Genomic DNA, 144,179 nt, shown 5'->3' on the forward strand with positions numbered 1-144,179 from the left:
CAGATGTCCACAGTGGCCTGCTTTAAAGGTCCTGATTTACATAAGTGGGCCTGCCAACAAATATATTTTTCCTTCAGATAATGATTTATGAACTCTTCTCTACAGAAGCTTTGCTTGCAACCAGAGATAAGATTTGGGTATGTGTGAAACCTAACAGTTTGGGAAGTGGACAATCCTCCAGACAAATGTAAAAAGCCAGAAACTGCTAGAAAAATGAATATAATGAAAGTAAGTGATTGAGAAGTTTTTGATTTAATATCTTTTTGGTTTGTTTTGATAGTCTTCAGTCTAAGGCTGTGTTTTAAATGCTCTTGGACTGAGTACTCTCAAATGTACTGCAGTAATGAGCAAGAGCTTCTATACAATCCGAAGGGGGTTTTACAGGAGTTGCAGAGCAGAGGGCTGTAGGAGCCATTCCCTTATATAAATTAGACTTGCTCCAGGTTTAATTGTGGTGGGAACTTTTGAAAAGGTTATATGGGAGAAAGCAACGTAGGATTAATACTGTGACATTCCTGCTTCTCCCAGTGAACAGTTTATAAAGCCAACTCAAAAATAGGATGAAAAGGACCTTTTTTGTACTTTTGATGATTGTGAATTATCAAATTTGTAGTGATTTGAGAATTGATCACATAAACAGTTTGATAATTATAAATTATCAAAATTGTCTGTATTGGTCCTTACACTGATATAATAGCATGGTTTATATTGAGACCATGTGATACGATAACTCACACTTGTATAACTATTCAGTCATTTTAACTGAGACTAGTATGACTGGATTTACAAAAGAAAGAAAGAAAGAAAGAATCCAGTGGTGTTTGCTGTAGAAGTGGCATGGTGGGATAACATCCCTGTCTGAAGTCACATGAGCCAGCCCAGAAATTAAGGCAGTGGTTGTGACCGTTGTCTTTTTTTCAGAGCTGGGTAAAATACCTTGGTTATGACTCCAGGGAGGGAAGAATGAGAAAGAGTAGGAGAATCTTTGAGTTTGATTTACACAGTGTCCAAACACAATGACAGAAGGTGCTGAGGGTATACACAAACAATAGAGAGTTGAGAACTAAAGAAGCTCATCAAATATACTTGTTTAGCTGACCTGCTTAAGGACAGACAGCAGCCTCTGAGTGTTCCCCAGATGCTAAATAAGGCAACATTATCACTGTTAGTGCTGGTCAACACACCATCCTTGTTGCCTGTAGGGAGACCAGGCTTCCTCCTCGTGAAGTAAATACATGCATCATATGCAACTAAGTTTTTTTCTTATATTCTGTCAGATCACCTAAGCCAAGGACAGCACTGATGCAGAATAGGAACATTCATAGAAAGCATAGAAAATTGTGTTGTAAAGCATAGCTGCAGGTATGTAGTCCAACCTCTTTCTCAAAGCAGGGCTAACTTCAAAGTTATGCCAGAGTACTGATGGCCTTTCTTCAGTAGTTTTGGAAATTTCAAAGGATGGTAATTCCACAGCCTTTGTGCAAACCTCTTCCAATTCTGAACCACACTTATTGTGAACCACTCTTATTTTTCATTATGCCCATTTAGAATTCCTTTGCTTCTTCCCTGAAGCAAGGAGTACCTCAGAAACAGATTATTCCAAGTCCCAATCAGTATTTCTGATCTCCTTGCATATAACAGGAATATACTTTTCTGACATATGATGTGCAGTAGGGCCACAAATTTTTGTATCTTTCCAAATCCAGTCTGAACACAAATTTTCTATGTAATATAAATTCTAACAATCATTTTATAAGCTGGTCATGTTATCTTTAATTTTAAAACCTCAATGGTAACCTATTGAATCTGATTTTTTTTGTTGTTTTCTGGGTTTTTTGAACCACTGGTCATTGAAAATAACATATGGAAACATGTAAAACAACAACCGTAGTAAAACAGTCTTCTGTTCTTTTTTTTCGAATTACAGTGCTTTGCTAGCAATTTTGTATAACTGATGTTGTTTGGAAGGTATGCAAGGAGTAGTGGTATTGGTATTCTGTTACACTTATAGAAAATCAACTACTAAAGCATAGCTATAAACAATTTGTTATTTTCAAGATTGCTTCAACAAATATTAGTTTCCAAGTCTGCAGCCAAAAAGTGTAGTTATATCGATGTTTATGTCAACTATAGCACTTCAATTTTTACTGACCTTGTACTCCTTGGGAAACATTCTCTTTCAGTGAAAGTTTAAGATGGATAAAGATATCTACAAAAGATTTTACAGTATAAAAAACTTCTTGTTGGTATAATTTGAAATATGTTGTTAGCGATCTCTCTAAAGGCACATTTGTGTTAATTGTGACAATGTGAATTAAAGCACACAGAAAATACTTACCTATTACATACAAATTCAGCAAAATAAATATGTGTTATATGCTGCCACCTTATGGTAGCACAAGCGACGTGAATCTTGAGGTAATAGTATCCTGTACAGGAAAAAAATATCAGAAAAATAGGCAATATCTTTCCTGTCAATAAGCTTGTATGAAATCAAATAAATTTCATTAGTAATAAGAGTTCAACTGGGAAAATTTAGTTATAATTTTCTAAAATTCCACTGAAAATAATTGTAATTACTTTTGAAAACATTGCACTAAATCTCTTCATCCTAAGAATGAGGATGGTAGTTAATTGGTAATGTCTGAAAGGACATACTTATTGGAGATCTAGGTATTCCTGGCAGCTTTGGGTAAATAGCTAGTGAAGTAGTATCTTTGGTGTTATGTTTCAAATGTGTTGGCATTCTGTCCATTTTTCTGGACAGAAGCTTAATCATGTTTATTATAGCTAACTAATACCAGAATATATCTATTTTTATAAATATTTCCAAAAGTCACTTCATAAGCAGTGAAAGAATATGTTCACAAAACACATATTTAAAGTGTGTATATGTTGCTGTAGGATAGCATGACTCTTGGACCTACATATATTCAGGAAACTCTTAGAAGAAAAATCCATAGGAGACTGTTAAACTTGAAGGGACTCTGTTTGCTTAGGATGTCCATGAACAATGCATTGCTAGAAACTGGGAGAGAATATAAGACTACTGTAATCACACAGTTATGTTTGCCTTATCCTTATACCCTTCCCTAAGTCAGATGGATCTTTCCTCTGATCAGGTTCAGCCATTCCTATGTTCACTAGCAGAAAAGCAGTTAATGATTACGTCCATTCTTAATATGAATGAATATTGCAAATCTGATCCTAGACTAATGTGATGAAAGAACAACGGGTGTACACCTTTTTGCTATACATAATCAAACCTTGGAATTTACTGGAAAGCAATCTCAAGTATTTAGCAACAGCTTCAATTTTATTTACAGCACAAAGACAAACAAATAGAATCTCTTTTGATGCAAAAATGTTCCTCTGCTAAGTAATTTTCTGTTTGTTTATTTTTGTACTTTCAGCTACATAAAATACAAAGCACAAGTGCTCAGTTGATGAAGATGTTAGACTGAAAACATAAAAATTTATGTTTAAAGGAATCTGAATCTGTGTTCTAGACCCCAGCTGGAAATGGATTTCAAATTGACAAGCATAACAGCTGAACGTATGTGAACTGCTTTGAAATGGCCAACTTCAGATGGTCTCAACAACCTCTAAACTCTTAAAGATAATAGGCTAGATAAAAACAGAGATTCCAAATTGCGCAGAGCTTTACACTGTAAGTTGTCATATAGCAATTTTAAAATCAATTCAGTGTTGAACAGGAAGCCAATATAATTCCCTCAGAACTCAAGTTTCATACTGAGACCTCCTTGTGCACGCTAAATCACAGCATCTGTATTTTGTATGCTTAGGAAGAAATTGCATTTAGGGGACATATTCAGAAAGTCATGCAGCAATCCAATTCTATATGCTAAGATACTGAGACAACATATGGTAGCATACACAGTAATGGCATTTTGTGAGCTGTAGCTCAGTAAACTAAATCTGGTCTTGAAGTTCCAAGGTCATATTCTTGACTCTGTTACTTATATAATGTGTCACTTTAAAGTAGTATTTCCTGTTTGGAAAGCCCAACTCATTATCATTCATTTCTTTGTATATTTTTGTCCTTCAGGAAGAAAAAAAAGATCGGTAGAGGAATGAAAACCTACCAATATTTGCTAAACACAGTCCAAAGTCCATGCAGTGGGTGACTCCCAGCATCCTTATTTCTGCTTAGTAGTGCCTTATTCTCTAAAAATTCATCCCAATGTTTGATGAACTTCCTTGTGTCTTAGATGCTAGATGAAGAAAGGTTTGGGGAACTACTAATATACAATTCCTTTCAAAAGAATTGTGTGTCACTTTATCTAAAGTAGTGTTTCCTATTTGAAAAGTCCAACTCTTATTTTTATTGGTTTCTTTGTATATTTTTGCCCTCCAACCATAAGAGAGAACTTATTATCCATAATAAAAAGCTTGCATTTTCTTAAAATTAAATGCAAAGCTCAAAAAACTACTTATAGATCCTGTTAGAGCTGCTGCCTCTTGTGCCTTAATAAAAGCTTTATATTTTAAGCAATATAGATGTTCAGCTTATAACTTAGATACAAATTTTAAAGCAGATGAAGTATACTTAGAAAAATATTGGCTAATGCTAGTCTGCTGACTACAAAAAAATAAGCTAAGAGAAATATGTAAAATTGCACTATGAAATGTGTTACTTGACTGAGACAATTTCTGTAATTTACTACCATTTTGGAGCAATTCATTGTAGCTGTATTTTGACACTTTTCTTTGGCTCCATTCAGGATACTCAGCTTCAGCTAACTGAAGGTGGAATATGCTGTTCCACTGACAAGCATCTCAGCCTTGGTTAAATGAGACTTTGTAATAAGTATACATCATACTGGTGAAATAATTAAAAAAACCCAACTTCACTGCGTTACCGAATAACCGTTTGATCTTTTTTTTGCTTCCATCTCCCTCTTGCTGTTTAGACTAAACCTGTCATAATAGGTTCCCCACCAATTTTGAAGCCACCTTCAATTACTTTTTGGAGCAAAAGCACTACTTGAAACTTTTTGTTGTTCAGAAAAATGGATACTACTTTTTGACCAAATTTCTTTGTGCTTGAATATTAATGTATTTTTTCCAGTCTTCTTAAGCACTACTGAATGACACTAGAAAAGCTGAAGCATCTGTCCTTCTAAAGTACTTTAAGAACATTCAGTGTGACGCTGGGCTCTCATATGCGTCTTTTTTTTCGAGTTGTTAATAATAAGTTGAGAACTTATGTATCACACTTCAGAATGACTACAGCAATTCTCCTGTTGTTTCAGAAGACATATGCATGTTTTTAGATGACATTTAGTGCAGCAAAGACAGAGTATTCTTTAATTTTCTTTCTAGTCTTAGGCTAAACAATTCAAGTAACTATCAAAAGTAGCAAACATGCATAGACATTTAAAGTCAGTATTGGTTCCTTTTTTAATCAGTTAATATCAGTGAATTGTTTAGACTCCTCCCTTCAGTTTTGCTCATTCCTCACTGAAAATCTGGTCATTGATAGTTTTGTTTAAATCTCCTTTGAGGAGTAGGTGAACATGAAAGATTTGATTTATTTCTTTAAACTACTCATATTATATTAGACTGTAGATAATCAGTTTGGCATAAAGGAACATTGACATTTTCTAATAATATTTAAGTTTTTGTGGCAGTGGAGGAGGGAAGGAGGATGTTTTTGCATAAGCACCTGTTTATTTTAGCCATTTCCTTAAATGCTATCTTTTAAATGAAGCTAGAGTTGAACTGAAGGAATTAAAATGATCACACTGTTTTAAATTACAGTGGTATATAAACTGTATCACTTGAAGATGGTAAAGTATTTGATAGAAGCAGAGGATAAAAATATTATTTAAGTTAAAGTTTTATTGGCTATAGTATGGTACTCTTAATGACACTAGAAGATAATGCTAATCACAGAATTCAAATGACAGTGTACAGTCTAATGTAAGACAGTAGATCATTTAACATAGACAAAGGGAACAAGCTCTTCCTTTTTTCAAGGAGCTAATATAACTGAATAATTTCTCAGTAATAGAGTTGATTAGACCCAAGAATATGATGAAAGAATGTATTTAGACAGCACATATAAGCAAAGGCAGACAGAGCATGTTTTTCTACGATGCCTATGACAATCAGACACTCCGAACTAAGTACCTGATGACAGCTTCAGCTGTGTGGACAAACCTCGGCTACTGGTTTGTGAGTTACCAGTATGATCCCAAGTAGCTCAGTGATTTCATGTGCTGGAATTCCAGTAACAGTGCCAACAGTATTGTAATACCACTATCCTCCTTGACCACAGAAACGCATCTATTCTGCTAAACCAGAAGGTACAGAAATGTGGGTTGTTGAGTTCTTCAGTTGTTTGGGGGTTTTTTCATGAATGATCAGGAGAAGTTACCTTTAACAATGGCAGTCAGTGAATAGGGCACTCCTGTTTAGGAAAAGATATTCAATTCCCAGCTGTACAGATGAGAAATGCAAGCTTGAAACTTGATTTCCTGTTTACTGGGGGAGTGCAGCACGGTCAACATATATACGGTATGACCTGAGAAAGAACAAAGGGAGTTAGAAAGAGCAAGAGAGAGACAGACCTCAAAAAAGTTCAGGAGAAGAAAATGTATGGTAAACAGGAGGTATAACTAAGCCAGCATCCTGTACTATCTGGTGTAAGAAAGCACACATCACAGATGAGCAATACCACAATCTGGGTCAGCAGAAAATGAAAATAATGCATAGTTATATCTATTTCTTGTTGGTTCTTAGGGTGTGTAAATTGAATTTTGTAGCCAGTATGATCAAAGGTAGTAGAAGAATCTGAAGAATCTGAAAAGTAGCTCCTTTTCAAAAGGCACCAACAAAGGGTAAAGCAGGTGTTAAGCATGAGAGGATTTCTAGTAACTCAGGTTTTGTGTGGCACCTCACCACATTTTTTTATCATTTTTTTCCTAAATAATGTTATTGGTTACAGTGGTTGGTGAGGATGTCAATCAGCAATTTCTTGAGGAAAAGGATTACAGTACTTCTTTAAGTTAGCCTGTCTTAATGTCTTTCATGAAAAGAAGTAACCTCTGCTTGTTGATGTTTTCTGTAGGTGTGAGTCCTGCTCTCCAGTTGCTGATCTGAAGGTCTAGCAATGCACAGACCTCAGTGAACTAACCCACTTGAAACAGTGTTGGTGATTTCTCCCTGGAATAAGTCTTTCACTTCATGGGCCAATTTCTTTGGCTTAAATCAAAGCCCTTTAATCAATCTTGACACCTAGAGTAGGAGTATTCTGAAAAAAAAAAAAAAAAAGCCAAACAAACAAAAGTTGCTTTGTTCTATTCCCATTAAATTCAATGCAAAACCTCACATCCTTTTCTTTATGAACAGAGTTAAACTAATGATGAATGCTTTAAACTTCTCACCCGAGTTTCCTATTTACTATTAAAATCCATGCAGTTCATTAGAGCCTACAGGTTCCATCAAATTTCAGGCTCTGCTAAGTGTGTGTTATGAAGGACTGCAAAATGTGTTTAGACAGATAGAGTTTAAATAACAGACAAAACCCCTAAGATTATAAGAATCCTGAGACATACATAGAGATGATGAGGTTACCTGCCTTTCCATTGTTTTTTTTCACAGTGTCTTTGATGTCCGATGTTACCCCAAGACATTGTTTCCACCAGGGATAATGACCTATGGCAAAGAGTTATGCTATGTTAATAGAGTTGCAGAGACTGATGATCATTCTGTCATTGAATGAATATCTGTCATGCCTGTCTCTGTCATCCCTCTTGGTAAAACAACACTGTGTAACATCAGAATTCTGATCCAAGGATGAGAATATTTTTAATTCATTTTGTTCTTGTTATTTACACCTGGGTATGATAGCCAAAATGAATGGCAGTAACATACTTAAGGAATTTCTCTGACAAATAAGCCTTGAAATACCATATGGAATTAGTATACATCTTAGCTTCTCTGCTGACCTGGATGAATAGGTGTAAAAATAACCTGTTTCACTCTCAGCTATTTATGGAATATTAAATCTTTTCATGACTATATTCATAATAGATTATACATTTTTTCTGCTGCTCTTAAAACTAATTCTCAGGAGATGAAAGGGATTACATAAAGGAACATTAGGAATCCTTGTGATGACCAGTAAAATAATTATTTAGTCATTCACCCATCCCTACATTTCAGGCTGCAATTATGCATTTGTGCATTAATCAACATGAAAACTTAAGAGTTACAAACAAAGAGAATTGAAAAAGGAATACAAGGCATTGAACTGACAACTGATAAAAAATGGGCTCTGTCCTTCCAGCTTTGTTTGCAAAGGGAGACGTTAAAAGCCTGCTCTGGGATTTGTACATATTTTATACTCACAGACCAGTCTGTGGTAGCAAGCTATCTGCATAATGGAAGGAGTGAAGTGTTGGGACAACAACAGAGATCGTGTTTCACCACTTAGTGCAAAGACAGTACAAAAGAGTGGGATGGAGCCAAGTGAATACCCCAGAGCTGTAGACAGGAACTCAAATGCCATGCAGATGTTAGCTTTATAACTGACATCTTTTCCAATTTCTTTGAAATTTGCTGATAAACATCCAGGCTAGAAAGTATTATTTAGTTAAAAATGCTAAGACAGATTTTATTGGCACTATTGTTAGGGACTTAAGAATCAAAAAAAAAATTTTTTTTTACTGTGTTCATCATTATTATTTAATATTTTTTAAAACTGCCTGATTTCATTTGCTCCTACATCTTTTACCTCCTGTCCTCACCTCATATATCACAAAACATTCCCCTTTCATTTTGTGAAAATCTTATTAATGAGAATTAATGAAAAAGGATTCTGTGAATACTGGAAGCTGAATATTCTATTTAAATTTCTGCCTTGCTTGCAAGGTCCTCTTTTTCTTTTCCTTCCAACTGTTTCCCTTACCACTAATAAAAGTTCCTGAGAGTTTCATGATTAAAGCAGATTAGTTATAGTAGCTGTAAATTCTTTGCAAATGCATAAGAAAGAACATATTAGATTTAGAGTTGATGGTTATTATTTTTTGTTGGGCCTATGCTACTTTCATCCCATGATACTCTGCAGAGTGACTATACTACTAAATATCTGGCATTACAAAAAGGAAGGGAAATTAGTTATGTCCTTTGGTTGTACCACCAGCGCACAGGTATGAGGTACTGCTGATTCGTTCTCTTTCATTCTTTCTCTCTTCCTTTCTCTCTCTTTCTTTCTATAATAATCATGTCCTGTCATAGGAAGAATATTGTTGTCCACAGCATTTCTTTCAGATCCATAATTTAGGAATGGACAAGCAGCAATATGTAAAAGATTGGGAAGGAGCGGGATTTTGTTTATCTTTAGCAGATTTTTAATGGAAGCTGTATCAGATTCATTTGCCTATCTGGTAGTTTGAAAGACACTATCCTTCTTCCATTTCTGCATTAGATTGTGGTAGCCATTGGATGCAATTCCCAAATCTTGCTTCAGCCTGCACAGTGTCCTGAGTTATGTGCTTTCTTTCAGCCTAAGCGTACATGGTCTCCAGCAATTTATATGAAACAGAAAAATGTGTTTTATAGCATCCATTTCTCTGTGTTGAGACACTGACAGTCAAGGATTCTCAAGTTAGATATAAACTAAAGTTCTGTTTTGCTGTAGAAAAAGTTGCAATTCTGAGGTACTGTATTTAGAAAATACCTCTGTTCTTTATAAACCTGTGAGCCACAGCATTCTATTAATGGCAAGTACTATGAGGTATTCCATTGGTGGCAAATAAAAGATTTCAGTTTATTGAAATTGCAATGTTTTTAATAAATTAGCATTGAAAAGTTATTTTTTGCCTCTCAAACCTTTGTGCATCCCTATGCTTTAAATTAAAATATTTGTGGCAACAGCTCCACCAATGACTTATCATTCATTACCACCAGAGTTTTGGTGCAACTGGGTTCAGTAAAAGCAGATTCAAATAGTAGTTCAGGTTTTTGTGTCTAGTGTGTGAAAGTGTTAGAGCCTAATTCACCTCCCTCCTGTATGTAATTGTAAATCAGGGAAAATTCTAGAAGTTAATGCATTTACTTTTGGGTAGGAAGTAGGATGAGAAAGTAGGTATTTTTGCCAAAATTTGTACCTCTGCTCTGGGAGATAGATGACAAAAACTTCAGCTATAAAATTTGATCAACAGAATTGTACCAGTCCTAGAACTGTATGCATCCAAAATTCTTATAATCCACTGGTTGCGGTGTTCATTGTTGCCCTGTGCACGTCCTTGAAGGTGTTTATCTGTTACAGATGGCCCCTTTATTCCCTTCTGTGTGTGGTGTACTTGGTGCAACCACTGTATTCTGTAAGCATGATTTACCTTGCTGTGAAGTAGCAGCTTTTCTTTGTTGATTTGACACTGCCCATAAAAAAGGTTAAGCACAAGTAAAACACAATTTCATTTAATTATTTGCAATAATAATTTCCTACACAAGCTTAGAAAATCACTAGGCTATAATACTATATATATTAGCAAATATATTAGTAGTATGGTCTGGCTCTTGTGCAGTAGTGAAATCTATTGTAAACACGAGGTCAAACCTTATCCTTATGTTTGATTACTGGGGCGTATACATTCAGTGACTATTTTCCTTGGGGAGTGATAAAAATAATGGTACTGCCAACAGGTTACAGGAGCGAAGCCAGTAAGTTAAAAATATTAATGTAGAGGTTTATTGGATCAGACTTGTTTCCTGTTACGCAGATTTCTAAATATATAGGGAAACTGTGCAGGGAGAAGGCTGCGGAAGTACAAGCTGTATCTTATGTCTCTTGAATTTTAGAAAAAGCTTTACTGTTTCAGTTAGGGTATTATTATTAGCTAGAACTTTTACATAGAAGGACTAACCAGTTTCTATCTTGACCCTTGCAGTAGATTTTGAATATGATAAAATTGCTCCACTATGTGTTTTTAAAAGAACATGATTGCCGGTCACAAGCGGTGTTCCCCAGGGCTCTGTGTTGGGGCCAGTTCTATTTAATATTTTTATCAATGATCTGGACGAAGGGATCGAGTGCACCCTCAGTAAGTTTGCAGATGACACCAAGTTGTGTGGGAGTGTTGATCTGCTTGAGGGTAGGAAGGCTCTGCAGAGGGACCTGGACAGGCTGGATCGATGGGCCAAGGCCAATTGTATGAGGTTTCACAAGGCCAAGTGCAAGGTCCTGCACTTGGGCCACAGCAACCTCATGCAATGCTACAGGCTTGGGGAAGAGTGGCTGGAAAGCTGCCTGGTGGAAAAGGACCTGGGGGTGTCGGTTGACAGCTGCCCGAATATGAGCGGGCAGCGTGCCCAGGTGGCCAAGAAAGCCAATGGCATCCTGGCTTGGATCAGAAATAGCGTGGCCAGCAGGACTAGGGAAGGGATCGTGCCCCTGTACTCAGTGCTAGTGAGGCCGCACCTCGAATACTGTGTTCAGTTTTGGGCCCCTCACTACAAGAGAGACATTGAGGTGCTGGAGCATGTCCAGAGAAGGGCAACGAAGCTGGTGAAGGGTCTAGAGCACAAGTCTGATGAGGAGCGGCTGAGGGAACTGGGGTTGTTTAGGCTGGAGAAGCGGAGGCTGAGGGGAGACCTTATTGCTCTCTACAGCTACCTGAAAGGAGGTTGTAGAGAGGTGGGGGTCGGTCTCTTCTCCCAGGTAACAAGTGATAGAACAAGAGGAAATGGCCTCAAGTTGCGCCAGGGGAGGTTTAGGCTGGATATTAGGAAATTTTACTTCACTGAAAGGGTTATCAAGCATTGGACCAGGCTGCCCAGGGAAGTGGTTGAGTTGCCATCCCTGGAAGCATTTAAAAGACACTTGGATGAGGTGCTTAGGGACATGGTGTAGTGGTGGTCTTGGTAGTGTTAGGTTTACGGTTGGACTTGATGATCTTAAAGGTCTTTTCCAACCTATACGATTCTGTGATTCTGTGATTCTATGATGAAATGCAATATTTTTTCCAGCACATGTTTTTCTTAATATTTTTTCATATATTGGCTCTTCCTGTTCTGTTTCTAGTACAGCTTAATATTTTGTTTCATTTTTGATATTAAGAAATTTACCTGATTGAGGTAATAAGGGTTTGAAACATGGTGGTATGACTGTCACACCAAATCCACTTCAAAAGTAATTGTTAAAATACCATGAAAAAAGCATTGAAAAACATACATTTTTTAGTGTCATTTTTCAGTCAGGAGTAGCTGCACAGACTGTACAAAGTTAGTCTTATTTATTAGGGTATTTAATGTGATTTTTAAGTTATTGACATAACATTTTATATGATTTTATAATGTGTTTATGAACCTTTGGATTGATTGTTTGGGTTATTTTGATGACTAACCAAATTAGTAGGCCAACATGATCTTTAATGAATCCAGACTAATGGAGTAGGTGTTACCTTTCATATTAGCAAACAATAACCACGTGCCATTTGAATATAACTTCCTATAAATTACATCACAATATGTAAATCTGTTTTGTCATTACTGATGCAGCTCTGTGAAGCCAACAGTACAGCAAATACTAACATTTTGCCTTTAAGTGTTCAAAAACATAAAATAAATGAGGCATGGCTATTGATTGTCTTCAGCCTACATTATCTGCACAGGAACTATTAAGAAGGCTTTTCTATCTTCTTTTCATGCCTCATTTTCTCATACTATCTAATGAAGAGCTTCACTTAAACTCTAATGTGCTACTGTCTTGAAAGTACATTTTTATGGCATTGAAAAGCTATAGTTGTGCATTATGTGCTTTTTACTGCTGCTTTTATTGCTGTGTTGCATTGTATAGAATAATAAAATTTTGTAGTGCGGAAGTTACTTGTTTAATTAATTTTTACTTTTAAATTATATTTTGTCCACTTTAAAAGCAAGCTAGAATCCTGACTTGGAAAAGGCAGATTGTCGGCAATAGCTCTGGATTTCAGCTTGTCACGCTTAAGACTGTCTATCAGTAAAGTAGAACTGTGGAACAGTCCACATTTTTTGCCTTTGTAGGTGTTACTAAAATTTCAATACATGGCTTTTTGGACTACTAATGAAAATGTTCCTCCTGTACTAGTGATACTTGATTTCGGTGCTACTTTCTTGAAATTCAAGTATTCTGGTAGATGAAAACTGATTTAGTGGTGAAAGGCTTGTGGCAAAGAAAATAAAAGAAAATAAAAGAATTTAATAAAAAAAACGGAAAATTAGTTTAGGGTATTTAGCAACTGTGTGCATGCACTAAAATATTTGGTCAAAACTTACATGGTGCAACATTCTGACTGTAGGAGGTGATAGCGCTTAACCTTTGCAGACTATTTTGAGGTAGTCTACAGACTATAAACTCGCTGCAGGCTCTGTAATTTATCGTGCTCACTAAGTACTTATCTAAAATGCCCTTCAGTGCTAGATTCTGAAGTTTGTTCCTGGGCACTTGTAGGTTTTCACTAGAATTTGTAGAATATAGTCTGAAGAACTCAAGTTTTTGATGCAGCATAGGACCTTCATCTAGAAGAAAATTATACAAACTGATCAAAAATGAGAGATGAGAGGTATTTGAAATTACAAATGAAATATTTTTCCTCTATTTTTTTTTCCTCTTCAGAGCACAGATTTTGTGTTCTCATAAAATATATCAGTAGGTCTTCTATGTAAGGTAAAAATCCAAAATCTGGACTGTTTGGTTACAAAGGACAATCTCTAGGCAGCTCAGCAAAGCTTGAATTCTGAACCTGAGTTTTGGGATTTTCTGGCACTTATCTCTTGTAGGCATTATAAAATCCCTGTCTGTGCATCTTCCTGAGAGGATGAGGAATAAATCTTTGGTAATTCTGAGCCTTACCTGGAGCAATGTGATTTGGCTTGGATAAAGCTAGTTTTTAAACATCCAGATTTTAGGCTGCTGAACTCAGAGCATAAATCAGGGTCTCAGAAATTCAGGTGAGTTAGTTATCCAGGTCCCTGAACTGAGGAAGTCTCAAGTGCCTTCAAAGTAAAAAAAAAAACAAACAGCATGAGTCGCTAATTCAATAATATCAACAAAACTTTGTGGTGCATAAACTTTCTAAGTTAAAGCAATGTGGCATTGGCACACATTTGTTTTCCCAGATTTTCTTTCTAATAATTTCATGTTTTACTTGCAAGGCCATGGACTTTTTGAGTAGTGGTTACTTTCATATCGTAGATCCTAAATACTGAATTTTACTAGGTCTATCTAATGTATGTGCATATGCATCACACTCACATTTTTGGAGAATAAATTCAAAGTTTTTGTTGCCACAGCAGAGCTTCAAAACTCTGTCTTTGTAAAAAGCAAGCTTTATGCATGTTCAGGCATAATATAATCATAAACTTCAATTTTAGTCTCACAGGTTCTGTTGTTGCTGACACTATATTTAATTTCTCAGGTAGATTTTTATTACTACGAAACATGAAATGGGTAGATGCAAGCATCCAAGATCCTGAGACAGACTTCATTATAGCCAGGTCATTTCTGACAAATTTGTGTCCAAGTTGGTAAATTTATTCAGGATAGAAGTCCTCTACATCCCCAATATAATCTTTACTTAACTGCCCAAAGAGTTTGTTTCTGCAAGCTGTATCAACATTTCTTGTCTGCCTTGCAGTGGAATTTGAAAACAGTTAATCATTAGCCTCTTAATGTCAAGTTATGTACTACCTCAGTCATCTCTTGTGTTGAACAAGCTGATTTACTTATCACAGCCCTTATCTGTAAATCACATTTTCTAAACCTTTCGTGATTCTTGTTTCTCTCTTGGATTCTCCCTATCTTGTGTACATTTTATTGAGAGTTTAGCATTTCTTAATTAATATCAGCTCTCAGTGTGTAAAAACATTGGTAACAAAAATATTGCAAATATAAATATTAATAATTACATATAAGTTATTATATTTAAGATATAATATAAATATAGCAGAAATGTAATATACAGAAATATTTGTAGTTCTGTTTATTAGAGGAAATTTAGGCAAATGAAGAACAGAATGGAACTGAGCTGGACATGAAAACTTGCAAATGTATTAATGTAAGAAAGACATACACTAAGAATATAGCCTATCTGAATGAGTGTTTAATGCATAGCAAGTTGAAGCAAGAGCTCTAAAACTGTGAAGTAACCTGTATGTTGGTATTTAGTAAGATTATTGCATCATTGAAAATAAGGGCTCCTACACAACAGACAAAGGAATAATCACTAGGCTACTGGTTAAGGTGCCGGGACAAAAATTTCATCTTTGGTAAGAAAAATATCAAAGATTAAAAGTTTTGTTATTATTAGTGAATTACTTTTAAAAAGTTCTAGCGATAAGAATATTTTAAACTGAATATTTTAAACTGATTAAAATTATTCAAGGTTTTTCTTAAGAAGATTATCTTAAATAATATTTTAGATTAGAAACACAGATTTTCAACACCTTAAAATGTGAGAACAAGGAAGAGTCTAATTATGTTTCCACTTTGTAAATAAAAACTAAATATGGATGAAAAGAAAGAAAATCCCATGTGCTTTACACAGGCATCCTGGGAACAGGCTTATATGTAGTAATCAAAGTTTTATTCTCTATCTGACAGTGAGCGTGATGGGATCTTCTAGACAAGGCAAATTGTACTTCTACGTGTGATACCTCTGTGTTGTCTGAAATCTGCTGTTGAACAGGGTCTGTGTTGCAAATGATTCTGCATGTATCTGCATGGGTTAGGAGAACAGAGATTATTCTGCTGGGAGTATCTGATACTGATAAAATGTCAGCTATACCGTATATGTAGCCAATTAGGGAAGGCACTGCACTGGACCTGTTGTTTGTGAACAGAGAAGGACTTGTGGGTGATGTGGCAGTTGGAGGTTGTCTTGGGCATAGTGATCATGAAATGATAGAGTTTTCGATTCTTGGAGAAGTAAGGAGGGGGGTCAGCAGAACTGCTACCTTGGACTTCTGGAGGGCAGACTTTGGCCTGTTTAGGAGACTGGTTGACAGAGTCCCTTAGGAGGAAGTCCTGAAGGGCAGAGTCCAGGAACGCTGGACAGTCTTTGAGAAGGAAATCTAAAGGCACAGGAGCAGGCCATCCCCATGTGCCGAAAGTCAAGCCGGGGGGGGGAGAAGATTGACCTGGCTGAACAGAGAGCTTTGGCTGGAGGACCGTTTATGACCTTTGGAAGAAAGGGCAGGCATCTCAGGAGGACTACAAAGATGTTGTGAGGTTATGCAGAAGAAAAATTAGAAGGGACAAAGCCCAACTAGAAATTAATCTGGCTACTGCCATAAAAGACAATACAAAATGTTTCTATAAATACATTAGCAACAAAAGGAGGGCTAAGGAGTATCTCCATCCTTTATTGGACGCAGGGGGAAGCATAGTGAGAAAGGAGGAAAAGACTGAGGTATTTAATGCCTTCTTTGTCTCACTAATAGTAAGACCAGTTGTTCTCAGGGTACCCAGCCCGCTGAGCTGGAAGACAGGGATGGGGAGCAGAAGGAAGCCCCCATAATCCAAGGGGAAATGGTTAGTGACCTGCTGCACCACTTAGACACTCACAAGTCTATGGGGCCAGATGGGATCCACCCAAGGGTACTGTGGGACCTGGCGGAAGTGCTCACCAAGCCATTTGCAATAATTTATCAGCAGTCCTGGCTAACCAGGGAGGTCCCAGTTGATTGGAGGTTCGCAAATGTGACACCCATCTACAAGAAAGGCCAAAAGGAGGATCCAGGGAACTATAGGCCTATCAGTCTGACCTCGGTGCTGGGGAAGGCTATGGAGCAGATCATCTTGAGTGCCATCACAACCCCATGCAACGCTACAGGCTTGGGGAAGAGTGGCTGGAAAGCTGCCCGGTGGAAAAGGACCTGGGGGTGTTGGTCGGCAGCCAGCTGAGTATGAGCCGGCAGCGTGCCCAGGTGGCCAAGAAGGCCAATAGCATTCTGGCTTGTATCAGCAATAGTGTGGCCAGCAGGACTAGGGAAGGAATCGTGCCCCTGTACTCGGCACTGGTGAGGCCGCACCTCAAATACTGTGTTCAGTTTTGGGCCCCTCACTACAAGAGAGACATTGAGGTGCTGGAGCGTGTCCAGAGAAGGGCAACGAAGCTGGTGAAGCGTCTAGAGCAGAAGTCTTCTGAGGAGCGGCTGAGGGAACTGGAGTTGTTTAGCCTGGAGAAGCGGAGGCTGAGGGGAGACCTTCTTGCTCTCTACAACTACCTGAAAGGAGGTTGTAGAGAGGTGCGGGTCGGTCTCTTCTCCCAAGTAACAAGTGATAGGACAAGAGGAAATGGCCTCAAGTTGCGCCAGGGGAGGTCTAGATTGGATATCAGGAAAAATTTCTTTACTGAAAGGGTTGTCAAGCATTGGAACAGGCTGCCCAGGGAAGTGGTGGAGTCACTATCCCTGGAGGTATTTAAAAGCCATGTAGATATGGTGCTTAGGGACATGGTTTAGTGGTGGACTTGGCAGCGCTAGGTTAATGGTTGGACTTGATGATCTTAAAGGTCTTTTCCAACCAAAATGATTCTATGATTCTTTGATATTAATTGGTATACTGTTAAATCTGACATTTAATTTTTTTTTAAATTTAAAATTAAAATGTTTTTAAATTTAAAATCAAAATTTTCCTAAATTAATTCATTAGCAATACATTTAGTATTAATGATTTGTTCTACACATTATTAAACACTATCACTACATATACAAAACTTATATCCTAGAGTGGCTGTGTGTACAGTGTGATGGAGCTGATGCACTGTAGTCAGGGCTGATGGCTGGGTGCCCCTCAGTCATGGAGGTGGAGGTGATCAGAAACCCTAGCCCAGGTGAACCTGGAAGATCCTATAAGTTGCTTCCTTTACTCAAAGAATTGGTAGGAGTTTTTATTTATTATTGAATAACAACATTGATGTGCCATCGACAAGTTGCCAATAGGGTGGAAACAAGCACAACACACCCTGCAGAGACATGAGGGGTTGAAATTTCCAAGAGAATGAACTTTTCATTCGGGGAGTTCAAGCACCAGTATGTGAAGGCATGTATTCAGTGGTGAACTTCTCCCTTTTGATGCTTGCATTAAAGTTATCATTGATAGGAAATGTTAATCTCAAAAATTGTTAAGATAACTTTTTACTAACCAATTACACTTCTGCTTATGTTTCAAAAGTGGAGAGACAAAAATCTGAAAATTTTACCTTCCCTACTCATTAGTCACCAACAGTTTAGATAGAACAGTACTCTGATATTATCTCCAGGATACAATTCTGCTTTTCCTTCCAGATATGCTATTGTTTAGTTGATAAGATGAGAGAAAGCCAACAGTGGAAGAAGGGAGAAGGTCTTCAGTGGAAAGAAGAAAAAATGTTATGTTCAGGCTAGTATCTTTGATAGAGTCCTGAAGATGAAATCTGACATGTAAGAAGATAAGGGTGATACAGAAGGATAAAGCAGCATAATCCTGAGCACTCCAAGTAGACGAAGGTTGGATTTTGAGCTTGACTAACATGATGGGAAGTACAAGGTGATAGAGTCGAGAAAGGAACTGATAAATACAAGTACATGGTTGGACATTAAGATAGACTTGAGCACAATTCAGAGTAGTAGTGGAGAGGGCTAAAATAATCCACTCTTGAAAGGCAATTTTTAGTTACTGTAGTACCTGATGTAACAGATCAATGTAGTATTCTCAACAATGTAATTATTATAATTAAAATAATTAGGTATCTAAGATGACAGCCCTACCTGAAATCAACTTTAGCTTTTTTAGTTAAATATGATTAATTTATCATATTTCTATGTACGTGAAATGTAGGCAGAACTGCTATCCTGACTGCAGCAACTAATATAAACTAAGGAGTCTGTTCAGAAAATCATTGTTGCACAGCTATAACTGGTTGAAGTCTAAGACATCCCTGAGGAAGGGCTTTTGCAAAAATGCTCTGGTATCTTTCAGAGTTGTCGTTGTGGGAAATACCAGAGAAGCAGACATGAAAAATACAAACTGTAAATGGGAGGTAAACTTATTTTGTGCAGTGAACTATTTGGCAGTATGAACTGTGAGTGAGTAGAAATTTCTGCATGTGTCCCGTCTACCTTTTCCCCATAGACAGAACAGTACCTACTCATGACTGCCTCCAGTGAGCACCCCACACTTCACCGTGTCAGAGACTCAAAGAGAATTTTGCAGCATTTGCGCTTTCCCTTAGCATATTCCTAAGTAAAGATGCTATCTCTTAGGATAAAAATAATGCACTTATTTAGTAAATGAGGAGTGTAGATGGGAGGTAGCCCCATCATGAGCAGGAGGGAGAGGGTCTGAAATTGTAAAAGGTCTGAGATAAGCCCTGAGTTAACATTTTGTGAAATAATTTACCAAGACAGAACACATGTAAAATACAAGTGCATTTTTTCTTCTAACACCGATCAAACTAGAAAGGGTAGATTTAACATGGTTGCTTGCAGTTTTGGCATTACTAAGAACAATTCTAGGTGTATTTTTTTTCTTCCCCCAGTCTCCTCAACCCAGTGCCAGCAACAGTAAAAGTTTATAGTTGAGGTTTCATACCACTTTTGTTGAGTGTGCAAGCTTCATAACATAACATATTTTGTTAGATCTTTTACTTAATACAAGACTTCAGTTGCACAGATTCATGCTGTATCTGTCTGGCTGCCACACAACTATCTTGTTGAGTGCCTGCTGCAATTTCTCACATTCTTCATTTCTTTATTTATATTGGAACTCATTTATTTTTATCCAAAAGCTCTTTTCAAAATGTCTGTAGTACACAAAAAAGCACTATATCAACAGATAATCTATTGCCTTGCAGATGTGAGTTTCAAGAAGCATCCTTATGTTGTAAGAATGTAATCTATTGGAGTGATAAAGGTTTCAAGGAGAAACAATCTTAATCCAAAGAAAAACATTTTTTATTAAATTTATCCAGCTGTCTAAAGATCCACTAGCATGTGTCCCTTTCAAACACTATCAATAAAGGCTCTATTTTTTCAGACATACCTTTACTGCTCTTCTTTTCCACTCTCCAGAAACAGAAATCCCAACAACTGATGCATTAACCCCGTGGACGATTTTCTTGAAGCTTTCTTGTTTCTAACAAGGCTATTGTCATATCAAATAACAACTGGCTTTTTAGAATAAGAAGTCACAGGTAAGGAGCCACTGTATTTCTGAATTGAGAAATAATAAAAATACAGTTGCTGGTAATTAGTAAAAAACTGATTTAGTGCTTACAGGAAATCTTGCTTGTTTGACTATTTTCAAACATTAGGTTGGATCCTTCACTTGTACTCAAACAAATTATGTTTTATGATACCCAGCTCCTGCAAGCCATCTGATTCTTCTGTTAAAAATTCAGTGGGTGCCTACATGTGGTCAATTTAATAAAATAGTCATTTTTCAAGCCCACTGCCCTTAGGATCTTCATTACATCTTGTTCAAGCCATAACTTTGTTCTGCATTTCAGTTGTGGGTAGAGACAGCATATTGTCCTTTCAGCTGGAATGTATACATGTGCACAGCATCCTTTTAGAAAGTGTGCCATATATATTTAATGTAATCAACATGATCTTTTCTGTTAGGTGAAAGACTGCTGCATTTAATGCATACATTTTGACAAATCAATTAAGACATTTATTTTCAGCTGTTGGTAAGACTGGGGATGTCAAGCTGAAGATACATGCAAGTCTGTTAACTGATTAATAGCTTAATAGTAGATCTACTGGTGATAGCTGTTGTTTCTGCAGATGTCATCTCATTTTCTCTGTGGCACACAATTAAAATCAAGGCTTAACATTCTTTGATTACACTGAGAAAGTATGTTTGTCTATAAATAGTCCCTTTGAAAGGAATAGGTGCTGTTTAGTGAGGAAGATAACAAATTGCCTCTCAACACTTCTAGTTGTGATAGGATGTACTGTATCACAGCATAAAAAATAAAATCCTCAAAATTCCAAATTTTGGCTTCTGATTCAAATGCTTATCATGTCCTCAGTCATTTTGTCGCATTGGTCAATGGTAAGATATTTCTGACTTCTCAGCTGGGAAGGCACCTAAATTACTTAGCAAAAATGTGATTTTCACCATAAGAATTTCTTTATTTGCTCAGACCAGATGTTAAGCTCAGTCTCTTTCCAGTATTGCTAAGGGAAAGTGAGGATGCATATGTAAAGTGAGCAACCTCTTAGTAAACCCTCCTAGATTCCAGGACTGGCAGTTTAAAGACCTGCCCTGAATGTCACCAGTATGTTTAATAAATGCAGTTTTAATAGTCATAAGCATAGTCAGAAGAATATGGTGTCTGTGTTTGGTCCTTGTTCATAAGCAGTTGTCTTGTTCTTAACCAGTCATGTCTTTACATCTTTATGGAAAAATCTGAAATATGATTTGCTATTGAGGATCTGTGAAAAAACAAGTTCTTGTAGTGCCAGTGTATACTCTCATTCACTTAAGATACCAAAAACTCTATTCTATCTCATGAATGAAATCTGAGCTATATTACTACACATATTTCTGGAATGAATTATTACAGGTCCTTTTAAGTAATTGCAGTCTATACTACTACCATCTCTTGACTCTGCTGCCTTTTTTTTTGGCTCTGAGGTTTTTTTTTGCTTTTATTTCATTACTTTCTGATCATACAGTGATTCTTCTCAGTCTGCTAAATTCCAGTCTCATGTTAGGAAAAGATTTGGATCTTTTTCTGTTTGCAAGACTTGTAGTAACTGTATCCAGGAACAAATGAGTATTAATTGGCCTCAGACACATGTAAACTGGAAATTAGATATCTAATATGATAAAAGCATGGATCTGGAACAGTGTTTCCATTAGTCCCATTTGTCTGGAGACATCTAAGTTAATATTTAGATAGACCATGTAATGTGGTTGCCCAGACATGAGGCCTGGAGGAAATTCTTTCTGGTACTAAGTCTGTTAGTCCTCTAGGAAAATATGATGCCAGATAGTTTGTATCTTTGGATAGGTGTTTACAATGAAAGAGCTGGGAGAGGTTTCTACACTGAAGCTTTTCTTTGGAGGTGACTAATTTTGAGAAAATGTCTTAAATTCTAATATTTGTGAAAGAGATTGTAGAAAAATAGATAAAAACAAGTCATATAGAAGAAGTGATATTCACAGAGTTACAAAGTTACTGAAAGAAGAAGCTGCTGAACTACATACCACAGTAATAAACCAGCAGTGGTGTAACGAATCATACTCTGCACTAGAGTATCAGATCTAACATTTGTATAGTCATAAACTATACAGAAAAGGAAGATATCCTTCCACAGTCTAAGTTTGATGACACAAATGATATAAGCTAGGTGAAACCGTGTTACAATTGTCAAGTAAAATGCATTTGGAGAAACAGCTATCCTTCTATGTAAGCAGTCATGGTTTCTAAATTAGATATTACTCAAAGCAAAGATCTCTCACACATTAGCTCTGATTATTAACAATCAAAGTTTCTGCTTTGCTTGTTTCATTTCATTTTTTTCCATTGTTTCTACTACAATCTGACTGCCTCATTTCTGAGGCTTCACTCTATATTGCATTTTCAGTAGTAAAACATTTAGAGAACAGTATAAGGCATCTGCTTTTAGTAAGAATATGCCTTTGTGAAAATGCTGGCAGTCTTCAGGATGGGGTGTGTCAGGGGACAGCAGGAGGAGTTTCTGTTTTCTTTTTAGTGGCAAGTACACGTTGAAAGCATGACATACAGGTTGTACAAATTGAACTACTGTTTCTTGTGTATCCTTGCTATATCATGCTTCCAGGATATATCTCAATTTTTTGAACTATTCTTTACTTTGTGAATAGCCCTTTTTGGCTACATACTGGCCCAAGATCAGGGAATATAGGAAGACAAGTTCTCCTACAGTCTTGACGAGGATTATCCTCAGTAAAGAACTATAACTCAGAGTCTCTATTTCTCTGTTTCTTCCCCTTGCCCACTGAGACAGTAATTTATGATTGATCTGACTCCAATACCCATAAATGTGGAATGAAGCCAGAACTGAGCTTAATTCTCCTTGTCCCTGATTTTTCAGTATGAAAGAATACAGGATACTAAGTAGACATCTATGTTTGGCAGATCAAGTTTAAATCTTTTATCATAAGTAGCCCTGTATGCATAGTCCAGAAATTCAGTTGTTGAATCTTTTGAGGTGCGTAAATATTTTAGGAAGAAATGTTGAAGGTCTTGCCTGCCTCCCAAGTCCTTAAAAACAAGTACAAGAGTTTAAATGCATCCAGTTTGTGTTCATTTGTGTTCTGACTCTGGGGCTGTGAAATGCATTTTTTTCCTTCTTCCAAAGTTTTAAAATATATTTATTTTAATTAATAAATAAACAAGATATTTTTCTTAGCTGAAGATTCCAGGTAACTTTCAGAACTAAAACAAGTTGAAGCCTTAAGTTGGTACATAAGGCCATCATTGTTTAGGTATGCCAGGAAACTGAAAGTAACCAAATGTTTACGGAACAGTCAGTTTCAGTTGTGTCAGAAAATGTGATTTTATTACAGAGATTTATACTGAAAAAACAGAATGGCTCACAAAATAGGTTACATGTCTCACAAGACAGGACTCAAATATCTAGTATTTCCATTGAGGAGCTTGGACACTCTTTTGACTTAATGCTGAGTTTACAAAGAAAATCTGAAATGTCTTAAATAACAGTAAAGCACATAGCATCAAAGTCCCAGGTTAATTTTGGTAACTAATACCAAAAAAAAGTGGCATAGCATAAATGGATATTTTCCTTGCTATATCCTTTTCTTTCATCTCCTCTGAAATAGATGAGTTGTATTGCCTTAAACTCAAAGAGGAAGTCCATTACCACTGAGTTATCAGTGATAATTCAGACTGGAAGCATTCTTGCACACATTCTCGTTGAACCTCTTTCTTCCTGGCCAAGTGCTGCTCTTACCTTTGATGTCTGGGTTAAAAGTGAAGCCTTTGAAGGGGTCTTATTGTAATTTGCACAGAATTAAGGTGATATAAAATTAAATTAGTAGTCATAAGTTTGCCAATAAGTTTGCTCAGATCAGTATGACTCTATCCTACTTCTCTGATGAAGACTAGAATAGATCCAAGATGATGCCCATTGCCTCCAATAGTAGGTAACAATGCTAGCCTGTCACCTGCACCAAATAGAGAATATATCTATGCTGAACTCTGCCTGTTCCTGAGTTTCCTGCAAAGCATATAAAATCTGGGGGATACATTTTTTCCTTTTTTTAGATATGTAGGTAGTTAATATTTGCCTCTTGGGGTCACCTTGACTGCCTCTTCATCTTCATTAATAGCTGAATTTAGCCTATGCCCCTTGGCTTTTGTCAAGAATTCTACAAATATCTCACAAGTCAAGTGGGTATTCTTATAGCTTTTCTCAGTAATACGCTGTGTGTATATAATGCGGGTTAATATTAGAGTACCACTTAGCAGTGCACATCACACAACATAATTCCTCATAATACATTATCAGGAACATTATTTAAAACAGTGCATTCTGAAAATAAAGTATTTCATTGAACAGTGTGGAAATTGTCTAGTGTTCCTTATTTATAACAGTAATAGAACGTTCTCCAAAACTAGTCATGAAACAACACAGAAGTCATTCTCTTAGCCTTCATACCATCTAAGTACATATTATTAAAGACATCTACTCTTAGAAAAATCAGATTATTCATTGACCTTGCAAATATCATTCATTATAATAAGGATGAAGTGGCTATTTTGCTGGCTTTAAAAGAGGTTTAGAGGAGAAGCTTTTCTGTCACATAAATTTGGACTGGGGCAAATTTTAACTGAGTCATTTTACCCAGATATAGAAGCAGTAATATCTAAAAATGAATGGATATCCAAAACATTTCATGTACTGAATTGTAAGATTATGACTCTTTCCTCCTTTATGGAAATTGTGTTAAATTAAAGATAGCAGTAAGGTAAGAGAAAAGCATATAAGACAATTAATTGCTGAGGAGTAATTCAAGCCAAATAAATTGGGGTTAAGTTGCCCTTATAAATTTGTACAAACTAGGTGGAATTACTAAAATGATAGCTCTCAGTTTACTTTTAAAATTAAAAGTATCATGGAAACATGTTTTTCAATACTTAGTTGAACCAATCCTTGGTCTGAATCCAGTCCTGACCCTGCACATGAAGTGGGATGTTGGTCAAGAGACCTCCTCAGGTCCTTTCCAACCAGTTATTCTGGACTCTATGATTCTTCACAGAAAATTTCAAAAAGCCTGACACCATTGGTCCAGTTCTCAACGTCAATCACAATCCTATGGTTTTAAAAAGCTGCAAGGCAACTGAATGTAAGAAGCAGAAGTCCTCTCAATATAAACAGTTGTCTTGACTGAGAGCTTAAGGACAGAAAGTCGAAAGCTAGATTTAGTATTAATTGTAGAAAGAAACTTTGGAACCATATAGGTGAGTTTTGTGATACCAAAGTCAAGCCTCTCTCTTTTTCTCAGGAAGCCAGCAATTTAGAAGTGAACAGGTAAGAACACACGTGGAGAAAAATGTAGCATCACTTATCCTATGTTTATTCATTTTACTCCATGTGTAGATCTCAGCTTGTACAGTTTTCCTGGGATTGTGCAAAAAAAGCTTCTGCAAAACAAAGAAACCTTTCTCCCTGACTTTTCTAGCATCTCAAAATGAAAGTAATCCTAACTAATCTAAACCTGTGCAGTTTTATCCCTATGTGATAAGCCAATGGCAGTTTATTACTCCAGGAAAAAAACCTATCAGCTGAGATCTTCTTAAATGACTTGTCATTTTGGTATTGATTCTTGGTGATGTATTCCAATTTCGTACATCCTAGTGCTTCTCAAAACCAAACTGGTAGAGGTTGTTTCAAGTGGAGAACCCAAACCAGCCATTTTATTTTAAAAGAAATACATTGAAAATAAGTCATTATTTTCAAGACAAACCCTGACCTAGGTAGAAAGTATGGAAGCTTATTTTAATTTTCTGAACTAAATATCTGTTTTAGTTTAGGAGCATCTGTTTCTCTCTCCTTACTTTTAACTTTAAGAATGGTACTACAACTGATTATATAACCAGAAGGAAGAGGATTTTTAGTGAAGAACCACTGTGTGATGGATTTCAGCTCTCCAGTGTTGTCTGTTTCCTTTTAATTAAAAAAAAAAAAAGACATGTTTTTAATTTTTTTTTTTTTAATCAATGCATGAGTCTTATAGTGCTTTTTAAGCTCTTCTCCAGGTAATACAAGCCTGCAATAACAGCATGTAGCCTTTGGAAAATAACTGAGACATAAAAGACTCCATCTGAGTGATGTGGTTGAAATGCCTGAGAGATGGGATGCCATCCAGAGCGACCTAGAAAAGCTCCAAAAATGGGCCCATGTGAACCTCATGAGGTTCAACAAGGCTAAGTGCAAGGTCCTGCACCTAGGTTGGGGCAACCCCTGGTGTCAATAGAGGCTGGGAGATGAAGTTGATGGAGAGCAGCCCTGTCGAGAAGGACTTGGGGGTACTGATGGGTGAAAAGCTGGACATGAGCCAGCAATGCGTGCTCACAGCCCAGAAAGCCAACTGTATCCTGGGCTGCATCAAAAGAAGTGTGGCCAGCAGGTCAAGGGAGGTGATTCTGCCCCTCTACTCTGCTCTGGTGAGACCCCACCTGGAGTACTGCGTCCAGCTCTGGAGTCCTCAGCACAGGAAAGACATGGACCTGTTGGAGCGGGTCCAGAGGAGGGCCACGAAAATGATCAGAGGGATGGAACACCTCCTCAGCCTATGAAGAAAGGCTGAGAGAGTTGGGGTTGTTCAGCCTGGAGAAGAGAAGGCTCCAGGGAGACCTTATTGTAGCATTTCAATACTTAAAGGGGGCTTATAAGAAAGAAGGGGACAGACTTTTTAGCAGGGCCCATAGTGATAGGACAAGGGTTAATGGTTTTAAACTAAAAGAGGGTAGATTCAGACGAGATATAAGGAAGAAATTTTTTACAATGATGGTGGTGAGACACTGGAACAGGTTGCCCAGAGAGGTGGTAGATGTCCCTGCTCGTTCCAGGGGGTGTTGGACTAGATGACCTTTAAAGTTCCCATCCAACCCAAATCATTCTATGGTTCTATGATTCTGTGATCTATCCTTACAATCCGTATGAATGCATGTCAGGGTTTACCTCCTGCCATCTACGACTGTAAGAGTTCTAAAGCTTCCATTATTATTTACTAAAATTCATAAATAGGGGAAAACTGAAGAGACATATTATGTAACTTTAAGAGTTTATGCTGAGCTGTTTTTCTTTTTTATGAGTGCTTAAGGTCAATCTAAGATGTGCTATGTACTCAATCTTGAAATGTAAAAATAGTGAAACGAGAACGTGATCTATCACATTGATCTACTAAAAGATTTCTGACCCAGTTACTCAAGTTATTTTTTCTGAAGATTTGAATATCATTGCTTTAGTTTAGTTTAGTTTAGTTTAGTTTAGTTTAGTTGGGTTTGGGTTTTTTATTTTTTTATTTTTTTAATCAGGTTGATATGAAGATAAACAGTCTGGAGGAGGGAAGAAGTGGAAGACTATCACCACAAGTGTGAGCAATGAGCAGTTTCAACCTGGTACATTCCCCATCAGTGGTCTCATTTAAGTTTGTAGTAACATCTCAGCTTCTGTTGTTATTTATTCTTGAGGTGATATTTCTGTGTTAAATGTCATAAACTTTGCCTTCTGTGTTAACAAAACACGAATACTCAATATCTCATTATCTCTTTGAGATGCAGTTTTGTCATGGATCCAAGTATTTTCAGTCCCCAGCCAAGGCAGTTAGCACAGAAAATTATTTTCTAATCCTTTAAGTATGTACGCAATACTCCCAAATTTTGCCCGCTCTTGTCAGGACTAGTTGTTGCAATGTCAAGAATTTTATGAGCTGAAGAGTCTGGTTTTACAATGTTATTTTCTGCTTTATTCTATTTTTTTTTAATCTAGAAATATGCACTAATGAGTTTTAAAAATACTGTTCTAGAGGTTCAAATTGTATTTTTAAAGCAGTTACTTATTCCCACCTTATTCTGAGAAATGCTTACTTCAGGTGTGTTGTCCTTTTATGAAAGATCTATCTGTGAATTTTTTTGCCTCCCTAGAAGAAAGTCAGTGCACTTTTAGCAGTACCAACACTTTTAGGAGGAAAAGTAGTTGGAAACATTTAGGGACAATGGTCTCTAGGCCCCGAAAAGGAGTGGAACTAGCTCTGCTATTGTTTATAAATTAGCATATCAGTGACACACACAACCTTTGGCTAATAAAGTGCTGGCAAGTGGTAAGATAGTTTTAGAAATTAAAAAATAATTCAGGTGAGCTGTAGCATTTTTTAGAGTAACATGTTCAAATTTATAACCTTAAAATATAAAAAACGGTATCGGAGACCTGGCATAGCATAAGGCCTTATGGCCTAAGAATGGATATGTAAATATATCAAATTTATCAGCAAATAAATATGTAATGAGTTGTAGACTTCTGTCAAGACTGGTCTTATCTGATCTCTGTTTTCATATATATGTGTAAGTATACTCACTTATGTATCTGTATACATATATAGCTTCTGCTGATAAATGGATGATCTATATCCTCTATTTAAAGGAAACACAATAGTTTTCTGAGTTTGATTATTCTATCGGTACTGACAATTCATCAGTAGTGCTTCACCACTGCACTGACTTTGAAAGTATATCAGATAATAATGAAGAAGTGAGAAGTCCTCCTCAAAAAATGAAGTTCACTGACTCTGTCTTGTGATCACTGGTAGGTGGCAGAGATATAAAAAATGTTAATAGAGAAACACAAGGAATATGTCTTTATACCTCAGGAAGGATATTTTTTTTTATATGATATGAACTTACTTGGAGTGTTGAGCTCTCCAAGCTGAATAGTAAGTCCACTAATATTGTAACACCTATGCTGACTCAAACCCACCTCCTCTCCCTATAAACCCAGTCATTGTCACTTTCATTTTCAAAGCACCCTGAATCTGTTTTATCTGAGTCCCCCAAATCCCACTTGCACTACATACAGGTATTTAAAATTTGTCTGCTTCTCATACCTTTGTGAGGAAGATACTAATTCTGGGAATTAGCAGGTATTCAGTTCTTGCACACAATGGAGGATGGTCTACTATGGGCTCCTGCAAAAGCTATTTTTTGCTTGGATGCATTTGACTTAGTCTGTTTCTGCAGGTTCGGGAGTGCTTTTTGATCCAGAATTTAGTCTTGCCCTGGGACTTGGGATTTTCTTGCCTTAACATCACTACTTCTTAGGCATGTTCCAGGTAGCATAAAAGTAGGGTGTTTTCCCTTCAGTGTGTTTGAATTGCCAACTGTTCAGTCCTCCTTGAAGCTTCTCACTCTCCAGAAAGTGAAAATATATCTAGATGATATCTTTGGACAAGGAGGAAACACTTGAAATTCTGTTACGCAGAAGAGAGAATTTTGCATATACTTACCTGCATACCTCACTTTGAGGTACCTCTAGAATGTACCTTTCAGAATTATTTCAAAGGCAGTTTTAAATATTTTAATCTTGAATTGTTTTAGTCTTCTGAAAACATTGTGTCTTCTGCAGTTAGATTAAATGAGTGCATTGGTGAATAACTAATGGTATACCAATGTTTATGTAGTTGCCTTTCTGCTTTGATTCCCCTTAGCTGTAAGAAGATTTTTGTTTGTTTGCTTGCTTGGTTGGTTTGTTTTTATCCAAGAGGGTGATCAGATCCTGAAGCAGATTGCCCAGAGAGACTGTGAGATCTCTGTCCTTGAAGGTGTTCGAGAATACATTGGGCACAGTCCTGAGCAGCTTGATCTGATTAGACCTGTTTTGAGACGAGGGTTGGACTAGATGACCTCCAAAGGCTCCTTCCTTTCAAAATTATTCTGTGGATTTGTGATTCTATGTTTAGCATTGTTCCCAAAAAGTAGGAGGAAAGTCTTACCAACTATTTTGCTTAATTTCACTAACCACTTCAAGCAATTAGTTATGAAATTTTGACTAAACTGACATGAAATGTGTGTTCTCTTCCTATTTCTTGTTATACACATTAGAATATTAAAACCTGGGTCATTCTGAACAAGGTGCAGGTATTGCATAGATAAATGTGCTTTCAGTAGATGTTTTAGAAATTTTTAAAGGCAAATACTTCCTTCTAACAACTACATACCCTTTTTAATGAGAATAAATTACAAATTCCTGATTACCAACAGGTGCCAGTTGGATCTAATTGAGGAGTAAAGGTTTTGAGAGTAATCAGCTTTTTTTTAAGTTTCCAATTTGGAGTAGTTTCTCTGATGGCAGGGGTGTCTAGAACTAGAGAGTAGAGCACTGTAATGCTAAGTCTGTCATCTGTATTTATGAATGTTGTGTATGGTCTCTTTCTGGTGAACTACTTATTGTGGTTTTCCTTAAAATACATGTGAAGTGATGTCATTCCACCAAGTAAGCAATAAAAGTTTCATTCACACTTAGGAGCAGCAAATCTAAGCGCTTAGTAGGTTTCATTTTATTAAAAGGTGATTGGGAGAGACTGAACTGCAAAAACTACTGAGGGGAAGGAAACAGAAGTTGTAATAGCTGTATTTGTTTAGGATCTCTTTGTCTTCCCTTTGGAATAAGGAGCAAGGAAGAGAACTGTGGGGAAAAAAGAAACACGAAACAGAGGGAAGACCTTTCATCCTGACTATAAGAAACAGACTCAGGAAGCTCCCAAGGCTAAGTAACACTGAAATTGAGATCTTGGCTATCAGCATACAAATTGTCTGAAATCATGGATCAGCTAAGAAAAAACACTTTCTAAAACTTAACTGTTCTGATTGTTTCCCATTTCTTTTAGAACTCTTTCCAAATATGTAGTTAAGAAAGGAATCCTTTACTTCATGAGACTGAAACTTGTGTTATACTTAAGACAGGCTAGTGTTCAAAGTTTGTTAACGTGATTGTGACAAATTAGTTAAGTAAGGAATTCAAGTACAGGCACCTGAAACAAGTAGGGGAATATGAGTAAATGGTGTGTGATCCCAGCCAATCTGCAAAAATGCCTTTTAGTACTGATTTTTTCAAACACTAGGATAAGAGGAGAAGCTTCCCTGGTTGGTTTTTGTTCAGTGCCACTTTGAGAAGAGCAGGCAATAAAGAAGCAGACCATGATGTTATACATTTTCACAGCTAATATGTGTGTTTTCAAAATAATAAAAAGGGGGGAAAAAAGTGAAGAGGAGGCAGATAAGTCTCCTCTGGAAACTATTCCAGAGAAGCTGGTGGCCTTCGGCATGTTGTGAACAGAATCTGAGACAGGTTTAGGTAAAGGTAACCTTTTTTTCTTTCGTAATGTGCAATTAATATTTCTAATCCCTATTGCTCATGGTGGTGGAATAGAGCCTGTACTAAAATTTTTGTACTTTGTTTCAGGAACCCAGCAGGAGTAATAATGTGACACAGATGGGTGTTCAAATTGTGTCACCATTTTCGTAGCTCTGTTGGTTTTATTCTGTTCACTGAGGCAGAATTTTGCCCAAAGTACATACAGTGAACTACAGTGTACTGAACGCATCAAATTGCATGTAATGTGAAATGTTATTTATCTGGTTCTCAGCACAATACAATTTAACTGCGACACTGTTAATAGTAAGACTCAAAGCATTGATAGTACAGGGTGATAGATTATTCGCCACATGCACAGAAGAGTTTTTCAGTTTAAATCAACAGTAGTTTGTGTTCATTACTGATGTTTGTAGTGAGGAAAATGTTTTACAAAGCTTGAGCAACCTTTTGAGAGGAAGACAGGATAGGCTGCTAAATTATCTAGAAGCTAGATTTCTCCCCTTAAAGAAAAAGATTTGAAGTGTTCACATCCAGATAGATCTGACTATGTGAACACGGAACAAAAAATAGTGGGGAAAAATTTATGGCAAGGACTTGAAGGTCGATAAACTTTTCTGTAACATTTTTATTTCACCAAGTCAGGAACCTTAATAGCATAGATTTCCTCTACAGGGTACGAAGATACCCTGCATATCTTTGAATTTTCTTTTAGAAAAGAAGATGGTTGCAGTTAACTTCATGAGCATGCAACACTCCCAACCAGACAAACCCAAAACACCTACAAAATGAAATATTCAGTTCATAGTATGGACAGTTGTCCTATAAAAACTTTTAATTTAAAACTGAAATAATAGTAAAAAAGAAAAGAATGGTAAAGAGAAAGGGCTAGGTAGAAGTAATATAACAAAATTAAAGGCTTGACTTAGTTTTGGTAAAGGACAAAGAAGTAACTAAGAGATTCATTCTTGGGAGATTATCAAGGGACTTAAACTGTGAACATAAGTAGTTCAGCTTTGAGAAGACCACATGCTCTTAGGTAGTAAGATTTTACACACTGTACCTGTTAAAATGGGAGCAGTTGATCAGCTACTGAAATTCTTAAACAAATTTTGGATATACATATTTGAAAATCTGTTTATGCACTGGCTGTAATCCTTTGGGAAGTCTGAAGCTGAGCTGAAAACTGAACTGCAAACTTTTGAGACTCCCTCTAATTTCTGTTTTAGTCTGGTTCTTACCGTCATCTTTTCCAAAGACAGCTTATAGTAACTGATGTGTAACTTTAAAAGTTACCAGTATGGTTATTTTAGTTTACAGCTGTACTTGTTTGTTGTTTCACCTAAAGGAAACCAAGAAGGACTTTATGGATGTAATTTCTTAATTTCCAAGAGCAGAATAGTAGAGTACTGTCTTAATGTCATAGGTACAACAATCAAAGCAATAATTCATATCTGGTGTAGTTTGTCAGAAGTCAAAGGAATTGCATCAGAGATAAATCTGATCAATTACTGTTTAAAGGAAACAAGAATAATTTGATTAAAGAGCTATCTCACACCCCAACTGTGATTAATTATTGAAAAAGTACTAATCTTAAAAGAACTGCTGGCATTAAGTCATAGAACATGTAGAAAGTATTACTAATGACCATTTAAGCACTTATTTTTAGCTACTTCAAAATACCATCTAATTTCTGTCACTTATCTTTTCAGTTCTTGCCTGTATGAGTAAGTGTTAACTTTTTTCCTGACCTTGATCTTCTTTTGGCATTTCTAAAACACCTGTCATGTAACAAGGAATTAATTTGCAGCTGTAACAGTGATTTATAGTCATTAGCTTTTTTGCTGTCAATGTGTTTTTAAGCATGCTAATTGGAATGAGAAAGAAGAGGTGATCTAGGGAAACTGTACCAGTAAACACTATAATTAAGTATAGCATATTATTTATTTTTGTAGTGCAAAAAAATTACTATCAGTTTCATGACCAATATTTCAAATATACTCTAATATTAAACATTCCTAGAAGAAACTAGAAGATTTAATTTTAAAATATAACTATGGTCTTTTGACATAGAAAAAAGTTGTATGACCTTACTCCAGCAAGCAATATCATCAAGATGAATACTTGTCTGTTTATTTCACACTTCTGCGCTGAGAAAATAGTAGTGAAGTTAGCTGTCTTCCCACAGGTACAGGCACAGTTTCATAAATAGCTTTTGCACAGGGAAAGAACCTGTCTCAGTGCTGTGCTGAGACAGGTTTTTATTTATACCTTGGCTCCTTTGTGTTGTTCTGGCTGGGAAAAGGTTCTGTTTAGTGTAAAGGGCTTTCCCAGAACCAAATGTTACTGTGATTCTTTTGAGTAATATAGAATTGTACCCTGGCATCAGTTGTGACGAAGTGTAAATGTGACTCAACAAGAGTAAAGGTTACCGGAGCTATCGTGTCTACTTTCCTTGGCTGAAAAGGGCAGATAAGTCTACTTGACTATTATTGCATTGACTATATGAATGTATTTCTTCAAAATCAGTTTCATGGGGCAGTTTCACAGTGCTAGAATCAGATACCTCCCTTCATGTTCAAGATCTCCTTTTATTCCCAGATTGGTAAACTGATTGGTGTTTGATCTCACTCTGGAGTAAAGATGCATGTCCTGTTCACAGCAGTGTGTTCTTTCAATATAGCAGCTACAAGATGCTTCTGTTAGGCTATTATACTTCTGCATATTAACTTGCAGAAGATATATCTAGGAGTGTTCAGTTTCTCAGCTAGTATAGGTTATCAGTTTCAATGTGATCAGAGAAGCTAAGACAATTTAGGTTAGCTGTTCTCTGATCCTTTGTTTTAATGTACATTTCTAGGGCTTTTTTTCGTTTTTTTCAGATGCTTTAAAAGTAGAGCTGAGGAATTCCCTGATTTCTCAGATTCTTCATTTTTTCATTTTTTTTTCTTCATATTAGTTTTCTCTAGCTGTCTTTGAGTCATCTTTTTGGCAGAGAAGGTGTTATAAAATCAGTGGGGGACAGGTTGCTCTCTGATCTGCTAATTTAGTAGAGGGATGAAAAGGTGTTTTTGAGATGCTTTGCAAAGAGTAGGTGTGGGTGGATGGAGGAATCGTGAAAGAAAGGGAGAACACAGGAGCTCAGAAAGTAGGGCAAGGGTTGTAGCAAGAGGAAGTAAAACAGAATACAGCTGGAAAGAGAATGAAGACCAGACTGGTAAAAATGTTACAAAGGTGGTCAGAAAGGGAGCGAGAAAAGTCTGAAGTTAAACAGCATGTGGTGTACCTTCAGTATGTGATTACTCCTGCATATTCACAGGCATATAGCTGTGTATTAGTAGTATCATAAACATCTTAAATCTGAACATCTTAGAAGCAAGCAAATGACAAATTATGCTTAAGTTATTTAACAGCATTTATCCATTCTCCTCTGCTTAAAAAATACATCCAGAATCACAATGACCACAGTCCAACTTTGCTGAAGCTGTAACTTGCCAAAAAAGACATATCAGAATTCCCTTCCCTGTTGTCATAAGAACTGCATGATTCTCTTCCCACCATAAAAGATTTTCAGTTTTGGGACATCATGCAGATATTTTAAGTATTACCCATGTGAATTCTTGGCCTCTTTGTTCAACTGGTACCACTTTTTGGAGGGAGATTTTGTGATGTTCACATGATAGGACAAGGAGTTAGATCCTGGAACTTTCATGAGACCACAGAACAGTGGAGGAGGTAACCTCAAGCATTTACAGTCCAGAAATACAGAGGACACAATCTTTGTGTTAAAACCCCAATAAGCTTTTCAGTTCATGCACTGGTTTTAGTCAGTTTTACCATTCTTTCAGTTCCATCTGTAGGGAGAAGAGGTTAGTAAATTCTCTGAGCCCTTCTTGTTGATCTTTTCCTCCAAATAAAGCCTTAGCTAAAGCTCTGAGAAAACAAGTCTGATTCAGGGAAACTCTTGTTTTACTTTTAAGAATTTCTCCATATTTTGCAGGGTTGGGTTTAAACCTTCATACATTATTTATATGTTTCACCATATTGTTGAATTGCACCCAGTCTTCAATGGGTTTGGAGAAGAAGTTATAACCCTTTAATTAAGTTCTGATTAGCATTTCCATGCGATCCATGAAGAGAAGAATGTCCTGTTAAGGGAACAGAGTGTCCCAGGTTTAACTGTGCTCTTTACTTTTCATAAAGCTGATTTTCTAAGTAGAAAACTTTCTATTGTGTGAAATTGCAAAACCTTTTTGCTATCTATCCTGATATCTTTATTACTAAGAGTATGCTTTATAATAAAATAAGAACAGCACTATATAAGATTCACATTGCCAACTAGCTATTCAATACCGGGAAAGGAAGCATGTCTTGACCTATGCAGAAGTAAGTTAGGGTCAAAAATATCATATCTGAACTTAACAAGTGCATAAATTTACAAACCTGTAACTTCTGGTTTATTATTTATTATATTTTCTTTTACAGTTACTGGTACTGAACACACAGCCATAATTGCTTTATGCTTCAATGACTAATACCAAATAAATTTTTTTTTTAAAGACCATCCTGTATAGGTTTTATGTAATTCTGAGACAGTGCCTCACTCAGGCTAGTAGAAATCATTTGTATATAGAAAGAAAAACAAAGTATGGAGAGACCTTTATATTGCAAAGTATTTTTACATTTGAGGTCTCAGATATATGCTGCATGGTCTATGAACTGAGTTTAAGGGTGATTTACTGTTCTTTTAGGGAAGTAAGCTTACCAGTTCATAAATATATGCTACAACAACTTTCCCAACAGATTTCTCCCTACCTAGAGGAAATCCTGAAATACACTGCTCAAACTCGGTAATTATGGTCCTCTTTGTAATTTGCCTTGTAAAATATTCTTGTTGAAATATGCTTTGTTGTACCCTGCCTAGATAGTTAATTATTTTCAAAGAGAATGCTTAGCTGAGTTATGTTATTAATAAAAATCTATGCCTCCAGCAACCATTCCTACAAGAAAATAAAATAAAATGTAAAAATTGTACAAAGGAAAATGAAGCTGTAACACCAAAACTGTACACAATGTCGATCCTTTTGATTCTACCTAACAGAAAAAGGTTTTATTCTCAGCACTAATGCATAAATTAGGTCTCTGGATGGCAAGATGGCAATATTGAAAGGAATTGCTGGCAACAGTGAAGATTTAAGTTTGCATTTCATAATTTAACATGCTTAATTTATCAGTAGGTTGAGATTATTATTCAATAGTCCTATATATTAAAACATTTTAATTAAAGTAACTTTTTTGTTTGGTGCCTCATGACCTGGTGCTAGAGCTGATTTATTCTTTGTGGAGGAGGCACAAAACACTTCTTACTTTGTAATACATTTGCAGAGGGAAAAGGAGTATTTTTCCATCTCGATGATAAACAATTCATCTCACCATTATTGGCCAAAGTATTGCCTTCTCAGGTTGATGTTTTCCAATGATATTGCATGAAAAAACAGCACTGCTGGCACAACAAGATGTTGTTTGCCTAAGCTAAATGTAATCAAAGAAGAAAATGGAGAAATTTGGCAGTATCTGCCCCAGGACAGAAAAGGGATGTGGCTTGGATGAAGCACTCTTAAGTGCTAACTTCAGTATTGGTTTACTGAGAAATTTTTGTGAGGTTCTTTTTTGTGTTTTATAGCTGCAATATTCTGTTGTGATAAAAAATATTCTAACATCCCTGGAAATGCTTTTAATAGCACAAATATTTTTGTCCTGATCCTTGACCTTCCTTTCTAAAAAGAGCCCAGAGTGCTTTGTTTACATTGAATTAGCCCAATGGCATACTACTGCAACGACTAAGGGAAAACTAACCTCAGAGCAAGAGCAAGAAACGTGTTGGCAATCCATAAGAATAACCAGCGTGAAAATCACTGAAGTTACAGGGCTACTCCATAAATGGAAACAAAAGTGAAGAAAGAGGAGAGAGAACCATCTCGTGAGGGGGGAAAGCCCATATATCTGTGTGCCGAGGACAATCCTGCAAGAAGGAAAGGAGAATACACTCTCAGGTACCCTCTCATCTGTTTGGGCACAGGACTTAGACCACAGGCTACTTCTGCTTAATTAATTAAGCACTTTCCACTACAGAGGCAGTCTGAGAAGATGTAGGTAGATGTGAGGACTGTTTTCAGCAAGTGTCAGATTACTGAAGTCCATTATGCTGCTGTCCATCTCTGTGCTTCTGTCAGGTAGCAGCAAAGCATTCAGCACGTTACCTAAGCCATTTTTAAACATTCTCAATTATCTGTATTTAAACTGCAAATTGTGAGCTCTTCTCTTTCCTCTGCTTTCACTTTTTCTTATCCCCTAATCTTCCTTCTCTACCTCCATGGGTCTCAAGACACTGAGCCTTATTCCTGCTGCTTCTTTTAGGGACATTCCAAGTAAACTTGCATTTTTCTTCTATTCACATAACTTTTTTTTTTAAAATCTAGTGCACTCTCTTGCCAGACGCTCTTTCCTTTCTAATGGACCATATCATAATCAAAATTACAAATCTGCTACACCTAAAAGCAAAAGAATTCATTTAGTTAATGCAGGACTAGGCAGATAATGTGTAATAATTATGGCTAATGTGTCACAAGAGGCAATAAATATGGATAGTAAGACATACAACAGACATATCCAGTAATGTGAAAGCCACCAAATATATTCCTTCTATCTCTTCTAGTTTGTTTCAGTATGTAAATTTATCCTTTTAAGGCTATGCAGCTGTTGTCAGATTAAAAATTTATCTGGAGCCTACCAAGATATAGCAGAATTTTCTAGCAGTAAGCTTCACAGAGAGGAAACAAATAGAATTAATAAAATCAGAATATTCATTGGAAATAATATACCACTCCATATGAATCTACAGATGTCTAAAGCATATACAAACATACCTACATTCATGGATGCATGCATATTTGCTTTTGTGAAGGACCAGCTGCTCTCCAGGGTGATGATGTGTCTTTAGGAAGCTGATCAGAGTCCATTTCTTCTCTGCCCATTGATAGTGGGAAAAGTATCAAGCAAAACAAAGGAGGTTTGCTTCTAATTATGCATTATTATGAATTTCAAATCCAAAGTTAGAATTGTATCTGAAGTAAATGGGTGAAATCCTGTGAGAGTTTTTCACCAGCATGTAATTTCATTAGAATTCATTAAATCACTGTAGAGAAAAAAGAAAAAAAAAAAAGAGCAACCCCAGGGAGGGTTGTTCCTTTTAGCATTTTTTTTTCCTCTTTCGAATTACACACTTCAAATACATTTTGAAGTTTTTCTGTCTTGTCTTTCACAATGGTTTGCATTGCCATTCCATAGTAAGGCAATACAGTTGGATCTCAAATTTCAGTTGAAATATTCTCAAGCTCTGAAGAGATACAAATGTAATTTTGTATCTTAACTCTGCACTCTACTGAATGTGTTTTAGTTCTGTTTAAAATAATGTATTTATATGGCTGTAAAACACTGAAGGATTGGTGCATATTAAATATTTGCTGCACTATCAAAATTAAATCCTTCTCTGGATCTTGGCATGTGAAAGCATTATATTTAACTGCAAAAGTTCAGTAGCTTCACAGAGTTTTTTGTCTTTATTTTTCTTCTTGTTGCACTGTGGTATGTTCAGAGAACCCTGAAATTTGAAGAAGTTCTGTGTAATCTGACTATTATTATTGTCTGCATTTTCTTTTTTGCTTTTTTACTGAATTATAATTCCCCTGGAACCCAAGACTGCCACCTGAGTCATAATGCTAATAATTATTAACACCTGGACTGTGTAATATGCAGGTAACTCAACTCTTCTGTAACACTCCATCTTCTAGAAAGAGAAAAGTTTGGAAAGAAGTAGTCAGTGAGTCTTTTCATTAAGTCCTCTTTGGCTGCAGATTTAAGGAAGTTTTTTGTTTGCTACAGTGGAGAAAAGTGACTTACATCTTTGCAATGATCTATTTATTGATATTCAGGAAGTTAAGGGGCAAGGGACTTGATTTCACAGGACTGATACTGTGTTAACCCCTCTTTATTTCTGTTTAGCTTCCATGAATTTCTTAAGAAAACATGTCAAGTTGTCTGACAGGTTTAAAAAGGTGACCAAGGAAAAACAGGTTTTTTGCTTGTTTTTTTCTTTGTTTTAGGGAGACATTTAAGTTCGGCAAATATTAGGCTCAGTTCTTATACATCTCAGAATGCTATTTCCTTAAATTGAAGTCAGGTTGTTTTATTGTAGAGCATAAGAGCTCCAGAGAGAGTTGCTTCATTTGCTGAGTCAAGCAATGAAACTGTGCAAATTCATGTGATGGGACAGCTTTGGGACAGGCATAAATTTTGTTTTATCATGCTGCAAATATTGGGGTACCCATGCTTAGTATGTTTTTTGGTATAAGGTGGAAAAGATGAAAATTGTCTTATCACTAATCAGAGTACACCAGAAAAAAAAAAAGAAAGAAAAAACCCAAGCACCAGCTTTTTGGCACTATGAATGTTTAAGAAACATTTATTTGGAAATGACATGACTCTGTTTTTCCTTCAGGAAATATAGAGGCTCTGTTGAGCAGTCGAGGGTGAAATATTATGAAGTTTGGTTTAATCAGCGTTCTAGCACTGATTAAAAATTGTTATACTTAGAGATTGGCAAAAGATAACAGACTGACCCAGGAAGGTTTAAGTCAGGTAGAAGAGATGACAGTTTTTGTCTTCCCCATCCCTAATGAAATACAGGGTACTTTTTACAAAAATATTTTTAAAGGATTTTTTTAATCAGAAAACCATTTCAGCAGTCACTTTCTGATTAGCATTATTTATAACATCAGCTTAGATGAAAAGACAGCAGTTACACACTCTTGCCTTTTCTTTCTATATGGGTAATAACTATAAACTATTGAGTCTATGTCCTCTTCTGAAACTGCAGGAAGTATTGTGACCTGTAAGTCTCACATCCCAAATGATACAAAACTGATAGTGAAGCCCAGGCAGAATGTCTCCCACATCCTTGGCAATTTATTACAAAATTTGGCAAAAATATTTTGACAAAACCTTATACTGACCGTAAGTGCTATGAGCAGCCTTTCTGCCCCTGAACTAATTAGTTCTTTCAAGTCCAAATTGTGGGTTTTTTTCTGCACTAATACTTTCTCTATTTAAAACAGAGAAGAAAATACAGCTTAGTACGGCAGGTGTTTTCATCTCTGAAAGTGTGATTGATCTGAAGGGCATTCACCTTATAAATGGTAGACATAGTCAAGCTAAAGTGAGCTTCGGTTATCTGTGGTATTCAGTTGCAGAGATGAAAATAAACTGAATTAAATTCAAACACCAGAATCCCCATGTCTTAAAAGTGCAATTAATATGCTTAAAATGTATCTCATAACAGCATTTTTCTATTATACACCCATGATTTATGTGACTATAAATATAATGAAAGTAAGGATAGACTCAAGTCTTGAAAGCACTTAAACTCTTCTTCATTAGTTCTTTAAGCTGTAATCGCATTAGTGTATGTGAGTTCATTTATTGTGTATGGATTTGAGCTATCATGAAATCAATCAAGGTTAACCTGAGTTGGAAAAGATTATAGGTGCCACTCTTGAGCAATGACAGCATAAATTGCAATACATAAGTTTCTAAATTGACAAGTTCCCTTTTCAAAATGCAAAAAACACTGGGATTAAGATACAATTATGGCATATGGCAAGTATAAGATGCCTTGAAAAATTCTGACTATTTTACTAAGAATAAAAATTTTTACTTACCTTTTTCTTTGACATAATTTAGCATAAGAAACTGGAATAGTTATCATCAGAATTGACACCACATTAATTTGAATTAGTTGTAAATATATTTTACTCTTAGTTTTCAGGGAATATTCTGGGACTACATATTCTTCACCAGAGAAGAGTTCTTTAACTTGATTCTTCAATATTTAGAGGACACCAGTATTGAGAATGTGGGTGAATGGGCTTTATTTTGAGAATTATTGCTAAGGCTTTTTTAACCTCATGGTCTCATTGAAAAGCTGCTGAAGTCAGTTTTAAAAGTCCTCACTGACTTTGGAGCGCTCTTTTTGTTTCCAGGCTTGAATTAGGTATGTTTACCTGAGCCCAGTGCAGAGGTAAGGTGGATTCCAAGGCAGCCCCTCACAGTTTGGTCACATACTGCTCCACAGCTCCTCTTTCAGCTGGCTCTGCTTATAGTACCCTGGCAATTTTTCCTCATAGTCAATTTTTCTGCCTCTAAGGTGACAGAAGTTCTACTCAGAAAAAAAAAAAATAACACTTGAGACTTACCTTCCTTGGGTTATGTTCTGCCCTTAAGAAAGGAGAAGGGCTTTTACTTGTATATCTCCAGCTAAAGTTTGAGGTCAGTATTTATATAGTATTAAATTCTGGAAGATAACAAGTACCCTAATCCTAAGCCATTAAAGTCCCAGGTAACCACTGAAGTTAGAGGGATCATCTATATTTCTGAACCTGAGTATTTTTTAAGGACTCCCCGTATTTGTCTCCAGATATGAATACCCTGAGGTATCTTTTTTGTCAATGAACACCTATTTGGGATTCAGCCTTTCATATCCAGTCAATTTATTACTATTTCATTGTAGGAACTGATTTTCAAAGGTTTCCTTAAAACATCCATGTGGTGAAAGTCTCAGTTTTCATAACAAATGGGAACATAGTAATTTTGACTGTTATTTAAAATACTGCATATAATAATGTTCATTCTTATTGAAGAAAACGTTACCATGAAAATGTGGTTTTAAATCTTGGGTGGATTCTTCACTTTTTTTCCTTTTGCTGCTGAATGTTCTTAAATATGAATAAAATTTCCAGTTATGATTCATAAAAACAGTCTTTCATGGGTATTTCATAAATTTAAGATGAGTTATTTCTAGTACTAACTATCTAGTAGCACATCTGTGATTTCCCCATCTTTCCAAACTGCCATGATGGTGTTTTGAAGCATACTTTAGTCGGAGTATCAGCATATTCCTGTATTCGTTCATAAAAGATGGAATTTATGGTGAATATGTAGAACTGTTCAGCTGTTTCTGCTACAACAGCATTCTTGGAATTTGCAAGTCCTCTTGAATGTGTCGGTGGGCCACCAAATAGATTTATAATACAGCATAATTATTTTGTTTTCAAAGTCAAATATAAATCAATTACATGCAAATTAGGCCATAGTCAGATTCTCGCAGTCAATTTCTGAAGGAATATATTTCAGTATACCCTCTGCCCTTCTACTCTGTGAAACCCTGCATAGTAGAATACAATGTTTCCCTTTTGGGCTTGCATGCTGGTTGGCTGGTATTAGTACCTTCAAACTTAATGAGCTTTGTTGTTATTTCTTGAGTGTGGAGCCTAAAGATGGTATACAATCAGTGTAATTTTATGGACACAAGGGATACACATCTTTCTGAAAAGTGTAAATCCAGTGTTTTGCAGAAATGGGCAGCTTTTCTTCTTGGAGATGTAGTGCAAACATTTTAAGTTTTTCATTCCACAGATACATGAACAAAGACTGAGTTCGCACCATTATTTTGTGTTAGTGCCAGGTAATTCTGCATGCACTGCATGAAGAAAGAATTGCCTGTTATAGAAGTCAGTTTTGTAAAGGTTTGGCATTCCTGAAGTTGCACATTTATATTGGAGTTGGTGATTGTGGTTTATGTGCAAATTTAGTAAGTAGATTATTTTTTCTGGTGTACTACTTTCCATTTCAGCTTTTCTCTTTCATGCATAATTTTTGTATAAATGGTTCAATTTAGTTATTGTTGGAAATGGATGAATGGCCTTAGGAACCACCAAGCAAAAGTTTAATTTAATTCAATTGCATTTATATAATGTTACCTGTCTAAGATGAAATTTCAAATACCATTAAGAAAAAAGAAATGAGACAATGACACAAAAAGACACTTGCAAAGTGAGCAAAAAGAGCAAAATGAAATCCAGATGGCAAAAATGGATTCTAATTAATCTAGAGGGAAAATTATTGAGGAGACCAGTGTTTTTGCACATTCAGATGGCTGGATTTGGATGAAATGGTAAGACTGGCACAGACCTAAGACAGTGAGCAAACACCAAACAAGACAAGAAGTATCAGCTGAAATGCTAACAAGGAGGACAATGCAAAAAGATCTTGTTATGAAACAGGCAGATGATAATTGTCTGTCTGGCTCTGTGGTGACTGTGCTTCTTTTAAGTCATTTTCACCCCATCTTCCCTTGCTTATTGCCTTCTGACTATTATCAGTCAGTCCGAAAAAGTTGTAACTGCTTCTTGAATGTCAGCTTCCATTTCTGGTGTTTCAGACAACCCCAGTTCTTGGTAATACACCAAGAGGTATCAGACAAGTTCGGTGCACAACCTTGTAAACAATCCAGGGACCAAAAGGGTCCTTTAGATGACAAAGAAATGGAGTAAGTATGTCCAACCTGGCCACTGAATTGTGAGAGTTAAGATAAAAAATGAAGATGAAGATGGATTGTTTTTTAACTATGATGAGTGTAGATGTCTGAGTTTCATCAGACTTACAGTAGAAGCAGAAACTGGTTAGGGAACCTCACCTCTCAATAATTCAAAAAAGCCTTTAAAAAATACTGATAAGTGCATCACTTCAACAAGGCTCAGAGGCTCCCAGTGAAGTCTGGGTAGATGACGTAGAATAAAAGAATTGATCTCACTTTTTATCTCTTCTTGATGAGACTTAATGTTAACATTAGTTTCTTTTGCTGTTAATTTAAATGATGGACAGCTTAAACCGATCTAGTGGAGACAGTCCACTTCTTTGTCTTCTAATACAAAATACAGTGAGAGACAGGTGGAGGGAAGGCATCAGATGTTCCCATTATAGTACCTGAATGACTATGGGGTTAAGATTGCCATGTTGAAATCGGGGCTTTTTTTTTTTTTTTTTTTTTGGTAACACAGTACAAACTTGTTAGATGAGTCATTTACAAAAGGCAACTTTAACTGGAAGGTTCAGTTCAGGTGTCTTTTATTTTCATGTGGGCTTCTCTCTGAATTCCAACTGTGAAACAGTTAGCATTCATACTATATACTGATTATATGCGTGTTGTCATGTGGAAGATGAAAAACTGCAGCACCTTGCATCATAACCTTATAGAAGAATTTAGTAGTGTTCTTCACTGTCATCAGCTGTTTTAATTACATCAGCATTGCTTCAAGGAGACGAATGGAGCCATAGTAATATACACCAGATGAGATTCAAACATGTATGCACATGTCCTGGTTTCAGCTAGGGTAGGGTTAACTTTCTTCCTAGTAGCTGGTATAATGCTATGTCTTTATTTTCTGCTTGTCATCTCTTCACATCTTTAATTTGTAATTTAAATTTTGATACGTAGCTCCTTCATAAATAGTACAATGCATAAAATGTATAAGATGTTAGATGATTTATGAAAAAAAAAGTCCATTGCCATATTCATTGCACATTTTTGCTCTGCTTTCCCGGTGTGGTCTGAGTACACTATGGCTCCAGATTTGACATCACTGTTATTTTCCTCATAAGTCTTGTTTCTGCTGCACTACTGGTTGTGCCTGTTTTGATGCAAATGAATCATAGAGCCGTGTTCTGAGATTTACTGTCCTTAGTAAAATTTAGCATTTCTGTGAAATATAATATTTATAAAAATATTTCATTTAAAGCAGGTAATATAAAATGAGTATGAAATATCTGCCATTCAACATATAAATATTTAAGGATTCCTTATTTTGTATTGGCAAACTCCTGATGTTGAAACTAGGAAGATTTGAAATCTCTCTTTCATCGCTATTTGTTCCATTCCTTTACGCAGCCTAGGTTTAATTTTTGCATATAACTTACTCTGCACTGCAGCCTAATGGAACTGCTTAATTTTTCTCACATTTATAAATAGTTGTTTTTCTTTTGTGTGACCTTATGCATGTAGCAAGCAAGATTCTTATAAGACATAGTTATTTTAATTCTCATTTCTAATACACTGCTGTAGTAAAGCTTGTTCACTAGACTTAACTAAAACATTCACAACATGAATGCCTGCACAGGGTCTTCATTTTGATGATCATTGCTGAAGCATCCCAGAACTACAAAAAATAAGGTTGAAATAAACAATAGCAATACAGAAGTGAGGGCATTTTACTTTTTTTTTTTTAATTACTATAAATTGAGAAAAACCTGTGATCAAAAGGTTTATTTTCAAGTTTTTTTGAATTCCAGAACACTGGTTTGTCTGCATGAAACCTTTTTTTTTAATTTCACTGACCTTTGTATTAATCTTTAGCTCTTATTTCAAATACTATGACATTAGTAGATGTTCAAGCATTAGTCTGATCTAGGAATTCGTGGTTCTTGAAAGCAGGCCAGAATTTCAAAAGTAAATTATTTCAGGATCTTGCAAAAGTGAGTAAAATACATGCTAAACTGTGGGAGGAATCTTTAAGACATTCTTGCACAAGAAAAAATTGTGCAAGGTTTCTGATTTTTTCTCTCTAAATCTGTGAATTGCACACTGGTTGTCTGGTAATTCTGTAGAGTTTTGTTTGGTTTTGAATGTAGGCTTCTGGCTCTCCTGCATTTCAGAGCCTTCTGTTGCATCAGAACTACAAATTCAAAACTGCCTGTGACACATGCTCAACAACTCTGTTGTATTTCTCTCCCCTGAATCATGGAATGTCTTAAACCAAAAGAATAGTTGAAAAAAATGTGCAGTTTTGTTCATCACTTAGGAATCATTACATTAAGAAGATGTCTGATTAATCTAAAAATAATGAGAAGTTGAAAAGCACCGTCAGCACTGGCCTTTATTTGTAATTGATACGTAACAGCTTATGGAAGTTGTGGGTTGTGACAGGTCAGTCTTGTTTTCTGTTTAACATCTGTTAAAAATATCAGCTTGCTAGCCCTAAAAAGTCAAGTCTTCGGTTCTGATCTTTTTTTTTTTTTGGCGGGGGGAGGGGTTAGAGGTTAGATTTCCAAGATCTGAAACAAGATATATGTCTTCAGAATCAATTAATGTAATAATTTTTTCTACATCTAATTATAATGAAGAAATATTTCTTTTATCTATCTGTGATGTCCTTGAATAATATTGTCTTCCCAGGGTATATAATATAATATCTGTATTATATAATATAATAATGTCTGTAGTGTGAATGACCTATATTCCATGGCATATAGACTATAAGCTATATCAGATAATCTGTTCACAGCTATTGAGCAATAACAACTTTCAAGCATTACAGATTAATCACAATTTGAAACAAGTGACAAAAATTTAGATGGTATGATTCAAAAGTAGGATCATATTTTCCTGTACATTTGTGGAGTATTCTTCTCAGTATGGATATAGTCTTGGTGTTTGCTACAAAACAAAAAAAACAAATAAAAAAGGTAATTAAGACTTGAGCTAATTTAGTTAAAAATGGTGATATAATAGACTGATAATATATAGATATATTAGACTGTCACTGATATTAGACTATTAGATAATATATAGATATATTAGACTGTCACTGATATTAGACTTAGACTGATATAATAGACTGTCACTTTTCAAAGGACATAAAAGAAATATCAGCGTTTTTAGGGCAATGTTATGTTAGTTATATTAGTTTGAATTAATTGAGTAATTTTATTTCCGAACTTTTATAAAAATATGCTATTAATTAGAAGCTTTGAATTTAATAGTTACTTGGAAACTTGCACATTTGGTGTTGCTTTTTTAAATTTTCTCAGAACTAGTGAACACCTTGGTAGGTAGAAAGATGTTTTTGCAAACAGATGGAACATAACTGAAAACTTGACTTGGTGTTTTTATTTCTTTTGTTTTCTTTTCTACTTCATATCCTGTGATATTTCACACAGTGAGCAAATAACAACAGTGAGCACTTGAAAATATGGTCTTGAAAAGTCTGTCTGTAGGAAAAAAAAACCCTGGATTTTAGTACTTGACATTTCTCTTGTTTTACTTCTTCTCAAAGCACTTGTTGCCTCCCAGTTTTTTGTATAGGCAAGACTAATTTCAGAAGTTCAGAACAATCTGTGAAAGTATTCCTTGGGAAAGTAAAGGTCATTTGATCAGTTAGACTGAAGAAGGTTATACACTTTTGAATCTGAACTGAAGAAAAATTACAATTAACTTAGAAACTTCCAGAAATGTCATGTGAAAATTGAAAAAAAAAAAAAAGAAGGAAAAAAAAAAAAAATAAATAGGCATGACATAGGAAGTTATTAGCATGAAAGACACTTTAAAGCTTTAACTGAAATAAAAATGCAAGCAATCCTGTTTTATCACAGAGACTATTCCTCCTAACTTTCAGGATAGTCTTTCTTCCCACAGCTTGCCATGCCCTGTTTGATTCTGTGTATCCTTCACAAATGTGAGCATCAGTTTCCCCATTGGAAGTTAAAGGCTAAACTCTTATTAACTGAAGGGAGACCAGGATTTTAGCCACAATCCTTGTCCATATCTTGTAATTTTCCTGTGTTGTTTTTTTTTTTTTTCATTATTTCATTATTAATCTCTTCATATTTAATTTTATTTGGTCTGTAATTTTCAATGCACTACAGGATGACATATCCCTGAAGTGCTTTAGACACTGCTAGAAGAATCTGTAGTATCAAGAGTCTATTAAAGGAAAAATTTTCATTTTGTTCTATGTTTATATTATTAACGAAGCCATGACACCACCACCCATAACAAAAGTCACACCTATAAATAATCTTTCTCATGTATGAAGTCTCCTCACATTCTATATAATACTCTAGACAGACTGTATCCATCTAATAAACTATTATGAGGACTGAGATAAGATTAGCATGCTTGTGAAAAGGTTATAAAATCTTAACTTTAATAAAATACAACTAAAAGTTCAGTTTTTCAGCTTACTGGTACTTTACTTTGTTTGTAAAAATTTAATTGCATTTTTAAAGCACATTGATATATTGAGGCTGAACCTAGGCAGAAAGGTTTTTTGATAAGTCATTTAGACTTTCTAAAAACTTCTAAGAAACTGTACCAGTGATCACATTTAGCCTAATGTAGGATAAAGTAGTGCTACCATACAAATGTTTGATGTTATTTTTGTGTTTATATTTGACTCAAATGTTGTTTTCAGCATTGAATCAATGTTTCCGTCTGTGAAAATGGTTCATTTTTAAACCATTGTGAAATATAGATGCATCTTTCACAAAATTTTTTTTTAGTCCATCAGAAAAAAAAAATGTTGATCTGAAAATCTGTTGTATGCCAAGCTTAAGCAAAAATTTTATATTGGGATCAATTACTTACTGGACTAAACATCTGACATGCTCATGCATAAGATACAGAAGGGTGCATGTGGTAAAAGCTTTTCTCTTTCCGAACCTCTGAATGCTGCAGAGAGTGCATTTATGAAAACGTTGAGAAAACCTACCTTGTTTAAAATTAAAATTTTGCATACGTGGAAAAACAATTGCAGATTAATAGAAAAAAACATACTTTTGGTGCACATGGTGATTAATGAAAATCAATTATATTTTTTTAACCTTGAAATTAAGTCTTCCTAAACTAGAAATGTTTTCATACCCCTTACTTCCATCCTACACTAGCAACAATTTCATTCTGTGATTTCACACTCAATGCTATGGGATGCAAATTAATAGGCACTTGTCAATAAATTGGTGGGTGCTGGCAACAGGTTACCAATCTCCCACTCATATTATCAGAAGGCAAATTCCCATGAAAAGTCTGCAGAAACAATTTCTGCCTTTTTCAACAGACAATGTTGTGATCATATGCAACAGACAAAGAAAAGATTCCTAATAGTACGTGTCTTTTCAGAAAGCAACAGTAAAGCTTTCCTCCCATGTACTACTCATTCTTAGTGGGGCAAGAGAAAGAAAGCACTTTTATTGTTCCAAGCAAAAATGATACCTTTCTTTGAACTCTAAAATATCTTTAAAATTAATGCTGCTAATTTTGGTTTTCTTTGTTACTGATTGGTAGAAAGAAGCCTGAGTTCTCTTTGGCTTTGTAAGGCAGATTTGCTTGGCAATGCATGTTACTAAGAGGGCAACCAAATAACTTAGAGGGAATAGTAATGAGACACAGAAACTTAAATAATCCAAATGAGGAGTTCAAATTTCATCTCTGTGGGGAGTAAACGAAAGCCACCAGTGTTGCCAGGACATTTGGTATCCCATCCATAAAGTTTGCAAACTAAAGAAAACTGTCATAACAGTAGTCAGCATCACTTCCAGTATCTCCTGCCCCCCATTGTGGCAAAAAAGCTGGGAAGTTGTAAGTATGCAGGATTTCTATTTCCTAGTTATGGTAGAAAGCTGTGGTGGACCAGCACTGGAAATCTGGCAAGCTCCCTAGCCATACAATACCCAGAAATTATTACATCACATAAAATAAGCACAATAATATAAGGACTTGTCGTGTAACAATCTGGAAGAAACTTGTCTTATGAGAACTTTTCTGGGGACAGTTAGCTTCCCACTCTCCAATAGATTTGGGGTTTTGAAGAATAGTGTCCTGGTTTCGCCTGGGATAGAGTTAATTTTCTTCATAGTAGCTGGTATGGTGCTGTGTTTTGGATTTAGGATGAGAATAATGTGATAACACACTGACGTTTTAGTTGTTCCTCTGTAATGTTTACAGTAGTCAAGGACTTTTCAGCTTCCCATGCTCTGCCAGGTGCACAAGAAGCTCGGAGGGGGCACAGCTGGGACAGCTGACCTCAACTGACCAAAGGGATATCCCATACCATATAACATCATGCTCAGTATATAAAGCTGGGGAAGAAGAAGGAAGTGATGGCATTTGTCTTCCCAAGGAACCGTTAAGCATGATGGAGCCCTGCTTTCCTGGAGGTGGCTGAACACCTGCCTGCCCATGGGAAGTAGTGAATGAATGCCTTGCTTTGCTTTGCTTGTGTGCGCGGCTTTTGCTTTCCCTATTAAACTGTCTTTATCTCAACCCATGAGTTTTCTCACTTTTACTCTTCTGATTCTCTCCCCCATCCCACTGGGGAGGAGTGAGCGAGTGGCTGTGTGGGGCTTAGTTGCCGTCTGGGGTTAAACTACAACAAAAAGACAGAGTTATGCCTCATGTTTTGGATTCAGAGAGAGCTCTACTTTGTAGAAAAAGAGGACAACCCAAATAGTAGAAGAATGAATGAGAAACCATTATCACAGGAAAGTTGTCATTATGGAAGAAAATGTGAAGGATTGAGGAAAGGGTCAGTAGTAGGAATAAAATCTCACTGAAGTTTAAACGTTGAACTAGAGGAAAAAAGAATTGCTGGAAAAAAATGTTTCTATGTTGAATGTAGCAAGAATCATTGCAAAACAGCTAGACAAATTAAAAATTGTATGTGCAGGGTTCCTATACTTTTTCCTAATTCCCCCCTTAAAATCAGTGATTTGACCTTTTTAATATTCACTGTTAAATTGTCACCTGCATGTAAATTGGAAGAAAACATGGTTTCAGAAAATTCTTTGCTGAAACATTCTCTGTCTTGATAACTTTATCAGTCAGGCAGGTTGAGGCTTGAAAACAGTCAAGCCAGCCTAATTCCATGAAGAAAGCTCACAGCAGTCAGCGTAAACTGTTTTGCTGTTTTAAACCCTGAAGGATACTGCTTGGGTTGGACAGAGACCTTTTTGCATTTCCTTTGCCTAAATGACAGAGGAAAACAAATTTTAAGCATGGTGTTTTCACTGTCTAATGGAGCTTTCTGTATTCTTTCCAGAGCATACACGGTATGTTTTGCAGCTGGATTACAATGTATTGATTATGCAGGTTTATTTGCAGGTGTGGGGTAGACAAATCATTCCAAGATGCTGATAGATGCTCAGAGAACAGATGTTTCTCCACACACCAGCTGTGTTGACATCTTTCAGTCACCTTGAATGCTGGTGTTTCTTTAAGTGCCAGTTACTAAACCTCCCAGGAGATACTTGGATCCAGGAGTGTTTCTAACCACTTTCTGAAAGAACTACATGAAAAAAACATACTTTATCTATCCTGAATATATGCAGTAAGCCATATATTGTTTGCAGGCTGTGAATCCTAGTGGAATTTCAGCACTAAGTGCTGACTCAACTAGTTAATTTAGCAGCAGATTAGCTTTATGCATGCAAATGTTCCCATTGACATCTGCAGGCTTGATTGCAGGTTTACATTTAAACAAATAGTGAGCATTTTTATGCATCAGAGACATATAGACATTATTTATGTCTGAAACTTTGCAATTATTAGTGGTTATTATTTCAGTATATTATTGTTGCCCCAAAGGTGTAGCCTATGAAATCCTCTTAAGTTATTTGAAAGTTGATAAATTGCTAAAATATTCCATAGAAATTGTAGTTACGACACACTATCCTCCTCTTTGTACACTGAATTTGACAGCGTGCTTGTTGTGAAGTGCAACAAAAAAGTGATGCAATTGTGATGCTCAGCAATATTTTAGCTTTTGAAAGCAAGACAAAGAGAGGGGGAAAGAATGAGTCATGATAATACTTGAAATGCCAAATTTTGTGTTTATCATCTTTACCAAAATAAGACAGTCATGGCATGCACTTCTTTGAATACAGCCTCTAGATATGTAGGATCTGTGAGCAGACAAACATAAGTTTCCTTTATCCTAGATTCCCTTTAGCCAGCTCTGAAACAGACCTAAGAAACCTGGGATTGTTAAACTAGCTTGGAAGTCAGACTCTGCTGCTGTGCTAGTACTGAAAATGTGTATATAGTGTTTTAAGGAACTGAAATGTCTTGATTATTGAATGTCTTCTGTATACCAGTTACATCCAGTTTCTGGTGACAGTAAGCACTGACATCCTTTGAGTCATGCAAACCATATTTGAAGTCCAGCCTGGACACAGACTACTTTACCATAATTTGCATCTCTCACCTTTTCCTTAGAAGAAGCTGAAGTACACTTCTAAGTCACATATAGAAGCAAAGATGATGGCAAGAAGACCTTTTAAAAAAAAACATATTGCAAGAATCTCATTAATTCAAGAGGATTAAAACAGGTGGTCTAAGATTTCAAATTTTTTAGGTGTCTTCTGCCAATTCAGGATCAACTTTTCATATTCCAGTGTTTTCTTATCAATAAAAATGATGCAAAATCCATGATATATTAGTTATGTCTATCTGTCTCCTAAGTAACAATGATAGATGTATGGCCCATACTTCCTTTTTTATTTCTTCATTTTCTCCTTTTCCACATATCTGTTCTGCTGCTTAGGTATGTCACTGCTGACTTGCCCCTTCTTCCATTGTTCCCTGTTCATTTTATAATGTGCTTAGGAAATCTCCTCTAATTGATAATCCTGGCTAGAGCAGCACTTAATCAGCAGTAAAAAAGGGGGAGCTGGTTTCATGTGAACCAGCAGCCTTCTGCAGTCTACCATTTTTGGTCACTCTTTTCAGCATCCTTTACCCCTAAGAATCTAGAAGCTGTGTTTGTCTTTAGTGCAACATGAAGAATTATACATAAACTATGTGTTAATCACAGTGTATTTACTCTGGGTTCACTTTTTTCCCTGAACTTCATAAAACACATACCTGGTACACTCATGTTCTGTGACAGAATAAAATATTAGTTCATATATACTTCCTCTCTTAAAAAAAATTTACATTTTTGAGCCATTACTGACAGTTCTGTAATGCTTATAAAGGCAAGTTTAGATGAGCCAGAATCGATGGTTACTGAAAATGTAACAACATCTGACAACAGAAAGATTGATGTAAAATCTAGAGTCAAAAAAGTTTATTTAACATAATTTTACATAGCAGATTTTCTATTAGGTACTCTTGAGATGAGACACAAAACTTGTGTTCAAACGTTCCCATTGCTCTGGGGTGACTCAGAAGACATTAGCTGTGCGCCAACCCTGAGGTCTTCCATGAGTCTTGCAAAGGTGATGTACGTGTGGAAGCCAAGTGGGAAGAAGCTATTTTAACTAGAAAGAATTACACAGATCTTGGAAAGAGTTATTTGAGCATCAGGTGTGTTTGCAGATCTCCTAAAGCATTGTAAGTGGGGAAGAGGAAATCTTAAGAAATGATCTTTTTTTCAGCAGATTTCAGGAATTTAGTGGAATTTACTATTTACGATTACCTTTAAAACAGCAAGGAAAGATCCATTTCCACTTCTGGTCATACACAAGAAAGCACAGACATTAGATGTAGTTCATAGCTAGGATTCAGTCCACAACCTTTTTTTTAATATTTGTTATTTAACTCATTGTATCATAGTCTCATATAATAGTGTCTATTACAAAGAATTATCGAATATTTTCAGTATAAGAGAGGTAAAATATCCATTGGTGAATGTTGGGATGATGATGTTCTTTGATACTCTATACCTCTGGCATGAGAAGTCTTGCATGGAATAAAAGAATAGGAATTATTCTTATACCGCCTATATAAATGGTCATAGCCAGCATGGGCTCATGGGGGGAAAGTCCTGCTTAACTAACTTAATTTCCTCTTATGACAAGGTCACCCATCTAGTTGACCAAGGGAAGCCAGTAGAAGTGTGATTTTGGGATTTTAGCAAAGCTTTTGATACTGTGTCTCACAGTATCCTTCTGGACAGTGTCCAGCACACAGCTACACAAGCCCATAATACGTTGGGTGAACAACAGGTTGACAAGTCAGGCTCAAAGAGTTGTAGTAACTGGGGTTACATCAGGCTGGCAGCCAGTCACCAGTGGGGTTCCCCAGGGATCAATTTTAGGGCCAATGCTCTTTAATGTTTTTATAAATTATCTGGATGCAGGAATCAAATGTACATTAAGTAAGTTTGCTGATGAAACTAAATTAGGAGGAGCTGTGGACTCCCATGAGGGTAGAGAGGCCTTACAGAGAGATCTGGATAGACTAGAGAGCTGGGCAATCACCAGCTGTATGAAATTTAACAAGAGCAAGTGCCGGATTCTGCACCTGGGACAGGGTAATCCTGGTTATACGTACAAACTGAGGGACAAGAGCCTGGAGAACAACCCCACGGAAAAAGATCTGGGGGTTTGGGGTCAACCGCAAGTTCAGTATGAGTCAACAGTGTGCCCTGGCAGCCAAAAGGGCCAACTGTGTCCTGGGGTGCATGAAGCACAGCATAGTTAGCCGGTTGAGGAAGGTGATTGTCCCACTCTGTACTGCACTGGGGCAGCCCCACCCTAAGTACTGTGTGCATTTTTAGGTGCCTCAAAATAAGAAGGACATCAAACTATGGGAGTGTGTCCAGAGGAAGGTGACCAAGATGGTGAAAGACCTCGAAGGCAAGACTTAGGAGGAGTGTCTGAGGTCACTTGGTTTGTTCAGCTTGGAGAAGAGAAGGCTGAGGGGTGCCCTCATCGCAGCCTACAACTTCCTCAAGGGGGGAAGTGGAGGGAGAGCTGCTGATCTCCTCTCTCTGGTGACCAGTGATAGGACATGAGGAAATGGAATGAAGGTGCTTCAGGGGAAGTTCAGACTGGACATTAGGAAAAGGTTCTTCACTGAGAGTATGGTCGGTCGCTGGAACAGGCTCCCCAGGGAACAGGCTTCCCAGGGAAGTGGTCACGACACCAAGCCTGTCAGAGTTCAAGGAGCATCTGGACGATGCTCTTAGTCATAAGGTTTAGTTTTAGGAAGTCCTGTGAGGAGCAGGGAGTTGGACTCGATGATCCTTATGCATCCCTTCCAACTTGAGATATTCTATGATTCTATGAATTTATTGTACAAGTTTAACTACAGAATAAATATAACCTCAGGAAGCTCAAAAGCAATGCACAAAGTTGAAACTACGTACTCTCAAATCAAATGGGAGACCATGCCTAATAAATATGACCAGTTCCACGTGTGTTCAGTCCAACCTCAGTACAAGTCTAAATGTAGTCATCCATGTTAAAAAGGTGGCAGAATGCACTGGTGTTGGAAATCTCCCAGGATGTAGTAATTTACACTAAGAAGGATGTTTGAGTATGGTAGATATTGAAGTTTTGACAATTCACTGGCAGACAATAAGCAAGTGCTGGTTTGGTTTCTGAGATTATTATTAGCATGCAACTGATGTCTTCTGTAGAATGAATACACCAAACATCCATATAAACTTTTATTCAAATAGTCTCTTTGAAGCAAAGTGTCTTCCCAAGCCAGTATGTTTTATTAAAAACATGTATGTGTCTAGAGTTTGTCAAAAATATATTGCAGCAGGGCTAGCGTATCAAATTGTGTCAGCTATATTGACCTTCTATGTTAATTGAAGCTGATATTATTTTATTTGATTGAGATAATAAAGATATAGCATGGAAAACAGTTGTTATTGATACCAACAGTACCCTTCCTACCAACCGTATTTTCTGCTCTTACCTGGCAGCGCTGCTATGGGCTTTAATGGATTTCCAGCCAGAATGCATGTCTAAATACAGACAGTAGGCAGTTTGCCCCATTACTGCAAACAGATTACATAATGGAATGTGATGCTTATGCCTAATTGTAATACTTAAAAAAAAAGTAAAAAGCCTAAGCTAAGGGGTGTCTTGTTCTTTAAATAGAATCATTCCTTTACTGAGCTAATAAAAGTGTAGCATTTGTACACCTGTTTCCCCCCACACACCAGGCTGAAGGCAGCAGCTCGAAGGAGGAGAGTGAATGGAGGCAAGTCCACGCCTGTGGCGGCAGGCGAAGGCCCTCCCTGCCCACCTCGCCTCCCCAGGTGCCTCTGTACAACAGGTATGAGGCCCTGGAGGTGGAAGGCCAGGCAATGAAGGCTGGGGATGACAGTCCCTCTACACCAGAGGTGTTGCCCAGGTCAGAAGAACGTACCTCTCGTAACACCACCTCCACAAGGAAGAAAAGACGGGTTATAGTTGTGGGTGACTCCCTTCTGAGGGGAACCGAGGGTCTGATATGCCAGACGGACCCTCCTCTTAGGGAATTCTGCTGCCTCCCTGGGGCCTGGGTGAAGGATGTCACGAGGATACTCCCTAGCCTGGTACGGCCCTCGGACTATTGCCCCCTACTGCTCTTCCATGTAGGGGGCAATGAAGCTGCAACACGAAGTCCTGGGGCAATTTGAAAGAGACTTCAGGGCCTTGGGATGGCTAGTAAGGGACTCTGGAGCTCAGGTTATTTTCTCCTCTCTCCTTCCACTTGTGGGCAGTGACACTAGAAGGACCAGAGGCACCCAATCTATCAACCCATGGCTCCATGGCTGGTGTCATCACCACGGATTTGTTTTTTTTGACAAGAGGATGGCCTACACAGCACTAGGTTTGCTGGCATCTGATGGGATTCATCTTTCTCAAAGGGGAAAGAGAATCTTTGCTCAGGAACTTGCAAGGCTCATCGACAGAGCTTTAAACTAGACTCGAAGGGGGAGGGGGATAATATCAGGCTTGCCCAAGGGAAGCTGAGGGACGACGTGCCACGGTTAGAGGGAGCGGGTGCCAGCGAGGGCACTCAGCCTGTGTCTCTGAGATGTGCTGGGTACGCTGGGGCACAGCTGAAGTTGAACAGAGTTGAGCGAAAGGATACTGAGGCAATAGGAGCCAAGAGGGAAATTCCAGTGAAACACCTCAAAGCACACAAGGGGTGTTCCTCTATGCAGGAGACACGGACAACAGCCCCACTGAAGTGCTTCTACACCAATGCACTCAGCATGGGCAACAAGTAGGAGGAGCTGGAAGCCACTGTACATCAGGAAAACTATGATATGGTTGCCATCACGGAAACATGGTGGGATGACTCACACAACTGGAGTGCAGCGATGGACGACTATAAACTCTTCAGGAGGGATAGGTGAGGCAGGAGAGGCAGTGGGGTAGTACTATGGGGGTAGCCCTATGGGGGTAGCCCTATTATGGGGAGCCCCCGTAATCCACGGGGAAATGGTTAGTGACCTGCTGCACCACTTAGACACTCACAAGTCTATGGGGCCTCATGAGATCCACCAGAGAGTACTGAAGGAACTGGCAGATGTGCTCACCAAGCCCCTTTCCATCATTTACCAGCAGTCCTGGCTAACTGGGGAGGTCCCAGCTGACTGGAGATTAGCAAATGTGACGCCCATCTTCAAGAAGGGCCGGAAGGAGGACCCGGGGAACTACAGGCCTGTCAGCCTGACCTCGGTACCAGGGAAGCTGATGGAGCAGATCATCCTGAGTGCCATCACACAGCATGTAGAGGATAACCAAGGGATCAAGCCCAGCCAGCATGGGTTTAGGAAAGGCAGGTCCTGCTTGACCAACCTGATCTCATTCTAGGACAAGGTGACCCACCTAGTGGATGAGGGAAAGGCTGTGGAATTTGTCTATCTAGACTTCAGTAAAGCCTTTGACACTGTTTCCCACCGTATTCTCCTGGAGAAACTGGCTGCTCATGGCTTGGATGGGTGTACTCTTCGCTGGGTAAAGAACTGGCTGGATGGCCAGGCCTAAAGAGTGGTGGTGAATGGAGTTTACTCCAGTTGGTGGCCGGTCACAAGCGGTGTTCCCCAGGGCTCTGTGTTGGGGCCAGTCCTGTTTAATATCTTTATCAATGATCTGGATGAAGGGATCGAGTGCACCCTCAGTAAGTTTGCAGATGACACCAAGCTGGGCGGGAGTGTTGATCTGCTGGAGGGGAGGAAGGCTCTACAGAGGGACCTGGACAGGCTGGATCAATGGGCTGGAGCCAATTGTATGAGGTTCAACAAGGCTAAGTGCAAGGTCCTGCACTTGGGCCACAACAACCCCATGCAACACTATAGGCTTGGGGAAGAGTGGCTGGAAAGCTGCCAGGCAGAAAAGGACCTGGGAATGTTGGTTGACAGCTGGCTGACTATGAGCCAGCAGTGTGCCCAGGTGGCCAAGAAAGCCAATGGCATCCTGGCTTGGATCAAAAATAGCGTGGCCAGCAGGGCTAGGGGAGTGATCGTGCCCCTGTCCTCGGCACTGGTGAGGCCACACCTCGAATACTGTGTTCAGTTTTGGGCTCCTCACTACAAGAGAGACATTGAGGTGCTGGAGCGTGTCCAGAGAAGGGCAACGAAGCTGGTGAAGGGTCTAGAGCACAAGTCTGATGAGGAGCGGCTGAGGGAACTGGGGTTGTTTAGTCTGGAGAAAAGGAGGCTGAGAGGAGACCTTCTTGCTCTCTACAACTACCTGAAAGGAGGTTGTAGAGAGGTGGGGGTCGGTGTCTTCTCCCAGGTAACAAGTGATAGGACGAGAGGAAATGGCCTCAAGTTGCGCCAGGGGAGGTTTAGACTGGATATTAGGAAATTTTACTTCACTGAAAGGGTTATCAAGCATTGGAACAGGCTGCCCAGGGAAGTGGTTGAGTCGCCATCCCTGGAAGTATTTAAAAGATGTTTGGATGAGGTGCTTAGGGACATGGTATAGTGGTGGTCTTGGTAGTGTCAGGTTTACAGTTGGACTTGATGATCTTAAAGGTCTTTTCCAACCTATACGATTCTGTGATTCTGTGATTTGCTCCTCAAATCTGTTCTCCTGAACCTGGTGGTTTCTATAATGTTTACTTTGCCCCATCTGCAGTAGGAAGTGCTTTTCCTGGGAATATCCAGTAGGATACAATATACAAACAGAATTGAAAGTTTTTTGGTTTTTTTTAAGTTGATATGTGAAAAATGCACTCATTAGCAAAGGATAGAACTTATAATATCTGTGGAGTAAAGTGAAAGTCAAATCCATTTGCTTTTATCTTTTCTGCATAGATCAAATTGTCTTCTAATGATTTCCCAATACAAACAGCTATAATAAGGCTTTTCTAGACTTAATTAGGGAACAGATCTGGATTTTTTATGAAGAACTACCTTGTATATTCATGCTTCACTCACTGACAAATTGATGGTATTTCATTAATTTAAAAAAAAAAAAAAAAAACAGTACCAAAAAAATAAAAGATAAACAGGGATGATTACATTTGTTTTCAGAACAAAGGCACCAGCAGCATTTCACATCAGTTTTAAGATAACTGAGAGCAATTGTATTGCAGTATTGCATTAGACCTGTGTCTCCATCAGTAAGGCCTGTGGTTGGCATGGACTGCTTCAAGAAAAGGTGCAAGACACCTCACATTCAACTGCTATGACATTATCTGGCTTTTTCCTATATCACCCCACAACACACTACATATCTGTATAATGTTTTGTTGAGAGCTAGTTGAAATTTGGTATGAGGTCTAAATTAAAGTCTACTTTAGCACATACAGTCTCAAATAAACAGTATTAGCCACAAATTGTCCAATTCCTTTTGCAAGTTTACTTTATTTCCTAGTTTCAGTGGAATGTCATGTCAATAAATCAATTAATTTTTTACTGTGTGTTGGAAAAAACACACTTTTATTTGTTTCAAATTTGTTATGTCTCTGAATTTTTTGAAAGTCCCTTAGTTCTAATCTTACCATTATCACAGGTTACAATCTAGAACTGTTAACTTCCCAACACCAATTGATACTGATAGTAAAGGCTGATGATATAACAAGAGTTGTTTGTAACTACAAACTGATGAGTCTTAATTAAAATTATAGTAAAGTTTTCTGGTGTGATCAGTCATATTTAGCTTCCTAAATGATATACCTTAGGTATTTTCAGAACTCTTTAACTCAGTATATGACCTTTTCAATCTCATGTCACCTTAGGCTCCCCAAAAATGAAGGCACCCATTTCTTGACTATAAATACACTGAATTGCATTTTAGCTATGTAGAATAGAATAACTCAGTATAAAAACAATCCAGTGTAAATTCTTCCATTTTTGCCCTCTTCTGCATAATATTCAACATAAATTTGAATTTTTTCTGGCTTTCTTTAGAATTTATTTTTTTGTTTTAAGACATGAAAAGAATTGTTAATGGAGAAATGATAAATTTGTTTTAGGACTTGTGTAACTATATGTACTCGTGTAACTATATGTAATATTCAAAAGAAGCATCTTCTTTAGCATAAAGATAGGCAAGATGAAACAGAAAAGTGAAAACAAAAAGGAAAGGAGAAAAACACCTAGCAAAGCAAAACAGCATCAAGAGAAAAGCAAGGGGGTTTATTTTTCATGTAATTCATAGATGCCTCAATGACTGTGATTCCTGGGGATGAGAAGGATAAGTTGCATCATTTCTGAGCCCTTTCCAATCAAGCTAAAAATATTAAACTGAATTCTTATACTGTTCAAGAAACAATCTCTGTTTAAAGCTTTCTGTCAAACACAGTGTATAAATATTACTTGTTACATTCTGATAACAAGCACTGATTTATCAATTTGAGAAAATAGAAATATATGGTATAGCTTTCCAAGGTGACTTTTGACTGCCAGGCTAAAAAACATGACCTGATTTGAGGTTTGGTCCAAAATATAACTCATTGTTAAAATATATGAAATTGATTTTTCTATAAATAGTAGATATAAAATGCTTTTAACTGGTGAAGAGCTTGCATCCACATTTCTGCCTATCTAGAAAATTTGTGGTAGTTGTGAAGTTTTCAGCTTTGATCTTTTAGCTATCCTACAGCCACAGATCTAAAATTCTGAATTAGCTAAATATAAGATATATGGTCTCTCTAGTTCATTTTCAAGACAGTGTTATGTTATCTTTCTATAGATGTCAAACCAACAAACTTCTAAAGTTCTTTTATGATATACACAGTAGAGTATGTGTATGAGGTAGAAAGCTATACAGTAAAATTTCTCCATGCTGTGAAATGATCTGATTAAATATTTTGCATTTCTTTTCTGTATGGCATTATGTGTCTCAGGAATATAGACTTGTCTAGATTAATATATTGTGAGAGTTCAGTGTTTCCGCAGTTCAACGAAAGACTAATTTGCAGAACCTGTAAGAGAAAATTATAAAAGCTGTGACTAAAAAGGAAAATTGTTGCCAATTTTTATGTCCAAATAAAATTCATAATTGAGCTTAGAATTTAGTGATAGAGATAAACTTGATGCATCTTCCTTCCTTGCCCAGCAAGGTTGTGAAACCTGTACACCTGGAGGTCTTCAAAACCTGTCTGGACAAGGTTTTGAGCAACCTGACCTAATTTGACATTTTTAAGCAGGAGATTGAACTAATTACATCCAGAGGTCTCCTCAGCATAAACTTCTCTGTGAAAATATCATTACCTTTTCTCCTCTTCCCTTGCCCCTCCCTGATATCTACAGAGCACTGGTAACTTCTGCCATACTTAAAAGAGTAAACAAATATTTATTTTTTTCTTATTATGATATATAGAAAATGTTGTTGATTGGATACCACATAGTGTGATTCTGAAGATCATGGAGTGTAGCTAGAAGAAGTTAAAAAAAGTAATCCAGAAACAGTCTCCAGATTTACATGAAGGCCAAAATTTACACATTATCCAAATTCCAGATTAGTATAAATCAGTGTCTTTGAACTGAAATATTGAAACCATATTGATTTAAGATTTTGGCCAGATTTATAAAGTGAAAAAGGAAAAAGATATTTCATGTCTCTAGATTTGCTAACATCGCCTTCAAAAATATAATGGAAGAAAAATAATGTTACCTACCCTGTTGATATATTCCACACAGGGAGAAGAGTATGTCTTCACAAAATCACAGAAAGACTAAGTTTTTTGACACTTCTTGCATTTATCTGGTCCTACCCCCCTGCTCAAAGCAAGGCCACATGGAGCATGTTGCCCAGCAGCGTGTCCTGTCAAATTTTGCATATTGCCAGGGACAGAGCCTCCACAACCTCTCTGGGCAACAGGTTCCTGTGTTCAAACACCCTCAGAGTAGAAAACAGTTTTCTTGTGTACAGATGAAACTTCGTGTGTTTTAATTTGTGCCTGTTACCTCTTGACCCATAAGTGGGCACCACTGTGGAAGTCTGGTTCCCTCTTCAATCCCTCCCAACAGGTATTTATACACAGATAAGATTCCCCTGAGCCTTCTCTTCTCCAGGCTGAACAGTCCCAGGTCTCTCAGCCTCTTCTCATATGACAGATGCACCAGCCCTTTCACCCTCTTTGTGGCCTTCCACTGGACTCAGTCCAGTATATCCATGTCTGTCTTGTACTGGGGAGCCCAGAACTGGACCCAGGGCTTAGCAGAGGGGAAGAATCACCTCCCTCTACATTCTGGCAACACTCTTCCTAATGCAGTCCAGGTAGCTGCAAGCATGGTTCATGGTCAACTTGTCCACCAGGACCCTGCCTGTACAGGTGCATGGGGTCATTCCTCCCTAGGTGCAGGGCTTTGTATTTCCCGTTATTGGACTTGTTTCCCTTGTCTGAACTTACAATTTCATCTTACTAAGTAATTTCTTCTTCCTTTGTATCACTACATAGTGTCATCTTCTTAATTTGAAGAATGAAGTTATTTAATTTTGTGAATGCATGACTTCTAAAAATGTAGTGCTTAGGTATACTCTTCTGTGAAGACTTTTAGAACCATCTTTTAGATATGGGTAATGATGCATATACAAAATAGTGATAATTTATAAAGTGTAAACCCTGTAATTTTAAATCTATATTTCAGTCTGAGTTCTTCACATCATAATTCCAGTGCTTAATGACAGGGTTGTTTATTCTCTGAGCAATGCTTAGAAGTGCATGAGTGCTTGGGAATACCACCAAAGTTAATGAAATGGTAGAAACTTCAATCTATAGGTGTTATAAATCGGCATTAAAGTCAATGAAACACATTGTACCCAAAGAAGCTCTGGCTGATGGTTTAGGTACTTGTTTGTTGTTTTTTTTCTTTTTCCCCAGTTAAGATGAACAAAAAGAAAACATCCTGTAGGTTACCTTTAGAGGATTTTCTAAAAGAATATTTTAAAGTTTAGAGCAGAAAGTTTGGCTTTTAAGACTTTCCAGAGTAAGCTTTGTGACTTCTGGGTGGTTTTCTCTTGTTTTGATTTTATAATGACGTTTTTAACATACATTCCTCTTTTTTAAATCCAGTCCAGAGACAATTTTTTGTAGACTTTGTTGCATTATCAGACCATGAGAAGCATGAAGGGAATTGGTTTTCAAAGGAAAGAAAAAAAGAATGAGAGCTTTGCTGGTGACTTCCTCAAATAATTTTAAGAAACAAAGTAATACTTTCTATATTTGATTTTTTCCCAGGAGGAGTAGACTGAAGTTCCATTAGTTAGTTGTTTTAGGTGAGACAAAGTTGGCAATGCCTAGCATGGTAAGAAGTCTAATCTTGGGATGTGGACACACAGTAGTTTACCAGTGCAATTATGAATTCATGAAGACTTAAAAACTTCTGGGGTGTGTATGTAGTGGCACAGAGAGCAGAGCAAGTTGCAAAACCCTTACAAAAAAATGGATGTCCTGTGTTGAACTCTGCATAGCAATGGCTATACCGTTAGCAGAGATCAGGCAAACTTGGTTCACTTCTGTGAGTGTGCATTCTTTCTTTCTCATTCCCTATAATTTCTGTGCTGCAGTGAAATAATTACAATAGCAGGGCTTTCTCTTGGATCTTAATGCATTAATCTGGAAAATAAAAGTTAACTCACAAAGATTTATTTGCGTATCACTGCCCTGTTTTCTCAGGAAGACTGCAAGAAGAGTGTTGATGGATGGTTGAGTTTCATTCTCTCTCATGAGACCATTAAAAATGTTAATGTAAACCTTTTCAGATGTCTAAGAGACTAAATCAGGAAAAGTAAGAGGGTGATACAGTGGGGGAGAGGGGAAAGGGAAAGGTTAAGCTTATTTGTGAAATGCCAAGTTATGAGCAGTATGCTTTTGCTCAACAAATATAATGAACAATCTGGCATTTGGCTTGTGTGGAATACAGAATAGAAGAACAAAGGGCTTTGGGTATATATTTGTGCTAATCAATAAGAGAGTATCCTTTCTTGCTCTACACAGAGTCTTCAAGACAACAGATGTAACACAGTTAAGTAAACTGTAGAATTTCTGTTCCTAATGTGTTCTGCTGGTCATCTTCCCATCTCTCTTTTTTTGAAATACGTATTTCAGTAATGAAACAGTCTGGCTCTTTAATGATGGTATAACCTATCTTAGCTGAAACCTTTAAAAAAAAGTAGTCAGAAAATATAAACCCATTACAAATACTGTATGGTGTTATAGGAAAACTGATGAAACCAAGGATTTAGTTGAGGGATGGCCCTACTGTTGATTATGTCAATTTACATTCTTTGACTTTTCATTCCACTAATATCAAGTGGTTTGCTTCTTTGGAACTACGAGAATGAGAAGGGCCAGTCATATGCGAGTCACATGTGTTGCCCAGAATCTTACTCACAGCTGACTCCTTTCCTCCCTCCATTCAAGTTAAATGGCATGTTCTCCTGAAGCACAAAGAATTTCTGCAGTGCTGTGCACTGTTAGCTGTGAGCTGGTAGGAGATACACATGCTCTTCTTTTCCCTGTCATATCTAGAGTGACATTGGTGAAGGAGATCTGGTAATGGTATCTTCCAGTAATGTCTGCTGAACTAGAACCTAAGGTATGTACTGCTGAAATAAGTCTGTCATCTTTGCAAACACCTTGTAACAGCTTGTGTCTTTGTTTTTTGGTTGTTTGTTTGTGTTTTTTTTTAACTTTGAGAAAACCCTCAATAGAATACAGTGATTCTACAGAATGTTTTTTGTGAAGCATATTGTGTACCATGCTTGTCATACAAGCATGCAATACCCAAGCCTTTCGTTCTTTCAGAAAAGGAACTTATGAGTTAGAATGAAAACAGGAGTTATATTATTGTGGTTGAAATATCATGGAAAGACAAAAGTAGACAGCTGATAATTTTAATCTTATTTTTTAATGCTTGTCCTGCCCTTGATGCACCATATTTCAAATCCATAATACTCTGACGAGGACAACAAACACATTTACTGTCATGAATCATGCAGAGGGCAATTACAACAGGCATCAAATATACTAAAGAACATCAGACAAAACTGAGAGGTGAGTAGGGTTGCAAGAGTATTTGATATTTTATCTTTTTCTATGTAGAAGGAGGATACTTGATGAATCTAAAAATATTTAGACTGTACTTTGATTTGTGCTATTCATGTGAACAGCAGCAAAAAACCCTGATGTAGTTTTTACATATTCCCAGGGTTGAGCCGGTCAAAAGGAACTACCAACTAATTACTGATTTCATATAATTGTGGAATAAGGTAGGTTGGACAGGACTGCTGGAGTTCATCTAGTCCAGCCTCCTGCTCAAAGCAGGTTCAGTTAGACTGTGTTGCTCAGGGCCTTGTTCCATTAAGTTTTGAGCATCTCCAAGGATGGAGATGCCACAGCTTCCACAGACATCCTGTTCCAGTGCTTGATAACCCTCACAGTGGTCAAAGAAATTTTCCATTATGTTGAGTCCTAATTTCCTATGTCCAACCCGTGTTTGTTGCCTCTCATCCTATTGCCATGCACATCTGAGAAGAGACTGGCTTCAACTTCCCTATACCTCCCCATTCCTCATCAGGTGGTTGTAGCCAACAGCAGAATCTCACTTTAACCTCCTTCTTAAGGCTGTAGAAACCCAGATCTCTCAGCCACGTGCTCCAGCCCTGGCCATCACGGTGACCCTCCGCTGAACTCACTCCTGTACATCAGAGTCTGTCCTGTGCCAGAAGCCCAGACCTGGACCCTGCACTCCTTGTGTGGTCTCACTGGTGCTGAGCAGTGGGGCAGGATCAGTGCCTGACCCTGCTGCTGTGCCTGTGCAGGTGCAGCCGCAGGTGCAAGGGCTTCTTTGCTGCCCAGGTGCTCTGCTGCTTCCTGGGAACTTGCTGCCCTCCAGGGCCCTTTCTGCAGAGCTGCTTCTGCTCAGTCAGCCCTAGCCTGTCCTGCTGCAGGGGTGACTCCTTTCCAGGGCTTTGGAGAACTCCATGAGGTTCCCTTTAGCCCATTTCTCCAGCCTGTCCAAATTTCTCTAAATAACAGCACTGCCCTCCAGCCCACTGTCCACTCCCCTCAATCTGGTGCCCCCCAGGTGCTTGCTGCCAGAGCCTTCTGTCTCATCATGCAGGTGATGAGGGCACTAAACTGCTTTGGACCCAAGTATCAGTCCCTGAGGGATGCCACTATTAAGCAGACACTATTTGGACTTTGCAACACTGATCTCAGCTCTTTGAACCCATCTTTCCAGAAAGTTTTCTTCTCACCTTGTCATACCCATACCCAGGCTAGACCTCCCCATAGCTACAATGATCATGTCTACGGGTGATCATGTCAAGGGCCTTGCTAAAGTCAAGGCACACAACAGCCACTGCTGTTCCCTACATAACCTGCCAGTCACTTCATCACAGAAGCTGGTCAGGGTTGCACTTTGTAGATTTCCACAAGCACAAGAGCATTGTGGCTAATGAATCTGTCTTCTAGAATTAAGCTCTGATTGCACCATGTGTGAGCAAGCAATGCCAGGTTAATCTTGATAAAAGAGGTAATTAGCTATTTCATAGGCTGTAGCACATGGTAGCAATCAGAGCAAGAATTCAACTCTTCACTAGTTTTGTGCTTAAATGGGGCACCTCTTTTATGGTTTGTTTTGCTTTGTGTAAGTGAAAATTTATTTTTATAAAGCCACAGATACATTTCTTAGGTACAGTATTATGAAACAAGTTAAATTGGAACAAATTCTGCTCTCTCAACTTAAGTTTCTGGAAGTAAGAGTCTGCACTAGAAAAGTTCATATGCCTCACAAGGTGCTGTTAGGTCAGTTGAGACTGACTGGTCTCAATTGCTTTGTCCCAAAGCCTATTAAATTGTCTCCTTCTTGTGCTGGTTTTAGAAATAATGTCAATTTTAAGTCAGCCTGAATGTGGGATTTTCTTTCCTTTCTGTAAATGGGGTATATATGCCGTGAAAGAAATGTGTTCATTGTGTATTGTGTTTGCCGTTAAAGTACATCTTTCTTTTTTATTACTTTGTTTGTCCATTAAAGTGCAATAAGCTTCCCCTCACTTTGGATTTGATTATTAGGATTTTATACTTCCCTGTCCATAAACACATCAATGCACAGAGATTCAGCAGGTTAAGTTTTGGTAGCCCTGATCTTTATCTCTGAATTCTGTTTCTGGCATAAGTGGATAGACAATAGAAGGATAAGGAAGATAGACAATATACATGATAATGTCTTTGGTGGAGAGTGACTGGTAAGGTGGTCAGTGAAAAATAGAGAAACTTTGCCCACGTTTTGTTCAGTCCTTACTCTGTTACAGCCTAACGCATTTGGTTGGAGGAAAAGATGCTGCAGCCTCTCCAAGGCTACTTGTGTTCCTCTAGAAGGCAATTAACTACTGCTGTCAGACTTGAGTTCCCAGAATGGCCAGTGCAGTAGTATTTTATTAATGATGCTCTGCAGTGAAATGTGTAAAGAATTGTGCTGTTTCATTAAACACAAAATCTTCTTGGTTGCCAAGGGTGTATGTTTCTCTAGTAAGCTGGTATTGGGGATAACTACTTCACTGAACGTCTGTTCAATTTTTGTGTAACAGATGTGTATATATATAAACATGTATTTATATATATACATAACTAACATTTTTAAATTGCTTGTAAAAGTTGGATTAGTAAAAACAAATTTGGTTGTTCATCTTAACATACGGCATAATCAGGAGGTCTGCAGCACTGAACTTGTAAATGTATATGTATTGAGCATTTTTATATTAAGTTGGTCCTTTTTTCTGCTGCTTAATATGATAATCTCATCCAGGCTCCCTTTCCCATGAAAGGCTGGACCAGATAATCTTTCCCAGTCTCTTCCAGCCTGGGCTGGCCTATGGGTCTATGGTTCTATGACTTGCCTCCAGGTGCTGAGTGTGCAGACTGGAGTGGGAGGAAGCAAGAATGAGTCAGGCATTTTGAGAAACACGTAGAAGAGTATCTATGCAGGCAGACACAGACAACCTCAGGTTCACCCAAAAAGTCCATTCATCTCTAAAGCTCAATAGGTGAAATATGATGAAGTCCAGTGTGTATTTCTTACAGACTACTCTGAAAAATTACATTGGAATACCATGGTAAGAGCATCACCTTATAGTGTGTAAATTCTGGTTTAGCAATATGAAAGAGTTTGTTGTCATAAAATTTAGCAATTTCCCTCCTTATGGACAGTCGTGTTTTCTAATGATTTTCCCTTCAGAACTGGAGAGAGCTTAACACATTCATGCTGCATACATAAAGTCACCAGATAATAATTATATACCTATGATTTAAGCTGCTTTTAGTGATGTATTTTTTTGGCAACGAAGAGAAGAAACTACATATTTTTTTGTTGCTTTTTCTTCCAAGAAAGCAACTGAGTGGTCCCATTGAATTTATAAACATTTTTGTGTACTTATCAGTCTTGTTGGATGAGAATGAGAAAGTTTTCACACTTTGTAGGATCAAGCCTGTCATTTTTGATGCATGGCTTCCAGGAACAAACTATGCACAGAAAGCATTCTGCAGCAAATACTGGGTGCAGTCGGCAGTCAATGAACATGAATTACACACTATTTCAAAACCATGTAAACAGCAGTGGTGTTATATAGTTGATATTTCCAAACTTTATTACAAATGTTCAAATATTTTTAGATATTTTCAATCAATATGTCAGTGCCAAATGGGAATGGTTGTGTATGATAAAGCATGGACTGCAGCTCCAGTTTTATAACTGTTTTAAAACTTCTTTCACTAGTGTTTTCTGTTGGAACAGTTTCAAATATTGTCCTGTGAATCCAGCAGAATTAGTACAAATGATAAACATTGCTGAAATCTCTTCATCATTTTTAAAACCTTGGTCTTCTTTTTTTCTTCATTATTAATCATGACCAAAAGCTACATATCCATCTGTGTTTTAAAATCAGCAATCTTCTGAATTTCTTAGAAACAACAGATTATACAGTATGGGTTAAAAGAGACCTTAGTGCAGAGGGTTAGTGGGTTGTACTGTATTAAAGACTCCAGGAGGCAAATACAAGAACAATATGAGAAATGCACTGAGGATGCCAGCACATCTGGGAACAATCTAATTATCAAATTGAACATGTTGCAATGCTAACTCTATGCTCAGCATATTGTCTTTACAGCAGGGGTATTGCATCAACAGTACAATCAGCCATTCCTGATGGTTAAAGTAGTCTGACCTCCTCTTTGGATTTGTGCTGGATAATACCATTTGTTGCCATTTAGGTGAGAAATTGCTCCAAATCTCCACGTGCCATTAGGCACTAAAAAAATTTCTTGCTTGTTCTTTAGAATTTTTCTGCTTTTGTCCCATTCTTGCAAATGTTATGATTTGCCTATGTTATGATTTGCCTGTGACATGAACCAGTTTTGCTAATTTTCCCAATTAATCACTGAAAAATCTAGTACTATTATGTTATCTGTGGCTTTCTGCATATCTTCAGCTTGCAGGTGGCTGTATTCCTTGTAAAAGATGTAATGATTTAAGTATTTCACTATTTGCCTTTTTTTTTTAAATACAGTAAGTAAACTTTAAAATGTTTTCTTATAGAGGAAAGAAGGATAAATATATAAGGAACATCAAAGAAATATGTTACTTGGAATGCAAGTAAGTGTAGTCTGATAATCAGGAAACCTTGCCCATAAGAAGTTTCACCTGAGCAAAGAATATGCTAGTCCAGGTTCTTTGATCAGTATCAGTAGTTTCCTTTTGCTAATAATGAAGGATAACCACATATACTTGTTGAACTTCTGCATGCATTTGCAAAGTAAATTAGAATTTACTATAAAAGCATTGAAATAAATATGATTTTCCAGTGCAATTTTTATGTAGCTCCTAAACAAGTTTGCTTCCAAATGGATACTGGCTTCTGAAATAGATTGGAAATATGGAATTTGAGAAAACATGCTTCCCTCCTGGATCTAGAAGTGTTTCTACAGCTAGGCCAGAGTCCTGAGCCCACCAGGCTGTATAGAGATGGTATTTCATGTGCTGACAACATACTTCTCATGGAAAATGATACTATATCACTTTATTTCCTTTCACTGTTGAAAAAATTGGTAGGAAGTGGTGCTTCCAACAAATGTACAGAAGGAGCACTGTATCCACGTAAACTCACAAAGTCAGTCAATAGCGAAGGTGACTTGAGAATTACACACTGGTCAGTCACATCCAAAACTACAAAGTCTGAAGAAATTAGAGATGGGAACAACAGTACATGGTGAGAGTGCATGGCCAGGGATATACTATTGTGTTCTCTTCAGGCTCCTTTCAAGGTGTAGGAGCTTGTCTCAGAGCTGATGTCCAGAGCTGATGTCTGAGACTAGTAGTTCAAAGAAAGTTGGTGGAGGCAAAGTGCAATGGACATTCTACTACTATTCTCTAATACCGATCTTTGTGAATAAAAATACATCTGCAATGACAGACCAGATGAGACATAGTTTTCCTTTCTAGTGAAAACTCAACTGGACACTAACAGTCCAAGTAGCTGAAAGCAAATTAGTTAATCTGAAAATCGTATCAATTGCAAAGATAAAGGTCACCTGACAATTTTAATTGCTTGAGCAATCATTACTCTTGGGACTAGTTCTGAAAAGTGGAAGAAGCAAGTTTAGTGGAAAGAGAAATAAAACTTCATAGAACAGAGATCAGATCATGAAAACAGTAAAACAAAAATTCATTGGAAAACCCAACACTAAAGAATCACAAATTAGTGATTCATCTGATTATTTCAAGCCATTGAAAGAAATTCTTGTTGTGAGGGTTGCTGTGGAGTTAAATTGATATAACTCATTTGAAAAGCTCCAAAGTGCGATATTTACTTAAAGACATGAACATGAAAATTAAAATGAAAAGGCTTAAAACTAAATCACAAAGTGACGAATATATCCTATTGTGATTTAGGAACTGTTTATTTAGAACTACGTCTGTCTGGCAACAGAGTCTTAAGTAGTAAATTATGCTAACTTTTTGAACTTTGAATTTTGAGTGTAATGTAACTTGATAAATTCTCTATATTTAATTCTATGAATATATGCATATTGGAGACACATTAAATATTTATGTTAAATGGACTTCTAAAAATTAAAAATTTACCTCTAACACTTAAGAGGTTTTGAATAAACTTTTTCAGAGAAAATGTGGAACCTTTTTTTCCATCACAAGGGATTATCTTGAGATAAAAGCATTTTATAAAATCTCTCAGAAAGATTTTAAAGGAAAAATAACAGAAATATTTAAATACCAAAGCAAGATTTTCATTCAGAAATTACTTTTCCTTTCAAGTGTTTTACATGAACGTGGCAGTAATGTGTGTTTCTTGGATGGATATATATGACTGCAAGTATCTACTGTTTGTATTTTATCTGGTAAAATGCACTTTAAAACATATAGACTGTATTCTATTCTTTAAAAACTCTTCATGCCATGTGTGCAATGTAGGAAAGACCTAAGGACATCAATTACATCTCTGCTCACTTAGTCCCCTTTGATACTGCTAGACTGAGGGATAAAGTGACTTCAAAGTGAATAGAAGTTATTTTAAAAAGTTCAAAAATACCACCTGTTCTTATCTGCCACTCTGGTGTGGCCTTCTGTCCTGGTATTATCCTTTATACATCCTTTGTACATTAGCTGTAACACAGTTGCTGTAAAATCTACTTTGTTTCCTGTTCATCTTTCAGTGAAAGATAAGTCTGTGGTATGTGATGCATGTTCTTTCAAAAGTGCATTCCCATAATCTATCATCGTATAATTAGCTTGCTTTGGCTGTAACAGAGTTAATACTTATGAGACTAGCCAGCCTTAATCCTGTCATTGCACCTCCTCTTGCAACTGGCTACCCAGGGCATTCCTAGATAGTGCTCTTCATCTATGGCTGTCTTGCCATGTGAGAGTATCAATTAGCTGCAACACAGGTATTGTTATACCATTTTGCACATCAATGAACTGAGCCACAAAAAAGTGACATAATGTGCTAAAGGTCATGTGTGAGTGGTAGTGGCAGAATTGAACACAAAATTCCAGGTTCCAGTGCTAAAAACTAAGTTACTTTGAGGAAGATGTTTCCAATAGAGAAGGGTGCAATGAACTTATGTGATATTTATGAAAAAAGTAGAAAAGATGTTCGGTTGTCTCAAATGATTCATACTTCAGATCTACCCTGTGACATACAGTTGAGCTCTTTTATGCCATTTTAAATTGAACTGAAATATACATATATATATATATATATATATAGGCATGTGTATATATATGTATCTAATACATTTTCCATGTATATATGTGTGTGTGTGTTTGTTTGTACACGTATTTCTGTCATGGGACAACTGTGTTTATTACACTTATGTTTGCCATGGATATATGGTTTGGAAATGAGTCAGACTAGAATTGAGGGGTGACTGCCATATCATAAATAGCCCACAGAGATCTAGTTATTCTCCAAGATGCTGCATTCTCATCATGATCAGATGAAACTATTGATTTGCATTAATTCAGTATTTGTTGTTTCATTTTGAGGTGTAACAATTGCAATTCAAATTGCAAGAACTGGGTAAAACTTCAGTTTTCTGGTAATTAAAAATTTCATTGAGAATTGGAAATAAAAATTATCTGTGAATACATTAGTGCATCTTGGAAATACCATCTTTCTTGTTTTAAGTTCAATTCTTGTCACTTTTAATTTTTCCCCTTTCTGATCCATTTGTTGTCTGTTCATTGTGCTGAAAGAGATGGATGATAATTCTGGGATTCATAATTTTACAGTAAAACCCTATTGCTTTTTAAGAAATTCTGAAAGTTCTCTATGTACATTGGGTCACATTCGTTCTGTACATTTTCTGGTTTTAGCATCCTACAAGAACTTCCAACACATACGGAGTTTGTGACTTAATTTCACTTGTGAGCAGCAACATTTTCTGTGTGTTAATCTTCTCTTACTGGCTTCATTTTTTTTTTCTATTTTGTCGTTGTTCTTTTTTTTTAATTTATTTAATTGGTCCTATTTCTCTGAATTCTTCCCTTCATTAGCATTTGAGTAGGGAAGGCATGTTATTTAGTGTACTTGAATGGCAGTGTTTTTCTGAAGAAAATTTTAGCAGAAGTAGAAAGAATTATCTAAGTATTCAGTGTTGATACAGAAGGTCATGAAGGCACAGAACAGAAATGGTACCGGTAATGTCAATATTTATTTTTGCACTCATGGCATTATAAGATGTGAAGGTAGTGGCAGGGACAGCAGCCTCAAGAGAGTTATAGGAAGGTTTTGCCTGGTAATAGATTATCTGCCCACACTCTAAGATACTGATATATATGGATGCAGTGCTCTATTTTATTTAATCTGTTTCAAGTGCTTGAAGCAGGTAGGTGAGATTATTCATTTTTCAGACTGTCCTTGTAGTTTATTGGTACTTATGTTAATATAGTTCTAGAAAGTAATACACTATAAATTCTCCCCACAGGTTAAAAAGCCCACAAAGGTGATGTATGTTAGCTTTTTTTTGTCCCCCAGTTTTCAGAACAATACTAGTTTGGTGTTGACCTGAGTCTATTTTAGCAGAGAATGTTGTAGGGTGAATCTTTGTGAGCTAATATACTTCTTGTTGTCCTCTTTTGCAAAGGGTCCGCAGACTGCTATTTTATACCTGCATTCCTCTTTTTGTATGGTCTGTGTTGCCAGCTGGACAACTATCTTGAGTCATTTTGCAGATTTTAAACACCTCTCTAGCAGTGCTTGTCTCACTCCTCTGCATGGTGTACCTTAAGAGAGATTACCCACATTCCAAGCTTCCTAATTATGATCCCATTCATCTTCTAGTTGGAATAAGCATAGTCAGACATAGAAAAAAATATTATGTTAGATATTAGCAGGTTATATACTTTGAGTTAAGCTTCCTCAATTGTTTTTCACTTTCTAGGGAAGGAAATAATAATCAGGATGCTCATTCTCTCATTTTTCTGCTTCCACTTGTTCTGTTTTTCTATTCTCCGTGTCCTTCATAATCTCATTCTTCACCAACCCCCAGATGCATCTTCCACCCACCTTAGCCTTGCTTGATGCTCTTTTCTCCAAAGGCATTGCTTATCCATCCATCTTCTCTCCTTGATTTCTTCAGTTCATGTGTGTTTCTCCTTCTCTTGTGTCTCTCTTCTTCCTACTCTCTGTTCCTGTTTATTCATGGTAGTTTGTGACAAGCTGCTCTCTCGTGCCGCATGACTGACAGCAATGACTATGCCTTGCTTTCTGCAGCCACTTGTTTCTGTCTCCCTGATTCATTCATTACTAATTAGCTGTCCTGGAGAAGGTAGCTCAGATGGCTCCCTTCACTGCTTTAATATGAGCTCAACTTTTCCTAAGCATCTGTAAAACCTTTTTGCTAGAAGGAAAGTCACCACCTTTCAGTGCACTGTTCACTATTTAAGAATTGATTCTAAGTTCCTGCAACATTTCATTATCACTGTCTACCTGGAGACTTGAATTCAGTTTTAAACAGGAGAGAGAGAGCGCTCCATAGCTTTAATTGTAAATAGATGTGTTATAGTACATTACAATGTTTAATAACTATAAATTAATGGATTAATGCTGATCTACACTAGGCAGGCTTCTGGCCCCTATAAAATGGCTTCAAAGCAAGCATTCTTGGAAATGCGTATCTGTGGCTCTAGCAGTGTCATTTTGCTGAGATCATTTCTCAAATCTCACAATCTGTTCTGATTGCAAGTATAAAATATCCCACCATGAGTGAATTTGTCTAGTAGATCATGTGTCCTGAGTGGATTTAGAAAGGAGGACTTTTGCTGATAAGAATTTTAGAAAGTGGTTGGCCTGTTAGATTTTGTGTAGATCCTGCTACTGTTATCAGTGATTCTCTAGTCTATTGCAGAATCAATATCTTTTCCCGAGTACTGAAAGTGACTAAGTGCCTAACTAAAGGCTGTAACTAGCATTGTAATTTCCATGGACCTATCTCACTATTCACACAGTAATCACCATGTTCCTTTTAATCACTTTCTGCCAACCCTAATTTCCAAGGCTGCATAGATTCATGTTACTGGTACGTACCACGTACAAGTCCTTGTATGCACTTTAATGAAAAAGTGGATGATGGATTTCCTCACTCAATGCCATGCTCAGTTAATGTGAATTAAATCTCTATGAGTGCACATATCTTTTGAATAGTACCATCTTCAAGTAAGTTCTTTCCAAAACTGCATGTTCCTGCCATTCTTCAGTCTGTAGCTATGTGCAGTGAAACAGGGCGCACATTCTGTTTTCTGCTTCTCCAGCATAAATTGTAACTTTGTGATAGTCGTCTTTGGGACTTCACTGTTACAGGACTTGGAGCAAGTAATGGAATCTGTGGTTAAGCAGCTTGTTTCAAGAACTGATCTGCAAAAGCCTTTCCTAGATCATCGAGAAGTTAATTGTAGAAGTTTGCAGATGGAAGTCAGTATATATCAGTGATTAACTCTTCAGCAGGGTGACTACAGGATTGATGAACTAGCTCAAGCAAAATCACTTAGAGCACTGGAGTCCTCTCAGTCTGTCCTAGCAACCTGCATACTTGATTTCCGGTTTCTTGATTTCCATCTCCACTTCTTGTCAAGAAATTTTGCAGCCCAGCTGGATAGGAACATATGAATTACCATACAGTAGTTCAAAGTGTTTTGAATGAGATTTATGTCCAAAAAGGACTTTTCAAGGATGTCGATATACTCAATGCACTGAACTGGCCAGCATAGTGATGTAAGTTGGAAACTGACAATTTTCTGGAGGAAAAATTAGTACAAATTCCATTTATGTTAATTCTGTTCCCAATTACATTCCCTGGTTTAGGTTCATTCTTGTAACATATACACTGTTACCTCCTATTTCCTTTTGATTCTGTCTAGAGAGCCCTTCCAATTTACTCTTCTAGGAAACATTTTTTCCAGTTAGTTCAAGATAAGATTTTTTCTTTTCTTCTATGTTGTATAGCATAGAATAAAAGATCTCATCTAGCATTTGGAATCAGCCTTGATTGAAAATTTTGGCTTTTTTTTTTCTGCCTAGTTAATGAGTCCAGGCCTGCAAATTCTTATTTGTTTATGTGTACTGTTCTCTATTTAAATTTCTATCAGAGGGAACTTTGTGATTTATACCTAAATTTGGATTTAAGCGTCTTTCCTGAACATGAATGGGATATTTCCTTCAGGCAGGAAAGCATTAAAAATTAAATACAAATAAGGAAAATAAAATTTAAACAAGGAAATGTTGGTGTGAATAAATAGTTAATGGCCATTGTCTTTTCATTCATTTGAATCAAGTTTGAATCAAGCTAACTTACAGCCTTACAGTGTGGATAACATCATATCATATGTGCCTTCCAGCATTTTTCCAATGAAGGTAGCAGTTTTCTGCAATTCTTTATTGATGTTGAAGACTTATGTTCAGGAGCCACCAGGTGCATACTCCTTGTAATGTTACTTAATCAGAATCAGGAACAGTTAACGATCAAAATAGATACCTGATGAAGTTTCATTCCTTGAAATTTCAGGAAATCTGCAGATGCAGAAAATTTAGATGAGGATAGGTAAACTTAAGACAAACATCCAAGACTTCGATACTGATTCAAATTAAGTATTTCATCCTTTAATCGTTTGACTACTGATAGTTTCAATATTTGATAGTCTTTTCCAACATTTTAAAACATTCCCTACTTTGTTTTGAAAGTGCAACTAATGGAAAGAAAATTTCTCTACCACTGGCAGCCCTCTCTCTTTTTATGTATCTTACAACTAAAGTAACCTCTGAACCAAGGATGAAGGAGATTGCTGACTACTACTTTGTTAACAAAATACAGTAATGAGTCATGGACAGTCATTAATCAAAATTAGTAATCACAAAATATTTGATGTAGTGGAGGAGAAGTGTCTCCAGTTGTGACGAGGTTCCTACTGTAAAACAAACTAACAAATCATGCAGCTTTCTTCATAGTTTTGCCGATCCCCTTTATCTCTTTGGATTATAATTGGCAAAGAGTTTTAACCCTCTCTTATGCAGTGGTATCAACCTATGCTTAGTAATATCTTCCCATGATTCTGGATAACATTCTCTTAGTCTTCTTCATTAGTTCTCTGAAAATAAGTATAAAAATATCTTATTCCCCATATACTTAGACAGTAGGTCCAGATCATATGTCTAACTGAAGCTGGCATGTATCAGTTACTGTTGACATCAGTTACTGTTGAAGAGTGACAGTGAGATAACTTAAATGGGAAAATCCACTTTTTTAAATGTGTTATTTACATAATTAAATTATTTGTCCCTCCTGAAGTTACTAGACAGCCAGCAATGTGTGCTTGTAGCCCAGAAAGCCAGTTGTATCCTGTGCTGCACAAAAAGAAGTGTGGCCAGCAGGTCAAGGGAGTTGATTCTTCCCCTCTAATGCACTCTCATGAGACCCCACCTGCATCCAGTTCTGGGGCCCCAGAACAAGAAAGACACGGACCTGTTGGAGCAGGTCCGGAGGCGGGCCACAACAATGATCAGAGGGCTGGAGCACCTCCTCAGACTATGCAGAAAGGCTGAGAGACCTGGGGTTGTTCAGCCTGGAGAAGAGAAGGCTCTGGGGACACCTTATTGCGGCCTTTCAATATATAAAGGAGGCTTATAAAAAAGACGGAGAAAGACTTTTTACTGGGGCCTGTAGTGACAGGACAAGGAGCAATGGTTTTAAAGTGAAAGAGGGTAGATTTAAATTGGACATAAAGAAGAAATTTTTTACCAGAGAAGTTGTGGATGCCCCATCCCTGGAAACATTCAAGGTCAGGTTGGATGGGGCATTGAGCAACCTGATCTAGTGCAAGATATCCCTTCCTATGGCAGGGGTGCTGGACGAGATGATCTTCAAATGTCCCTTCCAACCCAAACCATTCTATGATTCTACAAAAAGAATGCATCCCAATAAGGCACTTTTTATATTGTAGACTGAAATATCTGTCTTTAGTTACCTCACCTAACAGGTTCTGAAAAGTAACTAAATTGTTTTCTTATCAATTCAGCTATATTTTAAAAAAAGGTATTCTCTCCAAAACAAATAAACAAAAACAACAAAACCAAACCAAACCAAAAAAATTGCTAGAGAACCCCTTAATTAGGACATTGGTTGACCTAGGAAATACCTCCTTTACCCTTGAACTGAAAATCACCAAAATGAAGAGAGACTTAGACTAAATTAGACTTTGGTGCATCTCTTTTGTGTAGTTGCTTCTAGTGAATAGTTGTCAATTCCTTTTATCTTCCAGTGAAGCATGTCTCAGCTGTGTTAATGTTAATGGAAATAGAACTGGCTTTCCATGAACTGCAATAACAGTCTGCCTTTATATTGTTGAGAACTGTTAACTTCCATGTCCTTAAAATCCTTGGCATTTCATAATCCACGTCTGCAGTACTGGGAAGATGCTTAAGGTTGTCCTTCCAGCTTCAGGTCTGATGGCAGTTGATGCACAGATGTGCAGAGCATGAAGACAGACAAATCATCCATAATTGCAGCTGTATCATAAACCAGTTCTCTGGGGACTGCTTTCTACATTCCTCATGAAGCTATACAAAGTAGATTGGAAAATAGCCCTCTACCTTAATGCTTGGCAAGCAGAATTAGAGTCCCTGCCTCAAAATAGTCTTAGGCATGATTCTTCTTACTTTCCTTCTATGTAGGACACACAGTTTCCCAGCTAGGTCAAAAGGTAGTAAAAGATTCTTCTTCCTCACCAACCAGACTTAATGAAAAGTGTTACATTCCCTTTCAAGGAGCATAGCAACTTAAATCCTCTGCTGTGTGGGATGGGAGGTTTAAGAAATGCACTGATTTATCTTGTTTACTGTACTGATCACAAGGCACAACACAGTTCTCACAGTTTAGTGCTCAGTACGGCATCCATGCTCACAGTACACAAAGCCAGTTCCTCTTATATGCAGAAGCAACTAGATTTATTGGTTTTATCTACTCAGAAAACTTTTACAAATAGATTTATTTATCACCGTTCCCCTTTTGCTCTTACTACAAATGTTAACAGTTAACTCCATGTGGGCAAGCATATTAAATGAAGAAAATGAGACTTTATCTGCAGAGTAAAAGCACAGCTCCCCATGAACAAAGAGCAAAGGTAAACTGATCTGCAAGTCTTCTGCCAGCCTCGTCCTCCAATGGTAATGGGAGCTCTAGGAACCACATTTTTAAAGTCTGTCTTTATGAGAGAGAGAGGAAAGTCTCAGGGGACAGGGAGGAGAAAGAGCGTATTTGTTTTCAAAACCAATTAGATGCCTACCCTCCATTGAAATAAAGGGAAGGCAGATACTTAAAGGGGTTTTTTTGGCATCTGTGTAAGTGTCTCTCTGAACCTCTAGGTTTCCAAAGGCTTTAATATATCTAGCTTGTAAGTGCCACTGGCATGTAAATGCCATGGGCTTGTAAATGCCACTAGTTTATGAGCTTGGACTTTTAATGACTTTTTCTTTCCTCATGAAAGTACCCCCATTTCAAATGTTCAGAGTGCTGTAGGCTCCCTTGCACTTTATTATGCAGATATAATCAAAGCCAAGATTTATAACCATAATCCACCACTTCTAACCAACTGAGAATTGTTAATGCAATCACCACTCCATTCCCCATGTTCAGATATCATAACAACTTTAATCCAAGTTAATAAAACTTCTCATCTGTAGTAATGAGGCTAGTAGACTGTTTTCCCATAATATTAGAGGATTTAAAACAAATGGGAAAATATGTACAACTGAATCCTCCTGGCACTTTAGGACACCAGAAACCACTTACCTGAGGTGTTTTGATGTTCTTCTCAAAACTTGCATTTAACTATAAATATCACTTTACAGTTTAATAGGACTTCAAAAGCAAATATGAGCAACGTAGTCCAAGAAAGGATTCAGGATCCAAGTAATTTATTGGATCTTCTCTTTTCTTCTTTGCTTTCTTTTTTAAAGAAGAATTATATAAGAGGGTTTTTTAAGTTGAATATTACTTCCTTGCTATGTGTGTGCCATGCTAATATTCAACCAGTTTCTTATTCTGTGTTGATCTGCATAATCTCTGTGGGCCTTCTGTATTTCTGTCAGTCCATGGAGATTTTTTTTTTCTGGAGGAAAATAGAGATACTGTATTTTGAATGGAAGCACATTGGAAAAAACAAGGTGGGGTAAAGCAGTTAATAGTATTGAATACTATTCTTCCACCTGGAGAGCGGGGAAAGATTTTTACTTTTTCAGGAAACATGAGTGTGGCACTTCTGGAATAAGACTAATATATTGGTTGCAAATCTGCATGAAATAACCTCTTCCCTAAAGAGCTTATAGTTCTTGCATGAGCAAATGAAACAGGCAAAATGAGGCTGTAGAGTTTCTAAGGGAGAGACCGCAGGCCTGACACTTGTTCCCCAGCTGTGCTGCTGACCACAGGCTGAATGCCCTTGATCTCCTTTTCCTTGGTTCCTTCACAGTCATCTGTTGTTGTGCCTATTCCAAATGTCATGCTTTGGTTACCCCATGCTTGATACAATATGGTCTTGGGTTTTGTGTCCCTCTGGCACAAATAATAAGTAAGAATGGTAGGCAAGAGCAAGTTTTGGAAATGTATGTAGATGCAAAGGATAATACTGAGGTTATTACCTAGGTAGTGCCCTTGAAGTGTGTTTGGCACCAGACCATCTTGGGCTTTTATTTTTTTTAATCATACTAGGTTGTATCTTATTGCTGTTTTTATTTCTTCCAGCCAATATTTCTGTATTGTTTTCTTATCTTAGATAGCTGTCAGACCTCTGTTACCATAGTATCCAAGTTCCTCCTCATCTTTAATGTATTTCTCCTCCTAACTGCAGTCATGTCATGTTATTACCTGTACTATTTTAACTGACACAAAACAAGACACTAACTTACCTCTGTATGGTTGCAAAGAGAGCTTGTGTTGGAACAGGGACTAAAGCTTCTGCTCCCACGTTCTTCACTATGCATTATTAGCTACTTGACCACTGCTTATCTGTCACACTTTGGGGGTGTCAGGGGAAGTTACTGGCCTGTCTCTTCTTGGGGAAGAAAACCCTTTGTTAACAATTCAGTCTGAATAAAAGATGTCTCTTCTTCACCCCTGGACTCTCTTTGAGGAGTTGAATATGCTGGTATTTCATAACATGCTTCCTACAAAAGAAAGACAGTGTAAAGAAAATTTTCATGTTAGTTTTTCAGTAGCATAAAAATTATCCTCAATTATCTTGCAGAGTGAAAAAAAATGTGTCTGAAACGTGAACTGGAGATCCAAGATCACCCTCATGTTGATTTGCGTTGAGAACTCATTTCTAATAAGCAAGCAGTTCATTTTGCAGGTTCAAATAAAAGTACATTCAGGAGGATTGAATACTTTTGCATGTTCAGCTTTTCATTTCAAATCTTATAAAGTCAATATGTATCTGTGTGGGCAAGTTTGAACACGGTATTCTGTGTTTTGTAGTTGTCCTAAATGAACTGTTCATGCTAAACTGTTATTCATCTCAAGCTATATCTGACAGAACCTCAACAACTTCAATCTGATTAGTTAGGCTTATTGTCAATATGTTGCTACTACAAGCATAGGGTTTTTATGTTATTATATATATTTTTTTTATTGCAGTGGTTCCTTCTGGGAATATGGGGATGAAAGGCTGTTTAGTTCTATAAATTCTTCTGAAAGTAGAGACTGCTTATTATTCAATATCGGCAAATTTGCTTTCAAATAGCACTTTTCACTTAGATAGCATCTTATGAATTTGAAGCACTATGAAAATGCAAACTCTGATTGATATCTGCACATGTTTTACTTGGTTTGGAGTTGGGTGGGGAAGGTACATCAATCTAGATTTAAATTGCCTGGGATTCAAATTAATGGCATGGCTGCATCTTAAGAGCCACATATGATCTGTTCTAAGAATCAGTGAGTAAGGGGATTATCTGACCAGCTCCTTTTTCTAAACCAGACAAATCATGTCTATTTACAAAGACCTCTCCTCTGCCTACCTCATTCATTTTTAAATGCCCCTGCCCCAAGTCTTCCTCAATAAAAGAACATCTGGGAATTAAGTGGGATATCTTCTCCCCATGGGCACCGTCACCTAATGCTCTGTCACAGAAGAGGCTCTCAGGAGCTCAGTAAGGCAACCTGTGTTGTTAATATGATGTTACAGGAAGGAAAAATGTGTTTTGGTCAAAGTTATGTGACAAGAAACAGAGCTGAGATTCATATACAGTAATTCTCACTTCTTCATTCTGCACTCAATAAAACACATTTATTGTAAAATAGTTCGTTTCCTGCAAGAATAGTGTAACATTAAGCATTGAATTAGGATGTTAAGTAAAAATAAAGGTAACTCTATTTCATAACTTGGTGCCTGATTTTCACTCAGTTTTCCTGCTGCAGTCTTTCCTAACATCATAAAACTTCATATTATCTTTCTCCTCCCAGGAAAAAGCTTATATGTCTATTTCTCATGAATTAATGGAGTATTTGCAGATAAAAGAAATATGAAAAAAACAGAGAATAGGTATGCATTTATAATTGTGTGTGAAACTGGGAAGGTGTTAGGACAGGAAATATTTATTCCTTTTTCTTCTGTGCTCTCAGTATATTCCACATTAAAAATCTTAGGTACATTTTCAGCTAGCCTAAACTGTTTTCCGTAGAGGTGCTTTATTTATATCCTCTGAGGCACAATGCTATTAGGACTGTTATTCCTGTTCCTTCATCAGCTATATTAGCAGGAATCCAACTGTACTGAGCTGGTCCAAAAAGGAGCAGAAGTAAAATTGCTGAGATGTGAGTAACCCATATTCATATCCCTCTTCTGTTGATTTGGAGAGATAAGAGGTGGAGAGACTGATCTAAATGAGTCAGCAAAACTATTTAGAGTCAGACTGCTTTATACTACTTACACAGAGGCTGTTGGCCAGCCATCAGTCTGTTGCTTGACACACATATGCAATTCCAGCTAAGCAAAATTCCAGCTTCTACTCAATACAGACTTCAGTTCTGCTTTGAAAAAATAATATTCAGACAGCTTTAATTTTCATTCTAAAGTAGAAAGAAAATCAAACTATGGAACCTCAAAAATTATTGTTGAATGGGGTCATTATTCCCTGGTAGTCTTTGCTAATGACTTTGCTAATAATACCCACTTGAACCCAGTCTAGAGGAACACAGGTAGGATACTGATAATCCTTCCATCCATTAGTTGAACTCTTTGCTGTGAAAAGAATTTGAAACTTAGCTCTTTCTAAACTGTTTTTACTGGCTAAGGTTTCCAGAAAACCTGAGAGCAGCAGAGTTATTGTTGCCATAATTGCTGTGTGTGTACTTTGGGAGGGAGGACTGGAACATTAGCTCTGCCATATGCTGATACACACTGCTGAAACAGTTGTTCTCATAACCGACTGCTGGAGGGCATTGTCTTTATCCTTCTTTAATAACTCTCAAGCCAGGTGCACCTTAATCCATCAAGTTGTTTGTTGCGGGTTTTTTACGTAGCATGAGGAGATACATACTTACTAGAAAGTCTTATCACAGGTAGACCTAGTTGGTACAGCCTCAAAATATGTGTTGGTGCCTGTCAAGCTCAGGTACAACTGAGCAGGGTGTGGTTTTGACAGCACTTGTAGAGACAGAATTGCAAAGATATCCTAGAAACAACTGCTCTTGGGAGCTTTACTGATAACGAACTTAACTCTCAAATGATGTAAATCAGTAAGTAACAGGAATATCTCAATTTGAGAGCATTGGGATGGTTATGGCAGTCTTTTTTCTTGCAACAAAAGTAGCAGATTTTACTTCTCTTCCCAGTCACGCTGGCTAGCAAGTAATTCAAATGGAGTGAATTCTGAGGTGATATTAAAGGAGGCAAGAAAGGTACAGTGGGTTCCTTTTGATCAGTTTAAACTGGTCTACTGTGAGGTGTTAGCAGAAGGTGTAAATTAAAGGTCAGTAGGGAATTGTTATAACTTGCCACTTCAAATAACCTTTCGTTACTGCATTTTTGGCCACACACTTATTTTCTGGTTCCTCATCTTTACTTGTCCCAGTTTAGGATGTGTAGGATGCTGTAGCTTATGGAAATTTATTTGTTGCCCTGCTCCAAATTCCTGGTTCAATGAAGTGGTTTCAGTTACAGTTAAATTACTCTGATAAAAACATCCTGAAAACTAGGTTAGCTGAGGAGTTGTATGAAAAAGGCTTTATAGCAGATGTCATTCATGGTGGTGTTGTGTTGTCTGCAATACTGCATGAGGAAAAGGCTCTAGAAACTGGCTTGGGTTTTATTTTATTTAAAAGTCAAAATATAAGAAGAAAACAGATGCCATCAGAAACAGTTTCCACTACAGAGCATTGTGCAAGTCTGATTCTAGCAATGAGATCTTGGCTGTGACACTGAGAGCAGAATGGTAGAAAAGCATTTTCTACATAGGGCAGCTCCTTCACACACACACACCCCTTCCCTCTCACGCTTTGCTGCAAGCTCCTGGGGACTTTTTATGAAGAGCTAAAGGCAGAAGCTACAGTCTATAACACACAGTCTATTGTCTATACAGTCTACTACAGTCTATAAGGGAAACCTTCATGCTGCACGTGGCCTTTATCCTCCCTGAATGCATTGCTATCAAGTAGCTGAAATGCGTTGCTACGTGTGCACTGATGATCAGGGGAGGTGGCTGACTTTGCTAAAACAGTCACGCTAGCACTGTGCAGAATCTGGGAAGCACAAGGGGAATCAGCGTGCTCCCTTTTTCTTACTCTATTCTTCTGTGGCTCTGACTGGGACAAAATTTCACTTTCAGAGAAATTAAGTAAAATTTCAGTCTCTGTGTTCTCAAAAAATTCCCTTCCCATAATTGTTCACAATGGCATACCACATTTTGATAAAGGAGTGAATTTCAAAATGTGTACTGTCGTTCTCATGGGCTTTACTTTGCTTCATTGTCTGATAATATTATTGATGCTTTTTCAGTGTTACATAAGGCTCACTGCTCTCATTTTCCATCACCTTGATTTAAATACAAAGTTGCCTGTATTAAGGCAAGTCTTGGCTTTTCTGTATTAATGCTATAATTAACTCAGTAGAAATCCATCTATAGCATACCATCCACTAAGCTTGTCTGCTTTTCTTGGCAAAAGATAGAATTTTTTAGGTAGAGTGGAGGTAGATGGAAACAGCATTTTTCTTGTTCCATTTAGTAGTGGCATGTTAGTGGCATTGTTCTCAACTTCACATCAGGGAATGTCCATGTACAAATAACGAACAACTTCAAAAATCTTTAAAATATGAGGAGCAGCTGCCAGTGAAGAATGAGACTAAGCGACTAAGAATGAAGAAGTGATAGAGGCTGTTATATGGATAGAGAAAAATAAGGAACTAATGCTATTTAAAGCAGGACAGTATGAAAAGGGATGTGACGTGACCAGGATGGGGATCTGCTGGTTACCTACCTTCCTATAGCACATCCTACCAGCAATGCATTCCTTCTGTGGCTGTGATGAACCTGATTCCTAATAAAGGGTCCTGGCAATGCATGGTTTAACTTCCTGCAAAATTTTCTCATGGATGTAGATGAGTTGATTGGTGCTGAATAATTTTCATCTTCCTGTAGCTGCAAGACTGTATCCACCCTTGCATGCTAAAAGTGAATCCCCACTGTTATTCCAGGAAATAAACATCCAAGATTCTGTTTTTTCTTGCTTTTGTAATCAGCATGCTAGACATGATTATATATAAAATGAGGATAGAAATTCATTCATCTGTAATTATGTGATCTCATTTGGCATCTAACTATATGATAAGAAATCAGTGATTAAATTTCCTTTCAAAGTCTTTGTTCATCAATCACAAAACAAGCTCAGTAATTATCCCTTAGTTATTGTGAGAACTGTGCCTTCATTATTACATTCCTAATTGTTTTCAGTTAAGGAAATTTATTTTTATAGATCACTCAGCTGACTCTTTCAGACTGGGTGATTCTCCATTGTTTTCAGTGTAGAAAGCAGAGCCTATAGGTTATGTTAAAAGAAATTCATATTATCCTGCTGGTATATACAATAGAATACATACTACGTGCATACCTGAGTACACATTATATTTTGTTCTTCTATGAGTCATTTAAATCCAAAATGTTTTATAAATATTCACAGAACATCCCAGCAGAGACCTGTAGTTTGCCTGAAACTGCCAAGAGTTGCATCATCAAAGAAAAATTAGTTTTATGTTGTAACTGTGGGTGAGATAAACCCATCCCTGTGTGGCAGTGTCATGTTTATCATCCAGTCAATTCAGCAGACAGAATCTGTATGTTTTTAACCACTAACTTGCAAGTGTCTTGTTGCACAATGCAGTGGACAGAGTCCTACCGCCATAAGCAGTTCTACAGGGAGTCTGCAAAGGTGCGACACGAGCCGATTCCTTACGTACGCTTGCATCAGCACCAATCCCGTGAGCATCAGCCCGGGGCACCTCAGCCCGGCGTTGGGTCCATCCACCAGCCCGGCTCCGCTGCCCAAAGGTGGCCCCTGAGCGCTCGCCTTCCATGACTGATCGACTGCTACAAAACAACACTGCGGCATTTCTTGTCTCATCACCAAGGGAAACTTCACTCCCTTACAGAGAGTCCTTCTGTCTCTGGCATTCCTGTGTCCAGCCAGTTTAATCCCTTCTGCAGTTGGGCCTTCTTGCCCTCCATGCCAGGTCATTCCTTGGTCATAAATCACCGATGCTGAGCAGCTACAGTTTGAATTTCCCTCTCACTCTACTGAGTGTACACACAACTCTTGTAACTTGACCATCTTTGCTGGATTTTCAGAGGGTCAGCAAAATGGCAGTTTTGTGGCAAAAAGGCTGCTCTTTCAGCAGATATGAAGTCTTCTTCAAAGCATGGGGACACTAGAACTTTAGCCTGACAGTACTTGACATAACTTTCTACCAAGGGCCAAATAACATAGGCTTTTTTTTTTTTTTTTCCCCTGTCTCAGTTATTTGAAGCCATTGAATCATTTGGGTAGAAACTTTCAAAAACCATGACTTTGAGTCTGTCGGTCTTCTACTGTCTTCCTGTCAGACAGATGAGGTCTGGAATACCTTTAGCCAACTGAAGTCATACTTTGGATGGTTTATGATTCAGCAAAGCTGATTTTGTGGCTCTCGTTCTGCCACTGACACTACTGTCTCAACTCCATCATTGGCATAATTTTGTTTCAAGGAGGTATTAGGTCATTATTATCAGACAGAGGAAAATCTAGTGATAGACTATGAACAGAGCTCCTCAGGGTAAATTAATGCCACCACCTGATGTGCTGATATATGTATCTGTCTGTTGGTTTTAGAAATAAGGATTTCTATTTTTGCATTTGTATAAACTGTGCCAGAAAGTGAATTAATTAATTCTTGAGATGAAACAAATTGACTAGGTTCATGAAGTATGTTGGTCTATTGTGAGATTATTCTGTTTTAAGTGCATTAAAGTTTATTTTTTTTAATCAAATAAATATTTCAGAATATATGCAAATTTTAATGAGTGATGTGCCTTAGTGAAATGTAATGTAGTCATCACTGAAGGGTGTCAGCTACTTTCACATCAGTCATTATTGGAGCTGATAGCCCTAACTTCAATGTGGTTGTGTCAAACAGAAATCCATTATTGTCAAAAATAAGGTAATGGGATTTTAAGGACCCAGAGTTGTGAGGTTACTGGTAATCTTTATCTCCATCGACTTCAGCTGGATACAAACAAAACTGGCATTTTTTTTAGCATTCGGTACTACATTAGCTGAAGTCTAAACCACTGTTACAGTGTTAGTTCTGAATGCTTGGAAAGCATTTTGTAGATAATATCATGAACCAAGAGTTGCAAGGTTTTTTGAAAAAACATCAGCAAAAGTGTTGATAAAGATCTGTTTGGGAATACGGACTTAAAATAAGAAGTCTGTAACATGTACAGCAGTACTGGAAGAAGCTTGACAACACACTAAGTTCTCTGTTTATGATGTGGAGTTAGACACATGTGTATTCTATTAAGTACGAATTACAGCTAAAAAATTATATTCTACAAATGCTTTCTACCTTTTATAGCTGTACTTACTTTAAGGAGGACATTTTTCTTACTGTTGCAACAACTCTCAGTATGTTTTCCCACATCATTCCACTTAGAAGGAAGATCTGCTTCCCTGACATTAATGCATTTGTTTCAGATATACTTTCAAGCTGATTAATTCAAATCAGCAAATTTTAGTTTATTTTTGTGCTAAATATCACCTTTCTAAAATTTGGAAAGTTTTTTCTGCAAAAATACTTGCCTAAATTTACTTCTTATGAGCAGGTTAATGCAGTTGAAAATGTTTGTCAGAAGTTGCAGTGTCTTTAAAATGAAATAAATGTTGGTGTGTTGATCTGTACACACAAGTATATACTTAAGGAGAAAAATGTAATTTCGCTACAACGAAAAATCAGAACTTATCTCTAATAAGCATTTTATTGAGACACAAATATACGATTTATTTTTTGAGTTAGCTACCTAGGAAACATGTTCTTTTCAAGATCAGCTTTGTGAGTTTCAAGGGTTATCTAATAAACTGGAGATTTCAGGAGATTTGGGAATGACATAAGGTAGGATCTGGAAATTTATGGAAGATTAATCTTGAATCAGTCATGGTGCAAATCTGCAAACCTCCTATATCTGGCCAGATTCAGTATGCATGCTTTTCAAATTGCCTTTTGTCCGCTCACAAGGGAGTTGCAACTCAGCTTGTTGAAGGTAGGCAAATACACTTTTCTTTGTGCTAGCCAGTAAAGCAACAGCTATTGAGACAAGGTTACTTTGATTCTTACACCGCTATGATGGTTCCTACAGAGATCATTTAATGACATGAACCTAAAGGAAATATCTTGGATGATCCCCGTAAGCTGTGTATTTTGCTATAAAGCAGTTAAACCTGTGAAATTAAGATGAATAAGATGGTTGTACAATTTATATTGTAATACGGCAAGCTCTGTAGTAGAATAACAGTACAGTACTTGGACTATAGCTCTTTCATATTTTAAGGGTGACAGGTAATTTCACACTTCCAGAAAACTGGATGTAACAAGCCCAAAGTTTTATGAATTAAGACATTTTCAAAGGGGTGGGGAATAAACAAATATTTTCAGGGAGTATTTTAAAAAATATATGTCAATGCTATACACATACATGTGTAGGTCTATATATAGATAAAAAAAATATAAGTATATATTTATAAATATATATGTAAAGGTGAACAAGGGATGGCAAGGACAGGCTACCATAGGAGTAAGCTTCTTCCCAACCTCTCAGAAAAATATGCCAGAATTGTCTGTTTGTCAAGACTGCTTTGATGTCTTGAACTCAAGGAGCAAGATCCTCAAACACTATAAATTGCTATCACTTTTCTGAAATCATTCGAGATGTAGAGGAGCAGAGGATCTGCTCCAGAGGTTCTTCCACAATAGAGAAGTATGTTGAGAGTCTCTAGTTGAACCTTAGTTTTGACAGAATGCATATCAAACTTCCAAATGAGAGAGTATGATGTCATTCACATAATGTGTACAAATAACAGAAGTTAGAATGGGAAAACACTTATCAAGGTGTTCCTGTGCAAAATAAGCTGTTCCCAGTGCTCTGTCTGTAATGCTTTGTCCAACGTGCTGACACCAGTATTGGTAAACCAGGAGAAGTCCAGTCGTTATGTTCCCCTTCATTCCAAAAAAGGCTGAGTAAGAAGCTGGTGCTCGGTATGTTATTTTCTGTCATCTGTAAGACTGGTATTTATTTTTGAACAGTTTGTTGGTTAACTGCTGCCGCAGTAACCAGTGCTGCAGAGGGAGTACAAAATATTGTTGATTCCTGCTTCATAAAATAGTTGCTTTAGAAAGATTTCTTGCTAGGCTTTGTAATAAAAAATGAGCTGAAATCCAGGTTGGGAGGCTGGAGTGGGCAGGAGTGTATATTACAGTGGACTTTCTTCTCAGAAACCTCAAAAGAGGAACTGAGGGACTGAACAAATTATATTCATCTCTTGAAGGTAGCTTTAAGTCAGAAAGGAGCATGCTGCTTGGTACTAAAGAAGCTTGCAAACTGTGCTAAGTAAAAGATTTCAGAAAACAGGAATTTTTACCCTAAAATAAATTAGTTGCAAAAGTTTTAATAGGTGAATTTTATTTCCAAAGGTGCAGTGATTGTCTCCAGGACTTGAATCCAGAAAGTCTTAAGGTACGTTATTTATACTTTTTGTAGTAAAACAACTTGATCTGAACACGTCTTATATTACTGTTTGCAGTTATGTTGCAAGAAAGTTGAAAATGAAATTATTTTACTGTTCTGTTTACAAATGTTAGGATTTTTTTTCTACATGGAAGAGCTGGGATGTATATTATGTTCTTTTGGTTCACCATGGCAAGCTGATCACAGGTCATATATCTCACCATTCTTAAATGGATAGAACAGGTTTAACTGATTCATGGGCTGATAAATTTTCTTCTGTTTTGTGACTTCCACTCTTAAATCATGAAACCTGAAAAGAAAGAAAAATGTAGCGCAATCTCTCCATGATTTTATTAAGCCTTTCTTTATTGAGCCTTAGTTTTGACAGAATGCGTATCAAAGCTTGAGTTCCTGTAACTTATTATTTTAGAACTTCAGCTTTCCATTTTATACAAAATGTGGCTCTAGATCCAAGACTATGGAGGGGAAAAGAAAGAAAAACAAAAAAGAAAAGGAATTTTAGAGACTCAGGAATTAGATAGCAAATAAAAATGAAGCAATTTTTGACATAAAAAATATCCTCTCCATTTTTAGTGTTTGATTTTATGGTTACTGGTGCTCTTCATTCCTGTTTGTGGTTTCTTGTGCACTGTGAGTGAGGCGCTAGAGAGGTTAGAAAGCACACATGCACACAACTGGAGAACTAATCAGTGAATTCTTCAGTGTGTGTTAAATTGCCCTGTTACCCTGCAGGTATGCTTGCTCACACACTTCTACTCTTCAGGGCCTGAAAAGACTTTTGAGGAGTCCCTGCCCTCCCCAGCCCATGCTAGATTTATTGGCAAAGGTCTCCCCCCTTTGTTATATGTATGTTTCCAGGTGTCTTCTGGTAGACCCATCATCATCAGAAATAATAAATGGCCATGTTCAGAACTTTTGTTCATGCAGTAGCTCCAATGGAACCAGGATGTGTCACAGCTTTTACATGAAGCAAAAGGTTTGCACACATACGGGTAATATGCTGCGTTCATGATGCACTGGAGTTGCTGTTAGTGTTCAGAGCAATCGACAGCTCCTTTAATGCACCCCACATCAGCCACTGTAAAAACATCCAATTCCATTCCACCAACAGGCAGTGAACCAACCAGAGGTAAAAATAGCCAAGTCAGCCAGTTGTAACACTTTTCATGCAGCAGCGCTAGTCAGAAAGGAAAAGTTCCTGTCCCCATTGTGGCTACCTAATTAATTCCAACTAGTTGGCATGCTGCTCTTACCTTCAGATTAACTTCTGATAACTGCTAGATATGTGATTTCAATGGTTTCAGGCCAGGTCTCAGTAGATGACTATCCTAGTAATTTTGGATTTGATTAATATGTTTTGTTGGCTAGTCAGGGAGGACAGAAGTCAAACAGGTTGTGGGGAGGGAACAGCCATGTTACTCTCAGGGGTGTATATTCTACCATGCAATAATTAGCTGATATCAATCTTCCAAACCAATAACCAGGACTGGAAATGCAAATGATGCACCTAAAACAGTTGATACTTGTAGCCTGTAGCCTTTGCATTTGATGTTAGAAACTGATCTGTGAGCACACATATACCATAACAACCACTAAATATGCATCAGTACAACATTGAATTTTGTTTCACGCTACACCGTAGCTTCAAAAAGTCCCCCAAACCTACAAGGAGAGATTTAGATGGCACCATCACACTGCTTTCTTTTCTAAAAGTTCCTGTTCTCTGTTCTAGCACTTTTTCACTTTCTTCTTAGTTTTGTTGCTACCTCTGGAATCACCTCTGTCACAAACCCACTGAAAGGACTGAAAATCCTGTACCAAAATTTAAAACAAGTCATTAGAACTGATTCATTGCATTTGTGTTCTTTTCTCTCCACTAGCTCTTTCCCCATCCTTTGGCTGTGCTCTTGATTTAAATGGTAAATCCTTGGGTCGGTTAGTGACTCATGCATTTATATGGTGTGGTACAGCAAGAAACTCTTCTTCTGCTGTCCTCTTTTTCTGTTAGCACTACTGAAAAAAATATAATAAATAACAGAAGGAGTGATGTGTATCTCCCCACAGATTATACAGAACCAGCCAAAGAGCAGCTACCCACATCCCTCATTTCTTTCTTCTTTGAGACCTAGGCATAGTCATGACATTGCAAAACAAGATGGGCAAAATGCTAATACTGCAATTAGCAGTGTAATCCTGAAACCTGAGCAGGATTTCAGGCCATCACAGTCTAAGCTGCCGACGAGCAGGGACAGGGCAGATTGCTGCCACCAGTAATATCATAAAGCCTCTCAATATGTGGAAATTGGATTCTGTTTCAGTCACACATACCTGAACAAAGACAGTGCAAAATGTAACCCCTTCATTTATGAATTTTGTTTGCACAATGGTGGAAATGCAACAGAAGGTGTAGGCTTGTTGTGAGTGCTTTGCTTGTTTGACTTTACTAGCTCCCATTAAGTAGCACACTGTTAGGTATTTGTTCTGTGGGACTGTGCTTTTAAAAGTATTCTCCAGACTTCAGCTTTACTGTCTCTCCAGTGTTATTACCTCAGTTCACTTTCAAAAATTGGACTGCAGTAATGGTAAAAATGAACAAGTAGAGAATTAAATTTATGTTAAATATTAAACCTGTCTACTTAAATAAGGTTCTGGGGGGTTTAGATATAGTGGCAAGTTCTTCTTGTGAAGATTCTTTATTTGAATGCCTGTTTTGTTGAATGTCTATGACTCCAAAAGTCACAGCTAATATTATTGCACTAAAAACACTGCCTTAGCAGAGTAGAGATAAAATAAGCTTTCTTCCGCTGCTATAAAACAATATGCTATTATAAAACAGATTACACTGATATGTCTCAAGGTATTGAGAAGTAAGCAAAACCTGTTGATGATTTTTTTTAATTCTTTCAACCATTTTATAGGATTTCACAGAATCACAGAATAGTTGAGGATGCAGGCATCTCTGGAGATAGTCTGGCTCAATGTCCCTGCTCAAAGCAGGATCAGCTAGAGTAGGTTGCTTAGGACTGTGTAGAGTCAGGTTTTTAATATCTCCAAGGATAGAGACTCCACAGTCTCCTGGGCAACCTACTCCAGTGTTCAACCAGCCTCACAGTAAAAATTGTTTTCTTGTGTTCAAACAGAATATCATGTATTTCAGTTTGTGGTTGCTGCCTCTTGCCTTGCCACTGGGCACACTGAAAAGAGTTTAACTCCACCTTCTTCAGTCCCTCCTGATGTGTATTTGTACACATGGATAAGATCCCCCTGAGCCTTTTTTTCTCCAAGGTGAACAGTACCAGCTCTGTCAGCCACTCCTCATATAAGAGATGCTCCAGTCCATCATCTGTGTGGCCCTGTGCTGGAATTGCTCTGGTATGTCCACATCTCTTGTACTGGGGAGGGCAGAGCTTGGCCCAGCACTCCAGGTATGTCTCACCAGGTCTGAGCAGAGGGGAATGATCAGGTCCTTCCAACTTGCAGGCAGCACCCCTCCTAATGCAGCCCCCCTTCTTTGCTGCAAGGGCACCATGCTGGCTTATGGTCAGCTTGTCTCCCAGGAGCTCCAGGTTCTTCTCTGCACAGCTGCTTTCCAGCCAGTCAGCCTCCACCATGTACTGGTGCTGGGGGTGTGATTCCTCATCGGGTGCAGAGTTTTGCATTTCCCTTTGTTGAACTTTATGAGGTTCCTCTTAAAGAAGACCCATTACTTCAGCCTGTTGAGTCCCCTCTAAATGGCAGCACATCCATCTGATATATTAGCCACTCCTTCCTGTATTGATTCATCTTCAAATTACTGAGGGTGCATTCTTCCCCATTTTCCAGGTCTTCACAAATGGGTTAAACAGTGTTGGCCTGACTATCCAGCCCTGAGGTGAACCACTCATTGAATGGCCTCCTCCTGGACTTTGGGCCACTGATCACAGCCCTTCAAGGCCAGCAGTTTAGACAATTTTCAGTTCACCTCGGTATGCGCTTATCTAACACGTTCTTCATCAGTTTGTACATGAGGATATAATGCGAAACAGTGATTAAAACCTTATTAAAGTTGAGGTAAACAGCATCCACTGTTCTCCCTTCACCCACCAAGCTCATCGTCTCATCACAGAATGCTATCAGGTTGTTAAGCACAATTTCCCCTTCATAAATCCCTGGTGACTACTCCAAATCAACTTCTTGTCCTTTATGGGTTTGGAAAGGATTTCCAGGTTTGTTTGCTTCATCTGCCTCTAGTTCCCTAGATACTCCTTCTTACCCATCTTGAAGCTAGGGGTGACATTTACATTTACATTCTCCTACTCCTCAGGAACCTCTCCTGGGACTGTCCTGTCAGGCTTGCATATGGACTTGTATATGGCTAGGCTTTTTAAGTGTTCCCAGACATGATCCTCCTCTACCAAGGGTAAGCCTTCATTGCTCCAGACATTTCCTCTGGTCTCAGGAGTTTGGGATTCCTGAAGGCTCCTCTTGCCAATGAACAATGAGGCAAAGAAGGCACCAAGTCAGGCTTTTTGGTGTCCTTTGTCATGAGAGCCCTTTCCCCATTTGGAGGTAGGCTCACTTTCCCTAGTCTTCCATTTACTGCTGATCTACTTGTAGAAGCCTTTCTTGTTGCCTTTCACATCCCTTGACAGATTCAACTCCAGATGGGCTTCAGTTGTCCTAACCGTATTCCTGCACTCTGTGACAGTGTCCCTGCCTCCACCTCTTTCACACTTCCTTTTTATGTTTGCTTTTAGTCAGGAATTCATCTGTTGAGGTCTCCTGCCACAATTATTCAATTTCTGCATGTGGCAATGGACGACCCCTGAGCTTGGAGGTGACGATTCTTGAAAATCAACCAGCTTTTTCCCAAAAAAGTGAGGAAAAAACAGATAATGAACACAAATGGGTCTGCTACAAGAACTCTTCAGAAGATAACAAGCAAAATAATTTCTAAATAATCAACTAATTGATTTGATTTTACTGTTCACAGTAATCTAAATTTCATTTATGAGCTTTCCTGATCCAAAGCTCTGGCATGGATACTGAGACAAAAATTACTGGCAAGCAGGGGATATTATCAGTGTTGAGCCTTTCCTTTTCTGGAAAATTATACCTTGTTGAGTACTCGTTGTGTCAATTTATTTTCAGCATCTAGGATTTCAGCACAAAATTTGTGTCCCATGATTGGCCAGTTGTTTTCTTAGAAATACTAGACGCTGCACACACAAATGACATCATAGATAGTTTGCTCAATTTTTCTTCCGACTCCTCCACTTTGTGTTGCATCTTAATTAAATTTATTTTATACAAATTGAATTGAATTCTTGTCACATTTTTTCTCTTTGTTGCTTAGTATTCCTTCCCCAATACTCGAGATTTCTCTACAGACCTAATTTTCTCTTTTATTCCTGCTGAATTTTTTGTTGGTATCTTCTTACTGTCTGTTGATTTTCATGGTGGATCTGGCCTATGGAACAGCATTGACAGGTGCTGTGGTTTAACCCTGGATGGCAACTAAGCCCCACACAGCCACTCACTCACTCCCCCCGGTGGGATGGGGGGAGAATTGGAAGGTTAAAAGTGAGAAAACACGTGGGTTGAGATAAAGACAGTTTAATAGGTAAAGCAAATACACGCATGCAAGCAAAGCAAAACAAGGAATTCATTCACTACTTCCCATGGGCAGGCAGGTGTTCAGCCATCTCCAGGAAAGCAGGGCTCCATTACGCATAATGATTAGTTGGGAAGGAAAACTCCATCACTCCAAACATTCCCCCCTTCCTTCTTCTGCCCCCAGCTTTTTATTGTAAACATGACGCCATATGGTAAGGGATATCCCTTTGGTCAGCTGGGGTCAGCTGTCCCAGCTGTGTCCCCTCCCAGCTTCTTGTGCACCCTCAGCCTCCTCACTGGTGGGGTGGGGTGAGAAGCAGAAAAGGCCTTGACCCTGTGTAAGCACTGTTCAGCAGTAACTAAAACATCAGTGTGTTATCAATGCTGTTTTCAGCACAAATACAAAACCTAGCCCCATACTAGCTATTATGAAGAAAATTAACTCTATCCCAGCCAAAACCAGCACAACAGGGGAGCTTATAAAATACGGCTTTTCTTTCACATTATTTTTTTTTCTATTCTGTCTTCAGAGCTAAGTTATTTATAGGAGGACATGCAAAGCCATCAGTTGCCACGTTTGACTTTTCATCCTTAAATTCTATTGACACCTTTCACCCCATGATTGCCTTGTACACAGTCTGCTACATATTCTTTGCCTCTTTCTGTGGATGAGCATACACTGTTTTTAAAGCACTGCCCCATGTTTTACCCTCCACTCCAGCTTTCACACTCAGGTAAGGTGAAAGGACTCTTTGGAGCATTATGAAGGAGGAATCTTGTTCTGTGATATCCTGAACTAACAGGTGATCTGCCTTTGTTAGTGCAGACCTGTGGATTTGGCTTAGCATATTTGCAGGACTTTTGCCTGTTCCTCCATCATTGGTATCTGGAGACAAGTAGACCTCATTGGCTTAGGTACTGTTCCTTGCTTCTTTTTCTACTCCAGATTGTCCTAGTTTTAAAGAGTTTTCTTCTTCTTCAGAGAAGTGATTGGTCAAGATCAGGCATAACTTTTTGTCTTAACAACCACATCCAGATATTCTGCCTCCATTTCAGTCCAGTTTCCTTTATTCTGACTCAGGAATGCCCTCTGCCTATATTATTCTAGTTTCTGGAGATCTTGACCTTTACCCAGTTGATTTATCCCTTGATCCTATTGCCTTCTGTCTTTTGCAGTGGCATTAAAGATCAAAGTTATTCCAGTTTGGTCATACAAATAGTGATGCATCCAAATCTGAAATCTTAGCTGATTGCTCTCTTTACACATATCATGCAAATTTAGAGGAATAGGTAGAGTGTTTAACTTTTGCCAAACACAGTCTGACATATTCTGAGAATTTTATGACAACAATTGAATAAAACTTTTCCATTACCTTTCTGGAAGTTATTCATGAAAGCTTTACTTCTTGTTTAGAGTCCTTTATGTGTCTATAATATTACATTTCTAGGGAAAACTCTCTTGCTGCCCCATCAGAGATGTCACTATGGAAATCACAACCAAAGAAAAAGCACCCTTCACCATGTATTTTGAGTTTGGTAGATTTATTCTAAGAGGTATTAGTGTGTTCCTTCCTCTGTCTCACTAAAATTCAGTTCTGCATCTGATCATGGAGAACCATACATCAATCAGTGACTGATCCGCATGCACTGGATTGGATGAAAAACATCCATTAATGTCTCAATGCAAGATATTCAGTTGATTTTCAAAGTACATTCCACTAATCTTTCACATTTCCTGCATTCATCTGACCTAGTGTATGATGAAAGATCAGAACTGTGATTCCTGATCATTTAGTCAGGTACATTCCTAAGACTCTGGACATGGTTGCTTTCCCATTTGAAGTCAAGGAAGATATGATAAATTTTGTACACTTGAAAACTGTGTTTTTCATGGTGATGCATCATGCCTCAGATGCACTGAACTCTCACTTTAAAACTGGGCTAAGTGCAATCTTGTCCCTTTTTTAGAAATACCTTCTGTTTGTGAACTTTTAGAAAAACTGCTAATGACTGGTGGAGGTTGAATAGCAGTTTTTCTTTTGACCCACTGGTTTTAGCTCAGTTGTTGCAGTCTAACAAATTTGATTTGTTGAGAAGTCATACTCTGTGTTAACCCAGTAGTGAAATACTTTGCAAAGCTAGACAAGAAATCTACTGGCATTTTACTTAGGATATTTCTGAATTTGGATAGAATATTCAGTTTTTATCTTGCATACATATGTATGCACTAGCATGCACCTCTGTACACACATTTTCCTTCTCTCTATTAAAAAAACATATGCAACACTTGAGAAGGAGACGTTTCTATCAGTGGGAAAAGTAGGGAACATCCAGAATTTTGGAGGTGTTTAGAATTAGCGCTCAGTCATTCTTTAAATTTCAGTAGGGATTGAAATAACAGGTTGGGACTCCTAAGGAAAGCCCAGATCAGTGTATCTTCTGGATGAACTGGCCATGATCTGGATGCCATCTGGTATTCCGCATGATATATGTGCATTGGCCTGAAGATTTCAGTGACAGAGAACAAAGATGAGGAAAATATCTTTATTAAGTAAATTCAGCTCACCTAAATTAATCATCTTTTTAGTGAAGGAGGTAGATGCGCTGTGGTTTAAAGTCTGAAAAAACACGTTTAGAGGTTGTAACAAAGGTATTCTCTTGAATCACTAAAAGGAAATGTTCTTAAGGAAACTTAAAACTATACAGAATCAAAGTGCTAGATAAAACTGTAAATTTCACTGGCTGCATTAAAACCATGTTGAAATATGCCACCTGAATATTTTACTTGTCTTTTCTTAGTAAAAAGAAGAGCACATGATTGGTGTGGGTTTGCATTGCATCTGTTTACAGGTTGCATTTTCTGTTAAAGATACTGTAAGAAATGGTATTCAGCAAAGCTCTCATGGAACAACTAACTATAATTTTACTCAATCCTTTCCATGACCTTTCTCAGATAAGATTCTCTTTGGTTCAGAATATGCTCTTCCTTTTGAAATTCATATGAAAAAGGACTTACAGGTCTATGTATGAAAAATTGCATTTTCTGAAAAAGATAAACACTGTTTTTTAATCCTGACAGTTTTAATGGGTCAATAAGTACAACAGAGCTGCATATACTCAGCAAAAACAGGTTCTCTGGAATGTGAGCTGCACAGTCTCTGGTCTTGACATTTACCAGGTGATATTTATGGCTTTGTATTCACTCCTTTATGATGTATTCATCAATTAAGTGCTCATGTTTCCTTGTCCTAGGACATAGTTGAGTATATTTCAATAAAAATGTAAGAATATCTGTGTCTTCCAGGTTTGTTTCAAGCATTCTGAGTGTGGAGCCATGAGAGATGCTGCTGTCCATGACAGGTTGGGATTATCGTGATCAAATGCTCTATTTTGACTTCACGCAGTGGCTAAAAGATTTGTATGGTAAAGAGGAAGTATTGGACTTTTAAAAGCATTAAACAAGTAAGTCTATTGAAATCAATTTGTTTATTGACAGTTTCCAGGTTTATTTCAATTGCAGGTGTTTATAGAATCATATATCATTAATTCTTTCTAACAGGGTTTCCTCTTAATCTCAGAGTAGTAGCTGTGGCTTAAAACAAAAATTTGCTTCTGCATAAGTGCAATATAACAAAGATCAGGTTAAAATAAAATTTTAGTTATGTATCTCCAAACAGAAGGGAAACACAAAAAACATTGCACTGAATTGTGTTAAAGCAGATGCTTGTTTCAGCTTATTAGTCTCAGGCATTTGCACAGTCCTATGTAACTGCCAAAAAAAAATCTGTATTCCACAAGCACAAATGCAAATGACCATTGCAATTTCAGTTCTAAGCAACACTTTATTCTGTGCACTAAGTTGTTTTCTTTACAGAAAACCTGTTTTTGGCAAAAGGAGACTGACTTATTTCCCTTACATTCTGTTAATAAGAAGAATCTCTGCTACACACAGTAGCATTGCACCAGTGTGAAAGCAATGGAAAAAATGTAAATAATTAGGCTAGCAGAGAAATTTAGTGGTCACAATGTAAGTTATTGTATTAAAAGACTGTTACCTGCACGAAGTTTGGGCCTCAGTGCATGTTTATTTCAAGGTTATTTTAGCATGATATTTTGTTTTATTATTGGATCCTGAGAATTCCCTTTCATCTTCAACTAGAACTCCTGTTTTGGTGTCTAAACCTATCTATCTCATTCCTTAGGGCAATCTGTAGAAACCAATCAGTCTAGCATAAAGTAATGTGGTATGGACACTTTCAAACATTACCAAAAATAGGTCTCTCTTGTCTGACTTTGATGGATGTTTCACAAGAGAGGGAGGAGAGGGTGAACAATTTTCATTTGTTTCTTTTTTCTGTATGTTGCTGTTGCTTTTCTCTTTTCAAGCCAAAATTTTGGAAACTATGGAGCAATATGGCACTCTGGCAAAGAACTAAACTGCTGAATTGAGACTCAATTTGCTTGTATGTAAGCCTCAAGCTTATGGCTGATTAAGGATGATCATATTCATGTTTTCCTTTTTGGCTTGGTAAAGAATAAGGAGTGATATTTTATTTACCAAGACTGTATTCAAAACTGCCTTGGAGTATGTCTAGGGCAGCAGTAGATACTGGTGCACAAATTCCAAGCTTATGCCAATGTGAGTTGAACCATACAAATAAACAGTTTGGGTCAGGAAACAGTAGAGCAATGTTCAAGTGAAGCTGTACCTTGTGATCTTGACTGTGCAACTTCCAGACATGATCTCACTGGTAAAAGTCAGCTTAGACATAAGTACAGAAAATCTATCTTTTCATTCATTTTCCCAGACTTCTGGTTTTGGAGTACACTCAGATAGATGCAGGTCAGGTGTATCTGTATCTATATCATAGCTGCACTACCATTGTGCTCTGCCTGTTTCCAAAAGGGATTTGCAACAGAGTTATTTTTGTAACAGGTGGGAAAAGTACATTTTATTGGCTATTTAATTATTTAAGAAATAGGGTTGGTTTAAGTATTTTTACCAGCATAAAAGATTCTGCTTTTTAACCTTGAAAAACTCAGAGAAGAAAAGAAAAAAGAGTGGACCCATGACTGAAATGAGATGACTAACAGTTTCAACAACACAATGTTGCAGTTCAACTTTGAGATACAGAGTTGGGGAATTTTAATGCTGATGTATAGTGATAAAAAGGAAATTTGTTTAAAATGGCACCTTATACTGGATTGTGTTTCTAGCTTCATGATACTTTCTTATAGAAACCTACAGCCTAATAAAATATTCTTCTCATAGGCCTATATTTCTCATGGTAGCTTTATTCTGATGACACTCATGTACAGTTGGAGTCACTGTTGAATTAAGATTGTTTATGCTTTGCTAATCTTTATCTCCTTAAGACCCTTATTTTTATCCATTTTAAAAAGAAATTGTTTGTAGTATGTAATTGAAGGGTCAGCTATTAAAAAGAAGTCAACAGTTGTAACGCTGTCAGGTTAAGCTGACTAAGCTTTGGGAGTGTGTGCTATGTGGAACACAAGAGGCAAAAGAAACATAAAAGTCTTATTTTGCCTTTCAGAAAGTATTGTTCTTTCCTTCTGCTGTCCCTCATTTGTAGAAATCTTTTGTAGTGTGTACTGTAAAAACTAAGTATGTTTAAAACATCATTACATTTGTCATCTCAGTAAGGGTTCAAATTTTTCACTGTTTGCATCAAAGGATAAACCATGTTTCTGGCTGTGTAGCTTTCCATGCTACTCTACTGGTTGAATAAATGGGCAGAAAATTAGGAGCTTTACAAACAGCTTGTGGGAGGAATCCGTTCTTTAAAGTCTTAAATTGCATTATGAGCCAATGAAAAATGTTTGCTAATCGAAGGGCTGTCATGACTTCCAAAAAACTTTTTTCTATGATTTACAAAACCTTGCCCTCCAAACTTCATCCCTTTTTTTTTTTTTTTTTTTTGCTATGAACTTGGAACAAACTGCATGAAGCACTGGGAAAATGTTACCTGCCAAATGGAGGTCTTCCTATTTCCCCCTCAACTTTTGCATAGTGGCACTATTCACTTGGTATCTTATGAAGGCCTCATGCTTTTTTAGGGCCTGGAGAGAGAACAAGGCCAACCCTAGCCGCCTAATGCACAACTCAGATATTTTTGTAAGAGAGTGTTTTCAGTGCATGGAAGCTTAAATTAACTTCTCAAAAAGCAAAAATAAGGTGCTGTTTTTTACAGGTTCTGTTTTGTGGGGACTCTTTGCAGGGAAAAATTGTTTTCTATAGTTTTACTTCGGTTTAATAGCAGTAATTACTAGTATATGAGAGGTAAAGTCTTTGTCAGGAAGTTTCAATGCTGTTTTTAAGCTCCTATGGTATGGTTATAAAATGATTCCACCAAGCCTAGCTCAGAATATTGTTTCCAACAAATAGTGTATACCTTTTAAAGTTTCTGCGTAACAGAAATTTAAATATAATACTAATATGCATGGCAAACTCAGAATATTTCTGTGAGTATTAAAGAAAAATGAAGAACCTTCCAAAAGGTGATGAGTTCATATCATGAAAGCTTTGCATTTACCATTCATAACAAAGCTAGATGTGATATGCAAACTAGCTAACTATACTGTGCTTTCTGGAAAGTCCTGAAGACAAATACACGTTTTAGATCTGGAGGCTTTAAATGACTGATAATAATACCACATCCTTCCTTCAGGGTTATTATGGATGTGCAATAGAATGATAACTCCAAGTCAATCTCGTGCTGTTTACAGTAGTCTATTTACAGTCTGAAGTTAGAAGTGAGCATATCTGGGAGTTCAGGGATGAGCTGATCAAGTTTTTGACTGCTCATGTGATTTTCTGAGCATATTTTGAACTTAGACAGCAGACTCAGTGCTATTACTATAACTTTGTTTCTCTTTGATTTATTCCTCCCCCAACTTCTTCCTTCTTTTGAAATTAAAGTCTTTTTAATGATTCTATTAAGTAACTTGTGATTTCTTAATTTCATTTAGAGACTGGTGTCCTCTTGGAATACAAGGTTCCTATAGCATGTAAATACTTGAAAATATAAGGTTCATTTCTGCCTAAAGTATTCTGTGATCTGCAACGGTAGAAAAAGGTACTTAAAGGATTGATCCTTAAGAATCAGAAAGCAAATAAAATGAACCTAAAATCCATTGCAATTTTTATTTTTAATTCTCATTATATTGTTAGTCTCATGAACTAGAGGCACTGTAAGCCACATCTTTAGATTTTTGAGTCATTAGTTATATAATGCTGAACGCTTTCTGAAAGAAAACATATTTCTAGAAATCTTTTTCTCTTTCCGTTTGAGGTCAGATGATAAATTTTACTAGATTTTTTTTAAGTCTGATAGGGAAAATCTGGTTAAATATTTAAATCTGGGCAAGAGTCTTCAACAGACCTCTGAGAAAAAGAAAGTGTTGCTTTTCCTGTGTAAACACTGTGGGAATGGGACTCACACTTTACTGATCCTATTAGTTAGTATGCTGGCTCATTGGAAAATGGAGGATGATTTCCTCCTCTTCACTTTCTTGTCTTCTCCTCTTCTTCCCCATTTCAGTCTTTTAACAGAAGTTTCTGCTTCTGACAGCTTATGATGTGAGTAAATGGATTGTGGAAAGTGCCCTCTGTGGCATCCCTGCTAACTGGGAATAAGTGAGTATGCTGCCATGGAAGGGTGTGAAAAGGGCCAGGAGGAGGAGGAGTAACAGAAAGAAAAAGCTACCTTAATACCTTCCCTTAAGGCATTAAATGAAAATGGAAAAGTAGAAGGCTAAGGAAGGACTCCACAATCTGAGGAAAGAAAGTGTCGACTAAGTAAGAAGACTGTCCCCATCTTCCTACTCTTGAATATGGACAAGAAAGTCTGGAGTCATCTCTGAACAGTGCCCATGGAGACTGTCTCCTTGCACCAGTTGCCCCTGATTGTTGTGCAGTGTGGGCATTGAGGGTGTAAAGTAGGCCGATTAAGTGGTGTTGCTCTAGCCCAGCCTTCATAAGAACCAGAAAGACAGCTCAGACCTGCTCTTATCTGCTCTGTTGGGGGACACATCCAACTGATGGACAGACAAACATAAATTTCAAACAGTTTGATCAGCATCATCTCTTAATATGAAAAGGGATGGATAAGGTGGTGCTTGCTTTAACCAGAATGGTGTATAATGGAACTGGCCATTCCTCAGCTTTGCACTATAGACTGTGAACCCCATTGGGCTTTTACTGCCCTTAGATTAGTTGAATACAGCTTTGCACAATGGCCCATATCAGCCCAGAATGGGTCAATATCCAGTGCTTGTGCCTCTTAAAACTCACCCCCATACGCATTTGTTGAAATGAAATCTCATAATCCTGTTCCTCAAATTTATGTTTCAATTAAAAACAAAGTCACTTCTTCCAAACTTTATTTCTCTTACTCGGCTTTTATCTCTCAGTTTTTATCCTTCTATTTGTCATTTTATCACCTTATCAATCATTAAATTTCAATCCTCTAGCAAGTTCAGCAGGCCAGCAAAGGAAGCCAAATGTACCTAATACCAACACACTCACTAATAAAAATAAATGAGCTCCTAGGGAAAGTTACCAAAATTGTTACATTACAGAGGATCTTACAAAAAGATAAGACAAAGACATGACAGACATGGAGAAAGACTTAGGGTGATCCTGAGCATGTCAACACAAGTATCCTGTTGCTGATAAGAGGAGCTAAAGTCGTGTAACACTGTGACTTCTTTAGTAAAGTCCTACCTGTCACAAAATAAGGTGCAGCTGAAAAGAAGAAAATATTCAATCTTGATCAGGTTAACAATCAATGGCCCGAATCTAAGCCTCCTTTTAATATTTTTCAAGTATTCTTGAAATCTGTAAACCCTTCTGAATGTTCATCACTTCACAAAAATAGATAAATGGAAAAGAAAAGAAAAAAAAAAAAAAAGAAAAAAAGCAGATCCCTGTGTCAAGAGAAGTGCCAAGCTATTTGATTAATTCCTTCTAGTTCCCAACCTTTTGCTAACGCAATGTGTGTAGATACATATAAGTTTATATGAAGATCTCTTCTTATTTCTTCTTTTTCTTGGAGTATCCTACCTGGGTTAGATTTCTACCCTACCATAGGCACCTTTAAAAAAAGACCACTCTTTTTCAAGGACATTTCTGTGCATAACAAATGTTCAGGTTGTAATCTGATTGTCTGGGGATTTTGTCAAATTCAAATGGCACTTTGAACTTTCTGTCTTTACAATTCCATGGTTTTACAGTTTGGTTTTTATGAGAGTTTGTTTTTCTCCTCTTATTGGCTGATCTGGTGTGACATTGTAAAGAAACACGTACTTGCACACATCTGAGATTGCAAGAGCTTCATACTGTGATGAGATGGGAATGAACAAGAGACTACCTTAGTGTGATGCAGCTTGATGGTGCTACTCGTTAGGAACAGTTCTCTACAGATTGGAAAGGAAAACATATTTAGCGGTCAGCGTACATTGAGATATAAAGCTCCTAAACTAGATGTGCACAATATCTCATGGTCTGTCAAATAAATAGTATGTATTTTAAGAATTCTCTAAATAAGCCTTGGAAATGACACATTTTAGCAGCTTCAGATGAGCTGTCCAAGTCAGTCAAATAATATCCATCCTTTCTTCCGCCAAAAAAGGCAGCAGGTAGAAGGGACAACTTCTAATATATGGTCATAGAACAAAATGTCCTTTAAAATGTCAACCTCTGTAGTTTGACAAGTGAAATTTCATGTATCCTGTAGCACATTCTGTATTCAGGAGGTTTTGTGAGTGATAATAACTTCCTGCAAAAAGCAGAAACAATACTAATAATGCAATTATTAATATGGCAAAGCAAATTCTTTGGTTCTATGAATTCAGGGAAATATATATAAACATTATTAAGCATCCTTCTTAATTGTGAATGTTGAGATCAGGGCTATAAGACATTGTCAGACATTAATACATGAGACATTATGTATGATGTACATTGAACAACAAGATTTTATTCAACTATTTATATTTCAGTCATTCAAATAAGATTCCAGTGATGTTTTCAGAAACTTCAGGCTGAGATCTGACACTGTTGGTGACCTTGACAACTACTTTACTTCTTGGGCAGCTGCAATTAAATTGTAAGGGCTGCTTAGCAGCAAACTACAATAAGTTAATGCTAGTCCTCATATCAAATACCCATTCATCATGAACAGTAACATATTTTTAGTATTAATAGAGTAGAGTCTTTTAGGTTCCTCTCTTTAATGAGGTATGTTCAAGGAAAGAAAGATCAAAGAAGTATTTTGAGAATGGTCTACTGCTTTATTGCTGTGGAACTACCTACCTTAAGGCATAACTGGAACTAGATGTGTATTTTGTATGGTGTATGTATAGTTTATATATTTATATGGGCATCTTTATACACTATTCCAGCATTCAAATGCATGCATGACAGTGTTAGAAATTCTGGTCATGGACTTTGTGAAGATACATTTAGTTAGGCTATGACGTGAACTTTGGACTTTCTCTGTCATCTTTTTTGTGTTGCAACTCTATCACAGTAATAACCACATTTGCAGTTGGAAGACAAAGTAATGATTCATTGTAACTGATTCTTGAAATTAGAACTTTAATTCTACTGTTATTTCCCTGCTGTAGTTTTCCTCTAGCAAAGCAGCTGAGCGTGTTTGATTTCTCTTTGTATTTTGGAATTTTTTCTATTTTCTGATTCTGTTAGTTCCACTGCTGCTTCATACAGTGGGGAGAAACACCTCTGGAGTTTCTCCAGCAGTGGTAGCTGCCCCAAAGCTAACCTACAGTGGTTCTGTGGGTTGATCTTGGCTGGATGCCAGATGCCCACCCAGGCACTCTCTCATTCCCCTTCCTCAACAGGACAGGGGGAGAAGATAAGATGAAAAAGATGACCACCATCCCGTCACCGCCCATCTTCCCAGGCTCAACTTCATTCCTCCATTCCCAACTCTGCTACCTCCTCCCACTCTGAGCCGTGCAGCCAGATGGGGACTGGGGGTTGTGGTCAGTCCATGACACTGTATCTCTGCCAATCCTTCCTCTTCACACTGTTCGCCTGCTCCAGTATGGGGTCTCCCCCACAGGATACAGTCCTTTAAGAACTGCTCCAGTGTGGATCCTTTCCACAGGGTACAGTCCTTCAGGAACGGACTGCTCCAGCAAGTGTCCCCCACAGGCTGCAGCTTCTGCCAGAAAACCTGCTCTAGCATGGGCTCCTCTCCACAGGCTGCAGCTCCTGCCAAGTAGCCTGCTCCAGGGCAGGCTCTCTACCAGGTCACAGCCTCCCTCAGGCATCCACCTGCTCAGCCCTGGGGTCCTCCATGGCTGCAGGGGGACAACCTGGATCACCATGGTCTTCTCCAGGGGCTGCAGGGGAACTTCTTCTCTGGTGCCTGGAGCACCTCCTTCCCCTCCTTCTTCACTGACCTTGGTGTCTACAGGGCTGTTTCTCTCACATTTTCTCACTCCTCTCTCTCATGGCTGTTGTGCAGGTTTTTTTACCCTTTGTTAAATATGTTTTCACAGAGGCACCACCATGAGCGTGGCTGATGGGCTCAGCTTTGACCTGGGGTGGGTCCACTTTGCAGTCTGCTGGAACTGGCAATGGTCAGCATGGGCAGCCTTGGCCTCTCCTCACAGAGGCTACCCCTGCAGCCCCCGTGCTACCAAAACCTTGCCACTTAAACAGAATACAAATTTTACTGAGTTATAATGAAAGACAGACCCTAATTGTCCTTGAATATTGAAAACTTTAGGAGGAAAGAAGAAAACAGTACAGGTGACAACTTTTTAATTAATTATGAACACTGGAGAATAAGAAATTCCATTTCTGGCACATGGGTAGGCCACAAGGAGCTGAATTCAAATGCAGATTACTATCTAAACTAAAACTGTTGTTCAACTTTGGGTAAAAATCGTGATTAAAATTGTTGCCAGTTTAACAATATTTTCAAAGTTGGAGGCGAATAATTGCACTCATACATTAGCATGCATTTAATATGCCTGCGAACACTCATTGTACACACACAAATCAGGTATTTATTCATGCATGTGACCTAGTAGAAAACTAGCTGGCTATTTGTTTATGCAAATACATTGTTTATGCGTCCCTCAACTGGGAATTTGCACAAAAAATGGCCATGTGTTACCGTTTAAGCTAATTGTATACAACTAACTAAACTTATGACTCTGAAAAATCAGAAGAGAAATCTTTTCCCCACAGTGCCTCAGATTAGAATGTGTGAACATCAGTGTTATTGTTCTATAAGAATTTTTCTGAAAATTAACTTATGATATTTCTTGTGAGTTCTCATCCGTTAAGTTTAGTTTAGGCTAAACTTTGTGTGAACATGTGTTGTTCATACAAAACAGAAGATCATATGCAAGCCTTCTTCGGTCTAAAAAGCTAGCAGAACCTGGTGTATTAGTAAGAGAACCATTCAAACATTTGCAGGTCACGAACGTTTTCCATAGCCCAATCTCTGGAAATAGCGTTCTGTGAAATCCCAAAACAAGTAGCTGGAAGATACTTTTTTGATGTCAGAACTAGAGAGGTGTGGTAAATTTATGACCAATATTCATCTAAATCAGTAAGCTGAGCCAAAACATATGATCTGTTGCTATTCTCTGTGTCATTTTTGTCACAACAACAAATGTGCTGTATATACCTATGTTTTGTTTATTAGGTATGCCTTACCGCAGAAATAATATCTCATGGTACATTCTGCGCAAAGCTGGGTCAAGATTTTCAAACTTCTGTGACAAAGTCTAAGGAGAGGAAGCCTAGTCTATCATGACTTCTGAAATCTTATCAGAATGGTATTTTATTTTTGCAGCTTACCAGGAGTGTATTGAACACAAAGACAGGTTGTATGGAATAATTTATTTTGATTAGAAGGACTATTTAATCAAACAAAAAGCTTTTTCATAATACCACAAAAAACATGCCAAGGTTAGCAATGAATTACAGCTTGTGCTGTGAACTCCAGGTAGCCTACTGATGCAGCCTTTTGAATTGTGAACTTTTAAAATTTATAAAATAATTTAATAACTTGTTCCAATCAATGGGATGCATTCTGTGATAGATTCGTATCTCAGAACTACATTTGTTGTTTTGAGCCATGTTTCATAATTAATCAGCAGCCGGGTATACACATTACTCTGACTTGTGACAAACTAATCACAGTACTTATTTATATTAAGCGTTATCAATTGTTCAGCATTTTCAAAGCCATGTGGGAAATGGCCATAGTAATTCTTTCAGCAATGTTTTGATTTGATTTGATATTCATTGGTATGCAACTTTTGCACTTCTAAACTCACACGAAGATATAAACTGCCACAATATTAGCATTGGAATAATTCTCCAGTAAGTTCTTCATGGAGACAGAAAATGGTATTTCTAGTCTGTAACATGGTATATCTTAATAGTCAGTTGGTGTATCGTATAGTGAGTCCTGCACCAATACTTTTTTTCCTTTTAACCTACATAAGGTGCAATTGTAACAGAAATATTTATTTTTGTGCCCTTCTTTAATGAAGATTTGACTGAAGTAAAGGATTTCTGTTATATATTTTTCATCTACAAAATGTCACATTACTTTCATCCATTTTGTATATATAGCAGGAAAAAAGCCAGATTTACTAAATTTGTTTTACATGTGGATTTTTATACAGATCTCTCATTTTTCAATAATCCTTAGACTCTGCCAATTTAAAAGAGTCACATAATCTAGGGTAAATAAGATCTTAACAGGAAAATTAAAGGATCTTTGCTCCTTGCAATTCATATAATTTTATGCAGAATGCCAGCTGACGTACACTTTGAAAGAGTAAGATAACTTGTTTCAAACTGTAGATAAAACATTTAGAAGTGTTCGGGTATCTTAGTAATATAGTGTAATGAAGGCATTAATCCCTTAAATGAAAATAAATTGTAGAAATGCCCTCTCTAAGAAGATGCACTCAGAGAAAAGAGAAATGCTGGAGTTAGGATTCCTTAGTTACGAATTTTCAAAAGAATGAGGAACACCCTGGGTTCAAAGTCCCTTGGACTCATACAGTTTTTTTTACTAGTTAAGTGTTTGGCCCTAAGTCTGTAATAATATATTTTTTACATATTGAGATATATCCATTATCATCTGAAAGTAGTCATATTTTTTCATGTCAAGCCTGAGATATTCCTGCTTCTACACCATCTTTTAACCAGACTCTCAGATATCATTATGTCTAAGTCTTGAGGTTTTTACCTTGTGATTTTATCAGAATGGCACTTTAAAAAGGTAACTTAAATGTTTATTCTCTGCTTTTTTGTGTTCATATGATGCACTAATACTAATACTGTTAATCTATTTGGATTTGTGTAATAACCAGCTGGATTTCCTATTTCTCTCTTTTATTATCAGTGGTCAATAATCTAAACTATTGAAGGTCCCTCCAGCTAGCACATAAATTGTAGGAAGAATCACAGAAAAGGGATCCTGGACTTGATTCTCTGTTAAAATACTGTAGGGAGTGGCAGCAGTAATCGGAGTAAGAAAGGAGTAGGCATGTTTTAATTTTTTCATCGTAACAGTACCCTAAAGAGATCTCACTGGTTACATGTCATCCTGTTAGCCTGGCAAGATTTCTAGGACCCTCTCCATTCATTTTGTATTTAGTTATACAGTAATACCTTTTCTGAGATCATATATTATATAAATTATGAAGGTGTTTTAAGCTAACCTATATACTCTGCAACTGAAATGGGCTAAGAACATCCACATGCCCAGTTTTTACATCTCAGCTGATAAGTGGTCACATCTTAAGTTGAACTAAACAAATTGTCTGTAATTATGTGAATGTAGCCCAGGAAGAGACAGTTCCAGCTCATAAGGTATTCAATAAAGAATGACTTGTGAAGAACAGTTCAGAAAGGGTAGAAGTCTTTCCCATTTGTACAGTGGGACAACTGATAAAGGAATACATTGTTTTCAACCTCCCAAAATGTAAGGCCAGTGAAAGACACTTCTTGTCTTAAGAGAGAAAGGCAGGTGGATTAAGTAAATTCCAGTTTGACGTTGCTTATGCTTCACCTGAGCATTAGCATGCTTTCCTCTAGGTTTCTTTGATCTTTCTTTGCTTATCTCAGGTTATTTCAAGACTTATGCTTGAAATGTTTCATTATAGTCCATTGGAAAAGCAGTGTTGTGAATTTTTGCTGCTGCATACCTTTTCTTAGGAGCTGAAGCTGTACTACACTGTCTAAAATGAGCAGTACCACAGCCCCTAAACTATAACTGGAGTCAGAAGGGGGTGAGAAGGCTGAATCCTTGGATTTTCAATCAAGGACAGCTGCCAACATGCAGTCATGCACCTCTACAGACATCAACTCTGTTCTTTCTGAATCCTCACTACTTCAGAAGAAGCATATTTTAACCATGCATTAGGATCACTCTAACTCCTAACTCCATTTTTTTTTCCTTGTTGTTTTAATAGCATGACATTTTCAAATGCTAATCAACGTATGTGTTTACCACTACTCATATTTATATATCCAGTGCAAACTGACCTTTCTGCTGTGAAATAAACAGTGGGGAACAGGAGTTTTGGGTTTTCTTCCTGCATGTGAAATCTTTTATCAGATTCAAGAACAGCTGCTTAAGTAAAATCTCCTGATCTGCGTGTGTCTGGGATAGGATTTAACTATCAGAGATACTTTAAGCGATGGGCAGGAATTTAATTTTTTCTTAAATCCAAATTTAGTCTCAAAACCTTCCTCATTCCCATTGTGCATCACTAATTCTAGAACGTGATCAAACACATGGACACTCATGCACAATTTAGTCTCTGTGGTGCCACAAGCAAAATATGTAAAGAAATACCTGTGTGACCCAGAATTATTTGGCTTTATCTCACTTTTATAGCCATGACCCAATCCTCTGTTTCGTCTCCTTTCTCTGCCACACGTTACCTGTGTGATGTTAGATTTATTGCACTGTCTTACTGAGCCTCATGCCCTGTCTGTCAAGCACTGCTAATGGTGCTTCTTGCCTCCCACATCTGTCCCATTTGTTTTGATGGCAAGCAATTTGGAGAGGGGACTGTCGGGCACAGCATCTGCACAGCACTTAGCACAACAGGACCTCACTTTCTGAAATCTTGCGTGCTTCTGGAATGCAATCAGTAAAGAGTGATATGTAATAAATCTTGCCTAAACCCTCCCAGAGGACTTGCATTTTCTATTTCATTTTAAGCAGAGGCAGGGAAGGCATTGGCATTTAGTAGGAGAGACAGACTTTCTATCTGTAGAGCAAGCGAAAAGAGGTGCATTTTTCTCAGTCTAACATGTGCCTCACCTCTGGCTTGGAGGATTGACTTTTCTGGGTTGAAGGGCAGTTTATTTTCAAGGCTCATTCAGCCTTGGCCTCTCAGCCATGGCTGCAATCAAAGATGTCAGTCAGCATTAGCTGTAATTGTTTTATGATAGAGAACTGGAATGAGGCCACCAATTCATTTCCTATAGGCCACAAAGCAGCCATCTAATTGTCACAATTTTCAGTCATTGCTGACCTCAGGCAATTTCATGTCGTTATCTAGAGGTAAAAAGCTCCATATGTCATTACCTGGCAATAAAGCCATCTACGCCTTCGAATTCTCACTTCTGAAAAGATCTTTGGCCTGCCTACGCTTTCTCATGTGCTTACGGCAGCTGTTTAATACAACAACAGAGAAGTGTGATCAGTGAGGCCCAAGTTTACTCAGTCCAGCTGCCACCTGCCCCTTTGCACAGCTTTTTTCTGATGAGTGGCCTGAGGAACCATAGTGGCTTTAAGCCACCTGAATCTCACACAAAGAGGGAGTTAAGATTCATGAAAACGTTTCAACAAGTAACTGCAGATTTTTTATCGCTGTTTTGGGGACTGGTATTCCAGAAGCATAGAGATCATTAGCTGGCCTCTTTCCATTAACTCGATATTAGCTTGATGGTTACTCGATATTGACTTGACATTGCATTTGAGAGCATTTACTCTTTTGGGAGGGAGGGGAAGGCTGTTGGTTTTGTGCATTTTTTTTTTATTTTTTTCACAGTGAAATGTTTGCTGAATGGTTGCTTTTGCATTTACTTTTCCATTTTACTTAGAAAGTTGTTTGAAAAACTTATAGAAAATTTCACTCTGAGACACAGTCTTGAATATAACCCATGATACTGTCATCTTCTTTCCAGTTCCTCTATTGCATTTATATGATGCAGCAATCAAGATTTCCTAAACATAATTTCATTGTTTTCAAAGGCAGAGATGCTGGTATCTCTGGTTACATTTACTTGCATTTTATTGCAAAAAGAGATCCAATAAAATGAAAAAGAATGGCTTGAGAAGGAAGATACTTTTCTGTGGAAGTAAATATAGCATGATTTGAGCTTCAGATTATTTCGGATAAAAAGACAGACTACAGTCAACATTACATTTTCATTTTTTGTGTAACAGAGAAAAAGAAATCCAACTTAATAAAGCCTCAGAACATCTGAGGCTGATTTTATATGTGTATGTATATTCCAACCTATCATTATTTTAGGTAGATATTTTGTCTCTCTTATGAGTAATAAAAATGAGAGTAGAATAACATGTTGGAACTCTTGTGAGAAACTAGAATGTCATAATAATTTTCTCTGGTTTGTTAAATTAACGTAAACATAATATCAAACATAACAGGATGTTGTTCTTCTATGTACTTTTTTGTTGTTGTTTTACATAATGTACCAAATAGATGACAGTAAAAAATAATAAACATCAAAGTAAGAAAAAAATAACCCTCCCAAGAAAACAGTTTTAAGTCAACAAGTCTGGTTTGCAACACCAAAAATTACTGAAATATTCTTTGAAAGAATTAAGGTACCTTTGTCTCAGCAAATGTTTAAATAGCTGGAAGGGAGTAGGCAGGGAGGTACTAATCTAATGGTTATGGATGCTAGGAGAACACAACCGCCAGTAGTATCCTTCCTTGTTTATTCTTCCTACAGCCACTTCCAGAGAGAGAATAGTGGACTTGGATGTACCACTGGGCTGGCCTAGTAGGATACTTTCAGGGTATAGGAAACAGAATCTTTTGAAGACTTCTCACCACTAGCTTCTAAAATTAAAATACAGATTTACTTGATTTATTTTAATGCATTTTATTAGGTCAAAATATTCTACTTCTAGATATTACTTTGCCTTTTCTCCACTCCACAGAGATGCTGTCTCCTTTTGTTATTTATTGTCTTGAATTTCAGATTTTCTTTGCCTTTAGGCATGAGTTACTGTTTGAAAAAAAGCAGCAGGATGAAAACAAGAAACCAATCTTAGAACTTATTAGAATATAAATAGGCATAAGCTTCTTGTCTAATAGCTCTACCCACTGAAACTGAACTTTTGCAGCCAAGCAGATATGCCACAATACGGCATTTAGAGCATTAAAAGGACTTGTGATTGGAAAACTAAGTTATATATTTATTTTTAAAATATTTACTGCCATGTCCCAAAATGGTTTTTTGATATATTTTGATGGAAAAATGGAAACTCCAACTAATTTCTCCTTAATCTTGTAAAGTGATTAATGATTTCTGTTTGACAGGGATGGATGAGGAGTCAGAAAACAGATTAAATAGTATTTTTAGTGACTCCAATCACTCTTTGTCTAGTTCTTTTCTTTGTCTTACTTCCACTCTACTTTGGTCTCTGTCAGATGCATGGAAATTGAAGGATGGATGGCTTTTCTTGAACCGAAACTTTTAAGAAATATAAGCAGCTTTAAGTGTCACTGCATTTTGAGTGACTGAAAAGGGAGAAAAGTAAAGAGTATGAATTCAGATTTTCTGTCCTTTTTAAAAGAATAAAAAGGATTCCTATTGATTTCATCAGCAAGATGTTCAGAAGTCTCTGATACAGTAGCACAATCCAACCACAGATGGGAACAGGAAATGCTCATTCTCCTCCCTCAAGCCTTATCTTTTGAAAGTTCTTCTTGCTTGCAACTGGAACAGTACTTTTGAGAACAAATCTCTGGAATGGAACTGAACTCTAACTCAGGAAACTCATACTGGTTTAGATTAAGGATCCGCTAAAGTATATCTTTGTTAATAATCATGAAATGAGAAAGACTAGGAGGAGTGATAGGGACATGTAAGGGACTATCTTTACTATGTCACCTGGATCTCTGGAACGCATATTGTAGTCTTGGCAGTGACCTGAGCAAAAGTGGCAGTGTGCTTTGTAATGCTGGCCTAAGTCGTGCTCACTTGAGCTTTCCATTGTGTCTCTTTTCTGGCCTGTTAGCCTGACTATTGCATCATTTATTATTAAAGATGCTCTGGGGCTGCAAGTGCCTAAGGCTTCAAGCCTGATAATCTTAATTAACATCCCTGATTTCCACCCATATAGCCAAGACCTGTCACTCCCAGGCTGAAAGACTCTTTCCATGACTTCAGCATTAATTTAGTTGAGCTCAGAGACAACAAGGTATCTGTACACAAAAATATATCTGAACGAGAAAGCATGTTTTACACTAGGAAGGTCATCAGTTTCCTTGTCAGGACTGAGAGAAAATGTATTTGTTGCTTCCCTTATCTTTATTTTACCTTCTACAAACATAAAAATTCCACCAGCCGTGGGTGAAAAAGGGTCTCCTCTCCTCATAGTGCAGTGGTGATTAGACTTCCACTCTGACAGCACGGACTGAGCTTCGGAAAAAGAGATCCTTCTGCTACTCATTTAAGAAAATGGGCCTGATGCTTCACATTTTGCTATTTATGCAGTCCTTTATACACAGATAAAAGCAGGTATAAAATGCAATCAGTTCAGTCTTGTTCTCTTACATCTGCTTTGTACAGGCATAAATCATGCATGAGTTGCTTAGTAGTGAAGAATCAGGTCTGAAATATCTATGTTTTATGAACTTCAGTAGTTTCCTGTGAGTCAAAGCTAGGCTGGGAGAAAAAAACCTATTAGTCCAAACACTGGGGAAAAAACAGTACTTCAAGGAACTCCAAGCAGGTAATTGTTGCAATCTGTTGTGTAATGTATCTCATCAGCTTTGTCAACAGTGTTCTGAAACTTCACCTGCCCAAGTTCTCAGTCCTCTGGCATTAATCCTCTCTGTCCTGGGACAACATTAGCCACCACCTTCCTTGGCCTCCCCATGGACAAAACAGATTAGGAGCACGTGAACGTGCTGCTGAAAAACTTTTCCCTCTGCTCTTTCAAGTAGCACAAGACAGACATAGGTGGCACAGTACGAGTTATTGCCATACAGGTCACAAATTTCCTGGGGATATGTATGGCCACAGTCCATTCTACATCTCACATGTGCAAAAGTTAATTTTGAAGAGTATGAGGTGAACCAGGGGGAAAGGAAAGGGGAGGGCAGAGTCTCAGCCTTCCTTTGGTGTCTCTTTCATGGAAGCTGTTGAGCTTCATAGCTCATAAAATATTCATCACATTGTTTGAAGAATAAAACGACATGTATGTGTCTGCTCCCAGCCTTTAGGAAGGAGAGAAATTCCTCCTGGATATGATTTATATTCATTGTGTAAGCTTTCGTGTGGTTGGTAAGTCAGTAAGAATAAAGATGGGGTGGAAAAATAGTTTGAAAAAGATGTTCTGTGTTGTAACTCACAGCTCTCATCATGCTGCAGAAATCTGATTTATTTTCATACTTCACTAACAAGACTCTCTGGTGAGATGGATGTTAATCTCCACAGACTGCTCTTCCCCCGGAAAAAAAAATATTCCTAGAAGATATTTTTTAATGAGCTATAGGAGCAGCATATCCTTATCTATGCCTCATATTAAAATGAAGGCAGCCAACTTCTTAAGACTATTTTACTGCACATGTTAAAGAGAAACAAGCACTCAAAAATAAGTGTGCTTGTAGAAATATTCTTATAGGTTACTACCTTTTAATTCCAAGATTTTCCTTCTGGCTCCCCTTCTGCTCCCTCCTGCTAGGGAGAGGAGGAAGAAGAAGAATGTCTGAGAATCAGTGGTGACGGAAGCAGTGGCACCTTCCCACAACTTCCTTGCCTGTTGCTCAGTCCTCATCACACACTGTACACACTGCCCTCTAAGTCTTGCAGCAGCTCTAGGTCTTTCATTTCTTTAGTAACAGAGTCTTGTTTGTTTGTTTGTTTCTGTGCTTGCCACTTAAATTTCTTTCATGTGAAAATAAAGATGCTCTGGAATTTTTGAAACCAGTCACTTTCACAGATAAGGTCCAATATCTTGTAAATTTTGTCTTTGTTGATTATCTGCTATGCTATGCTCAGCCAACTTTCCTTAGGAAAAGCTTGTTGAAGGTAGTGAAAAAAAAGACAGGTGACCCCATACTTTTGATCATGCCCTTAATCTTCCCTTCCAAGCAATGCCTCATATTGTCCCCAATCCTAGGATAATTAACCTAACTTTTTTTGCATCATTTGGCATCTGTCATCCTTCAAACTTCTCCCCTCAAAATCTGTTTTACTCTGGAGGCTAACCCTTTTTTTGAGGCTAAACGTAGGTCTTGTCTCCTAAAGTATTTTCAAATGACAAAGATGATGCGGGTCTCCTAAAGATCACTATTGCATTATAGCTCTATATTTGGTGACATAAAACCATATGGTTCTTGTGTCGGTACCACTCACTCTAATGACATATAACATAAGTTGAGCTATGGCATGGTTAGTGTCAGTGACATGGCTTGGGAATGTGATTTCTGGTGGTGTCTGGTTTTTCTAGCAGTTCCTCATGGTTGCCATGGCTACCTCAGTACCGTTCAGGGAGATTTTCAGGGTGGTGAGATGGTCCTAAGCTATGGTCATCCTGGAGTAGAGGAAGCATGAAATTCTTCTGTGACCATTTTCCATGTCAGACAGCTGAAATTCTAGTTTTATTCTTGCATTGTAATTGGAATTACAGAGAAGCTTGCTTTGGGAAAACTAATTCTGTGCAGGTGTAAATACTCAGTAATAACTGTTAGGAGATAATAATTCTAACTGAAAATGTGGTGTTGGGGAGAAGGGAGAAGACATATTGCTTGGATGATATGAAAGAATCAGAGTCTATACCGTTTGGGGGCTTTAAAAATAAAACAAAAATAATTGCCTGCTTCAAAAATGTTTCCGTTTGTGTTTCTGCTTTGTGTTACTTTTTATACCTTTTTCATGTAATATACTGGTATTTGTACTATCGTCATACCTTGGCCACGGTCCAGGACTCTCTCATACTAGGTGGTATATAAGCAAAGAATAAGAACTCTCTTTCCTGTGGTGTTTACAATGTATGTTTAAGGTGAGACAACAGTTGGAAACAGACATGCTGAAGGAATACAAGACAGTGAGGCAGTACTGATCAATACACTAGGCAGTGATCTCAGCAGTACCTAATGATGCTAGTGTTTTGTGCAAGCAGCACAACGAAGGAGAGTTTTAAGGAGGCTTTGAAAGTGTTTATAGACAGTTCTAAAGTTGTGAGAGAAAGCTTAGAAACGGATGTACACCTATTATATAGAGTTGAATCCATAAGTGGGGAGATGATAATTATGTTGCATTAAAACAATTTTCTGTAGTGCTAGAGCAATGCAACAGGCAACCTGAACTGAAATATTTTCCAGCTAGCACTAACCACAGAGGGCCTTGGCATAATAATTTTTTAAGCTTTCAGAGTTTTATAGGACATCAGAGGTTACAGAGGAAGTTCATCTCATCTGGCCCTTTCTGTAGAAAGCCCCATCAGCTGCAGAATACCTGAAAGGCTCTGCAAGCTCTTCTGCCTGAAGACAGGCTGACATTATGCTCTTTATTCTAGAATTTCACTGAAGTGTTATGCCCATGAGTCCATTTTCTTATGTATAACCACAAAATGGAAGAAATGTGGTTCCATTTTCAGCCGAAGGGGCAGATCTTTAGTTTCAGAATAATGGTTTTAGTGACAGTAATTGATACAACCCCCCTCCCAAACATTTATATAAAAGAAGAAATGCAGCAGAAAGAACTTGGCATGCTTTTTTTTAGGGTAAGAAAAAACTTATCAGGTCAAAATAGCTGAAATGCCATCACTCTATGTTGTATCCTCAAAGAAGAATCAAGAAGAAGTCAAGAATCATATGTTAATTTTATCCAGCTGAAAAAAATAGATCACAGAATCATAGAATCATAGAGTGGTTTGAGTTGGAAGAGACCTTCAAAGATCATCTAGCCCAACCCCCCTGCCATGGATGGGGACATCTTTTACTAGCTCACGTTGCTCAAAGACCCATCCACCTAACCTCAAACACTTCCAGGGATGGGACATCCACAACTTCTCTGGGCAGTCTCTGTCCCAGTCTCGCCACCCTCATTATAAAAAATGCCTTCTTTATAACCAATCTAAATCTACCGTCTTTCAGTTTAAAATAATTGCTCATTATCCTGTCACTACAGGCCTTGGTAAAAAGTCTTTCTCTGTTTTTCTTATAAGCCCCCTTTAAATATTGAAAGGCTGCAAGGTTATATCCTTTTTTTCTCAGCAAAACACTACATACTACAATTTTATGGAAAATGTACATGCTAATTTCTTTCTTAGTGCTTGTCTGGTTTATGGCTGTGTCTGAGTGACAGGCTTTGGGAAGCTTCATTTCTTAGACCAAAAAAAATATATATATCACCACAGTCAGTAAGATTTCTTGAGCCCTTTGTATACAAGTTATAGGGTAGATATAGTAGGAAAAACAGGTTCCCATTCCTATGATGGTTGAAGTGCATCTTTAAAGGCATCAGGCTCAACAAAATAAGACACCTTTGTCACTTAATGTCAAAATTCATATACTCCTCCACTAATATTTACTCCATACTGAGATTTAGTAACCAGCTTATTTAGTATCAGTGCAACTTTTTCACCTGGAAAAATATTAAAAAGTATACTGTGACTTCTGAACTTCAACACTAAATTTTGGAATTGCTGGCAGTACTACTATTATCACAGAAAAATTGAAACTATTTTCCAGTTGGTGACTGGAAACAATTCAGTTACACTTCTAAGAGTGATGGGGGTTTTGTGGGTTTTTTTGCTCTGTGCTAAGGTGAAAATTTTTCTACCATAGCCATTAAACACTTTAAAAATAACTAAAAATATTGTAAAGAGAAGAGAGGGAAAAACATTCTTTTTTTTTTTTTAAAGACAGATATTTATTCTTCCTATTTGAAGGTCAACTTAAATGTGCTGTTTTCTTTGAATAAAAAATAAAAAGCCAATTTAATGTTAATGATCAGGGAAGAATTTTTATTTCTGACTGAAAGAATTATAGCCCTTCTTTTCTTTAATAGGAACAGTAAGTAAAAATAATTATTCATGCATGCTTGCCATCTCATTAGGCATTTGATGTAAAAAAATCTCCAATAAAAACTCTAAGTAGATTTTTTTTTTTTTTCAAGGTTAGACTGAATAAGGTTTATTATTTTCATTAGGCCTTAGAATTTGATTATTCAATCAACCTACTTCTATCCAGGAAGTCACTTATGGTCCATTAATTTAGTGATGCTCCTTGGTTTGTGCCATGATTGTTTAAATAAAAAAAATGTTCTAATTAAAAAGAAAAAAAAAAAAAGATTGTTAGTCCTTTCCAGCCTCACTTTCTTTTCTGGCTTGTGCTACTTGCAGCAAACCTCACATGCAGAGGAGGGTGAGAATCCTAAAGAACAGAAGCAAGACAGAAGAGCCAGGGCAGACTGGTAGTTTTCTTGAGGAAATATCAGTCTGGCCAAGGGTAAAGCAGTAATTTTTTCTTTACATTTAAAAGCACCTTTTTAATCATTTCTGCAATCTTGAAGAGTTATCCTGGAAACTGATTTATTTCTCTTCACCTTGTCTAAAGAAGAGCTTACAATGGGACTGTAGGAATATTAGAAGAGTTATTACCTACCAATTCCCGAACTCTTTGTGATCAGTTAGTACAGGCCTAAAATCTTTATATGGGAACGCATATAAACTTTACTTTACATAGCTGCAATGCAGGGTTCAGCCACTCCTCTGCATGCTTAAGACTTGTTTTTTCAAAGGTCTTTGAAGTGGCTAATTCCCACTAAAACCAATAATAAGTTCAGTGCCTAAATAATCTTGTAGAACTCTTCCAATGAGGCTATGAAGTGCAGAATCATAGATTATGTAGCCTGACCTCAGTAGGCTCTTGTTGCACATTAACAGCAACACTTGAAATATCCATTTATAGGTAGCATTTATGGTTACTTAATGCAGATTTATTCAAAGGGGAATTGACAGCACACTGCTGAGGGCAACAACAATTTTGGGAGTCCCCCCTATGGTTACAATAGGAGATCTGAGAGGGAACCCTAACCTGCTTTTGTGTCTTGAGATACAGCTAAGCCCTTCTACCATGGGAAGTAAATATGCTGAAGCTGCCAGTAGCTTTTGTTGATTCTCTCAAGTCTGGGATGGGGACAGGATGAGGAAGTGGGGTAAATGAGCTCTTGTGGTCACTTTCCACTTGCCTGTTGTACACCTCAGGGGACCCTTTAATACAGTTTAATTCTACTTGCACTGAAAGCAAGAGCTGAATAAATACTACGGTCTAAAATCAAAGTGCTGAAGAGGATGTAAGCTCTCATGTGAATTATAAACACCATAAAAGATGCTGAGGCGGGAAAGACTTCAGGTAAGATATTTTGCCATGCTGGATTGCTAAGTAAACTAAGTAGCTGAACAAAGCTTGAATGTAAATAATTGACACTTTAAAGTAAACAGCTTTAGCCAAATTAGGGGTTTGTTCCTGATTCTGTGATTACGAACATGTTCAGATTTTGGCTTATGCAGGGACCTGCTTGGTCCTGGAGGATCTGGCTGATCTTCAAGGATAGCCTCTTCAGAGCACAACAATGGTTCATCTCAATGTGTGAAAAGTCAGACAAGTGTGGCAGAAAAAGCTAGCATGGATGAACATGGAGCTTCTGAGCTCAAACACATAAAAGACACACAGTAGGTGGAGGTGGACTTCTCCATAAAAGGAAGGCTAATGAAAAGGTGTGCCCATTGCTACATGGGGCAAGGGAACTAGTGACCAAAGACATGGAGATGGTGGAGGTACTTTTTTGCCTCAGGTTTCAGTGGTAAGATCTGCCCTCAAGCTACCCAGGTTCCTGAGCTTCCTAGTCCGTGGGACCAGACAGAACACACCAAAGAGAGCTGGCTGGTGTCTTTGCAGGGCTGCTGTCTGTCATCTTCAAAAGATTGTGGCTTCATTTCCAATGCCTGAAAAAAGGCAAACATTGCACCCATCTTCAAAAAGAGTCAGAAGGAAAATCCATGTTATACAGGCAGGTCAGCCTCCCCTTAATCCCTGAGAAGGGTCTGTTTATACCCTGAATTTAGCAAGGTCTTTTCCACAGTATCCCAGAGTCTCCTTATCACTAAACTGGTGAGATCTGGTTTGGATAGCTGAATGAGAAGGTTGGTGAGAAGTTAGCTGGATGCACAGGCTCAAAGGGCTGTGATCAGTAGCGCAAAGTCCACCGGACAGACGGTGTCTAGTGGCTGAATTGATGCTGTGTCCATGCAGTTTACTGCCTTCATTAACAGTCTAGCTGATGGGAGTGCACAGTCTAGATGATGGGAGTCTAGATGATGGGAGTGCAGATTAACAGTCTAGATGATGGGAGTGCAGGTGATCTAGAAGGCACTCCCAAATGGTTTGTGGATGACACCAGGTTGGGGGGAGCAGTCAGTGGGCTGGAAGGCAGGGTTGTTGTTGAGAGGGACCTAGAAAAATGGGCTGATGGGAATCCCATGGAGTTCCCCTAAGGCCAAGGCAAAGTCTGGCCTCAGGGATGGAGAACAGGCTGGGGCCTCCTTTCAGCAGGACAGGCTGGGGCCAACCAGCCAGGAAGAGCTCTGCAGAAAAGGCCCTAGGGGTCCTGGGAGGCAGCAAGTTGTCAGGAGGCAGCAGTGCACCCAGGCAGCAAAGTAGCCCCTGCACCAGGGGCTGCACCAGCAAGGGTGCAGCCAGCAGGGCCAGGCAGTAATCTTGCTCCACTGCTCAGCAACAGTGAGACCACACCAGACCTAGGTTTGGGCTCCTAGTGCAAGGCACACCCTGGTTTGCAGGACTGAATCCAGCAGAAGGTCCCCACGATGGTCAGGGCTGGAGCACAAGGCAAACAAGGAGAGACTGAGAGCTGGGTTAGTCCAGAAAACAATGGTTCACATGATTAATACAAAGCAATATGTCATATCATATACATAATAATCCAATAACATTTCTGAAAGGGCAGACAGAACCAATATATGTGTGTTATACCATTATTATTTTACTTGAAATGAATAAAAAATCTTCACAAAGGGGATAAAAAGATAAATCAACCACCAAGGGCACTCTGTTGATTTGTTTGGTGTATAACCTTGCTGAGGTCAGATTATACGCTACCCAGTGGCATCCCCTCACCCAAAGTACCGGTCTCCTCACTACAGAAGGCAGTCAGGTTGGTAAGGCAAGATTTGCCCTTGGTAAACCTATCCTGGCTGCTCCCAGTCACTTTGTCCCTTGTAGCTGCAAGTGTCTGCAGGGGGATTCACTCCATCCCCTTCCCAGGAACTGAGATGAGGCTGAGCTACTGGTCTGTAGTTCCCCAGATCCTTCTTTTACCCTTCTTGAAGATTGGTGTGATGTTTGTTTTCTTCACTTTTTTGATCATTTACAACCTTATGCTGAACAGGAACCAAACTGGAATATAAGGTGATAATTTTGGAACGGCGGTTAAATGTACTTTCTTCCTTTTAAGAGGTTGAGGAGAACAAATTTTCCAGGTTTCTTGTAGAGTGTGGCTTGTTTGGTTTTTTTTTTAATGTATTTCACTAGTCTTGTCCCTGCTACAACCTCACTTCTTTTTGACTATTTTGGAAGATATGTTTAAACACGAGAGGAAACCTGTTGTTTTGAAAATTGGGATTTGATTCAATGCCTTCACAAATCAGGACTGCTGGTCCCTCTTTTTAGAAAGTCTCCATCAGTTGGTACTTTTATATTCTGAATCAGAGTTTGCTTTCCTGATCTAATTAGTCCCACATCCTTCTAGAGCACTTGCTGGCTTGATGACAGCATTGCCACTAAAATAGAGACTGTCATAGTTTTCAGTCCAAGCCTTGATGTTCAAGAGGTAGAGATTTCAAACAATGTTGACCTAAATCAAATTTCTACTTCTACCATATTGAAAGGGTGTCAGATTTCATCACTAGCCTTTGGATCTGATCTTGTATTAAAATGGACCTTAAAACCTTCCTGGAATTCTATAAAGAAATTTCATGCTGTACTGATGAAGAGTTAAAAATGATCTTGGTTGAAGAAAGAAAAGTTATTTTGATTTCTTGGATTTTTAATCCTACCTTGCTTCCTTTATTTTATTGGTATACCACTAAATTAAAGAACTAAACTGTAGTGCACACATTTTAGCCATGATTAAGTGAAATACTGATTCTTTAGCAAATATGTCCCCATCCATGCATGTGAATACATATGCCAAAATTTTAGTTATCATCGACCTTGAGAAAACTATATTAATAGAATGAAACATGTCACAGCCTTGCTATAAAGAAGATATTTTTGATCTTTGTGCTGTTATTGACAATGAGGCCTGAGTTTTGTTAAGAGTTAATGGGCTTAAAATTTAAAAAAGGAAAATTTGCTTGTGCTTGCTTAATGTCAGTGTCTTCCTGCAGTTACAACTGAAGTGTTTTCTGTGTCAATGAATCAAAATTGACATAAGCAGCAAGACTGCAACAGTCTTCATTTTGCTTATTCAATGTGTCTCAGCCATGGTCTTAACAAACCACTGTTAGAAATGACAGTTTCTCATGATTGTATCTAAAGCAGCAGCTGGGAGTTTGTCTTCATTCTCTGCATTGAGGAATGGTGTTAGTGTAGAGAAGTCAAACTTTCTTCATGTCTGGTATATATTATAAAAAGCATTGTAGTTCATCAACACTTGTGCCAGCCTTAGTCATTCTTCAGGCATTTGGCTTATGACCAGAGCACAGGCAGTTGGGTAACTCGTAACCTGGCCTAGTATGAGCACGCAACAGAAAACTTCTTGCCAGAGCTACGCAAATAGTAGGCTCCTGTCCAGATCCAATTAAAGTGTATTTTGCAGACTTCACCAAGCTCCTGGATGACCTGTCCCCTCTGTTCATTTTCAGGAGGCAGCTGCAGGTGGCTTGATGCTGTGCTTAGATGTGCAGGTTACTGCCTGTTACTTCATCAGTATCCTGGTCGGTCAGACAAGGAAATTACTCCTCCAAGCACAGTTTGGAGCTGCTATTACGTTATCAGAGAGTAGAACCAGATTAAAACTGCTTTCATTTCAGCTTCTTTGCAAAACTTTCCAAAAAACAGAGTAGAATTTGTGAAAACACAGAGGTGAGTGGCTGCAGACATGATTTCAAAGGTGCTGTGGGGAACATGATTGCACTAATTAAAGGTGGGAGTTTAACAAACCGATGTGATAGGACTGCAAGTGACCATTCCTGCTGTGATCAGCTGGAAGGAAAGGGAAAAGCTGGAAGGAGGGAAAAAAGAAGTGATTTTTATTTTCACTCTCTGGTTAGATGTTCTATTTAGCTAATGTTCTGAGGATTTTAAAATGCAGGTCAACAGCTTGTCTGCTGCGCAGTAATTATATTTCTCTTGAATGAACCAGTTTGTTTTTTGTCTTAAATGGCTGGACAAATAAGGTTTTTCTTGCTTCTACGCGACCTAGTACCTATGAGCACATAGCTGTGGCTGAGGAGAATGACTGATGACATACTGTTGTAACAGCAATGATTGTAGACAGATCTGTCTGTGAAGCAGTGCATGAGGACAGTATAAATCTCTTGAAGCTTTTAAAATTAAACCATAAGTAGTGCATGCTTCATGGGAACAGTGCTTATTTAAAAACCATTCACTCGCCAGAACAGCGTGAGCAATTCATCTACAGGCTAGCAATGTTGTACCTGTTGTTGCTTTTTAGACAGGAGATCAATAAATATGAGTAACTTGAAAAACTAACAACCTTTTGATGCCCACTGTTGGGCAGACTTAGAGAATTGACTTTGCATTGAGAGAATCACAGGAGAAGCTGGTAGCTGTCTTTATTCATTACTAGTGTCAGTGGGCAGCAACTAGGGTAGACATACTTGAGAAATAATGATGCTTTATATAACCATTCCCACCTGCAGTGTCAAGGCTCTAGACTTCATGTAGCTCATTTATGTCTGATAAGCTAAAAAAGTTGTCCCAAATTGCCTCTTTGTTACAAGTAAACAGCTAGAATACCTTTTGGCAATCAATACCTTTCTTCAGCACCAGATGAGAGACAAAATAGAACCTATTAAGGATGCATGAAAATAAATTGGTAGCACATCTCTATACTTGTAAAACTGACCTTTCTAATACCACATCATTCCAGGGAAACATCCATTTGTGGCTTGGCACCATAAATTGACCTGCCTCTGGTATTTTTGTTTCTTTATGTGGGATTTTGATGTTAAAAAAATTTCTTTGGGATTACTGATACTGTTTTCATTGTGAGCTGCTAAATGTTTAGCATTTTTGAAAATTCTGGTCTACAAAGGCAGTACTGTGAAAGAGAATCAGAACTCAAGTGTTATGCTGGTGTAGAGTATTTCTTGCAACTGTCTTGGTAATATCCTGTGCAGCATAATCAATAGATAACTCATTTTAAAAAAAATCTCTTATATCAGTATCTTATATTCTCTATCCTGTTACAATACTCATTAACATGGTTTTGATAGGGGTCAATTCATATAAAATACAGGCAATTAGTATATGATATAATGACACAACCCATTCTGCCCTATACATTTGGGATATTATACAGTGTTGTAATCGATTTTTTTACATGCAGTGAACTAGTAGTTTTTAATTGGAGTGAGAGACACACTGGGGAAAACAACAAAGGAACTGTTGTTCTAAACCAAAACTTTAATAAAAAGTAAAAAAATTAAAGATATCAATTGTATTTCAGTCTCACTGGCAACTGTCCTAACTCAGCAAGACTCCTAACAAGAGGCTGAAGCTGCTTGTTCAATTACATGCCTTGGAAAAGAAAAGACATTCATTTGTGATTGTGCATGCGGTTAATTATTATTATTTCTTTGTTGCATGTTCCCTCCATGTGCTCCCAGCTGTAGTTTAGAAGTGAATGGGGAATCCTTGCTTCACTGAATTCCACTGTAATTTTGCCACTGGCTTCAGTGAGGAAGTATGTCGCTGGTTTTACCAACAAAGCACAACTGTCAAAACTGATTAATGAGATTTTACTTTGACTTTTGCTAGGATGCATATGTCCCAGTATGTATAAGGATTGTGAAAACAGGGCCTGGCTTTTCACCATAAATACACTAATAATGGCAGTCTACCTAACAGAAATGCACGTGATTAAAGTGATAACGTTGCTGAAATTACAGTGAAGCATGACATTGCTAAGTCAAATGTACAATCCAAAAAACATCAAGTATGGGCAGAAAGTATTATTGTCTCTGCATATAGTGTAAATGAGGCTATTATTGCTGTTCATGGTTAAAAAAAGTTGCTAAAAACAATGGAAAAGATTCAGAGAAAGGCTACAGGAATAAGCAACAGAGTTAGGAGCTTAGCCTATTTTTCACCTCCAGTTGTAGTACAAGAAATAAAATGACATATGCCTACATGGATGTATCTAGTAAAATGATTTGTAATAGGTAACTCTTAATAGACATAAAGGTAGAAAATAGTGTCCAGTACATTTAGAATAGAAACTACTTTTAATGCTAGTGATAGTTAACAATAATTAATATCAATGATAGCATAATGACTTAATAGGGAATGATGCTGGTCATTCAATTACGTGAAATCTTTCTTGGAATACTGTGCTTTTATAAAAAGTAGGCTGTTGTTTAAAACAAATAAGGAGTCTAATGTGCAAATTACTGGAAGGCCTTTTGGTATGCTGGAAGTGAGTAAGGTAATAATACATGCAGTCTATTAAACTAACTACTAACTCAGATGTGTAGGGTTTTTTGGTTTGGGTAACTCTTGCTACTTTGAAAATACAGTCTTTTGCAAATGATTTCTCACAAAAAATTATGCTGTGAACTATATCAAAGTTAGTTCGTCTATCTTCCAAATTCTCTATAGCTGTTGCATGTGGTGTTATAAATATCAAATATTGAAATAACTATTTTGATAAAATTCATACATTTAAGTCTACCATTAATATTCCAAGATTATTTTAATATTCCCATATGCAGTGGGAAAGAGCTTCAATGTTAAAATGGTATAAAATAATTTTAAAAAATCTTCATAGAAAAATATTTGTGAAGAACTACGTCATTTGCCCATCAAACTAGTTTTTGAAAATAAAGGTAGTCACCAGCAGATTGCTTGGTAACATTTGGATATTCTTGGTTCCATTTGGATGAAAAGGAGGAATTATGTCAACTTAAATGACATCCAGGATTTTATTTGACAGAGAGAAAGAACATTGGCTGTTTTTAACACACGGAAATTTGACACATCCTACTTTTAGGAAAAACAAAAAAAACCAAACCAAAACAAAAAACCCACACACAATCCAGAAATCGAGTTCAGACTTAACATTAGAATGACATTTATTGTTTATCAGCTATTGTTGTAGTTATATACATTTTCTGGAGCTGTGCATATCAGAAAGAAATGTTAATAACCATGTCACAGCATCAGATACTACAGTCTATCTAAATGTCATGTGAGCATAGATTTTTTAAAATCTTTTAAAAAGAAGTATAGCACCTTTCCTTCTATGAAAATAAGAAAAGAAAATAGCAGCCTAAATCATAAGAAAAGAAGATACCGTAAAATTATGGAGGGTGCTTGTTATTTTAGAATAGTTGTATTTGGTACATTGTTTGAGTATATTTATTTGGTATTATTATGGTTATAGCTATGCTTATTAAAATATTGTAAGCCTTCGGTGGAATTACTTTCAGAGATATCTATAAGACAAGAAAGTAGTATTACATATTCATTTCCGCATATAACCTTATTGAAATACAACAAAAAGTAAATGAAAATAAAAACATTAAAAAGTCCAACATTTCCTACATTTTATTTGCACTATAGGTGTTCTGGATCACTGAGCATTGGAAGACAAAAAAATAACAATAAATTATTGTCTCATATGACATGTATCACATTAGTGAGTTCTGCTGAGCCTCTGGGGAGCAAGAGCTAAAGGGAGGGGTAAGGTAGAGAAACTAAATAGCTTGGCTATGGTAACATTGGTCATGGCAAAAGAGTGGATTCACTAATAAAACAATGTAGATGAGAGTAGTAAATTCTCTGGACTACATGATATTCATCTAAGAAATCACAGGAAAATTAGTAATAAGTCTGATCTTATCATAGGAGTATATGCCTTTCTGTTAAAATGACCTCCTCTCCCAATAAGCCTGGAAAAGCCCCCTGGCTTTCTAATAGGCCTATCACTTGTTATTAGATAGTGTAATAATATCCCGTACGTTCTTACAGGACTGAGAAAACTGCCTTTATTTTAACTGAAAATTTACACCCTGAAAGAGTAACATGTAAATGTTTAACCTTCTCAGGGGAAGCCAAATCTTTTTTTTTTTTTCCCCCTAGGAGCAAGATACTTCTTCATGCACTTATATTTACAAGGCAACTTACAAAGGCAGCAGAAACAACATCTGATGCAAGGGGAAAAGAAAAAATAATCAATAAGAGGGCAGATGAACTAGATAAATTTGATGCTCAGTGAAACATTATTCCAAATAGTCTGCAGAGCTCAGCAGAATCATGAAGGCCTTGTATTAGCCTATTCTTATTAAATGTGAAATGTTATTTGGTGAAGTCACATTCAAATAATGCACTCTACATAAAATCTACTGTGACCTTATTTATTTATTTTGCTTGAGTTTTGATTGAAGACCAGTCTAGGTAGTACCAAAATTTTAAAAATATATTTTTCTTTGTTATACATGAAGAGCCTACTGGGTGAAATCCCTGCATACACAGGGAAAATGCAATGCCTTGTGCACCTGTGGGACCCCGTACAGGGTCTCGGCATAGCTCAGTCCAGAGGAGGACTCCTCACGCTGAATTGCTTCTGATGTCGACTCAGCCTGTAGTGTACATTTATGTGTAGTCCCCCTCAAAGAAAAGTGAGAGGACAAAAGCTGTGTTGATCTCACTGAGAATTTCTGAAAATAACCACAGCCTGATTCATCTCTGCTGTTTGCAACAGTGACTTTATTTATTTACAAATATATTCATTTATTTTGTTTGTCTTCTCTTCCACCCAAGTGACTTCGTGTTTCTCCTCCTAAAAAGTTATTTTTCCCAGTTTATTCTCTGGTGAAAGCTGCCTGTCTCCTTCCTTCAGACTAAAAGCTTTTCAATCTGCTTTGGAGAGTTCACTTTCAGAAATGTATTATATAATTCCAAATGACAATTATGTCGAGTATGGACATTACCTCCCACTTAGAGAGAAAATACTTTCTCCCTCACTGCCACAGCTGAAAATCACTGAGTGCTTTTCAGGTTTGGCTGAGCTGTGATCATTCATGGGAAAAACAATCATCTTGTTCTTCACAGTAATATCCTTGTGAAGAATTCTTTTATCCAAATTAAACTGGCGCTTTTTTTTTTTCTGAAAACTTTTTAAATAAAAGCTTATGGAGATGACAGGGACAAAAATAACTGTAAAAAAGTAAGTCTGCATGAAATTTCTGGCTTTTTTCTGCTGTTTTATATTTCTGAGTAGGCAGATTGAACAAATTAGCAGTATTTTGACAGGTAAAAGTGGAAGAGTATGGCCTGAAGAAGTGAACTCTTGACCCAGAATAAAAACATAGGCTGTTTTCTAGCCTTCACTTTGGAATTAGCAATAGACTAAAAGGAAAAAATCATGGATAAATATTGCGTGTCCATAAAAAATTAACATATTTATTAAAAATGCATCAATTGACTGAGATGCTTGATTTGATGAATTTTTGAGATACAACATAGACCTTCAATCTTCCATTTGCATCATCGCCATGTAGTGTTTGTTTTGAATGTGCCATGATTTTTCAGTGCCAGTGTGGCAGATATTTCTGTGAGATCACTGAAGTAAGAGTCCTTACAATGCAGTAAGTTAATATTGATTTTTTCTATTTGCATTTTCAAAGAGGTACATACGTATTAACAACGGGCAATAATTCACAATAACTTTATAAATTATTTCCACAATTTTCTGTTCCTCTCAGCCTACAGCCATGTAACATAATTTATACAAAATTTACTTTGTTATTGCTCTAATTTATTTATAGAACATCTTTTTTTCACTTGCATCAGTGCACCTTAAGGAGAAAATCCAACAAAACGTGTACACCTTAAAAGTCATGAAAATTAGGATCCAACTTCTCCAAAACTGATATTTTGACTTGATATTTTGTTTCCACTTATTCTTAGAGCAGCATGCAGAAAAACATTAGTAGATCAGCCTCTCTGATTCTATTTTCTGTCTTAAAGTATGGGAGAAAAAAGTAACATCAGCTCCATAAACACTACCAGATAGCATGAAAGTTTCATTTTGTCAAGATATTTTTTCTGATATCAAGGACTAAAAAACTGAAAACATTACATATTTACCAGCTGGAATTATTGCAGGGTAAATTCCTCTATATAAGTTGAAACACTTAGGCTGATCATGTAAAAACATACAAATCAAATGGAAATGGATTCTTTTACTTAAAAGATATCATGACATGTCAGCAATTAAAAAAAAAATAATCCCACCATTTATTTGAATAGGAAATGCCTACACAGTGATTGTGTAGGGACTTCTGATATCCAAATTCTGTAGATTTCTTATCTGAAGCAAGTCATGTAGTATATTCCTCTTCTGCAAAACAAAATTATAGTAGCTTCTATTGCAGGTCTATGTTTAACGATAAACATTTTCGAGAATATCAGGTACTCAAATATCTTACTCATGTAAGTGACTAAAACATAAAGTGTTATACAGAGAGTAGCTGTAAAAGTTTGAACTGAAGCATATCGTGCAAGAAAGTCTTCATATATATCATAATTTAGAAGTTCTCTGTCAGTTCCATCTGTTTTCTGCTCTAATCATAAAAACTTTTCTTCCTGCTCTCTGGTAATGTTATGAAGCCTATGCAAATAGTTGTTAGATATCCACTAGAAGGAAATGAAGTGCTCTGTTGCTACTTATAATGTAGTTTACTTTTTCTGTTGAGAGGCCTGTAACATTACCACCCACACAGGGTAATGATCCAGTACCTCAGACATAAACTGGACCATTAACTTTCAAAAGACCTAAAATAGGAGGGCTAGTCATGCCATCTCATTTTAGATCCAGTCTTACTCGATTTTGTAATGGTACTATCTATCTGTAGTATTTAAACTGTTATGTGTAGGGCTTTTGTGTGTGACTAAGAGCCACATGTACACTCAGAGAAAGTGCAAAACTGAAACTGATTTGGGGAAAGTAGATCCCATGGTGCCTATACATTCGAGATCTCTGAGGCTGAAGGTAGCAAGTGCATAGCCTAAAGTCCAAATTTGCAATGAGATACACACACAGATCATAATATTCATAAATTCAGAGTCTAGTCTGATGGAAAATAAAATACAGGAACATGAATGTACAAGCATACATATTTTGTTATAGGGCTCCTTAAAGCTCATTGTTGATAAAATAGGATTTCTACTATGAACACAGAACCCTGTCTCTGGTCAGTCCTTCACTAATTTAGCAGCTCTCCATTTCATCAAATGGGGTGCTGTATCCCCAGGAATTACTCTGACAAAGGAGCCCCCAGAATCTGGAAGATTGTCATGTTTCAATTTAGAGAAATTTAAAGCAAGGATGACTGACTAAGGATAGAAGTCTCTGATAGCGTTAGGAAAAGAGAAAGAATGTGAGAGTGTGTGCATGTGCATGCAAGAGACCATTTCAGTTTCTCATACAACTAAAGTGAGGAGAATTGTGCCTGTGCTTAAGTTTTGTGGTGAGTGGAGGCAAGGTCCCTGGTGTTGGGTTTGGACCTGCTTGCTTTCCTTCCTGTCTTCTTTTCTTCTACTTCTCTCGCTCTGCTGTTGCTATGTGCAGACCCCATGCTTACATTAAAAGCTTACATTGATTCTTATGGAGCCTTTTAAGACCTACACATGTTAATAAAAAGGGGCTCTTAACCCAGAACCTCGGTTTGGGCTAGTACCAACAAAGAATAAAAGATTGCTTTTGGTCCTGGGCTGAGTCGGGGGAGCAGTAGATGGATTCTTCTGCTGGGAACAAAAAAGAGGTTCCAGAGAGCCATTAGCTTGGAAATCCCACCCAGGCCAGGATCATCCAGTACTGGGAGTTCTCCACAGGAGGAGACTGCATTATCATGCCTGGAAGGAGAATTGCCTGATCATGCATTGCTGCCCCGGTCATCAAAATATTGTGATCCCTGCGCTGGCACAGGAGTGTCCAATTGACACAGAAGTATTTGTGATTGACTGCCGATCAAGCCCATCTGATCTTTATTGCTAGCAGCTCCTCCCAACTCACCCTTAGGCATGGCTGGGCAAACCTTCCCGTTTAGCCCTTGTAGCTTTGGATCTGCTTCAGCCAGCATGGGCACAAGTATTGCATGGGCACAAGTGGGGAGCTCTGTGTTGCAAAAGGCTAAGGCATTCTCTAGATTACCTTTTTGTGACTGGAGCTTTCAACAAGATAGCCCATTTAATGTCTGTAAGATAATGAACAGTAATTATTAGTTGTTTAGGTGTTGCTGTTAGCCTATCTTGCTTTTTGCTAGGGTACATAATGATGTATAGTGGGATACAATATCTAAAACACATCTCAATATAACTATTACAAACTGGTAACTTTGAGGATTCAAAAGATCAGAGTTCAAAACAAGTATTGTGTTTTTGCTATTACATTGCACTTTTGCACTTGTAAGCTGTACGTTGCAGCATCTTACAAAAGAGCAGTTGTTTAGAGAAACTCTAGGGTGAAGAGACATAATAATAATTAGTAAAAGGATTTCTTCTCACAAGGCATAATTAAAAGCCCGCTGAACTTTCTAGATTCTGAAATTTGGCATCATGCTAAAGCTGCAACACAAGGTTTTTTGTACAGTCCTGCAACATAGTAATGTTATTTCTTTGCATGAATGACTGTAGCATGTTTAGCCTGACCTCTTTTGATCTTTACAGCTCCAGTAAAATGGAACCTTACTCATCTGCACAATTTGATGGCAATTCTCTATAGTTGTCCAGCCAGAAATGAGCTTGAGGAAAAGGAGATGGCTGGGGCACTAACATTCATTTCATTCTGAATGAAGAAAAGTCCGAGATACAGAAGTCCAGAGTAGGACTGAGTGTAGTACAGGAAAAGCATCATAAATGTCTCAGAAACGTCTCAGTACATACCATCATAATTCAAAATGGAGTAAAAAAGATCTTTAACATAAATTACATATATTCTTGTGTGCACACATGTGTGTGAGTGTATATGCATTTTTCTATAGATGTAGACAGAATACTCAATCTTCCAAAAACCATTAGATTGTAGAATGTTTTCTGTACAGTATTCACAAGAGATCAACTCTCTCTTATCAGCCAGACAAGTTCAGCTATGCCTGTATATTGAGATTCACTGTACATGTATCACTGGAAGGAAACACTGGTCGTAAGCAGGAACCGAGAATAAAACTTCCTTTTACCACCTTTCCCATCTTCAGAAGTTATTAAACTAGGCAACTGAACTGTAATTTCCCAAAATAAACCTTCATATTTTCCGTGGGATGTTCGCTGAGCATTTCTGCTGGCATAGATCATCACACCCGTACAGGGTGAAGTAAGACTAGAAATAATATTTGGTACCCATAGAGTGCTTTCTCACTCAACATCACCTAAGACATGAATGTTGCACTAAATGAGTTAAACATAAAGGAGTAGCTGCAGTAAAGCTCAGTGAAGTGTTGAATGCCACATGCTTGCAAAAACTTCAATGTCATTTAGTGCTCTGTCACGCACAACTGAAATAAGAAAGAGAAAGGCCAGTTATTTAAATAGCCTCTAAGCCCTGGGCTTCTGATGCACCACATTCACCTGGCATGTAATAAAAAACATTAAGATTAGCTTCATACATTTAGTCTCAGAGTATTTATGCCTTCAAGTGTTTAAGGTTTCACGAACTTATCCTCTTTTCTCTGATCACCTTGATTTTTCAAATAGCCAGAATAGCTGTCCTCGATGTGCTTTACATATATTTCTTCTGTTCTTTGTGTCCAACACAGCTGCTGTTTGACTTATAAAAACCTTTTTATGCTTATTATATCGAGATCTAATCAATCCTTGCTTAAAGTTTCTCTTCATTCTTCATGAGGAGTATCTTGAGGTGGAGAAGCATGATTTTAAGATGAAAAGGGGAAACCGGGAGAGAAATGTATAAGAAACAGTGGAGAAACAGACTTGACTTGTTCTAAATAAAGAACTTTTATACAAACCTAAGGTCAGCCATAAATCCCTACTGTGAGAATGCTGAATATTCTGTATATTAATTAAAAAACTGGCTACATACCTGATAATATATCCATTAGTTGAATAAAATTCCAGCTGAAAACACTCAGGAGTTTATCATGTGAAAACATAGAACGCTACAAAATATTTAGTGGCTGGGAAGAGTAAATGTCTCCTTTTTATTTCTGTCCATCTAATTTTTTAATGCTTCTTAGTTTTCTTTTCTGTCTTTACTTCCTTATGCTCTGTGTGGCCTGAATTAAAAGAATTGTTATGGTGATATGGTAAAATGAAGGAGAAAACAAATGAAAGTATTGAAATGCATCTGTATCTGAGTGCTTCACATTTTCAGCACATTCGCAATACTCTTACAAGATTGAGAAGTTCTATTATCCTCATTTCATACATGGAGGCTGAAAACAAAGAGATAGAAGCCCAGATGAAGAACACTACTTGAGGTATAACAATTTCCAGTGATTTTATTGAAGATTAAAAAACCTTACTTTTGATAATCCAGTGTATGTGATTTACCAGGGAAAAACAAGATACCTGTAGCAGAGCAAGCAACTGAACCCTGGCTCTTGTGTCTTAGCCTGACCACTTAACAATTAGGACAAACTTATCTTCTGAAAGCAAGCTAACTGTTTTTTCATTACTACTGTACTGAATGTAAAGAATAATTTTAAACTGAAAAACAACCAGAAACCTTTCTAGGAAGATTTCTAGCTTGAAACTATTTCTAAATAAGAAATATCTACATATAGGATGCTTCATAATTATGGAAAATAAATAACTTCTGTAAATTAGAGATATAAAAATTTTAGAACAACAGTTCAGCAAGTAAAGGTCAGCATTTATAAGAGTTCTGCACCCACATTTTAATACATGGCAAACTGAAGTCAGAAAGTTGCTGCAGAATTTAACATTCCTGCTGAAGTATATTCCTTCAAATTAGCTTGATTTTGTGTGCTGTATAACAAGTATGCTTTTGTGTCTCCATGCTGTAATTCAAAAGACTGCAGTTTAAATTAGGTAGCCATATATAGCATTTTTTGTGAAGGAAAAATAAACAAATAGACTCTTACCAAGCTTTGTATCTGAAATCAATCCTCTCAATTTAACTAACATTGAAAGAAGAATTGGTTTTGCTGATTTCTCCCTGAAGCATAATTGTGTCCTTTTCAACATCTGTCTGTGTACTCTACTAGGAGAACTTCATTTTGGAAGCAAAGTATCCTTTTTCAGACATAATACCTCTACTAAAGTGGCTCTGACTAGGCTCAAATTAATGAAAATTCTAGTTGCAAGACTTGGAATTTAAAATTCCAAGATATACCTGCAGGTTGTTTTGCTGGACTGATGCTGATCCTCGTCTGCATTTGCTGAGTTTTCTACTTAAGTATAAATTTAATCTTCAAATCTAAGGATAGCCAGTGCATTGGGCCATAAGCAAACTCAGGCAATTTGGCCGTTTATACTTGTTGAGACAGGACTGCACAGCGTGCAGTGCTCTGAGAAATTTCCCTGTCCCACAGGGAAAGAAGGACAGGTCTGAGGGAAATATATTGATTAACGATGAGCACTGTGTTGACAGCAACTCAACAGTTGAGGAGGCAAATCTAAAAGATGGTGGCAGAGCTGGGACAGATGTGGGCTGAGCTGGCTTCTTAGCCAACAAGCCAAGGGAGACTTGGTGCTGGGAGCTGTTGGGTCAGAGCACGTTGAGGTGATGTTGTGAATGCCCCCAGATGGGGCTGACAAGGTCTTTGGAGCAGATAGCACCTTGCCACTGCAACAGGCCAAGCCCAGTTTCTTTGTGCACAGAGATGAGGGGCTCTTCTAGCCAGTTACTGGTGTCACTGGGCAGGCAGCTATGCTACCAGCTGAGCTGAGTTTTTGTGGTAGGTATTAATAGGAAGCTGAATTTGTCACAGAAAGCCTAGAGACTGGGAGAGTAGGAAGAAAATAGAAACAGGATTTGTGCAGAGCACAGGAAGATGACCTCTTCGTATCAAGCCCAGGATCTGTGCCAAGCTGCTGATAGAGTTTCTTCACCATGGGGCTGGAGAAGGATTTCCATGCCCATCTTCACCATGGGGCTACAACATGGTGCTGCTTTACTGGGTGAGGGAGGTAGGAAGGGGAAGGATCAGTTTGCACCTGAGCTGAGCAATGCATGAATGTCAAGGTATGCAATCTGGGAATGCCTGTTTGGTCCTTTGTGCATGAGACCTTTCTGGGTGGCTAGGCCACCAGAGACCTTTACAGAGTGGGAAGTCCTGTGGGTCATCAGCTTGATTCGGGGTAATGAAGTCTTGACTCTCTCATATATCTTCTAGTACTTAAGAGTATGTAGAATATCCACTTTTCTTCCCTGGCTTCCCTGGATAGTTCCAGCTGACTTCCAGTTCCACTTCCAGCTGACTGACAGAAGTGATGATAGTTCACAGACCTTTGCCTTTCCATCTTCCCTCAACCTAGTGCCTTCCACAAAAGCTCACTTGGTTTCTATAGCTCTTCTACTGATCTGGTTTTATAATCACTTGATCCATCTCACTTGACACTCAACCCAAGACTCTTCAAAGGATCAGAGACCTTGTGACAGTCTCCTAAATTCTAATCAAAGCTGAGACATATTGATCCCTCCCTCTGTTATGACTCATAAGAAAAATGGGTTAGGAGCATTCAGTCTCCAGGGTGATTGAACCAGCATTTTTTCACAAGCAATGAAGTAACTCTAAAAGGAGGAGAAAAAGTAAAAGAATTTTTAGTGCATTAGGTAACTTGAAAAATGGGTACAAAAAACAGAGTTAAAAGTTTATACTTGTAAATTAGAGTATATGAAACACCTGGAATAAAAAAAGAATCTGTGAAAAGGCTGAGTCAATTATTTTTAAATAAGATAACTGTTGATAGGTGCTGACTGTGTAAGGCTTTAAAGTTAATAACTGATAATGTTTCATATGCTTAGGATTGCATTTATAATTTAAAATTAATTTTTACAACTATAGGAACAATTGACATGATGAGTTCTGACCTGTGCAAATGTTACATTATCTGACCTGCTAGATAATTTCTAAACTAATTTGAGATGTTAGCTATATTCATTTGGGTGTTTCTAACTGATTTTGAAAGTGTTTTTGGCAAATTTCAAGTAGTGCTCTTAAAGTAAATTTTTGAAAAATTTTCCATACAGCTGGAGAAAAGAAATGTCTGAAGCAAATTCCTGAGTTTGATTTAGATTTCATTCACATCATTCCCCAGCTATTTCAAAAGTGATTTGTATTGATTTAACTACATTCATTGAAGTGTGTAGGATCACTCTGGATTTGCACTTATTTCAGAGATAAGGATCTGTCCTAGTAGGTGAATTGCAAGTCGATAGCAGTCTATTCCAACTTTCACTTTGCTGCTATAGGAAACCTGAGTTCATGTAGCAAAGCGTATACTATAATTGAATACATACCTTCCAGTCCCTCCAGTGAGTAGGTTCTCCGGCTTATCCCTGTTTTTTGGCCATTCTAAGATGTGAGCTGTACAAGCTAGGTTTTGAGCTTAGACAGTGAATAATACCAAGCTGATACACAGAGAGGGAAGTATAAACTACACTGTGGTGGTTTGACCTTGGCTGGATGCCAGGTGCTCACCAAGCTGCTCTATCACTCCCCTCCTCAGCAGGACTGGGGCAGGGGAGAAAATAAGATAGAAAAAACCTTGTGGGTCAAGATAAAGGCAGTTTAATAAAGCAAAAGCAAAGGCTGTGTGCAGAAGCAAAGGAAAACAAAAGATTTATTCTCTACTTCCCATCAGCCGACGATGTACAGCCACTTCCCGGGAAGTAAGGCTTCAGTTTCTCTGGAAGACGTCATCATAACGAATGCCCCCCCCTCCTCCTTTCTCTTAGCTTTTATTGCTGAGCAGACGTCATATGTTATGGAATATCCCTTTGATCAGTTTGAGTCAGCTATCCTGACTATGTACCCTCCTAAGGTCTTGCCCACCCCCAGCCTACTGGCCTTTGTGGGTGATGGAGGATGTTGGAGAGACAGCCCTGATGCTGTGCAAGCACTGCTCAGCAGTAGCCAAGACACTGCTGTGTTATCAACACCTTTCTAGCTACAAATACAAAACACAGCACTATGTGGGCTGCTATGGGGAAAATTAACTCCATCTCAGCCAGACCAAATACAGGCACACAAACATCTGATCTTGGAAATGTAAATTACAAAATGTGTCTCTTCATAAGTGCACTGGACTTACTTTACCAGTGTCCACCTCCGCTGCCCTCTTAGACAATGGCAACTTGCCTAGTCCTAAATTAATGCACAAATTGTTAAAAAAAAAACAGAAAAAAATTCACTTAATCCTGGGGTAGGCTCATGTGAACTGGTAAATATTGGCCATTTAGCCTAAGATACCTAGCAAGGAATAGTGTGTTTTTTCCCCTTCAAATGTAGACTCACTTAAATTGAAGAATATGACTTTATTTCTAAGCTCCTTAATCACTTTTGAAATGCCTAGACTAAAAAATATAAAAATGTGTAGTAGGATTCAGGATTAAAACCTGATCATAAAGACAGTCTATGAGTTAAAAATGTAATCCATAAATTGTCAGCCACAAACTGTAGGTTTTTATTTTAACTACCAGGGAGATAATAAATAATTCTGAAATAACGTTGACATTTATGTATTCAACTGATATGGCAGCTTAACATCCTGCTGTATACAATGCTCCCTGAACTGGGGATTTGTTGTTGTATGTACAGGACTTCCTATGGCAGTTTGTGCTGAACAGCATACTGGGGGAAAGCCAGAAACTTTGCTATGCAGTTATTTTTTGCCTTTCTCGTGCACTCAGGTGTTACAAGGATTTCCGAAGAGTGGGTAACCAGACCAACCAAACACAAACCCCAAAATATCAAACCATATACAAGAAAAACATTTCCCTTTAATGATATAAAAGAGCATTTGTGGCACTAGAGTGTACAATATCAGAAGGGAGACCCACAGAGCTCAGTTTTTGTTACTGACTTACATACACAAGCTAGAGGAGATGCCAACCTATTAGCATAATCAATTAGTTTTCCCACTGATTTTCTATGTTCTTTACCTTTATCCATGGATCACCCATCCAGAAAACTAATGTTATTCAGGTGTATTTGTTTATTAGTATAATATAAATCCCTTTTCCTCAGATGCAGATGAATATTCTTTTAAGACATGGATTGCATCTTAATGAGTTTTTCGAAGTGTGGTTCAGTATAGTTCTTGTCAGACATACTTCAGGATTCCTAGATTTTTCAGTGTCCCTGAAAATCCTAATTACATAGCAAAGATGAAAAACATATACATGTACACCCTCCACACTATCCTTTTGGGTACTTATTATCACAATTATTGCCATGTAATACTTTTATATGCTTGAATTTGATTATTTTCAGGTTACAAAACTTTGCAGGCTTCATTAAGATGTGAGTTATGGTATAATGCTGGTCATTTATTGTGCTTATTTGTCCACAAGGAAAAGAATTACATTATTCCAAAGTGATTTTTTAGCTGGCATTTAAAAAACACAGCACAAAGTGAGCCATCTTATAAAACACTGTAGCAGGTGGTAATTGGACACACAAGCAGCTGCCTTTATACTCAGAAAGCTGTGTCCTTGATTAAAATTTTGTTGCATGCAGATATGTCACAATATGGTAGGTTCAGCACCTTTCAGCTAGGGTGAAAGTTATATTGTACAGATATATAGGATAGCACTAGCATGTATATTTCTCTCTTAAAACTTGGGAGGAAATTCATATCAGTATCTATGAGATTTTTCTCTTTCAGAAAGCCACAGGACGAGCTTAGCCTGGTTCCTGAGTGAGAAGTACAAATCACTAAGCAGACTTGTATAACTTTTAGGTGGAAGTTTGGCAGAAAGTTGCAGCATTTGGGTGGAAAGTCTGGCAAAGTGAAGTTTGGTTAGTGGAAACCACTAACCAAAGTGGTTTCCAGGTGATTTTGGTACCCAGAAGATTTTGTCATTTAAAAAGTGATTCAAGATTGGTTCAACTTTCCATTCTGGTGGGGAACTGAATCAAGCCAAATGGGTACAGTCTATGTCTACTTCCAAAGCAGAAGCAGGAATTCTAGGTATCTGCTGTCAAGTATAGAGCTCATGGTGATGATCACAATATGAAACCCAGATTTTCTTTCTTCTTTGCTAAATTTGCAGATGTGTTGGTGTACATGCATCTGACTAGTGTTGCTTGAGCCCTTTTTGGATCTACATTGCAGAGGTATATAGGATTTTAAGTTATTAAGCATAGTTTTTAAAAGTGGTGGTTGTGAAAAGAATCAAAAGTGTATGGTGGTATGACATGTTAGTTACATCTTCCTGAAAACAAACAGGACATAGCAGTGGAGATGTACAACCTATGCACAACTTGGGCCATTTTTTCACTCTTTCACTTGAATTGTTTATATTTAAGGATAGTTTCCTTTAAGTAACTGGATTCCCTGGATACCTTATACTGCTATTGTACATCGTACTCCGATGTAAATAGTTATAACGAAAGCTTGTGATTTGGCATGAAGCATGCTTGACTGGATGACTTCTAATGTCTTGTAGTGCCTTTGTTTTAAAGCTAGATTTTAATCCTTAATTACAACATACTTTATCTATATTTGTTCTATGTCCCTCTGAACTACATTTTACCTTTTTCCTAATGCTTTCCTGTAAGTACAGTGTTTGGCATCAAAGTAGAAATGTGGTAAGGAAGAAGATCATACATGACAGAGGTATGCAAATTTAGAAGGCTATTTTCAGGACAATGTACATATCTCTTCCTTTTCATCTCCCTGCAAAACACTCTGCCTCTCTCCACAGTTATGTGTGATCCAATGCCATTTCACATTTGCCATATGTAAAGTTTACATTCAGGTCAAAATTTGGAAATGTGATGTCTTTCAAATTCCCATGCGATATTAATTCTGAAGTTTATGACTCAACCTGATTATTTTAGGAATGAAAAGAGCTCTAACTCACAGTGATATGTGGGGTTTTTTCTCTGGTATTTTGCCTTTATGTACAAGCACCTACTTTGTCTTTTTCTTCTTAGTGCTAAGCTTAGTCACACTAAATTTCATATGTGAACTTCAGTTCCATAGTCTGAAAACTTGGTTTAGATTTCATCTATTTCCTTTCTTCCAAGACTCCAAGATATCTCACAGGATGACATCATCAGAGTAAGCAGTCATTCTGATATATCTCCCAATCCCACCTCCTTAGGACTCCAAATACATTTGAAAGAATTGCTTTGTAGTTTTGTCGTCCTACAGCTCTTGCTAACCTTTAAAAATGCACTGTGATAGACATCTTTCCCGTGGATATGCAAAACATGGGCAACTCTGTCACTTACTGCCCTTGTATTTTTTCAGTTAATCATTCCCAAACTACAGCTGCCTGGTTCATATGAAACCCTGTGTCTTGTACATAGACTTCTTGACTTTCTGCTGCCAGATATTCCATAACTAAATGCTGATAGAGAGGAAGATGAATGAATTCACTGAGAATAGTACTGTTCTTCTTCCTTAGGCTTGTTTAGGAAAATCTTCAAGTGATTTCAGTTGCTCGAAAATAGAAAGTTAAATTCCTTATGAAAATTAGATTCTTTATGAAAAATGTTATGAAAGTGATATTGTGTGTTTTTTTATTGTTCCTTGATGTGCTTTTATTCCAGATTCCAACTCTGGAAACTCTACTAGGCTTGGTGGTAAAGTCTAGCTGAACAGGTCTTATGATTGACATTTAATTAACAGATCTGTCCATATGGGCTTCAAAGTACATTTCTACATTCTGTTCCCTGCACAGAGAGCTTGCTGAACTTAAAGGTGGCAAACAAATTAACAGACCCACAAGAACACTTTATTGTACTGACAGGAATGAGGCACAGGCAGCAGATTTTAACAGTCTAGCAGCCCAGAAGATTATTTGATTCTTGACTCTCAGATAAGGTTGTTTCAAAATAGATGAGTACAGAGTGGTTCCTCAAAGGGAGAAGGCCAACTCACTGCTGCCAGAAAAGAGAGATGTTAGAGGATTTGGGTTTTCAAGACATTTCATTTCTGTTTGTTGTTCTTGTTGCTGAAGTCACACTGTTTTGTTATTTGGTAGAAAACAAAATGTGTGTGGAGAGCCTGTAACATTCATTTTCCAGGCTAGCAGGAGGCACAAGCAGCCACAAACACCTTAGTTTTTAGACTAAGTTGATGCAATTCTGAATTATAGAAACTGCAGCTGCATTTCTTAAGTCTTTTAAGCCAACAGGATCTATCTGGGAGCCTGTGGGACAAATCCAGCCTGGGAGAAGCATCAGCTGAATTTTCTCCCTATTTCAGAAAGTCCATTATGGCATCTAAATGCTATTAATTTCACTTGGAGCCAAACCTTAACACCTTATGTCCATGTG

The sequence above is a fragment of the Ciconia boyciana genome, chromosome 4 (assembly GCF_034638445.1).
Source record: "Ciconia boyciana chromosome 4, ASM3463844v1, whole genome shotgun sequence".
NCBI lineage: Eukaryota > Metazoa > Chordata > Aves > Ciconiiformes > Ciconiidae > Ciconia > Ciconia boyciana.